Raw genomic sequence first — 104389 nt, forward strand, 5'->3', positions numbered from 1 at the left:
ACTCAGTCTCCTCCAGGAGGGATGGATTTTCTTCCTTAATCCTAAAGTATTTATTGTATGTATTTTCATATGCAACAAATAGCTACACAGCTCAATTAAATAGTCTAATTACATGTATGCACACTGGCAGTACAGGGGTGCATGAAATGGTCAACAATAGCATTATTGTTATTTGTTTTGTAAAAAAGTGTGCTCAGACAACAACACATGTTCATATTTTCATCTGCAGCAGGGAGTAGCATTAATTTTAAGCTGCATGCAAAGAATGAAATTAATGAGCACCTCTCTTTGCAAATAGCCACACACACAGACATACACACAAGCACACAATAGCTTTAGCTGCATTATTGTGCATTTGTGATCCACTATAGAGTATTATGGCTAAATATTGAATCATTGGAAAATTTAATTACTCTTATTTATGGCAGTATCAGACCAGCCACTGGTGTCATCATGTGTCACATGACTAAAATTAACAAGGTGTGGTTTTAATGGCTTTCCAGAAGCCAGTCAGCAAACTAGAAGTGTATATACTCCAACCCAACAGTCAGAATAGTTCCAAGTCAAAATTAACTTCATTTACATGAGATTACATATTGCACAATTTATAGTGGTCCAATCTTATAGGTTGGTTCACAATATCATGAAATCACCACAATTCCTTCTGTAACACATTCACACCTTTAAAAATAAGCATTGTTTTAGCTATTCTAGAGTTTTATAGCTTATGGAGCTGTTTGTTAAGACTTCAAACCTTCTACAGAAGTCTTTAATAGTAAACTTCAACTGTGGTGTGGGTCACCATGATTTTTACCTACAACTCTATAGGGGTAAAAGTTTTAGTTATGCACTCTTTTCAATTGTCTGGATCCACTACTGAACCATATTTTAGGTCTCATTTCTAAAGTAAGGACTCAGATATTATGCTTAAACTATACAAATCCCTAGGGCGCCCACTGCTTGAGTATAATAATGCAATTTGGGGGTCATATTACATCATGGATAAACATAAGATAGAAGCTATACAGTGAAGAACCACTAGAATGATTACCACCTGTTCTGACTTGTCTTATTATGATCGATTGCACTATCTAAATTTACCATCTTTGCAGTACCGAAGGCTTAGAGGAGATCTACTACTTTTGTACCAACTTATCAACAATTTCTATAACATAAATACAGAGAACTTATTGTCAATCTCCACAATCACAACAACAAGAGGACACAACATGAAATTATTCAAGCCACATACAAATTGTTTATCAAGATCACCCTTCTTTTCAGTTAGAGTGATTAATGATTGGAATTCTTTACCCCAATCAGTGATTGACTCCAACCCCCCTAATCAATTTAAGAATCTGCTGGACAGACACCATAGTAATATATTGTATGATTTTTAATGGCTATAGCTACTTTATTGTGTGTATGATTTGGATGTACAGGCTACAGCCTCTATCCAAAATTTACGATTACAATTACTGTGCAAGCTGATGGCATGGTAGTAATATTACAGTTGTAAAACAGTATCATTTTAGTTACAGTTATTGTATTGTAAGGTTCTAAAAATGAAATTAGTAATTGTTAGCAATAAGTCAAACTATAAAGTTGATGCTATTGTTGTGTTACCATTTTAACTTGTTACTGTTATTGTTTTGTATTTAAACAGCAATTTAAACATGGCAAGGAGCTACTATATCTTTTTCAATCATTAAGTTCTACTAAGTAGCACTATTGTTATTATCATTATTACACTGCTCTGGCTTAGCAGCAGGTGCATATACTTTCAGAGATCTGTAGCTGTAAGTGACACCTTAGGCAACACAAGTAAAATTTGCTTGTAACAGTAAGACACTCCTCACTTTCCTGTACAACTTAATGCAAGAACATAGAATTTGGCACATTTAAAGGTATATTTGGTCTTGTTTGATTTCTTCCATATGGTTTTAGTCATGTGAGAACTATTTTTTGCTATGAATTGCAATGCACAAGATGAAACCATACGTGAAATAACTACCAAATGTGAGTGTCTCACACAGAATGCATAAGAGCTGGGATGTCTTCTACTTTTTAAGTTATCAAGTTAGAAATGTAGTACACAAGGATCTAAGGTGCATAGAGCTTAGTATAATTTTACCAGGCCAGTGTTCAATTGTGCTGGAATATGTCCAACAAATACACAAGTATAGGGCATTTTCTCAACTTACAAAAATGTTTTAGCTAAATTCTGTATGATAAAATCAATATTTATTATCTAACATTGGAATAAATATGAATGTCTAACTAGATATGTATGTGTAGTTGTTATAGATATTGTGCAGACTGCCAGTGTTGGGCAAGTTACTTTTTACAAGTAACTAGTTACACATTACATATTACTTGCAACTGAACTATTTAGTTACAGTTACATATTACCCATAAAATAAAATAACTATAATAATATTACATATTATATTACTTTGTGTCTACAGCCTTAAGTTGTCACTTGTGAAACTACTACCTTATCACATGACATGATTGCGTTGTTGGACAATGTGCAAATGTTGGTTATAAGTTGAATAAGCTTCATTCAGTAGGTTTCATTACTTCATCATGGCTAGGTGTTACTCAGTGGATACTAACGAGATTAGTAACTTCGTTACTTGTAGTAATAATATTACATAATATTAGATTCGTTACAGTAACTATATTACTCAGGTATCGCGTTACTTATGTAACGCATTACTCCCAACACTGTGTGCAGATTATCAAAATCTTGGCGTATAAGACTTTATTTGTGCTTATAGGTATCTCATGTGAACTTTATTAACAACCTGATGTTTTAAATAAATCATGTACATTGTTATATTCATTGCCAGAGCAGTGATCTTCCTAATTTTACAAACAAGAAGTGTTGTCTGTGTAGCTAAGGATCATCAATAGCAAGTAAGGATCAACTCTTCAGAGCACCATGAGTAGGAAGATACTCATAATACCAGTGTAACAAGTTAGGATACTCATAATACCAGTGTAACAAGTTAGGATACCCATAATAATTTAATTTAATTTGGGGGTAATGTACAGACCTCAATTACTGTAATAATGTACATTATAAATTGTTCTGAAATCAGTTGAAGATTGTGAGTGTATAACATCAGGAGGTAGTGAATTCCATAGCCGGATGGTTGAGGGTAGGTATAGGAATGAAGGTATGCATCAATTCTGGTATATAGGGACTTTCCTGTATCTTAAGTTGTGACCACATGTACCGGATGTATTAGGATGTAAATAGTTTTGAAAGTCTAGACTAACATGACCAGTTAGCATCTTGTAAAGCATAATCAACTTATCAATATTTCTTCGACATTGAAGTGTTGTCCACTTTAGCTTGTTTATCATATTAGTTACACTAGCATATCTTGAAAATTAATTAAAAACAAAATGAGTATATAGCTACATACCTCTATGCTGTATCATTTCAAGTTTCTGAGTATCTGTCATGGTGTGTGGAGACCTGGCGTAACTGAAGTATGCTTGTGATCTCAAAACATTAGAACATTGTTTCAAGTTTCTTTGCAGGAATACAAGCGTAGATCTAGCTTTATTGCAAATACATGCAATGTGGTCTGACCAGGAGAGGTTACAATTAAAGGTAATGCCGAGGTATTTAGTATAGGTATCACTTTATTTATGGTGTTGTTATAAAATTGTATATCGAGTTGATGGGGGACCGTTTGTTGGTAATTGTAAGGTGTTCACATTCAGACCACTCACTTAGTGTGTCTAGCTCAGAACATATTCACTATTGCTATCTCTCATTATGATAAAGTATTTTTTGCTGTGTAGTAAAATGTGCATATTTTCATGAGTTGATAAACTGATCTTGGCCTGACATAAAGTTTAGTAGCTATTTTAATTAGAAGCATGGCTGGCTCCTCGGCATTTGCCTCAAATGTCCCATCCTGGATCCGTCATTGGTATAGAGCATTCAATTCCGCTAATCCAGTATGGCTGTCCAGTTTGGTTACCTCATTATAATAAGGACCTCAAACATTCGAATCTATTCAGAATCGAGCTGCTTGCTGGATTGGTGGCAGTCATTTTAACCCTTCTACGTTTACATGGTCACCATCATCAGGATCCTGCCTTCCTGAACTTATTTGGCCTTCCATTTACACATGGCTCATCATCATATCATTGTTATTTCTATATGACTTGATGCATCACTAAACTTCGATTACTTTTGATGATCACTTCAAATTTAACTCTAACAACACAATATTCCATTCCACGACACTTATGACTAAATCATCAGTGATTAATGCATATCATTACTCTTTCTTTGTACACATAATTTTCTTGTGGAACAAATAACCAGCTTCTGTATGTAATGTACATTCACGTAAGGTTTTTCGTTCTGCTGTACTTAATCATTTTGCACGTATAAAACTTCTTGTAATTTGTTTTTGTTACTTGTGTTATGTAAATATTTTTGTAGTTTGTGTTGTGTGTCATGTAAATGTTGTATTATTTGTTTGGGGGTGTTCTTATAGGTCCTTTAGCCTTTTACTCTCCCCTGTGAATTTTCACAAATTAAAAAAAATCAAATAAGATCAAAGAATTAGCTAGAATTAATAATCAGGAAAAAGGCACAGCCTGTGAATCCTGTTCACATACATCATATAATAATAATACAAATTAAAAATAATGATAATCAATCCAATATTCATCTAAAAGTTTCTTAAATGATGGTAATGAATCGGCACTGAATATAATCTCGTAAACTATTCCAGTCGTTGATTACTCTGGTTGAAAACGTGTAGCTAGCTATAAGACCTTACATTTTTGTGAAAATGTAATGTCTCCTCTATGTTTTTTTCTCAGTACTATCGACCGTTTAATTCTGTGATCTTGCATTCGCGCATCAGTACACGTGACATTACGCAACTTAATACTTTCACCTGGCAGCAACGATCTAACCATACGTGAGTTACCGTTGCGATAATTGATTACTTTGACTTCTCACTTCGTTTTCAGCTGTTAAAAGGCAGCGAGCAGTTATTCAGTGGCATCAAATTAAGAAAACAATTCTGATTGATTGGAATAGTTACGCTAGCTACCTCTTCAAAAAAATTGTGCCTGGGGAATGTTTGAAGGAGAAGGTACGTTCCATGGAAACACTGAGGAGTTGTATGGTATTATAGCTATTTCACTCGGTATTTCATCTCATCTGATGGTTCCAAAACAGGCGTCAATATAAATTGACTGCTAGTCGGGCCATGCATGCACTCTATATATAAATTTATACTATAGCTAGCTAGCTATGTGTTTCCCGTCCTGACCTCATGCAGGTATATTTACATGTGAGTGAACGGTCAATTTGTACTAGCTATGAAGTTAACAGCTGAGAAAATTATCGATGAAAACAACGAGGGGATCTTATTGAGACTCATAAAACTATTGAGCGGCTGCTAGCTACCGAAAAGTCGTCGGGCGTCAAAAATTTTTTTTGCCGCTGCATGGCTGTATATCGACGAAAATTAAAACGACGAATTATTTTTAACTACATACGAATAATTTTCGCATACAAATATTAACATATAGTTATTCCTTCAAATTTTTCCGTTAATTATGCCAGTGACGAAAATATGTTGCATCGAAATTTTAATACTGAGACGCGTAGCTTCGTACACCACACCTGCAAGAGGTCATCATATGAAACTAAAAAAACCAACTAGATTGCAACTTTTTTAGCTCAGAGAGTTGTTAGCTAATGAGTGAAACTCCTTGTCGTCTGACATAGCCTCTGCACCCACAATACTGATCCTTTTTCAAACAAAAACTTGATATCACTATTGGAAAGTTACAGGACATGATATGGACAAAGGCCTGGAACCTAAACTTTTATTTTTGAATGACCATGTATATATGCATCCATAAGTATAAATGCTTTGCCTAGTCACAGCCATTGTTAACTGCATAAAAGTTTGCTCAAGCTTGTGCCTTCACTTTATTTCATTAGCTAGCTACTGGGCAAACAACACAGCTGGTGTTCACAGCTGGTGTTCCCAGCAAAAAGACAGAATACAATGAGATTCTTTATTCTTTATATTTTAATTACTAGACAGGCAGCACAGCTGATTTGCCTAGGATGTACAATCACACAATATTACAGTACACTACTGCGTTACAATTACAAATTATACAATATTACATTACACATGCAGATTACAGATACTAAGTTACTATATTACAATTATGCCAATTAGATTAATATGTGTACAATATAAGGTGTTTATATATTACTGAGTTTATTATTGCCAAACAATGCATCAAGAGTATTACAGAATTGTTGTGTACAAAAATAGGAGCGGTGTTGAGGGTCAGATCCATCTGTCCAAACTAATTACCTACAATTACAATAATTATGTACTTAATTACTACATGTAACAACATACAAAAACACTTACTTAGCTACAATGACATTAAATTAACAGGACAGGAGAGTTTAGAGGACTTGCATTGTAACAGAGACACAAGTAATGGAGAGAACAAATGTTGTTTACATCAAAGCTGCTACCAAAATACTGTTTCTTGATTATTAATAAAGCAAGAGTTCATAATATGAATGCTTGATAAAAGTAATTGCGTATTTGTCGAAAATACATCATGGTCAACAGGAGAAATGTTAATTAGTATTCGATTTATTGATCACTTTCAAAAAATGAGTTACAGGAATAACACCAAAGACTCAAAAATTGCATCAGTTTATTGAGCCTGCTATAGTACAAGTCAGGAAAATTTTATATTTGAGGCCATAACAATAAAAAGTGAGGAAACGGGTCATCTATATACACCTGCAGCTAGTTATACTAGCACACATTTAATTCCTACTTCAGTCATAGTAGACTATGACATGTATATGCTTTGAAGTTTAGTTGTTAGTATTTAAAATTCAATAGATACCAATGGGTATAGGTATCTAAACTGGTTAGATACTTGTGGCAAAACTTTTTGTTACGTGTGTCACAAGCTTTACTGGATTCCAGTCACAACAGCCATCAGAAGAAAACATTGCTGGATCATAAAGGTGATTGTATCCATCTAGGAAGCTTACAGTGAGCACTATTTTGATCAGGAAGTTGCCCGGCATTACTGGAAGTGACCAGAGCCACACGAGTCACAGTTTAAATCAGTTATTGCCCAAATCCAGGTATCTGCACTATTTAGAGACCTTCAGAATGGCACAATAATCACCGAGGGCAAAGCCCTCAGTGATGATTGTTGTGCTATTGTGCTATTGCCATTCCTTGGGTCTCTAAAATAGTGCAGACATAGTACCTGGATTTGTGCAATAGCCTGTAGAGTATAGCTATGACTGAAGTAGGAATTAAATGTCCACTTGCTTAGGTACAGGTGTAGATGTTTCTTTGCTGAATACTCCCTACTCAAATACATATATATAAATTTTGTAATTTTCCTCATACTTGGTTCTTTATTTTTGTAATAATCATTAGCATTAAAGTAAAGAATGGCACCAGTCAGACATAATTTACCTTGACTGTCAATTACTGGAAAGCGCTGTTGCCATATCACTTCATTTTTAGCTTTGTTCCACCTGTTATAAAAAAAAATTAAGAACAGTACAAGAAATGCCGCTGCAATCAATCTAGTCACTATGGAAATTGTGATTAAATGCGTGCCCTGACTATTAATTACTGGAAAGCAAGTGTACATTCTACCTTTGATAGCTACAGCATCACAAACAAAGAACAGTATGAGAAGGGCCTCTGAAATCCATCCACTTGTGATGAAAATTATGGAATGATTCCTGTAAGCCATCATGCGTTACTACAAATCAATGTCTTCAAGACAGTGGAGAAAGAAATGGGCTACAAAAGAAGACAAATGTAAGTTCATGATGTGCATATGCACTGTAGCTGCATGTTACAGTTGGCAAAAAGGCACAAAGCAATATTGAACAGTGAAGAAATTAAGCCCATAATGGAGCTATCTATGGTTAGGGGTTAGTCATTTAGTAGAAAATTAAGTTGAATAGAAAAATTTTAAAAATTCAATAGAAACTTGTTGGAAAGGTTTGGGGCCACTCTGAAGGCATTTTTGAGCTTGCTTATGCTTAACAACTGTTTTGAAGGAAAAGTGAGGCTGTTTTTGGGTTTATAAAAAAGTCCTAACAGTAAACAGATGTGGGCAGTTGTTGGGAAACAGAGAATTTACTTGGAGTGGCCTTTTGCTAAGTAATGGCAGTTGAGATTATGTCATAAATAATGATAATAAAATATAAAACAAACATTACAATACACTGTTTGAAAATCAGTTAGCTACCAACAAAACATAAACGAGTCATTATTGTGGTTACTAGAAAATTGGTGCATAACCATACTAGAATTGAGAAATTTGTTAGCTACATGCATGTTTTACAAATCTGGGGAAAACTGCTATTATTTCCCATGACACCAGGTTTGATTTTTCACCACAAACACAGCTACATGAATACTCTATCAAATTTTACTGTCAAAATCAGCCAGGCTTGAGTAATCAGCTTTTCCCAAGCCCAGCTAGTGGTAAGCCATGTGAGAGATCTGGGTGCTTGATGGAGCTCTGGCCAACCTGAGGATAGCTGTGTGAGGCTGTACTGCTCCATGGTGTTAAACAAAGACCTGTATTGTAAATTGCTTTTTGTTTTAGCCCGCAATTTTGAGTGCCTAATATAACTGAGCCTAATTCATTCCTACACTTTCCTCTTTCATTTTGTAATTTTGTAAACAACCTTTCACCCTCCCTTCTGCTCCCTGGTCACCGGAACTCACTTGATACCCAGTCAACCTCAAGCAAAAATCTAATCCAAAATGGCAGGAAACTTTAGCTGTTGGCTATGTGGATGCTCTGAAAGGTAAGGAATATGTGGTGCATGTAGCTTCAACCATCGGTGAACTACAGCAATCTAAATACTAAAAGAGGCACTAGGCATTTCTCAATACTTGTAAGCTGGCGATAAAACTGGTTTTCTCAGAGACAGTCGCACACAATGATTTTGTTCTTACAAACAGATGTCTGTACAATTAGTGTACAGTAGCTACAATACAAATTTTAGACTGTGTAGTAAATTTTTCGTTACAATTGGATAAAAGTTTGGTACACAAATTCCTCATGATGTACTTGTCAACATTAGATGAACTTATCATGTGTGGACTAAAAACAAATTGGTTTTCATATCATACACCAATAAGGATTCATTGTGTCACATGCTAGTGAATGTGAATTCCAGCAATGAGTATTCCTTTTTGTTTTTAGTACTTAACAATTTAAATCAAGACACACGGTAGTGTGTCATGTGGCCCAAAAAGCCAGCGCGCCACACCGTACATATTAACAGGAAGAAAGAAAACGAACTTTTCACACCTATGTAGCTCTGTGATACCTAATCCGATTGGAACCAAATTTGCTGGAGAAGTGCAGGTCAATTAGGGGAGTCTACATACCAAATTTGAAGTAAAGCGCTCCAGCCATTTCCGAGATACGAGCGAACAAAATTTCGTTTTAATTTCTTCATTTTGTTTCTTCTACTTCTTCATTTCACACACTAAACACGAATGCGTGCTCCAATCGGGCTGAAATTTGGCACACTTGAAGGGCTCATTAAGGCGGATCTCAGTACCAACTTTGGTAGGAATTCAATGAACATTCACGGAGTTATTACTTCTTTTTTTTTCCCAATAGAAACAACAAATTAAGCATACAAAGAAAAGAGGGAAAAAAAATACAATAAGAGTTACTGCTTAATTAATGGGAGTCTTGACTCTACTTGAATGAGGTCAATTGGTGCTGATCCTAAAGAGTGGCCAAAGGAGCCCTTTGAGGATCTAGAACCCCTCAGACATCTAATTGCTGACCTCAGAAGTGAAAAGGACAAGCAGCACCGGATCCACCCCATCACAGCAGCATAATTTGAATCCCATTTATCTGAAAGCAAGGAAGCAAGGTGTTTGTAAAACATGGTTGCTTCGTTAGCCATTCCTCCTGTGGCTGAAAAGATTGAAGGAGTGAAGGAACTCTGTTCAACTTCACGTATGCGAGCTTCATATGAACGCTTCTTACACAATTCATGTTTTCTGTAAATGGCACTGGCACTGGTGGTACCATTACTAGGAGCGTGTAGGTTAAAGACTTTAACATCAATGTAAGTTTTCTCACAACGGCCACCCCAAAAACCATTGGCTGAAATATTTAGTCGAGCACCATCTTCGGTGTTTGCATGAAGAGGCTAAGGTGAACTGCTCACCAGTAATAGGTTGTAAATGTGGTTCAACATTCACCTCATGGCAGACCTCAGTAAGTAAGCTTGCTGTTAAGTCACGGATCTCGTTGTGACGGATAGAAGGGAAGCCACTCTTGGGACAAGTAAAGGAATGTTCAACAGTGAACTTAGTTCCACAGGCGCAATGATGAGGAAGCCTGGCAGGATCCCATCCATATCTAAGCGCAACAGCGTCGTGGAAGGTAGTTTTGTGAAGAGAAAAATTGTACTCCTACAAAGGCAGAACAGATAACCAATTTGAAGCTCCCGTTTCAGAAGCTAGTTCAATTGATCTCTTTAGACTAGTTGTAGCCCCTTCTAGTAAAGATGCTTTGTTAGAAGATGTCATGGAAAATTTCATGCGATATATTTCATTTTTTATTAAAAGTTGTTCACCACGAATATCACTTGAGAAAGTGCGGCTGGTTTGAGATAACAGAAGGGACCGATTATTCGCGTAAAATAAGGTCGAAGGTCTGTCACGCCCACAGGGTAAACCCCTTGAAGGAATGAGCTGAAAATTGCTATGCAGATGGAGTAACCATCGTAGGAGTGCTTTTTTGTGGTTTGAAAAGAATCGAGATAAAGATCATGGAGATATGACATAAAACCCAACTTGTGTCACAATTACGCAATCGATTTTTATGAATATTAAAAAAACTATTAGTTGTCACGCCTACCAAGCAAACCGCTTAGAGCAATGAGCTGAAAATCGGTGCGTAGCGGGAATAATCATCATAGAAAGTCCTTGCAGTAGTACAGAAGAATCAGATTACAAACCACTGAGTTATGATTCGAAAGCCAACTACGTGTTGCAAATGCGAGATCGAGATACTCTAATAGAACAGTCACCCTAATAGAGCATTCGGCTATTGTTTATAACTTACTCCATTAAAGAATTATATTACATTGCAAGTTATTCTGTAAGAAGTTCAGCTACAAACAGTTAATCTTATAGACAATTCAGCTAGAAACAAGTCACCCTGTAGAGAAATCAGCTAGAATAAGTCACCTTGTAGAGAGTTCAGCTACAAAGAGCTACCCTGTACAGAGTTCAGCTTCAAACAAATCAATCTGTAGAGAGATCAGCTAGAAAAAAAGAATTTACCTTGTAGAGAGTTCAGCCGGAAGAAGTCACCTTGTAGAGAGTTCAGCTACAAAGAAACCATTATGTTGAGAGTTCAGCTGCAAACAAATCATCCTGTAGAGAATTCAGCTACAAACAAATCACCCTGTAGAGAGATCAGCTAGAAACAAGTCACCTTGTAGAGAAATCAGCTAGAAGAAGTTACCTTGTAGAGAGTTCAGCTACAAAGAACCTCCCTGTAGAGAGTTCAGCTGCAAACAAATCACTCTGTAGATAGTTCAGCAACGAACAGATCACCCTGTAGAGAGTTCAGCTACAAACAAATCGCCCTGTAGAGAGACCAGCTAGAAACAAGTCACCCTAGAAACAAGTCACCCTGTAGACAGATCAGCTAGAAGAAGTTACCTTGTAGAGAGTACAGCTGCAAACAAATCACCCTGTAGAGAGTTCAACTGCAAACAGATAACCCTGCAGAGAGTTCAGCTAGAGTCAAGTCACCCTGTAGAGAGAATCCTGTAAAGAGTTCATCTACGTACAAGCAAATCACCCCGTAGAGAGTTCGGCTACATTTCAAGTCACCCAGTAGAGAGATCAGCTGCAAATTATCCTGTAGGGATTAATTGACATGTAATAAATATATGCATTATATATATATATTATATAACATTAAAAATCAGAATGAGTTAAATTATTTATAAAATCTGCTTCATCTTTTCCTGTGGTAAAGAAAAAAAATATAGGTTAAAAAGCCCCAAAGCTGGCCATAGGCTGGATTTTGGATATACAAATACAAAAAGAAGTGAAATCTAATCAAAAAACAGCCAAGCTGTAAAAAAAGGAGTGCGGCCCTTGAAAAGGCTATGGTGAAAAAATTTTAATAACGACAATTCAGGTGAATTTTGTGCCAAGACCAAGCGGCACCAAATTCACCTGAATTGTCGTTATTAAAATTTTTACCATTAACCTACCATCACATCCATTTCTTGGCCGCTACCTTGGATTTCACATCTTTTTTCACCATAGCCTTTTCAAGGGCCACACTCCTTTTTTTACAGCTTGGCTGTTTTTGATTAGGTATATACTTTGGCTAGAAAGTGGTAAGGCGCTTTCCATTAGAGGGGGTAGGGTGGGATTACATGGAGTCCTGGATCTTCCATTCTTCAGGTATGTCCTATTTGCATATAATACTCTAATTTCCATGCAGCTTTTAAAATAACTATTTATGTATCACTTTCACACCTCAGATCAAAGGAATTCTAGAGGATACATTTGCCATGTATATATACTACTTTATTCACAGAGATACAAATATTTACAAGTGTTTCAGTACACATGTTCGAACTTGGACTTTTTAAAAATTTATCATTATTAATTTTATTATCAACTTCACCAGTTAGGCACTGGAGGGTTAGCTAACACAGAAGGCAGAGCATTTATCACTAGCCTAGGAGCCTATACATCCACATTAAGTTTACCCTTTTAGGCATTTAGTTTGCATTGAGATTAGTCTTTAAACAATACGATAGCATTAAAGCACTTACAAATTCCCAGAGATTTTGATATGCTTAAGACTTGTCTGTTCATTAAACAAACCTATCTACAACATTACATGCTGCCAAGCCATAATCGAATCTTTCAGGCATGTATATAAAATGAATCCAGTGTTTACACTTGTATTGGCATGGGCGATTACTCACCTCGCACAGGCTATTAGCTTGCAACAGAAGTGTTACATATTCTGTAACATGGTTGTCTGATATGTACACCCACAGTCCTCGGGCATGCATATCAGGCAATTCCCTTATGCTTATGTTACAACTATTACATAAACAAGTCAGTTAGAAAGTTAATGTTTGGTATAAGAGTTTACTTTAGTGAATGGAGTCTCTTTCTGGTTAAGAACTTTGGAGATAGCTGAGTCTGCACTAAGAGACTTGTACAAATCAAATCACTCTTGCCATTGTTGAATACAGACAATAAAGGCTTTGGCATCTTACAGTAAAAGGAGATCATTTAATCTAATTCAACGTTGACTCTAAGATTGATGCCAAAGATCAACTGCATATCCATGCAACATGTGTCCCAGTGCATTTACAAACTTTCTCAGCACAAAGCAGCTCCTCTCCCAACTAATAAACCAGCCTTAATACTTGACACTATGCTTGGTTGTACTATTTCACTTCATAGGGACATATCTGATTCGCTTTGAAGCAAAACCACTGTTGATGATGTGGTGCAAATAAAGGGCAAATAAAGGTGCATTCTTGCATTACTATCTTTAGAGTGCAAATACAATAAATAATGGATGATTGTTCGTGTAATAAAAACTGATTTGCTGCCATGCCTCTATATTGGGTAAACAGCATATGGGAATAAATGGGCTTGTGCATACATAGGTTAACAATGCTTTTAAAAGTTTTTGGTGACTGCTCTATTGTTCAGTTTTTTCCTTGTAACTTAATGTAATGGGAATCATAAATAGTATTCATGCGTAGTTCTCACAACACCGAAATACCCAAACCCTTAACTTTTGAGCAACACCATCCTTAATTTCTGCGATATAATAAAACTTCCACTGTATGCCATGCCAACCTTGTGAGTAAATGTTTATAACTGAATAGATCTAGCAATGGAAGTGCTAAAATTTTTTGCAACATGTTGTATAAAAATATAAGTGTTTTATTAAGGAGTGTTAGCTATGGATAAAACATTCCACACACTTATTTCACACTGACAGCTTAGCATGCTTTGGTATTCATATCACTTCTTTTGTAATTGTAAACCCCATAAGCTAGTTTTGGAGCTTCCTTTTTACTTTTTAAAACCAGGTGCGCACCCACGGCTGTCAGCAGGGTATTACCTATCTTGATGTTGCGCCTCTACATAATGACATTTCTTATAAGTGCTTAGTCCATAGAGTGACAAATATGGTGCTGGTCTCCAAGGCAAGATGGCTATTTAACCATCCACTATCAGACACACTAGTTTTATGAAAGATATAATTATGCATAACAGGCAAACCTTAATTTAGTGTTAGGGTTGGGTTAATGTCAGGTTCGGCTTTTTACCAAGGTTACCGGGATAACAGGTACATCTTTAAGTGCCGTGAAAAAGTTCTATAGGTGCAACATCAACTTGGGTGAATATATATCTTCCCTTTCCTGAAATGGTTTTCTGAAAAATGTGTGTGTGTTTGTATGTTGGTATATTTGCTTGTCTTTGTGAGCAAAATGTGGTTTATGCTAAAAGCAGCCTGTATGCGAGAAGTAAAGGCTGCACAGAGCCAGCATTATCCGTCCAGGTGGGTAAGCTTTTGTTTTGAGTGGTTTATTCATGCCAGCTTGAAATATGGATGAAGCAAGTTTTGGAGAGGTCATAAATGCCTTTCACAATAGGTCATATGGGCGTAAAACAACCAGAAAATGGCATATCTAGCCCCATACGATACTAGGAATATTCGAGGTGAAAGGGGATGTGACCTGTACTTATGCAAACAGAAATGAAAGGTAGCCTTGAGGCTTTTCTAAAGAATTGGGTAATAAAGCACAATAGACACACTTGAGAAGATACTTCTGTGCATACTGTACTAGTTACACTAGTTAGTAGTGCATAAAAATTCATTTACCAAAATTACAAAATCTAATTAGAACTAGACAATCAGAATCAAAATCTAATAACACAGCTACATTAATTATACATAGCATGGCCAATTAAATTATATACATGCCTATTTGACTGTAATGGGATGTCAGGCCAGAATCAATTTATCACTCATATTACAGTACCACAATTTATTGCAAACTCACCTGAAACCAAAGTCCAAACTGTCACCCAGCACCTTCACTGCATACTAAGTGCCTCTAAAAATTATTTTGTTGCTGTAATAGTTTTTAAGACTTCACAACCATCTGCAAAGGCCAAAAATGGTAGATCAACAGTGAGACACTACTAAGAGGTGATTTTTTCTGCTTCAAAAACACAGCAACTAACAAGAGAATCTCTTCTCCTCCAACCACCTACAACTTAGCCTGGTTGTACCCCCTCCCCTTGCCAGTTCCTGGATCTGCCCTTGGAAATCTGTACAGGTGATTTGTTTGTAGTTGAACTCTCTACAGGGTGTAGCTGAACTCTGTACAGGGTGACTTGTAATTCTCTACAGACTGACTAGCTGAACTCTGCACAGGTAACTTGTAACATAGCTGAACTCTGTACAGAGTGACTTCTAACATGGCTGAACTCTCAGCAGGGTGACTTGTTTGTAGATAAACTCTCTGCAAGGTGATTTGTTATGTTGGTGAATGTTCCACAGGGTGTAATAGCTAAACTTACTTCAGGGTAAAATTCGTAGCTGAACATTCTACCGGATGACTTGTTGTGGAGCTGAACTCTCTACAGGGTGACATGTTTGCAAGTTCGTCTGTAGGTTCTCTGTCTACTAGAATCTAAAATCTAACAGACTGGCATAGAGGAGTTACCCTGTGTTATTAGTCTTGGTCATTTCATCTCCAATTGCATCTAGACTCCTCAGATCCCTCATTAATATAACATTGACGTAAACGGCCAACTTAATTAGTGGCCACAGGTAAGTGTGACAGATTATGATAGTGGGCATCAATAACTATACTTGCTTATTCCCGAACCTTTTGTTAACACATCAACAACTGAGTGGTTTTTTCTCATTTGACAATTGGTAACCTGCTATTGCTTTTAAGGCATCACCAGAGAGCTTTGGCTTAAAGTTATATTGCTCTTAATGGGCAGAAGCTTCAAAACATGTTCCATAACTCATTTCACTTTATAACATTTCCTGAGAGGGCAGTACATCATTTTGGGTTGGTTTGACTGTTTCTGTTAGCAAGGTCTGAAGATGAAATTCTCTCAGATGTACTGTAATAAGGACCTCTTGTGTGAGATGTTGTACATGATCAAGGTTCTGAGTTTTGAGTTCTCTCCTCTTTCTTTCAACTTCCTCCTTAGATAGACTGAAGCTTAGCTGAAGCTTCTAAATTATTTTCTTCATCAGAAGCATCCATCAATCTTTTATTAGCCACTTCTAATCATGCCAAATTTGCCTAGACTTTCCAATTGATAAACAACATTCACTGCTACTGCCCCCATTCTTGCTAAAGCAGTTCATTTGCTTCGTGCTCTTCTCTAGGTAAAGCATTTCTCCACTTACTCTTCAACATGCTCAGTACTGGCAAAAGGATGGGTACCTTCAGAATCCTGTAAAACATATACAGAGCAACAAATCTGACCAGACAGGTAACTTACCTTATGTGGTACCATTGTCGATGAGTTCTACGGAATCACAGATTCTAAGTTTTGGGTTAAAAGAAAAAACTTCAAATGAATCTTTCTGAAAAAAATTCCAGGGTTCCAGCACCAACTATCATGATCAAGACTAAGAGTTTGCCCTGGTTCAGTTTTGTTACTTACACTTTATCAGCATTTTACCAACACTAGAATTACAATAAAAAGAGTATCCTATAATAATATACTATGCATACTGTACATCAAGAATGTTAGCAATGATAAATCTAATCCAAAACAGCCAAGCTGTAAAAAAAGTGTGCGGCCCTCAGAAAGGCTATGGTGAAAAAAGATGTGAAATCCAAGGTGGCGGCCAAGAAATGGCTGTGATGGTAGGTTAATGGTAAAAATTTTAATAACGACAATTCAGGTGAATTTTTGTGCCGCTTCACAAAATTTACCTAAATTGTCATTATTAAAATTTTTACCATTAACCTACCATCACAGCCATTTCTTGGCTGCCACCTTGGATTTCACATCTTTTTTCACCATAGCCTTTCTGAGGGCCGCACACTTTTTTTACAGCTTGGCTGTTTTGGATTAGATTTCATTTCTTTTTGTATTATATACCCCAAAGCCGGCCTATGGCCAGCTTTGGGACTTTTTTAACCTATGTTTTTTTCTTTACTACAGGAAGAAGAAAAGATGAAGTAGATATATTTTAAATATTTTATTAGTAAATGTACAAATTATATTATACTGTATAATACATATGTGACCGGATTTGCGAAAAGGGGTCTTCCACACACATCCAATTTGCCAACTTTGACAATTGATAACTTCAGATTGGAAAGGGCTATTGCCTTGAATTTTGGACAGTGGTGAGCACCACTATAGCTGAGTACGTGGTGAAATGTTCAGGTTAATATGTTACTTGAACACTGAGTTATGGTCTCCAACGTTTACGGAATTGGATGTGTGTGGAAGACCCCTTTTCGCAAATCCGGTCACATAATATTATATTGATTACAGAAATCTCCATGGTGGTTTCTTTGTAACTGAACACTCTACAAGGTGACTTCTTCTAATTGCTCTCTCTACAGGGTGAATTGTTTGTAGCTGAACGATCTACAAGGTAACTTCTTCTAGCTGATCTCTCTACAGGGTGATGTGTTTGTAGCTGAATTCTGTATAGGTGATTTGTTTGCAGCTGAGCTCTTTACAGAATGGTTTCTTTGTAGCTGAACTCTCTAAAAGGTAACTTCTTCTAACTGATCTTTCTACAGGGAAATTTGTTTCTGGCAGAATTTTCTACAGGGTGATTTCTTTGCAGCTGAACTCTCTACATGGTGGTTTCTTTGTAGCTGAACTCTCTACAAGGTAATTTCTTCTAGCTGATCTCTCTACAGGGAGATTTGTTTGTAGCTGAACTATCTACAAGGTAACTTCTTATAGCTGATCTCTCTACAGGGTGATTTGTCCGTATTTGAATTCTGTACAGGTGATTTGTTTGCAGTTGAGCTCTTTACAAAATGGTTTCTTTGTAGCTGAACTTTCTCCAAGGTAACTTCTTCTAACTGATCTTTCTACAGGGTGATTTGTTTGTAGCTGAATTATCTACAAGGTAATTTCTTCTAGCTGATCTCTCCACAGGATGATTTGTTTGTAGCTGAATTCTGTACAAGTGATTTGTTTGCAGCTGAGCTCTTTACAGAATGGTTTCTTTGTAGCTGAACTCTCTACAGGGTGATTTGTTTGTAGCTGAAATCCCTACAAGGTAACTTCTTCTAGCTGATCTTTCTACAAGGCGATTTGTTTGTAGCTGAGTTCTCTACAGGGTGTTTGTTTGCAGCTGAATTCTCTACATGGTGGTTTCTTTATAGCTGAACTCTCTACAAGGTGACTTCTTCTAGCTGATCTCTCTACATGGTGATTTGTTTGTAGCTGAACTCTCTACAAGGCGATACTTCTAGGTGATCTCTCTACAGGATTCCTTGTTTCTAACTGAACTCTCAACAGGGTGATCTGCTCATAGCTGAACTTTCTACTGGGTGATTTGTTTGCAGCTGAACTCTCTAAATGGTGGTTTCTTTGTAGCTGAACTCTCTACATGGTGGTTTCTTTGTAGCTGAACTCTCTACAACGTGACTTCTTCTAGCTGAACTCTCTACAAGGTGACTTGTTTCTAGCTGATTTCTCTACAGGGTGACTTGTTTCTAGCTGAACTCTCTACAGGTGATTTGTTTGTAGCTGAACTCTCTACATGGTGGTTTCGTTGTAGCTGAACTCTCTACAAGGTAACTTCTTCTAGCTGATCTTTTTACACTGCATATTTGTTTGTAGCTGAGTTCTCTACAGGGTGATTTGTTTCCAGCTGAACTCTCTACATGGGAGTTTCATTGTAGCTGAACTCTCTACAATGTGACTTCTTCTAGCTGAACTCTCTACAGGGTGACTTGTTTCTAGCTGAACTCTCTATAGGTGATTTGTTTGCAGCTGAACTCTCTACATGGTGGTTTCTTTGTAGCTGAACTCTCTACAAGGTAACTTCTTCTAGCCGATCTTTCTACAAGGTGATTGAGTTTTTTGCAGCTGAACTCTTTACATGGTGGTTGCTTTGTAGCTGAATTCTCTAAAAGGTGACTTCTTCTAGCTGAACTCTCTACAGGATGATTTGTTTGCAGCTGAACTCTCTGCGTGGTAGTTTCTTTGTAGCTGAACTCTCTACTATGTGACTTCTTCTAGCTGAACTCTCTACAGGGTGTCTTGTTTTTAGCTGATCTCTCTACAGGGTGACTTGTTTCTAGCTGAGCTCTCTATAGGTGATTTGTTTGCAGCTGAACTCTCTACATGGTGGTTTCTTTGTAGCTGAACTCTCTACAAGGTAACTTCTTCTAGCTGATCTTTCTAAAGGGTGATTTGTTTGTAGCTGAATTCTCTACAGGGTGATTTATTTGCAGCTTAACTCTCTACAAGGTGACTTCTTCTAGCTGAACTCTCAACAGAGTGATTGATTTTTTTGCAGCTGAACTCTCTACATGGTGGTTTCTTTGTAACTGAACTCTCTACAGGGTGATTTGTTTGTAGCTGAACTCTCTACAGGGTGATCTGTTCATAGCTGAACTCCCTATAAGGTAACTTCTTCTAGCTAATCTTTCTACAGGGTGATTTGTTTGTAGCTGAGTTCTCTACAGGGTGATTTGTTTGCAGCTGAACTCTACATGGTAGTTTCTTTGTAGCTCTACAATGTGACTTCTTCTAGCTGAACTCTCTACAAGGTGACTTGTTTCTAGCTGATCTCTCTACAGGGTGACTTGTTTCTAGCTAAACTCTCTACAGGTGATTTGTTTGCAGCTGAACTCTCTACATGGTTTATTTCTTTGTAACTGAACTCCCTGCAAGGTGACTTCTTCTAGCTGATCTCTCTACAGGGAGATTTGTTTGTAGCTTAACTCTCTACAGGTGATTTGTTTGCAGCTGAACTCTCTATATGATGGTTTTTTTGTAGCTGAACTCTCTACAAGGTAATTTCTTCTAGCTGATCTCTCTACAGGCTGATTTGTTTGTAGCTGAACTCTCTACATGATGGTTTCTTTGTAGCTGAACTCTCTACAAGGTGATTTCTTCTATAGCTGATCTTTCTACAGGGTGATTTGTTTGTAGTTGAACTCTCTACATGATAGTTTCTTTGTAGCTGAACTCTCTACAAGGTGATTTCTTCTATAGCTGATCTTTCTACAGGGTGATTTGTTTGTAGCAGAACTCTCTACAAGGAAACTTCTTCTAGCTGATCTCTCTACAGGGAGATTTGTTTGTAGCTGAACTCTCTACACATGATTTGTTTGCGGCTGAATTCTCTACATGATGGTTTCTTTGTAGCTGAACTCTCTACAAGGTAACTTCTTCTAGCTGATCTCTTTACAGGGTGAATTGTTTGTAGCTGAACGATCTACAAGGTAACTTCTTCTAACTGATCTCTCTACAGGGTGATTTGTCTGTAGCTGAACTATCTACAAGGAAACCTCTTTTAACTGAGCTCTGTACAGGGTGAATTGTTTGTAGCTGAACTATCTACAAGGTAACTTCTTCTAGCTGATCTCTCTACAGGATGATTTGTTTGTAGCTGAACTATCTACAAGGTAACTTCTTCTAGCTGATCTCTCTACAGGGTGATTTGTTTGTAGCTGAATTCTGTATAGGTGATTTGTTTGCAGCTGAGCTCTTTACAGAATAGTTTCTTTGTAGCTGAACTCTCTACAAGGCAACTTCTTCTAGCTGATGTATCTACAGGGTCACTAGTTTGTAGCTGAATTCTCTACATGGTGGTTTCTTTGTAACTGAACTATCTATAAGGTGACATCTTCTAGCTGATCTTTCAACAGGGTGATTTGTTTGTAACTGAACTCTCTACAAGAAAACTTCTTCTAACTGATGTCTGAACAGGGTGAATTGTTTGTAGCTGAACTCTCTACAGGGTGATTTGTTTGTAGCTGATCTCTATACAGGTTACTTATTTCTAACTGATCTCTTGAATTCTGTTCAGGGTGACTGCTCTATTAGGATGACTGCTCTATTAGAGTATCTCGATCTCGCACTTGCTACACCAAGTTGGATTTCGTGTTATAACTCCGTGGCTTTAGGTCTGATTTTTCTACACCATTGAAGAGCCTTTCTAAGATGATAACTCCATCTGTACAGCGATTTTCAAAGCATTACCCCAAGTGGTTTATCTGGTAGGCGTGGCAAGCATAATAATAATAATAATAATAATAATAAAAATTTGCTAATCTCGATTGCGTAATTGTTACACATTGTTGATTTTTTCGCTGTATCTTCCTGGTTTTTAGCTCGATTTCTTTCAAACCACAAAAGGTTTGAGGTTCAATAGTTAACCTATTCACCCACCGATTTTCAGCTTCTTCCCATACGCGGTTTACCCTGTAAGCGTGACAACATATTGGTGTTATTTTTCGTGCATAATAATCGCTCATAACTCTTTGCCTGTTTATGGTATTCCAGCCAAAGTTGGTACAGAAATGCACCTTTATACCCCCCTTCTGTGTGCCAAATTTCAAGGCAATCGGATAACGCGTTCGCGTTTTATAGCAGTTTTTGTAAGTGTGCGAAAAGAGGAAGAAAAATAAGAAGAAAAAAAACGAAGAAACTAAGCCAATTTTTGAAGTCGCATATCTCAGGAATGCCTGAAGCGATTTCGCTCAAATTTGGAATGTGGAGTACTGAAGTTAGAGGGAATGTACACAGCAAAATTTGTCTTGTTTCATCAAGGCAGCACAGAGCTACGGAGGTGCGAAAATTGCGTTTTCTTTCTTCCTGTCAATATACTCACGGGGTTGCGCGCCGGCTTCTTGGGCCGCACGACACACTACCGTGTGTCTTGATCAAGACACACGGTAGTGTGTCGTGCGGCCCAAGAAGCCGGCGTGTAACACCCGTGAGTATATTGACAGGAAGAAAGAAAACGCAATTTTCACACCTCCGTAGCTCTGTGCTTCCTTGATGAAACAAGACGATTTTTGCTGTGTACATTTCCCCCAACTGCAGCACTCTACATTCCAAATTTGAGCGAAATCGCTTCGCGCGTTCCCGAGATATGCGACTTCAAAAATTGGCTCAGTTTCTTCGTTTTTTTCTTCTTATTTTTCTTTTTCTTGTCGCACACTTACAAAAACTGCTATAAAACTCGAACGCCATATCTGATTGCCTTGAACTTTGGCACACAGAAGGGGGATATAAAGGCGCATCTCGGTACCAACTTTGGCTGGAATACGATAAACAGACAAAGAGTTATGAGCGATTATTCACGAAAAATAACACCAATATGTTGTCACGCCTACAGGGTAAACCGCGTATGGGAAGAAGCTGAAAATCGGTGGGTGAATAGGTTAACTATTGAACCTCAAACCTTTTGTGGTTTGAAAGAAATCGAGTTAATAAACAGGAAGATACAACGAAAAAACCAACAGTGTGTAACAATTACGCAATCGAGATCAGCTAATAAAAAAACGACTGCTTGCCACGCCTACCAGATAAACCACTTGGGGTAATGCTTTGAAAATCGTTATACAGATGGAGTAATCATCTTAGAAAGGCTCATCAATGGTGTAGAAGAATCAGACTTAAAGCAACGGAGTTATAACACGAAATCCAACTTGGTGCAGCAAGTGCGAGATCGAGATACTCTAATAGAGCAGTCATCCTAATAGAGCAGTCACCCTGAAAAGAATTCAAGAGATCAGCTAGAAATAAGAAACCTGTATAGAGATCAGCTACACACAAGTCACCCTGTAGAGAGATCAGCTAGAAGAAGTTACCTTGTAGGGAGTTCATGCAACTATGGAAAGAAATAGTTCAGCTAGAAAAAAAATCACCTTGTAGAGTTCAGCTACAAAGAAACCACCATGTAGAGAGTTCAGCTACAAACAAATCGCCCTGTGGAGAGATCAATAGAAGAAGTTACCTTGCAGAGAGTTCAGCTACAAAGAAACCATCATGTAGAGAGTTCAGCTACAAACAAATCTCCCTGTAGAGAGATCAGCTAGAAGAAGTTACCTTGTAGAGAGTTCAGCTTCAAACAAATCACCCTGTAGAAAGATCAGCTAGAAGAGGTCACCTTGTAGAGAGTTCAGTTACAAAGAAACCACTATGTAGAGAGCTCAGCTACAATTATGGAACCAACTAGATTATCATATTATCCAAGCTCCATCTCCTGATTTATTTAACAATTATATAAATTTGTAAATAAGTAGCTAACTACATATGTACGAATATACTCATGATTGAGTTTGTACATTAACAAATATATATATATATATATATAAACTAGTGACCTTGTAGAGACATCAGCTAGAAGAAGTTACCTTGTAGAGAGTTCAGCTACAAAGAAACCATTCTGTTTAGAGCTCAGCTGCAAACAAATCACCTGTACAGAATTCAGTTACAAACAAATCACCCTGTAGAGAGGTCAGCTAGAAGAAATTACCTTGTACATAGTTCAGCTACAAAGAAACCACCAAGTAGAGAGTTCAGCTGCAAAGAAATCACCCTGTAGAAAATTCAGCCACAAACAAATTGCCCTGTAGAAAGATCAGTTAGAAGAAGTTACCTTTTAGAGAGTTCAGCTACAAAGAAACCATTCTTTAAAGAGCTCAACTGCAAACAAATCATCTGTACAGAATTCAGCTACAAACAAATCACCCTGTAGAGAGATCAGCTAGAAGAAGTTAACTTGTAGAGAGTTCAGCTACAAAGAAACCATCATTTAGAAAGTTCAGCTTCAAACAAATCACCTGTAGAGAGTTCAGCTACAAACAAATCTCCCTGTAGGGAGATCAGTTAGAAGAAGTCACCTTGTAGAAAGTTCAGTTACAAAGAAACCACCATGTAGAGAGTTCAGCTACAAACTAGTCACCTTGTAGAGACATCAGCTAGAAAAGTTATCTTGTAGAGAGTTCAGCTACAAAGAAACCATTCTGTAAAGAGCTCAGCTGCAAACAAATCACCTGTACAGAATTCAGCTACAAACAAATCACCCTGTAGAGAGATCAGCTAGAAGAAATTACCTTGTAGATAGTTCAGCTACAAACAAATCACCCTGTAGAAAGATCAGTTAGAAGAAGTTACTTTGCAGAGAGTTCAGCTACAAAGAAACCATTTTGTAAAGAGCTCAGCTGCAAACAAATCACCTGTACAGAATTTAGCTACGAACAAATCACCCTGTAGAGAGATCAGCTAGAAGAAGTTACCTTGTAGATAGTTCAGCTACAAACAAATCTCCCTGTAGAGAGATCAGCTAGAAGAAATTACCTTGTAGAGAGTTCAGCTACAAAGAAACCATCATGTAGAGAGTTCAGCTGCAAAGAAATCACCACTGCCCAAATTTCAAGGCAATAGCTCTTTCCAATCTGAAGTTATCAATTGTCAAAGTTGGCAAATTGGATATGTGGAAGGCCCCTTTTCGCAAATCCGGTCACATATGTATTATATGTGACCGGATTTACGAAAAAGGGTCTTCCACACACATCCAATTCTATGAACTTGAATGACCATACCTTTGTGCTCAAAGAAGATACTAACCTGAAATTTTGTTCATGTATTAACCTATGTTGTTACTCATCACTGTCCACATTTCAAGGCAATACTATTTTCCTATCTGACATTATGAACTGCCAAAGTTCGCAAATTGGATGTGTGTGGAAGACCCCTTTTCGCAAATCCGGTCACATATATATAATTTGTACATTTCCTGATAAAATATTTAAAGTACATCTACTTCATCTTTTCTTCTTCCTGTAGTAAAGAAAAAAAACATAGGTTAAAAAAGTCCCAAAGCTGGCCATAGGCCGGCTTTGGGGTATACAAATACAAAAAGAAATGAAATCTAATCCAAAACAGCCAAGCTGTAAAAAAAGTGTGCGGCCCTCAGAAAGGCTATGGTGAAAAAAGATGTGAAATCCAAGGTGGCGGCCAAGAAATGGCTGTGATGGTAGGTTAATGGTAAAAAATTTAATAATGACAATTTAGGTAAATTTTGTGAAGCGGCACAAAAATTCACCTGGATTGTTGTTATTAAAATTTTTACCATTAACCTACCATCACAGCCATTTCTTGGCCGCCACCTTGGATTTCACATCTTTTTTCACCATAGCCTTTCTGAGGGCCGCACACTTTTTTTACAGCTTGGCTGTTTTGGATTAGATATTCTATACATTAAAGTTCTAAATCTATACACAAATAAAATTAATTTTATTAATATTATAAACTTTTTGCATTGTCTGCGGCAACTCCATGTACAGACCAATTTTGAAAGTCATTTCTTCAAGTGGTTTGTAATTGCACTGTGATATCCTCTTACTCCAAATTAAATATACATTAACCAAAGCTTATGATTTTCTAAAGTGTAAACAAAAAGATTAAAAAGAAAAACACAAAGAGCAAAAGACAAACTTTGAAAGTGTATATCTCAGTGATAACCGAGCAGAAAATTTGGAATAGGAGGTGCCCTACCTTAAGGGAGCTTCCACAACAAAAATAGTTGATTTCCATTAAGGCACTGTTCAGGCACTATCGAGCTATGGATGTGTGAAAATGGCATTTTCTTAATTCTGTAAAATACACACAAGTCTGTTACGTGACTGCACTGGCTGTGCTTGGCCACACAACACACTATTGTATGTCAATATACTTTTCATGAGCATGGTGGGTACCATATAGCACAAAAATTATTTAATAGGGCGGAAAATTGACAATTTGCATTGTAGTAAAAACCTAATTCCTAAAATTTCTAAATTCCTACAATTCCTATTTCAAAATTTTGCGCTATATGGTTTGCTGTTGTTTGCAATAGTGTCTGTATCTGATAATAACACATTGCAATGCAAATATGAACTGAGTTAGATTTGTCATTCAAAATAATCCATCCATCTTAGTGATGCTGTTCATCCTGTTACTGGCACTCATTGAGGTGTCATCAAGTCAAGTAGTTCAGGTCATACAAGTTGATCCAGTGACTGGTGTTAACAATAAAACCTGTTGGACAGGATCTGTGCCTTGTGGTAGTCTCAACTATGCACTAGGAGGTGTGGCTAATAACAATACCAGACTACAACTAGTTAGTGGGTCATTTAACCTGTCAACCCACAACACTAAACTGATTGGTCTGTCATCTATCACTATTGAAGGAGCTGGAGTTTTACAAACAGTTGTGACATGTAACTACAGTGATGCTGGATTATATTTTGTTGAAGTAGATCACCTGACAATAGCTAATTTAACAATATCTAATTGTGGTATGTTACAGAACAGCACTACTTGGAATATTTCATCAGCAGCTAAATACCGCTCTGCCGTTACTGTGTATAACTCTAGCAATGTTGTAGTACATTCTGTTACATTTCGTCACAATAATGGAATTGGTCTCTCCATTGTTAACACTGGTGGGGTAGTCACCATCAGTAACAGCATATTTGATAGTAATTATGTGAATGGTGATGGGAAATACCCTGGAGGAGGTGGGTTTTATATAGAATTTCCATTTTGCTACCCTGGTAATTTTAATAATTCTGCATCATTAAGTGATAGCAGAAATAGTCACTCACAATATACTGTAGATTCTTGCTACTTTACAAGCAACATTGCGGCAAGGAAGATGGTGCAGAATTCTTTAAATGTAAGTTTGTCTTCTTATTGTTTAACAGAAACATTTGGTCGTGGTGGAGGAATGTCCATCTTCATCAGAGGTTATGCCACTAACAATACCATCACTATTACTAACACTGTCTTCACCTCTAACATAGCTGAATGGGGTGCTGGTCTGTTAGTTAACTTCGACCACTACTCTAATAGCAATAAAGTGCTTGTAAAAGGGAACTCCCAGTTCTCCAATAACCACTGCAATATTAATACTAGTCATAGTGGTTCAGGGGGGGGAGGTGGAGTACAGATAGTATACAGCTCATTTGAGAACACATACTCACCTGTCAACAATGAGGTGCTTTTTTCTCAGTGTAACTTTACAAATAATACGGCTTATTGGGGTGGTGGAGTATCTTATGCCATGTTTAAGGAGCAAAAACAACTTGGAACAAACACGCTTCATTTTGCTGACTGTAGTTGGCAAAACAATGTGGCTAGATTTGGTGCAGCAATAGATTTATCCCTTTACCAGTCATTGTTAGTCAGTGGAGTAGTTCAGCCGGTTATAGTTGAGGACTGCTTTTTTGTGGAGAATAGTCTATCTAGTCCAGGCGGACAATTTGAGTTACAGGGTATTGGTACTTTGTATGCTAGTTCTATTGTAGTCACACTGAAAGGATCTGTATCATTTATTGAGAACAATGGGTCTGCTTTAGTCATTTCTGCTGCTGGTATTAACATAGATGATGATTGCAATGTGACATTTATTCATAACAAAGGTCGGAGAGGAGCTGCTCTTTCTTTACTGGCATCATCTTGGATTAACGTCAAAGACAACACTACTGTATCTTTTACTGGCAACAAAGCTGATGAAATGGGTGGAGCAATATATGCTGAATTGATCAATGAACATAATTTGATTGCCACTTGGAATTGTTTTTTCCAATATTTTAATGCTACAATTGAACCAGATATGTGGAACACCAAGATTCGATTTCAACAAAACATTGCTCAGCATGGAGGTCATTCTATCTTTGCTACAACGCTGAGATCTTGCTTATGGGGTAAGAGTTATACTCGTATAACTCAACATGACATGAAATATGTTTTTCACTGGAAACCATTTGAGTTTGATGGTGTATCTGGAATAAGGCCTTTTGTCAGAGAAATGGAAGTTGCAACTGATGCTAATTTTCTTACTACAAACAAATCTGAATTAAAAATTTCTCCTGGACAGGCATACCATTTACCATTTATTCAATCAGATGACAAAGGACAACCTGCCAGTACTGTTCTCTTCATTCAGTCCAATAATGAAGAGGTAGGTAAGATTAATAATCAATCTGTGTACACGTACAGTGATATAATGCAAGTGTATGGAGATCCAAAGTCAACATTTAACATTACTGTAACCAGTTTAGGGCACATAGCATCCACTGTGACACTTAACATAACTATTGATTATTGCCCACCTGGCTATGTCCCTTATCCTGATGAAACACAGAATGCAACATCATGCAAGTGTGCAAGTGAACGGTCTAATGGTTATCCAGGAATACCAGGGTGTGATGATGAGAACTATCAAGCATATATTTCACGGTATCATTGGGGAGGAATTCACCAGTCCTCCAATGAATTTGTAACTGCTAATTGTCCACAAGGCTTTTGTAACTTTGTCAAGTCACACTATGAGATGTTACTACCTAGCAACAGATCTCAGTTAGATGAATCACAATGTCAACCACAACATCGTACTGGAACAATCTGTGGTGAATGTATGGATGGGTACAGTATGTCAAGTGGATCAAATTGTATCAAGTGTGATCATGGAACAATGAAAGGAATTTTGTTCTTTTTATTGTATGAATGTTTACCAACTCTCGTGTTTGTCTCTATCATCTTATTCTTCAATGTCAACATCACTTCAGGACATTGGAATTCTCTGATATTTTATTTCCAAATATTGGAGACTTTGAACTTGTACGCATTACGAACAAATGATGAGTTTTCAAAGTCAGTTGGTATTCTGATAAAAATTCACATGACCTTATTTGGGATATGGAATCTTGATTTCTTCCGCTATTTTAAGCCAGACATTTGTTACATCAAGGGAATGAAGAATGTATTTGAAGTGTTTGCACTAAAGTATTTTACAGTTTTGTTCGCTTTTGGCTTGATAATACTAGTAACTACATTTAAAAATTTCAGGTGTTTTAATTATATCTGTTGGTATCGTGAAGCTATATCACAGCCTAGCAAATGTGATTACTTTAAAAAGAAATGTATTTTGATTACAGTCAAGGTGAACAAATTGTTTGGCAGAACTTCACTAATTCATGGATTAGCTGCTTTCATTGTCCTATCATACACTAAGGTTGCTCTAATTTCTATCTATTTTTTCATTCCTGGACCAATTTATAAACACGGCTCTGAAGTAATTGAAACAAGACTACATCATGTTGGAACAATAACATATTTTAGTCAAGAACATCTGGTTTATGCAGTTCCGGCATTTGTGCTTATAACCATTTCTGCGATGCTTCCAGGCTATTTGATATTGAAACCTCTTGTGCGTAACAAGTGTGATAATATGAGATTGTGTAAAAATTGTTGCAGCATCATTTGCTATTGTATCAGTCAGGACAAACTCGATCAGTTGCTGGAAGAATTTTACGGATCTTTTAAGAAAGATTGTCGTTTTTATGCTGGGTTCTTTTTCTTGTACCGCTTGGCGCTGTATGTAACACTGACCTTCACTCCAACCTTACAGTTACAGTATGCAGTACAACAGTGTCTTCTGGGAGGTTTCTTATTTCTGCACTCTTTATTTCAGCCATACAGTAAGCAGTTTCAATTTGCCAACAAACTGGATGCTCTCATCTTTATGAACCTGATTGTTATTAATGCTCTCAGTGTGTACAACTTGTACAGTGTCTTCAACGTTCAAGGTGAATCACAGGCAGTCATTGCAATCCAGATGGTGCTAGTGTACCTTCCATTGGTATATGTATTGTTCCGCTTTGTGTGGTGGTTGAAGAGGAGTTGTAATAAAATGTGTGATGAAGATAATGGAGAACGAGCTTATTTGTTGGCTCAAAACTTTGTAGTAGATCCAGAAGGTGACAGGGAAATAATTGCTTTGGAATTGCAAGATTCAACCTACGCATAGAGTTGAATGCAGCAGAGAGGTACACAGTACAACTGTGAGGGTTTTAAGTAACTAATAATTTGCTATATAAGTTATTTACATTTAAGCATATAGTCCATCTCTAGTATTTACAGTATTCTGTATTTCATAGTTATTTCTTTAATGTTTATAATTGAAATCCTTGCATTTTGTATATATTCTACATAGTCAGCACTGAACAAGTGTATAGTACTGTATGTATACATTTTACAGGTCAAAGGTGTAGGACTGGACTGGACCAGTAGTGTAGTAAGTGTGTGGCCAAGTATACTAATTTGCAAACCCTTTTATCACAATCTTGATAAGTATATGTATGGATTATGGATAACTATAGTTTGCGCTGTGATTTAAAAACTGTATTTTACAACTATCTCTAACCAGAGACCTTTTGTGTGTGTGTGTGTGTGGGGGGGGACAAATTTAGTTTTTTTTGTGCTGAAGAATGTATTTTGTGCTCTATATGTTGTCAACCATTGAAGGAGATGACTGAAGGAATTTCTTTACTGAATGAGGGGGGGTCGGGGGCATACTTACCCAAAAATATTTGATAAATTGCTGTAACAGACATGATTGAGATCTGTAAGTAGGAAATAGCAAGCTGAAGGAACTTGAAATATTATATAGTAGTTACGTACAAGCCAATTCTTTAGAATAAACTATGTAGTTTCATAGTGGGATCATAACTATTGGTTGAATTGTAAGGAACCGCCAATGAAAACTTTTGAAAATGGCTATCTCAAGATTGGATCTTAAGGTACTTTTAGTCAAATCCCTGCAGTAGATTTTAAAAGAGAGTTAAGATGCCCATGCAGCACAAGTAATTTTGACTTCACACTTCTTCGTGGTGCAGCTTGCTTGACGTTTACAACCTGATCCAACATAGCTCAACATAGCTATAACTCAACATAACTCAACATAGCTAGCTTATATTATAGTTTGGAAGCTATCCTATTTAGTTGTAGTCCTCCTTTGTCAAGTGATCAGTTCCACTTGAGGATCAACTTCTTACTTGTAAACTTCATTGCACCAGTCTTTCACAGTCTGTTGGCTACAATGCACAGGGTAGCTACTGTATACTGCAGGAATCTTGAAAACTAAACTGCACATCCTCAATATTTGATTAACCAGATGAAATAATGGTTAAATCTCAGATACCAGCTGTTGTGGCTCCTCTGGCGCATGCCTAGACTGCATGTTGTGGGGGATCAAGTCACCACTGGGTCTGGGATTTTTTTCTGTATTCTTCAACATTTTAGTTACATGTTTATGACTCCCTGTATTCACAGGCTTTAGCCTTCTCATAGGTCCCTAGTGGGATAGCATTTAATGAAAAAAGAATCTGTAATAATGGGGAAATACGTGTGGCAGTAAAAGTACATGCGGACACTGATGAAAAACAGAAAATCATTAAATAGTGGCCTTAGCAAAAAGGTCCACAATTTTAGTATACAAGTCCAAATCTTCAGTAGCAAATGTCCATTTACTAAATACAACTAATAAGAAGCTAAATCAAGTTCTCCAAGTAGCTCATCCAGTGCTTGTATTAAATGCAATGCAAGATTGAGATACTCTAATAAGCAGTCAACCACTCTAATAGAACAATCACAGTTACATTTTCTTTTCAAAGCTCCTTAATTTATTTACAAAAACATAGCTATTGAGATTGTTTAAACTTGAGCTTTTATAAAAAAATTGGTGGGCAAGCCCCTCCATGCAGAACCCATCAATAGCATCCATGTTTCAACTCCATGCAATGTGTAAATTTCATTGTTTAAGACACTCTGCTGCTCAACTGTCCCTGTTGACCATGACAGAGCACTCAATCTTTCCCATTCTTATTCACTGTGACATTCCAACATATTATATTTACATGCATGTACAGACAGTATAATTACTGTAGCAGTAGAGAGATGTCATCCATATAGCTGGTCTTGAGCTTACCTAAAAAAATTGAACATTTTAGTATCTATTTTTTTTTTAATTTCCTGGGGGGCATGCCAGCAGACACCCTAGTTTCAGTATGTTGGACACGCACACCATAATATAATCTGCATCATGCCATATAAAAAAGGTCCACTTTTCTTCTAAAAGAACCTACCCAGATAAAAGTCTGGCTACGACCCTGCACACATCATATACATGTAGCAATACATGAATAATTTTTACTGTACAGTTTATAGCTACTATTCTAGCTATGACACAGCTTGCATAACAGTTTACAACTAGATAAACTCTGAAGTTGCTTACATCTAGTCTTTTGGTCACAACTAGCTATAGCCTGTGATTATAAAATATAATAACTGAACAACAAGACTCAGAACAACATATATATATATAATATATTATATGCCCACTCAGCTCACTTTTCGCCTCAGGTTTGTTGAAACTGTCCTTCTAAATGTGACTACATTATCAGGGGCAAGGAAGAGAGTAGTGCAGGTTAATTTGATCCGTGCTCGGCAAGTTATGGCTGATAGCTAGCTAAGTGGCAAAAAGTGCATGGGCACAAGATTTTGACACTTTGATAGAAGTGTCCCAGCCACAAATTTTATATTGATAAATCAACATACAACATCATTATATTGTTCATTCTTTCTTACTGAAGTGTTATTTGGTGACCATCTCTTAAGTGACAAAACAGCCAAGTTGAGTCTACAAGAATGTATTGCTTGTATATTAAGAACTTATTGGGTGATGGTGACACATTTAAGTGTTTACCTTCAGGAAGATGTCCCAGTAACAAATATGAGAATATGGTTACTTCAACATGTGATCAATGTCATCCTTATTGTGCAGAATGTGTTGGTCCAGAGTCCACCAATTGTATATCATGTAATGATCCTCCAGGATATACCATCATTCCACCAGAGGGTGATGATCTAGGACTGTTTGGTTGTTGTAATTCTAACTCTATAGCAGTGGAAGAAAATCAAACATGTACACTGAGAGTGTCAGTTACTCCAACGTGATTAAGTGTATAGCTTCATCTCAGTTATAGTTTACTAAATATTATAGGAGTAAAACTAGGAGGTGCATTAGGTGGGCTAGTGCTGATGATTATTAGACCAGTCTGGTAGATTTTCTTGCACCTGTCACACGCAAATGGATACAGATAACTTGATGACCAGCTGTGTTGCCATTTGGAATTTACTGTATGGTTATGTAGGTAGCCGAACATCTACTATATGAAAGGTCTCCATTTTCTGGCATGACAGGTGAATCATATCAAATCATGCATAAGCTCAAGCTCAAACTCCATAGATATTACAACCTCCAAAGGCAGCTCCTAATGAAGCATTACTTATTGTAGTCTCAGAGACTGCACTGGATACAGAAAAGGAACTTGGAAGTGGAGCATTTGGAACTGTTGACAAAGTTTATAACTTTTATGCATTCGTGTTGTATATAAATGCAATGCATTATACAGGAATTTTGGCAAACTGAGGGAGATATACCCACAAGTACACTATAGAGTAATGAAGGAATGTACATCTGCTCAGTCCCAAACCAAACTTCAAGGTTTGTAAAAAGCATTGTGTTTGTGATGTTGTATTCCAAAGGGAAGGAGTCACATACATGTTCTCCATTGATAATGAAACCATTGTTTTGTGTGTGTGTGTGTGTGTGTGTGTGTGTGTGTGTGTGTGTGTGTGTGTGTGTGTGTGTGTGTGTGTGTGTGTGTGTGTGTGTGTGTGTGTGTGTGTGTGTGTGTGTGTGTGTGTGTGTGTGTGTGTGTGTGTGTGTGTGTGTGTGTGTGTGTGTGTGTGTGTGTTAGAACAAGAATGATGCCAGTATCTGAGTTTGTGCACTTCAGATCACTGCATGATCATGTATGAGGAAGTATGATAGTGCAAGAACACTACTGATTTTTGTAGCTTTGGTACATAAATACACCATAACTGATAAATCTTAGAGCTGACGTAATGTTCTAATATAGCAGTCAGCATACATCCCCTAACAGAACAACATTGTATGAGCTATTTTACATAAGAAATATGCTCATCTGTATATGTAGGCCAGTAAAGGGTTATACGGTGTGCCACTTGTCATAAAATAGTAGTGGTTAACTGTAGCTGATACTATCAAATATAGCAAAGAATTTCCTCCAACCAAAGATAAATTCTCTGTAAGAGCATGCATGCAAATTTAGTGCATAATAGTTAATATTGCTGAGAATTGTATATATTGTATATACAAAGTGTGACATTTTTTTAAAGAAATAATTGAAGGATGCCTGAAAGTTTGTGTATAGAGGCCACATCAAAACAACCAGGCATGGTCAATATTAGCATGTACTTAGCTGATCCTTCATGCAACGCAGGCCATATTAGTAAAAATTTAACTTGCTCATTTTCTACTTGATAGGCTTCAAACCAAAGTATGCTTGATGGCTATATACAGATTCCTTTGGTAAAGGCCAAAATTACAACATGCTATATACATAGTATAGCTATATTCAGAAAGGTAAACAGCTCCAGCTTCTACACAAACACTCAATAGTTTTAGTCTGAATGTAGTTGCTAATCATAAGTTGCATGGTATCCTTATACGCAGTTAAGAGTTAGAGGTTCATAATATTGACACCAACACACAGGCCTTCTACCATGTTATAAGACAAGAACTGGTAAGAGGGTAAATGTCTGCTATGAATGCAGTACTACTAACTGGTGACCTCCTGTAGCTGAAGCTAACATATGTAAACCTGGAACAGTGACCGGTAATGTGAAGAACAAGCCACATTCCTTGTGTATATGTATGCATGAATGACCTACTAGTAATATAGTTAGTTAAAACATGCAATTATGTACACCAAGGACTGTATGTTATAGTGAAAAGAATATCTTAGTCATTGATAGATGTTGAGGCGAAGGAGACATGTGTCAATATTACTGTGATATGACTGGCTTAAAGACTTGTGCATGTGGTACTTTGATATATTATATGGCTTTGTATACATTTTGCATAGTACTGAAACTGCATTCTTATTGCCATCATTGCACATTTAGTGTTAACTGATTTTGCTACATTTGCTGTTTTGCAATAAGCATTTCTTTTTGCATCACAATTTATCAATTACAAAAACTAAGTAATGAAAAGCATAAAATTAAAATACGTTGTAGAAATTTTACAGATGATGAAATAAAAAGTGATGAAACAAGGATATCACCTTTAACCTGCAGCTATACTAGTGGACATTTAAATCCCTACAATCATGGCTAGGCTGTACTATGACTGAAACAGCTATAAAATGTTCACTAGTATAGCTGTAGCTGTAATGATATCCCTTGTTTCCTGGATTTTTTTTTTCTATCATTCCTATATATACTTAAATTTGTACACTTGTAATAATGATCACCACCAAAATTGTGAGTCAAGATCAGGCAAGTCATCATATAGGTCTTTATATGGATGATAATTATCAAGTTCAGTAGCTGAAAGATTGTCACTATCAGAAGAAAGACAATCAACTCTAACTTTTGTCAAGAATGGTGTATTCCATAAAGAGAGCAGTTTTGTGTGTTCAAGTCCTTCGGGGCCTCCTAGTTTGAAAGATCCCCTGGTAAATAATTTTCTTGATGAAATTTTTCTTTAAGAGCAATTTGAAGTTGACAGTAAGACATTTTTACAGCACTAACACAAAAAGTCAGTAGATCAGGAGAGTTCTCTACAAGTTCAATAACACCTTCAATGGACATTGATCTCACATTCAACACTACATGAACCAGTCTACCATGAGTAGATATTGTACTCATAAAGTCATCAGGAAGGTCAGTCTGAGGTGAACTGATGCATAACTGTTGTAAACTGGAGCATAAAACTGGCAACAGCATTTCTCTTTCAAAAGCGTTATTCATGTAATGAAAATACTTGAGTTCTTTACACCTACCAATAACATCCTCAACAGCGGAAGAGTCAATATTATTTATCAAACAGAATTCAACAAATGGAAAGCAGGGGATTAGCAGTGACTTCTTCTGCAACTTGATGTAGTAGCACTTTTCACAATATCTTGCAGTATCAAATTCCAATGCTTTTAGGCTCACACATTTCTGGTACAACATAATCAGGTTATTCCTATCATTGTCCTCTACTGGCTCCATAACACACAAGTCTACTGCTAAGTGTGTTAATCTAATACCACTAAGTATCTGCCATAATTGTACCTGATTTTCCACCTGCGCAATTCCTAAAATATTTAGTCCATGCAGGTGGTCACAGTATGCAGCAATTGCTTGTATACCATGTAAACTCTTGAGACAGTTCTCACTGTATTTTAAATTGAGTTGCTTGATGTTCGGGCAATTAATAGCAAGTTGTTCCAAGTGACCAGAAAGTAAAGAATCACAAGAAGATAAATCAAAGTGAACTACAGATTTCAAAATAGGAGCATCTACATAGGTTAATACACCGTAACGCAGCCAAGCTGGGCTTACACATGCAGCTTTGTGTACTGTCGCATTGCCAGAAACACATTCAGTCACTAGTGCCCAATCAGTGTCCAACCCTAGTACTCCAAAGTGACTGATCTTCACCATCGGTAAAACAGCTGCCAGACCAAATTCCAGTTCAAATTCTGGAATATCAGGGTAGAGGCTAAACCACGTTTGATTATAGTACTTAAGAAAACCAGTATGTCCAGTTGGTGAGTTATGAGTCAGTTTTAACCATACGCGCAACAGTTCCATAACTAGTAAACGATACTGATAGCCTAATCCTGCATTGATAAAATTAATATTTTGTGGAACAAATCTTTTAACCATCCACTGTTTTACCCATAAATGAGTTGAAGCTATAAAAACTGTAGCATTATCCCAGTCTCCCATGTGCACCCTCACTGTTAACTCTTTCAGGTTAGGATGATCACCAGTCAAGTTCAACAAATGCCAAACCTGAAAGCTCCACTTGATGTCCAGCTTCTGTAAACATTTCATGAGGTCCAAAACAGATTTTAGTTGCTCATGGTCTAATTTGGTTGTAGGTATTTTGAGCATCATAACATTACTGCAGTAGTTCAACAACTTCACCAGACTGGAAGGTGTCACATGATCGGGAAAGGATAGTAGCTTCACGTGTTCACCACACCACTTCAGCACATTACTGACACACTCCTCGTCTCGAAGACAACTATAAGTCGGCCACTCAAAATTAGCCCAAATTGATGGAGTTTCACAGATGACTCGTAACCACTTTGAGACGCATCTCAGTGTTATCCTGTCACTTGCTGGTAGATATGATAGTATTAGAAAAATTAATTCAACTGGTAGAGAACTAATCATTCTACACTTTCACAGCAAACCGCACACGAATGACACGAGGCTCACATGAGTAAACACGTGCTGTTACCTGCAAAATCAAAATCAATTAGCGCGGTGCCCGCCCAAAAGTAAATTGATTTAAGACGCGCTTTAATTTGTGCCCCACCCATTTAGTCTTGACATATCTCTACTGAAAGATGCTTGACCTGAACATCGCTGCCTTCGAGGCCATCTTACTACTATTTGCTGTTGGCGTCTGTGCTACTCCAAGTTGTCTCGAAAGAGGTAGCAGCTAAGTATATTACGTAAACGTACGTGTATTAATGTCTGACAGTCTTGTAGAGCTCGAATAATGCTGCAGTTTGATATATACTGTGATACTCTATTGTTACTGGTATGCAGAACACCCTCGACCTACCTATTACAACAAAGGAGAAAACTAGCTAAACCAGTGTTTATTTTAGGATTTCTCCTTTGGGGGGGGATCAGGAATTTGGGGGTGACTATGGAGGTTAAAGTCTACATATAGTTGTCCAAGTTCACTACTACAAACTATGTAAGTTGAATAGTTGTCAAACTGGTTAGTCATTAAAGGCTGTGTCATGGGTGTTGATTTTGATTTAAGTGAAGCCAGATCCTATGGTTGGTAGAGCTTGATCATAGATGGGGGTGTATATTATCTATGGCTTGATGCATGAGTGTAGTAGTGATGACATAATGTTGTAGTATCTAGGACAACCATGTACACCTCACCTACACGATTATTCTATAAGTAGTGCACTGCGGTTTTTGATTCTGTTGAATAAACAGTTTGTGTGAGATCATGTATTGACCATTATTGTATGATACCACAAAGCAATAACAAATTAAAAGACCTACATGGATGGATACAAGAAATTTGAAACTTAATGCTGGTATTTTCATGCTTACGGAAATTTTTTTAAATCAGGCTTTCTGAGATTAAATCTGAGAGTATATTTGCTGGCTGCATGCCATTTTGAAAGTAAGAATTTTTTTTACAAAATTACACATTCTGAGCGGACATTTTTGACAGTTAAGTATGCAATTTAGAAAAAACTAAGAAACTAGGTATAGGTAAACTTGGGTTTACAGACTGATATTGAATAGCCATCACTATAATTATAGCAGTAGGAATTTTAGTCACGTAGTTGTATTATGTGCACTAAGAGATTTTTAAACATTTAATAATGTAATACTGAACTTGATAGCATTATAAGGTTGAATTTGCAATTTTTAACCTGGGAAATTTTTACATATTAAACCCTCTGAGATTAATCTGAGAGCATTTTTGATAAGTTTTGTGTGTCATTATTAATAAGCTTAACCTAAGTATAGTGTAGTAGTAGTCACTCACAATTTTAGGGGGTGAGTCTGAGATTTTTGGGGGGGAAAGTTCCCCCCTAACAGCCCTAGAATAAACACTGCTAAACTATTAACTTGTTAATGATCTTAGGCCACTCCAAGAAAATTCCTTGTTTCCCATTTCCCGCCCGCATGCAGATTCTCTTCCTGCATGGTCATTCATTATTGCTGTCAACTGAACATTTTATTCATTATTTATCTTGTGATTGCATAGCAGTAACTAGTTTAGCATTCAAAAAGCCCATTTAGCTAGCTTTTCACTGTTCAGGTTCTTAGTTTAAATATCTCTACTGTTTCTTACCTGTAAGTTTAATAGTTATGAATTTTGAAAATTAGTGGAAATATCTATAATGAATAACGGATAATGAACCACCCACCCGCATGTATTGTTGAGGTCAATGAAATGGGAAACAGGGAATTTTGTTGGAGTGGCCTAAAATATTGTTATGCCCAAAGATTACTTAACCCCTAGTGATTCACGGTTAAAGAAAGGATCCTGCAAGCAATTAACTACTGACGTTGACTCATATAAATTTTCTTTTCCCCCCTCCATGATTATGCTTTGGAACCCCTCCCCCTATAGCTAACTCCCCATCCCTGGATAATTTTTTCTCTGTGTTATAATCATTTCTGATTTCTGCACAGTCAGGTATAGCTAGCTAGGTGTTGCAATTGCTTTTATGATGATTTTTCTAGTACGTGCCTAGCTAACCGTAAATAACTAATATGATAGGTGGTACCATTGCTTTACAGAATTGAGGTACAACTATAACATATACAGAAAACTTGATGTTTGCAATTCTGAGGGTCTATCAGGGACCTGGTAGCCTGCATATAGTTAATTAACTTCTTATCAATTAGAACACTTAGTCTAGTTACAAACTACAGTATGTATAATTGCTTTGTGCAGGAGTCTTGGAGCAATGAGAACAAGGACACAGGTAGTGAAATGTACACGACGTATTGTCAAACTTGGCTATAAAATGATTGCATAAAAATTTCTTCAATTCGGTTACTTCTAATGATTGAAATTAGTCATTACTGGTAGAGAGATCTGTTCCATAATCTGGGTAAGCAATAAAAATGTGAGTTGAAGGACTATCTTGGGGTTGAGCTTTGTGCCAGCAGATCTTGTAGAGCAAGTAGTAAAATTGACATAGTTTGGGATGTCAAATTTAATGGATGGATGTTTGTTGGATTTTATAAAGTTTTGGTGATCTCGTAAATATACATTTTAATGGCAGTATACCAGTCTGAGTTAGCCTTGTTCTGTAATTTGAATGATAGTTAGATGGTACAAATTTTGTGGCTTTTCATTAAACTTTTTAAAGTAATTTAATACCTTTAACAGATATGGCCTCCACATCATTAAACAGTACAAATTTAGAGTGGAGTACAAGACTTTCGTGGTCTAGGCACATTGAGAGTTCTTGAATACCCTACACAAGAAACCAAGAGATTTGTATGCATTATGCCCTCCCTTCATGTGGTTAGAGATGCACTGTCACTGGTAGTGGGGATAGAGCTAGTGGCATCCTTCCAAAAGATGGCTAAGGTTTGTTGTGATGAGTTGTTGGTGTATCTGCTGCAGTTTTAGTAGTGTCTGGGAGAATAAAGTTGTTCCACAGGACTAGCATAAGGCATTATTTGTTCCGAGTCTACCAAAGAAGTGTGACTTGTCCTTGTGTGACAATTGGAGGGGAATCAGTGGTTTTTGCTAACATGATTCAACAACATTTACAGGCAGTTGTGGAGGAGGTCAAAGTAGACTCTCAGTGCGGTTTCAGTGCAATCGTGTTGCACAGACATGATTTTTGTACATGCCAACTAGTAGAAAAGGCATTACACAAAGACTTTTGAACTCAAGAAGGCATATGGCTTGCTGTAATGTGGCTGATCCTAGCCAAGTAAGGATGTTAATATTCTGATTAGTCTGATAAGGCCCTACATGAAAACATGCAAACTGGAATTTCACTTGTGGACGATTTGGTAATATTGAGGTGTACAATGGTTTGAGGCAGGGGTGCATCACTGCATTTTTGGACCAACTTTGTTCATCCTCTTCTTTAATGTGGTGATGTAGTGTTGGTGACAATGGTGTACATAACTTGGAGTCTCAAGTTTCTTTATAAATGTGGAGGTAAGCTAATGGGTGAGAGCACCTTCCATATCTTTGACGACTGCAGTTTTGCTGATGATGCTGCTATAGTAACATCTACTAGAGAAGACCTTCAGCACTGTGACAGCTTGCAGCCTAAATTATTACTATCCCAAAGATCAAGTTTTTTAGTTGCTGGGAGTGGTGTGATTTGGGCCCCATTATGGTTTGATCACATCTGTAACATCCCATTGTTGTCTTGGCTCTCTCATGTAGTGGAATTGAATACTAGAATATCTTGTAATGTTTTTAGAAGGTCTGTTTTCAGTGACCATATGCCATCTTTGACCATGGATTTTTCTTTACCACACTGTGGTGTTGGGTGTTCTGTTATTTGCTGTGAAAACTTGGCCTGTGATATAGTGCGTATATACAGGCAAAACACGAGTGCCCGTGGTATAACTAATACGTTCTACTTTAGCATGCAGACTCACCTAATTGGTAAAATCTTCAGTTGCTATACCCTTCTCTTATGTAGGGAACCAAGTAAGCTTTGATTGTGGGATTGCATTTTGCCAAACAAACTGTGATTGTGGGATTCAATTTTAATGCATCAACTTGAACAGTAGTTTGATTTTACTTTTGCTAATATAGCAATATCAGTTAAGAGACTTATGTTAATTATGTTACTTTTATTACTACATTTACAAAAGTAAAAAACGAACTACTCAGGGGCAGATCTAGGATTTTTTGAAAGGGGGGCTAAGCTGGACAGGGACATAGGTAACTAGCCAGACATTACATGTGTAATTATCGTCACAGAAAATACCACTCTCAACAAGTGACCAACTGTCGATAACCAATCAAGTGGACAGGCACTTGCTTATATGCATGGACGAAAGCCTCTTTTTATTCATTGAGATGTAAAGCCAATGAACATATTGGTAAGTAAAATGTAGATTGATGTAATATAGGCAAGCATTGTCTGTGTACTTGTCAAGTTCTTCAGTGCCTTAATAGTACTACTAGAGAAAGATTGGGTATAAATGTTATGAGATGTCACTGATATGGTACCTTAAAAGCTTTGTACATTGTGCAAATGAACTTCATAAGTACTTTTGTATTACTTTGGACTTTCTGCTGCACATAAAACAATATACCATATTTACTTGGTTAAACGCCGCACCTTTAATAGTTGCCGCACTGAAGGGGGGCCCCACAATCGATTGTGAAAATAAGGGCTTAAACATCGTTCACATGTATTGAACGGTGGTTAAGCTTGAATAGTCGCCACATTGATTTTTGAGACTATAAGGTAATAGTAGCCGCAGCATTTAACCAAGTAAATATTGTACTTTTAAACTTATTTATGAATAAAATAATTTTATGGTTTGTTAGAAATTATAATTATTGTTCACAGGTTGAAAAGGGAACTTTCCATGTATACTTAACAGACATGGGATTAGCCAGACTCAAGACAACAGCTTGTACAATGACAAATGTTGGAAAAGCTGAAGGCACACCTTATTATTCTTCACCAGAATGCTTTTTTGGAAACACATGCCTTGCGTCTGATGTTTGGAGCTTTGGTTTAGTCTTATCTGAAGTGTTCGGGAGAAAGCATGCGTGGGGAAAACTAATGACCCATGCTGAGATGGCACAACTTATTGTGGCTAAAACTCTACCTTCCGTACAACACCTCAACCTAACCATCAGAAGGGTGTGTGAAGGTTGTTTGCAGTATGATGCGAAAAAGAGAATCGATATGATGACTGTGATACAACAACTAAGGGAAATAAATATTTAACAACTCAAGACACTTTTTAGATGTTTGTACAATACTATAGCTTCATCGGCATTTGTAGGCTTTGAAATATTATCTTCACTCATTACATGTTCAGCTAAATCAGTGAACTCCTTTGGTACAGAGCAGGGCTTAGTGACACTCCATTCACATGCAGATTCTACATCATCACTACTCACGGTGTGTCTATATGATCGTGTCCCTAATAATTGCATAACATTTTATTCAAATTTAAGTTTATCATACCTTCATCTTCAGGAAGAAAATACAGCTTATCTGGTATACCACCAGGATTACAATTACTTGGTCGTATTCTATGAATGTTCCATTCATGTGCCACGTAATCCAATTCAGCTTGTATCAAGTCCATAAAACAGTATCGAAGGCAGTCACTACACACAAAATCCATTGTTTAATTGGTGAGAAGTATGTGTATTTTGACAAATTCTATAGCTGTGTTCAGAGTTGGGGTAGTTACTTCAGAAAAGTAGCTAGTTACTAGTTACACGTTACTTTTATCCCATGTAACTTAGTTACAGTTACAGTTACTTTTCAAAAGGTAACTAAGTACTCTAGTTACTAGTTACTTTCGTAGTATAAATTATGACTTGTTTTTTGCTTTGTAACATGAAGTTTGCTCAGATATGCATCAGTAAGGGATGCAATACATATGTGCACTTGAAATAACAATTCTGTGGCTATTTCAAGTCAGTTTTAATTATTGCTACGTCTTTACTCATAGAGAACAGTACACAGAATCTGTCTACTTATTGTGGCTGTAGCATATATGGCACAAAAATTGAAGTGCTCTTGCTTTTAAAGCATAATTAGTTATAGTTGCAATGTAACTATTGTAATTAGTTACTATTGTAACTTAGTTACTTTTCAGACAATTACTCCTAGTTACAAGTTACTAGTTACAAAGTAAGTAACTAGTTATATTACTAGTCACTTTAAAAGTAATCCGTTACATAACTTAGTTACAAAAGTAACTAGTTACCCCCAACTCTGGCTGTGTTAGCCAAACTATAATCCAGCCAATATACATTGTCTCAGAAAACATGACTATTTTAATGTTTTTAATTTGATATTGGCCTACACAAAATTTTCAATCATAGTAATGTACTTGATATTGATAGAATGTTCACATAACCTAATGCATAAATTGTGTAACCAAATGCCTAATCATACATAGTTTGTTCAGCACTGGTGATTCTAGACCTGATATACAGGTGGGGGGACAGCATAAAATGTTGTATGACTGTACCATAAAGCAGAATTTTAAGGGAGTCGGGGGGGGAGGGGGGTGGGGGGACCCCAGAAGCTGCAGGATTTTTGCAATTATAAGGATTTAAAAATTAGTGCTAAAACATTAAAAATGCTAAAACTAACAATACATATCTATACCACAACTTTCCCCCTAAATTTTAGAAAACTTATTTTTCAACAGGGCGGGCCTGTCCCCCCCCAGTAGAATCGCCTATGTTGTTCAGACACTGTGACCAAGCATTTTTTTTTCTTATTTCAAGCGTTGCCAATATTTCCTTAAACTGGATGATGCATGCAAACAAAATCGAAATACTTCAATATAATTGGTTTGCTTCAAACTCCAATGCATTTTAATTGTTTACAGTACGTTTATTAGCATATATGCAACAGCACCATACATATATAATCAACACTCTTTTACTTACATATGATATTCACTGCTGTCATCCAGTTCACCAGATTCTCTCAAAGCCTGTAATCATAGCAATTTTGCACTTATCACATGTGAAACACTAATTTCACACACCTTAAAATAATCCATCCACCATTGCGCAGCTGTCCCCACCAAGCCTCAATACGCTAGTTTTTGCACGATTAAAACAAACAAATAATAAAATACAAGGTAAACAAACTTGATTGGAAGTAGATCGGCCATACATGAAGCTTTTCTCCTTTGCAAAGGGATCGTCATGTTGATCTCGCAAAAATAGCTGCAAAAATGCTATATTATTTGTATTCTCAGTTCCTCTGTCCGTTCTTAAAATTGTAGGACACCCTACAGTAATAAACACATCAGTTTTAATTTATATGTTTAGCTATCATATGCCTTAAAACATACCACATTCAATTGATTAATTAAACACTGCAGCTGTAATTAGTCTATAATATAGTATAAAAACTAATGAGGATATTCAAGGGTAGCCGGTGCTATCAGTACAAAGCAACTCTTAGACCTCAGTGCATCAAAAAAAGAGTACATACTTATTACAATAGCTGCAATGTGTTCCACCACAATGTACACTAAAAATGGAAACAATAGACAAAAGGTATGGCATACAGAAACACATTATAGAATATTGTTTGTTCCCTTCTCTATTACTGTAGGATTACCTTTCTAACACTACAGATACATAATTATTGTCACCATGAGGCATGTTCACTGACACAGTATAGCTACAGCCACTATTCAAATGTAAGCCTTTTTGTATCAAATCTAAAAATGTACGTTATTATAGTACATTTGGATATTATGTCTTGGCCTTATATGTTTACATATACTGTATATCCGAGGATCAAAATGCCATCCTGCAGGAGCTGAGAATTAGGAAGGATGAGGGTGGGCAACTGTATCCTCTGTCATTTTTGAGGGCAGCACCTATTCACTTATTCCAATGCCCAAAAGGCAACTATCTTATGGTACTACTCAAACGCAATGTCGCTATATGGATTGCAAGTTGATGTTTTCACAAAATTTTCATCCTTGGAACACATCAGTAGACAATTAAAGTAAAGCAATCCTAAAATATTAAACTGTAAAAATGCTTAAGTCATTCAGCAAAAAAGTTGAACAAGTAATATCAAGGGTTAAAGGATTAATGCTTGGTTGTATGTATACTATACCACCCCAAAAACACCTTCGCTGTAAAAAAGGCGCGCCCAAGAAACTACAAGTACCTGGAACCCAATGTAAAAAAGAAAAAGAAAAATCAGCTTAGCTGAAGTGAAAAGTAACTGGTAACTTAAAGAGCTGATATCTGAAGCGGCCAAGAATACAATTACTAAAGTTTAATCCATGCAAGAACACCTTGGCTATAAAACAGGTGTATACATGAAAGTAACTGGGAACTGAAATGGCTGATATCTGAAGCGGCCAAGAATGAATGGTCATATACAACTAATTCAAAAATTTAACACTGAACCTTTATAATTCAGCTGTGTTCTATACTCACTCTTGCTGCATTGTAAAGTAATTTCTTTTTACTCTAATTGGCTGGTAATTTGTAAGCCTTTTTTAATAGTCAGTATAATAGAGCAAAAAAAGGCGGCCAAATTACCAGCCAATTAGAGTTAAAAGAAATTATTTTACGATGCAGCAAGAGTGAATATAGAACACAGCTGAATTATAAAGGTTCAGTGTTAAATTTTTGGATTAGTTGTATATGACCATTCATTCTTGGCCGCTTCAGATATCAGCCATTTCAGTTCCCAGTTACTTTCATGTATACACCTGTTTTATAGCCAAGGTGTTCTTGCATGGATTAAACTTTAGTAATTGTATTCTTGGCCGCTTCAGATGTCAGCTCTTTAAGTTACCAGTTACTTTTCACTTCAGCTAAGCTGATTTTTCTTTTTCTTTTTTACATTGGGTTCCAGGTACTTGTAGTTTCTTGGGCGCGCCTTTTTTACAGCGAAGGTGTTTTTGGGGTGGATATCACTCATTTTTGTCAGTGATAGACTCTACATTTGGTTTAAAAGCTAATTTTTTGGAAATGAGCAATTAACATTAATGTAGAATATTATCTAGGAGAGTCAGTAAAATCCATACATAATAATGATTGTTTCATAACACTGTAAATTCGGAAGTATGAATTTACGGTGTAGTATGACTGTTCTATTAGCTTTACTGCCTGCACGTCATGAATATATCTCATATCTGTGCATGTTAAATGCTTCAGACACCTAATTAAACTTGCAAGTGCCTAATTAGTTCACAGTTGCTACACAGCTATAAATACATTAGTAATTGTTATCATCATAATCATTTATCATGTTATAACCATTTTTTAATATTTTGGTCACAACTTCAGGATTACAGCAGCAGAGAAAGGAATAGAGGACTCAACCATCAAGACTTGTATATGGGAGATGGAACAGTATTGCGATGGACAATGCCGGTACTAACCCCTCAAGGGTGTTGCAGTACAGTATAGATGCAAGACCAGAGCCTCGATCGTCACCTTTTGACTGTGGTCACAACTTCAGGATTGGAGCAGCAGAGAAAGGAATGGAGGACTCAATCATCAAGACTCGGGGAGATGGAATAGCATTGCCATGGACAATGCCAGCACTAACCCCTCAAGGATGTCACAGTGCAGTATCGATACAACCACTCCAACCAGTGCATAAGACCAGAGCTCGATTATCACCTTTTGACTGAAATTTTTATACTTGATGAAGCAATTAAAACAAAAAAGTTGTAGTACTTGTACTTTCCTGAGGGAACATGTCCCCAGAGTCCCAGACTCCCTTGCCCGTTCAGCAGAATAATAGGATTGAGCCTTACTACCACTTTCACCTTTATTCTTGGCCTGAATGTACATATCAGCAACATAATACAGTAGCTGTAGATAATGCTAGTTAATGCCCCTAGGCAGAGCTATAGGGGTGGGAATTTTTCCCTACTATCATACTATCATAGTAGTTCTTCTCGCAGTTCTTTGCCTGGCCATCATCAACTGCTGTCAAAACATTAGTTTCGTCCCCCAGACCCTTCCTCAAGCATGCTTATCACACAAAAATAACTGTGCACAAACAATTACATTTAAGCTATTTAAATATTTTTCAAGAACAGATGCCAGGAAATATTTTTTTACAAGAAGAGTTGTTGAACCATGGAATAATTTACCCCAAGAAGTAGCATGCGCAGCATCAGTTGATGATTTTAAGAAATTGATTGACCAATATTCATCTAACACTATGTATAAATGTATGTAATTAGTCTACTTGTACTTTTTTTACCTGTTGATCAGGTGTAACAGGCTGTTTAGCCTTATAAATTACCTGTAATAAATAAATTATTCATTGACAGCTTATACTACACTTACCGCATTGTTGAACCATGTATACCACCAGAATCCACCAGATTGACAACTAACACGTGATCTATTTAGGGGAAATCTCGTGGAAAGTCCCTAATTACCTTAAGCGGACACTCATGATACGTGGCTTTAAATTGAATGGTTTAAGAATGTAACTGGATGGTGAGGCGTACTTTAATCGGCTCGACTTTACTGAGAAACTCGAGCCCCTCGTGAGAAACTACATCGCTTGAGCAACGCTTGAAAAAGTAAGAGTCCGGCAAGAATACTGAGGGACTCTATGATATATGCCGGTCTTGAATGCTAACGAAACGAGGAGTGAAGTTTGTGTAACGTGTCACATCGCCACACACTGATTCACCGTGTTTGTGCGATAGGGTTTTTGGACCTGTCCACCAGATGTTGAAAGGAAATTCATTCCAACTTGTGAAGTTATTGGTATACTCATTGTTGGGGTCCATGGGGACATCGATGATCATTTACCAGTCAGCTGTAAGTAATGTCACAACAGAAGGAAAGGAACCATTTCCATACCCCTATGGCATACTGATTTTCCAGGTCAGTTTATGTACACCCAACCACAGAAATGTAGAACTTTGGTTGCAGGTGGAAAATAAACACCTTTTTACTCAGTTACAAGAGATTCACCCAGCTGGGATAAAATGTTGAAGTGAATGTCATTAGTACCTACTTGCGGTTCATCAGGTATTGGACAATTCCAAGTGTCCAGATTATGCAGTTGTCCTCATGTTCAAGTTTACACGTTTAGGCAAGTTCCACAACATCCTATAATCTATTACCAAGAGTTAATAATAGAGAGGAGAGTGTCCAACACAATACAGAGCCTCTACAAATGATTCAGCGTGATTCAAAGGGATTCCTCTGTAAAATTCTGTGATTTGTAGTATATTCTATATGTGAAGATTGTTTTAATCATCACATTTCTTTGTTCTTCCCATGTGCAATCATCACATTTCTTTTTTCTGGCAGTGTGCACTTGTTAACACGTCTGAGAGAATCCCTTTGAATCATGCTGAATCATTTGTAGAGGCTCTGTATTGTGTTAGACACTCTCCTCTCTATTATTAACTCTTGCTATTACTATATCAGTGTGGAATAATGCTTATATAATATTTTTCATATTCCAGACTTTAGGTATGTGTATTGTATTTAACACCTACTTGTTGGTTTTTGCAGGCCATCTGGTCATACTGGTTTATCCACTAGCTGTTGAATGTGATCATGGTACATATGTAAGTTGAGACCATGCAGGAACAAAGATACAGGTGTCATGAATTTCAGGTCAGTTGACATTCAGAGGAATTGTATTATTGCAATTGTTCTTTTTGTAGTTATCAATTATCAGTGACCAGTTTGTGATAGCGTACTTTTGTTTGACTAATGACCAAATGTTCTGGTTTACATGCTTACCCAACAGTTATGTTACTCACTTAACCTGCATATGGGACATATATTTTTAGTTCATTTTGATTATTCATCCTTTATTGGTACAGCCTGGCATATTGATTTTTTGCACATTCTCTTTTTAATTCAGTGCCTGCTGGATTGTTTCGTCAGATATCGAAACAGATGTCTTTGGTGTTGCGACCGATGTTCCAGGTCAGTTTGCATGTGTGTTTAATTTTGGACTTCAGTGCCTGCTTATTCTTTTACAGGTCTCGGTATTGAGTGTCATGAATTTCAGGGTCAGTTGACGTACAGAAGAATTGTATTATTGCAATTGTTGTTTTTGCAGTTATCAATTATCACTGTATACTAGTGATGTGAATTTGCAGGTCAGTCTACTCAGATGTATCAGGCATAGTGTTGATGGGTTTGAACAAGTATCCAGTGTAGACTATAGCGGCATCAAGGGTGTTAATTTCCAGGTCAGTTTACATGTTGTGATGTTAGTGATTTTTTCCTAGTACCCAGATATTAAGTGTATTGTATTTAATGCCCACCTGTTATGTTTTTAAATTATGGTATATCAGTGTAGACAGTGCAACAGTAAGCCTTCTGTGTTGTAGTAACTATTTGTTTCATAATATTATGCTGTTGTCCCGGAATGGCACAATTTTTGGGCAACCAGTGTGAAGTCCAGTGGTACAAACATTGTATTATGACCAAGTTGTGATAGCGTACTTTTGTTTGACTAATGTCCTAATGTTCTGGTTTAACATGCTTACCCAACAGTTATGTTATTCATTCACTTAGCCTGGGATATAATTTTTGTTCATTTTGATTATCCATGCTATTATTGACACAGCCCGGCATATTGATTTTTTGTACATTCTCTTTTAATTCAGTGCCGCTGGATTGTGTCATCAGATATCGAAACAAGTGTTTTTGGTGTTGTGACCGATGTTCCAGGTCAGTTGCATGAGTGTTTAATTTAAGGTTAACTTCAGTGCCTGCTTATTCTTTTACAGGTCTCAGTATCGTCATGCTGACATACAAGAAATCATCACTATTGTTGGAACTATTTTTAGTCAAGTCTTGATGTGATGTTAATTAACGTTGTTACACATTGTTGTATGTTTACCATATGGCAAGAAATTATCATGGCCATCATGAAATTTGAATATTGTGTAAGTTGTGTGGACCAACCCCAACTCATACATGGTCACTGGCAAACCACGAACCACATTCAAGCCACAACACCACCAACCACATTCGAGCAATCCATTACAAAATTTTGTTGCACCATTTGTGTGTGCATAATACTTAATGAAAGCCACAACACAAGCTACATGGTACACACTACATAGAGGTGGTAACCCCTAAAGGCTTGTTACCTTTTGTATTCACCTTATCGGCCTTTGTGGTTAATCTATTAAAAATTACATGTAAATAGAGAATTGAAGAGTATGCTTAAAGCACCTTCGCTAGTGATTTTGTTCAAAGACAACTGGCGATTTATAAACGCTCGCATGGGGTGTGGTACTACATGGAATTTAAAAGATTTCTGCTTAAAACACCATCCCTAGGGAACTTACGGTTCAGCACGCTGTCACAACTTGTTTATCAGGCATTAGAGTTTGTGTCCACGTCGTGTCTTTAAAAGTTATTGTAGGGATTAGAGGTTGATTGAAGAAAATACGCGTATAGGCAAACCAGGATTGGATAATGTCAGTGCTAGATGGACTATACAAACACGGCTATGTTGACTGGTTGACTGGTATAACGTGACAGTAGTTGTAACATAAGGTAGAGAAATAAAGTGAAATACGCCTATTTTTTATTTTGCGATGGTTACTTTTTTTATTTTAGCGAGGTCGCAAGAAAACTATGAAAATGATGACGACTCCTAAAGATTTTTTATCACGTAACGCAATACAAATCTATTGAGAGATGTTGCGTAATTTAGGACTAATATTGCGAAACCGGCCCTACACGTAAATAACTCACAGTAGTGGCCGCGCGTCTTTTAATTGGGCGTGCGCTTTGTAGTTTCTTGGCCGCGCGACTCACTACCGTGAGTCTTGATTTATCTCATGTTTTCAACTAACCTGCTAATTTTTCTACACAATTTAAATAGTACCCTGCAATAATGTATGGATCATTATTTGAGGGGGATACATGAAGCCAAAGGATTCTACGTGAGTAGCTGTTAAAAGGTAAGATAAGGATTATACGCTTGTTTTTAATATTGCTTACCTGTCAATGCAGCCATGTATGGCAAAACCATACGGCTTTAATTTATCATATTCATCGCAATGCCATATATTGTCTGGCCCCTACAGTTCACCAGAAAAGTGGACACAAAGTACAATAAAGCATTATCTGGTGAAATGAATACACCTTGCTGTGATATATCCTTCTCTTCAGTTTTTTTTCCTTTCCTAGCTGCAGCGCCTTCTGGGTTATCCAAAGCTGACAACATCATCACAACATTTCTGTAGCAAAATGTTGCTTACCGACTAAATAAAGGACCAACTGACTCACCTTCCAACACGCAAACTATGTTTCTCTTTCAGCCTCTTGTGCAATATGCGGTAACCAATGCAGTTCCCTGACACCTCCCTTTCTTTCTATGAATACAGTATTGCAGTAATGATAGTCACATTTATTTTGAAAGACCGTAGAATGAATGTAAACAATTGTCCCAATGTTGGATCCATGTAGCATGGTAGTTGGAACAATTGCTTCTCACCCTTCTTTAAGCTACACAAAGCCTGCAACATACAATGAAAGCATCCTCTCACAACTCATAATGGGATAGGCAGAAATTCATAAACAACAGAAATTCTTTAATAGAATAGCCCTCATAGCTATGCAGCAGGTTGTATTGTAGTACTATGATGCCGACTCTTCAACACTGACAATTTTATAATTCTTGACCTGTGAATAAGATACTTTTCCAGTACAAGATGTGTGGAGAACATTTTACCAGTGTCCTCGCAAGATATTGACATTTCAGTGTAATTTCTGACTACCACAGATACAGGCTGGGGTAGGGGGGAATGATTGCTATTAACTGAGGCAAAGATGTGAGTCCCTTGAACGTTTGGATACTAAGATACAGCATGTATTCATGTAAGGGGCCACTCACGCATATCGACTCGCAACTTGGAATTCATAGATCAACACCACAAGATTGCACATCCCTTCCTGTGACTGTCCCACTAGCTATTTTCCTGTGCTTTACTTGAATGCCTATACTTCTCCTACAAGTAAGGAGCTGAAAATTACAGATTCCCTGCACCATCCGCAATCTCAGCCCACATCTGTGGACCATGGTAGTTGGGGATTTAATAGGTGCAAAAAAGTATATCTCCCACTAGGGACCTAGTCTCACGTGGCCAGACCGCTTTTTTCCGTATATTGGGTGGGGAAAAAAGGTCTGGTGCAACTCCAATAGCTGTTTACTTCTGAGCCGTCCCCTCATTCCGGGGACGCTAATTGAATAACATTGTTATTGTTATTGTTGTTATTGTTATTATCAAGAGTACATAATAAAAATAGGAAGGGAGAGTGTCTAACTGCCAATACAGCCTGTACAAAATCACTGCGTATTATTGAAAAGACCATGATCTTTGAACAAATCAACACTTTTACTGACTATAGAGATCTGTTGATAGGTGTTGAGTGCTGTTGATAGGTGTTGAATAAAGTAAAGCCTTTGCTCTACCAATGTGTGGATGCTCTATAATACGCAGTGATTTTGGCTGAAGGTGTCCTAGTTAGACACTCTCCCTCCCTATTTTTATTATGTACTCTTGTTATTATCTACTTTACCAGTTAGGCACTGGAGGGTGTACACAGAAGGCAGAGCCTGTTCGAGGTGCTTACCCATAGCCTAGGAGCCTAAGCGAAGATCTTTGAGCTAAATATCCTAAAGTGAAACGGGACAAATACCTAGAAGGGCATTGGTCACAAAGGAGGTGCCATGACGTCAGTAAAACTATGAAGTATTCCTACACTCCTGCTCCGGTTGTGAGTCTTGTTACACGATGAGGATTAACTTTCAAGACGCTATAAAAGAGACATCGGAGCAAATTAAGATTTGTTTAAAGGATAAACAGATCTCTAGTTAACTTACTGACGTCATGGCACCTCCTTTGTGACCAATGTTATTCAATTAGCGTCCCCGGAATGTGGGGACGGCTCAGAAGTAAACAGCTATTGGAGTTGCACCAGACCCTTTTTTCCCCACCCAATATACGGAAAAAATCGGTCTGGTCACGCGAGACTACTAAGGACCTACAGATAGGCTATAGACTAAACAGCTGTGGAGAAGGGAGTATGCGAATGAACTACTTTCATGGATACACAACTTACTTTAATAGCCGCTTCGACTTCTTCAAAGGAAGTTTGACCGTTTTTGTCTCTTCTTCGCAAGCTCATCCTCTTCAGTCGCTTCCTCAGTTGATCCATTGTTAAGTTTATACCGTGCCGTAAGTGTAAAAACTTGTAAATGTCCTCATATGTATAATCGTCCTTGAAATAGCGTAATATCAAATCTTCCTCACCCACTGTGCAGTGGCGGATCCAGGATGGGGCATTTGGGGCAAATGCCCCCCCCCCCCTTCAAGAAATTGCATACAAGATCGATATACTCTAATAGAGCAGTCAATTACTCTAATAAAGCAGTCACAATGTTCATGAGGCAGTGTAGCTTACCTATGAAGCTACAAATAGGATTTTATTTTACATAACAGACGTGATATAGTAGGTAAGGATAACTAGCTATTATTGTTGTGACCTTTTTTTTTTTTTTTTTTTTGGTCTTCAACTGGTTTTCAGCAAGTTTTTTTGGTCTTCAACTGTTTTTCAGAAAGGTGCCCCCCCTCTTTCGAAACTCTGGATCCGCCCCTGCTGTGTGCAAAGCAGGAATGGCCATGATAGTGCCGAGCTTGACATCATCCCATAATAACAAATATCACGTGCACATGACGTCTAATGACGTCTTATTTCTCAAAGAAATTCTATGGAAATTTTTGAGAAACGAGAAAAGATCGAGAAGTACTAAAGACATTTTGGGGAAAGTTTCAAGAATAGAGAAAAATTTGAGAAAAAGGTGAGAAACTTTAGAGAAACTGTTGAGAAATGAGAAAAAGTGAAGAAATTTCTCGGAAATTTCCCAGAAATGAAAGAAATTTCCGGGAAATAGACCAGAAAGGGCCACCGTAGTGTCAGAACAACTTTAGACCTACTATTCGAACTATACCAGACCCTCTCGCAGCTAGGCGCTTATAATTATCAATCGATAAGCGCCGCGCGAAGAGTGGGTCTGGCTACGCGAGACTAAGTAGCTTCACGTGTTCACCATACCATTTCAGCACATTACCGATACACACCTCGTCTCGAAGACAATAACTTGGCCACTCAAAATTACGCCAAACTGATGAAGTTTCACAGATGCTTTGTAGCCACTTTGAGACGCATCTCAGTGCTATCCTGTCACTTGCTGGTAGATATGATAGTATTAGAAGGATTGATTCAACTGGTAGGGAACAGTTTAGTGATTAAACTATGGAATAATCTACCCCAGAACATTGTTAAGTCTCCCACATACACTGAGTTTTGTAATGATTTGGACACTTTTATAATTGCACCTGTGCATTATAATCATACATGATTCCTGCACAGTACACAATAGAGTAAGCCACCAATGTTCGGCCACCAGGAATTTTCGGACACTCGCACGCAGAAACTATGCAACGTATTCCCTTGCATTTTGCATTGCTATTACCTTAGACCCTCACCATTTAGCCCACCAAGTTTCGTAGGATTTCTTCAAGGACTGTGTGTTTGGCGAGCCAATAAGCATGTGTCCGAATCGCATGACGTTTTGGCCAAAAGTATGGATTTTCGGACTGTAGCTCGCAAAGCACAATAAATGCATGGATTTGAATGAAATTTGGCATGCAGCTAGGGTAATCACTCAAGGTTCAGCCCACCAAGTTTCAGCTTATAAATCGATTCTATGCCTCAGTAATTATTAAATCTATAAGCGTATGTAGGCGAATCAAATATCGGACATTTATTGCCGCGAAAAACTACAACTGCTGATCAAATTTTTGAGCAAATTCAGATGATTTCAGCTTTTACACACTATAAAGAGCAAACAAATCACAACTGATTGTTATTTGAGAGCTCACATGTCTTGTGACAGTCTGCAACTGCTCAGCTGACAAACTAGCTATGCACAGAGAGCCACAAACACCTGCTGCATAGCCATAACAAACTGTAAAATCTTTATTGGGAATATTCTCATGAGAAATGATACAGCATGCAAGAATTGTGAAGAGATTTTTACTGTATCTAAATAACTGTTCTATTAGAGTAGTTCATTTTGCCTGACTGCCTTATTAGAGTATCTTGTGTTTTATTTAAATTATGGGAAGCCACTAAATAAAACTGATACTATATCATGTGAGAAACCATTACTTACAACTAAATAAAATTTGTAGTGTGTTCTGTTTATGTTAGATCCTTGATTTTGGAACCAGAAGTCTTGATATTGTCTTGCTCCTTGCAAGTAGCTATAATAACTTAAAATAAACTTAAAAGGGGTACTGAAGCCACTTAAAACTGCATGGGTATGGCATGCCCTGACTGATGAATTTATGCATGCCACTCTTCCTTATAAAATCAGGCAACTACAATAGATGTACATCTAAGTAATTTGGTATATGCCTTTCTTCAGTCCAACACCTATAAAATCTGTGGAATTTTCCAGATTTTATAGACACTTTGCAATTGCAAGATTAGATTTCATAAAATTAATATAGCTTGACAATAACACAGTGAAGAGATACATTGCCATAACATACGTATAGCTCTATTGCTACCCACATGTATTCAACTATTCTGATTTTGGTTTTCCTTATCCATTTATTTTAAATAGGATAAGTTTGCATATGTATACAAGTGCAGAAATGCAATGAATACATTCACACCAACTAATTAGCTACAAAATTTGATTGAGATGTAATGTGAAGCGTATATAGCTTGAAGAGCATGCAATGTAGCCCAGATTGTTGCTAGTGTTGAACTACATCCCACAGTAAGTAGTTCCACGATAGCTCTGGGGATGATGTATGTGTTTGATATGCATGGTCATGAACTCGAGGTCATTGATTAAGTTATCATTGGAAGGAGTTCAGTTAGACCATGGATGGCTTTACCATTGTAAGGATTGAAGAGTGATCAACATACTGAAACTCTGTATGATGACAGCAAGTAAACCTTGAGTAATTGCATAGCATAATAATAGTGTTTCATATTATAACAGTATACTTTTTAATAAGGGAAAATACATGTACAGGCATGTAAAATTGCATGGATGATGCATACGATTTTAGGAAAACAATTACATAGAGTCTAAATTGATCCATTTACTATAATGTATTATCATGAGTTTCCAGCTCTTGGATCATAGCAGAGATTACTGATAGCTATGTATACAAATCTTCATCAAAAGTAAGCACCTGATTGCAGTCACTGTCCTACACAATTAATCTTTGCAGGATATACGCAATCAGGGGCGTAGCCAGGATTTTTTGAAGGGGGGTTCCAAGAGCAGTATAGAATTACCAGAAGAAGGGGTCTGGGGCACAGCCCCCAGCCGCTGAGAAACTTTCAATAATTTACTGAATCAAAACTCAGCAAATTGCTGTATTTTATGCAAAAAATACATTAATTATAATGCACATAAGTGCCTTTGGGATAAAGCTATAGTATGTTCACATTGAGCTGAATCCTCAAAAACATTTAATAACTCATGGATGCAATTACACACGATCTTGAAATTTGGCTCATTTGTAGTACTGCTTGACCCGCTAAAAATATTTCAAAATCTTTTTGTTCAAATGTTTGACATAATATTTACGGCCAATCAAAATTTTCACAATACATTTCCTATGGGGAAGCCATATAAGTACAGTGGTCACTACAGCCCTTTCCCGAACTTGTAATGGAGCCAAACTGTACGTGTCTGTTGTTGACACCTTTGCTGTTACCAATAATCATCTGATTGGCTGAAATGTTAACTCTGTTGAGAAAAAATCCACTTTTAATTTTTAGCTGTTTTTCAGGATTCAGCTCAACGTGAACATACTATAGTACTAGATAAAGTCACCTAGTGGAAACAGACAGCATAACACATAGAGACACATATTAGTAATCTGTAAGTGATAGTTATTTCACTGGTATAGGAACCATGAATCCACTGATATACAAATAGAATGATTTACAATCAAAACATTATTTTAGTTACATGTTTATGACTCCCTGTATTCACAGGTTTTAGCCTTCTCACAAGTCCCTAGTGGGATAGCATTCACAGATTATAATTAACTACAAAATATGCATAGCATAGATTCATTTTGCATAACAAATTATTGGAGTTCTATATCTTTATACACTGTATAAGGTCATGCTCAGTTTTGCATTTAATGTTAGAATGTCTGATAAACTTCACTAATTCCTTAACATATGGATATGTATATTCACATGCAAATTTTATTAGAGTATACATGACTGCTCTATTAGAGTATATACCTGACTGCTCTATTAGAATATATCGATCTTTGAAGAGGGCTTATGTAACTTGTTACCTCTGTAAATCCTTCCCTGAGAGATGAATGCAAGCTTTATCAAATGTTGTGCTCTGCCATACACTATATTACCCACTCATTTTATCCTGCCACACTAAATGGTATGTTAGGATCCTACATGCTGTTAAACTCAGAAGTCTAAATTTTAGAGGGGGGTTCCTGAACCCCTCGGAACCCCCCCTCCCTACACCCCTGGCAATGGAAGATTGAAAATGGCAACATGCTAGGGATGGTTCAGTTTCCAAGCTTTCATGAGAGAATCAATTTATACATTATTTATCTTTTTCCTCCACTATGTGTCCATTAAACAAATTGTGCAGTCATTTATGCTTGTCACACTTATTACACAAGTAAAGCCTTACAGTGCAGCTTTGTTATAATTACATCATGCATATATTATGGCATGATGAAAGCAGCTTTATTGGTTACTTGAATGACAAATGATTCTCACTTTCCAATAATGATTTTTCCTTCAGGGAAGCACAAATATACAGGTGCACTTACAAAAGATTTACACAATAGCAATTCAATGCAAAAATTTGCACAATATTGGCTATATGTATAGCAATATATAATTAGATCTTTAACAGGGTAAAAATGCTTAAAATCATTCAATCACTTTAAAATAAAGGTTGCACATGGCTTCATGAAAGTTATAGTATAAATGGCATGAAATGGTTCCTTCATATCAGTAGGATTCAGGATTGGGAGATGGTATCAAATTATTTTGCCTTGATATCTAACAAAACTTATAAGATTACAAGCAATTCCATTTTACTTAGAAAAGAGAAGAGCTAATTCAGAGTGTGAACTTCTTATACTTAGTTTCAAGGGTTACATTTTCAGGAAACTTCTTCGCACTATAGGTACAGCCAAGAGTTCATATATATATAGGGAGGGATTATTATGAACTCTTGGTATAGCTATGTATTGGCGGTTAAACAATGTATGGCTTCTTACATGACATTTATTAGCAATATCTGATCATATTGTAAGTATAAAGACAAGATATACCCTAAAGCAGTCAGACAAAATGAACTACCCTAATAGAACAGTCACTTAGATACAGTAAAAATCTCTTCACAATTCTTGCATGCTGTATCATTTCTCATGTGAGAATATTCCCAATAAAGATTTTACAGTTTGTTATGGCTATGCAGCAGGTGTTTGTGGCTCTCTGTGCATAGCTAGTTTGTCAGCTGAGCAGTTGCAGACTGTCACAAGACATGTGAGCTATCAAATAACAATCAGTTGTGATTTGTTTGCTCTTTATAGTGTGTAAAAGCTGAAATCATCTGAATTTGCTCAAAAATTTAATCAGCAGTTGTAGTTTTCGCGGCAATAAATGTCCGATATTTGATACGCCTACATGCGCTTATAGATTTAATAATTACTGAGGCATAGAATAGATTTATAAGCTGAAACTTGGTGGGCTGAACCTTGAGTGATTACCCTAGCTGCATGCCAAATTTCATTCAAATCCGTGCATTTATTGTGCTTTGCGAGCTACAGTCCGAAAATCCATACTTTTGGCCAAAATGTCATGCGATTCGGACACATGCTTATTGGCTCGCCAAACACACAGTCCTTGAAGAAATCCTACGAAACTTGGTGGGCTAAATGGTGAGGATCTAAGGTAATAGCAATACAACATGCAAGGGAATACGTTGCATAGTTTCTGCGTACGAGTGTCCGAAAATTCCTGGTGGCCGAACATCGGTGGCTTACTCTATAATAATAATAGTTGTGTCCAGCATACATACCTTTTGTGCTGGGGGTGATAGGCGGGAAAAATATATATAATAACTGGTATAGGGAACTAATTCTACACACGGCACACGAAATGACGAGGAAACACGTGCTGACACGTGAAAATCATCTAAAATGATGTCATGAACAAGATGGCCGCGTTAGGACAAGTTGCAAATAAATTAATTTTAGACGCGCTTTGTGCCCCACCCAATTTAATTTTGGTTGAAAAATGCTTGGCCTGAACACCGCTTCCTTTGAGGTCATCTTACTGCTGATTGCTGTTGGCACCTATGCCACTTTAAGTTGTCCAGCAAGAGGTAGTTAGCTAGTTATGTAATGTAGCGTAAGTACTCGCCAAGTATAATCAAGCTGTACAAAAGGGTGCGGCCTCAAAAAATGTCAGGGTGAAAAAAGATGTGAAATACAAGGTAGCGGCCAAGAAATGGCTGTTAATGGCAAAAAAATTAATAACGACAATTCAGGTGAATTTGCCAAGTTTCACCGAGGATTCGGCATGAAATCAGTCACCTGAATCGTCGTTATTAAACATTTTGCCATTACCATCACAGCCATTTCTTGGCCGCCACCTTGGATTCATATGTAATGTACAGAACTCGACAAGCGGGTGTAAATGTACACCGGCATGTAAAAGTGTGTTATGTGGGCAAATATTATTAACTGTTTAAATGTAGTGATAGAGACTAGCTAATCAATTGTTGGAGGTACCCATCAGCTCTACCAACGAAGACTGAATTAATAACTGAATTAAAAGTTTATTGCTTCGCTGAGTCGTAGGGTGGGGTCTATTCTACGGAACGGAATCATGGACTAAACTACGGAACGGAACGCTTTCTCAAAATGAAGCCTGCAGCTTACCATTGCTGAAACTTCCCTTACAAGTTATCGATGGACCTCCAGCCGGTGAGTAAACAAAGCCCCAAGAAAGATAGAAACAATTGAAGGACTGATTGTATTAGTAACGAAGTACTTATTGAGGGATTAGCTGTCTCAGTGATGTTTATCTAAGAAGGGCAGTTAATGGATCGCTTATTTTCTCTAAAGCTTACAGTGTGTACCTTGTTTATGCTTAGTGTGACTATAGACTACAGTCTGGGGCCAGCATTTCAATCATAAGTCAGTACACTGAATGTTGTGTGCTACAAAGGAAACAAACAGAAGGCAATGGTGATAAGAAAGAGCCAGCTGAAGGAACTCAGTCAAAATGTAAGGAATTTTGTGCAGTGTGTGAAGCGCAAACATTCTGGCGGACTGGGCTGTGTGCCGCAAGGAGGCTATATTCTGTGAACATCACTATAAGTGCATGGATCCATTAACTAAACAGGTGGGATCTATGGTACAGAACAGAATGGAATGATTTTTTGGGCTTAATCAGCTTTGCTGTCTGCCCTTTTCCCCCCAGATAATAATAACATCGATGGACTGAACTATGGAATGGAGTGCTTTCTCAAATTGCGGCAACTCATTGCTGAAACTATCCTCATTACAAGTTATCAGCAGACCTCCAGCGGCAGCGTGTGATCAAACATACCCCTATTAAAGGATTGATTGTTAGTTTTCATTAACAACAAGATTAGCCTTCTCAATGATTGTTTCCCTAGTAGTGCTCTTTAATTCATTTATTACATGATCGTGAGGCTGTTACTGGATATATACAGTATAGCTGATCGGATGATGTCATGCAGTTAATTGTTTCTGCTGATATTGATGAGATAGTACAATATTTAGAAGGTTAATCAATTTCATTGGTTTCAGAGCATAATCACAATAGAATTTCCTGAAATTGTCTTCAGAAACCAGAAAGACACTGGTGTGACAGGAAAAGGCTAGTTGATCATAACTCGATTTTATTTAAATACAGTGCGTGGTATCACTTTCAGAAAGTTTAGACCACCAATGTGAAGGTTGATGAGATGCATGGATTCATCAAATTTTTGGACATTGATAAGAATTTTTTCTCATTAAAAAGAAAATCATACCATGTTTTAACTGTAAAAATTCTTGCCTTATATAATTATGTACTAATAGTCTATAATTATTGTGTGCTACTTAATAAAGTATATGTAGTATTTTACAAGTACATGTGAGTTGGATGATACTCTTGTTGATGTTTCTTTATTTATTTTATTATTACTTTATGGCAAGTATGCCAAGGGTCTGCAAGCAACTGGTGCTTGCAGCCTAAAAACACAAGTTATACATACATTATAATTACTTTAACTAATTATAACTTAGCTATAGTGTTTGAAAGTTTGATGGTGGCGAGAGATCGTGACATTTGCTGCACGGACATAGATAATGGTAGGTACAGTGATTGTCATCATCAAAATGAGTTACAAAATGATCCCACATAAATTTCTTTAGTTTAGCCTTGATGGTTGCAATTGATAAATTGGTATTGATTACAGGAAGAGCATTCCACAAACGAGGAAGACGATGGAAATAAGAGTTTCTATTTAAGTTGGTAATATGAAGACGATGTTTGAGTTTATTATGTGTAGAGGATCTGGTGTGACCCTGAGTTCTTACTGACTGAAAACTCCTTTACTATAACCTGTTAGATGGCAAAGACGAGTAAACCTAGATTTGGGTTGCAAGTCATTAAATATCCAAATTAAAGCAAATTGACTGTCATAATTGTTGTCTTCTAAATTTTAAGTTTGTTTAAATTTTCTCAGTCAATAGAATCCTGCCTTACAATTTACATACCTAACTATTTTGTACTTTACAAATAAAGATATACACAGTGGCAATTATACAATATGGTGATTATAAAGAAATGATGTGAATTAGAGTGGCAAAGTCTTTGGCTAGGTTAGATATATAATTTCACAAAATCACTGATAGAATAAAGGTGGACTGGTATGAGCTGGGTCTTGGATGAAGGTGAAGGTTGGAGACTAAAAGGTGGTAATTTCTTGTCTTGAATATGTTGCTAAGTGGATGTATGCGCATCAAATAACTTCACATGTTGGGATAATCTTAACATTTTTTCACCACTATTTTCGAGTGAGGATTCTTAGTCCATGTAGCTGGTCCAGTGGGATCACAGGTTCTTGCTACGAAGTGCACTCTGCACTAGATCTGCTGTAGTTGATATTTCAAGGTAGACTTCCAGGGAGCCCACACAAGCCACACTGTTGCAGCGAATTACAGTACATGCTAGTTTCATTGTATGGAAAGAAGCATGTGGAATGTTACACTCTAGAAATCCTTAGGATCTTGATAAGATCCAAATCAAGGTCTGGTAGCTATGAGCATGGATGCATGAAAAGTTTAGGAGATCTGGTTGATTTTGTCGGTGGTCTCAAGTATTGATTCAAGGCTAACAGTCGAAGACTTGGTAAGCTTTTTATCAAACAGCAGAAAAACTTCAACTCATTACTGTACTGATTTATGATTGAAATGCTGGCCCCAGACTGTAGTCTATAGTCACACTAAGCATAAACAAGGTACACACTGTAAGCTTTAGAGAAAAATAAGCGATCCATTAACTGCCCTTCTTAGATAAACATCACTGAGACAGCTAATCCCACAATAAGTACTTCGTTACTAATGACAACCGACTAAAACCCACAATCAGTCCTTCAATTGTTTCTATCTTTCTTGGGGCTTTGTTTACTCACCGGCTGGAGGTCCATCGATAACTTGTAAGGGAAGTTTCAGCAATGGTATGCTGCAGGCTTCATTTTGAGAAAGCGTCCCGTTCCGTAGTTTAGTCCATGATTCCGTTCCGTTCCGTTCCGTAGAATAGACCCCACCAGTCGTAGCTAGCCATTTTGATTACTTTACGTTGAATTCCCTTTTGAATTAAATTCCATCTTTCTTTAAGAGAAGTGACTCACGATCAATATGGCGTTCTTCTTGAGACATGTCTGGTTTAACTCTGATGTATTTTGGCAACTTACTAGCTTTAGATAACAACAGTGACGTGTCAATAGCTCTGTTGAATCTGACAAGTACTGGTCGAGGTTTCTGAGAATGATCATGATATTTACCCGGTCTTAAAATGTCTCTTATTGATAGAGGATGTATTCTGCTTTCAGATTCGGTGACTATGGTGGTAACTTTATCTGAATCATGATTAAATCGTTCACGCCTGGGTGTTCCCTTGCTACATTCATCTATGCCATAAATTACCACATTGAACTTACCACAGGCGGCGGAAAGGGGGGGTAGGGGGCTGAAGCCCCCCCCCCCTCAGAATGATATCACGCGAAATTATCCTTCTTGGAGTGGGGCTGAAAACCGTGATCAAGATCGAGATACTCTAATAGAGCAGTCACTCTAATAAAGCAATTACAGTATTAGAGCAGTGTGTAGTGAGCTATGTAAGAATTTTTATGTAGTTTATCAGTATAAATTTGTAGCTGGTGAGGTGGGCAGCTATTGTCAGCTGGTTGTGACCTTTTTTTTTTTTTTTCTTTTTTTTTTTTTGGTCTCACCTTATCAAACCAGAGACAATGTAGTGCTTCAGTTAATTTTTTTTACCCTAAGTCTGGATCCACCCCTGGTCAGCCCCCCCCCCTCATATCAACTACTTCCTCCACCCCTGGAACTTACAGTCTCCTTCATTGGCTCTGTTCATCACCTTGGTGGTAGTAGATGGCTGGATTTGTGTGCTTAAAGTAGGTTTAAAATTGTTGGTAATTGTCTGTGTTTCTTGCTGGAATTGATGCTGAGAAGTAGAAGATTGAATTGTTTGATTTTCAGATACTGCGGCGTTAAGTAAGACCACCTCCTTTAATAGGTTCTCTACCATAGTCTTCAACTCCTGCAGCTGTTTGTCCTGTGTGATCAGGCGGCAATGGGGACAGTAAAAGGGATCTTCACTTTCCTGTAGTATTTTGAATAGAGTTTGAGATAGTCTAGCACATTGCAGGTGGATCCAAGTACCTTCACAGAAAATCGCTTTCTGACCATCTGTATCATCAGTGGCATCTATTATGCTATCTAAACAGACCGGACAGATCATTGAATTTTTGCCTGGTGAGTTCTGCAGTGCCCTTTTTCTTTTGGAGTGTGGAGTATTGGTTGTCATAGTAACTCATACATATATGAACTCGTACTTCTGGTAGAAACAAAGCAAGAACAGACAAAACAAACAGAACGATTGTCTGGCCTTTACTGGTACCGGTAAATGAGTTAAGCCAGCGTAAACTTGTGCTTCAATTTTGTATTGTTGGCGTTATGTGGCCAACTAGCCCCAAAGTAGACTCCAGGTAGCGTCCTAGGTGTTTCCAGGGTGTTTCCAGGGAATGTTAAACAACCAAAACAGTGTAAGACAAGTCCAATACACCCATTGACATGAAGTATCACAGAGGACATAATATGGCAACCTCCTCCAATCCCACAATTGTTTTTTTCACATCTTTTTTCACCGTGATGTTTTTGGAGGCTGCACCCTTTTTTACAGCTTGGTTGTTTTTGGTTAGACATCACTTCTTTTTGTGATTTCATACCTAAAACCAACCTATGGCCAGCTTTGGGTATCACTTTCAGGGGCGTAGGGAGGGGGGTTCCGGGGGGTTCAGGAACCCCCCCTGTAAAATTTAGACTTCTGCAAGCAGTATCCTAACACACCATTTAGTGTGGCAGGACTAAATAAGTTAGCAATATAGTGTAATGGCACAGCACAACAATTGATAAAACTTACATTCATCTCTCAGGGAAGGATTTACAGAGGTAACATGAGCCCTCTTCAAAACTTGTTTAAAAGATCGATATACTCTAATAGAGCAGTCAGGTATATACTCTAATAGAGCAGTCAGGTCTACTCTAATAGAACATGCATGTAAATATCCATGTCCATATGAAGTTTTTCAGACATTCCAACATTAAATGCAAAACTTAGCATGACCTTATACTGCTATAGCTTTGGTGTGCAGTGTTTAAAGATATAGAGCTCCAGTAATTTATCACTTGTGTTATACGAAATGAATTCATGCTATGCATATTTGTATAGTTATATTGTTTTGATTGTCATTTGTATCAGTGGATTCATGGCCCCTATACCACAGTGAGATATAACCATCACTTACAGATTACTATATGTGTCTCTATGTGTTATGCTGTCTGTTTCCACTAGGTGACTTTATCTAGTACTACCTTCATCCCAGGGGCACTTAATGCATCATAATTAATGTACTTTTTGCATAAAATATAGCAATTTGCTGAGTTTTAATTTATTAAAATATTGAAAGTCTCTCAGCGGCTGGGGACTGCGCCCCCAGCTTCTAGTAACTCAATGCTGGTGCTGGAACCCCCCTTCAAAAAATCCTGGCTACGCCCCTGACTTTTAACTCGTCTTTTTCTTTTCTATAGGAATAGGATTAGCTCTGGATAGCTATGATAGAGAAAAATTTTAATTGTTTATTAACTATTCGTGTATACATTTAACAATGTTATTCAGTAATTATTACAATTGTGTTGATTAGTCATTAATTAATTAACTCAATACAGGCTGAATTGTTTGCAGCTGAATACTCTACAGGGAAATGTGTATGTGACTGAAATTTCCACAGGAAACTTGTAATGTAACTGTACTCTTAGACTATATGGTGAACAGTTTGTGTCAACGGGTTCAACTTAGCCATGACTGTTTCTTGTTAACGCACAAACTCTCATTACACGCATGCACAAAATTAGCAAAAATGTCATACATTACAACACTCCCGGGGGTTGATTACCCCAGGTAATCAAAACCTACTAATCCTACTATAACAGTTTTAAAGGAACGAAATATAATCTACAGTTTCAGTTCACTTCTAATGGTACAAGATGTTGTACTGGTCGATGAATGGTTGTGACCTTATCCTTACTAAGCAACTGCACCTTAGCCGCTTGAGTTCTGCCATCTCTTCCGGTTATCAATTCAACAATCTTGGCTAGCTTCCATAAACAACGAGCTGTGCAGTCTTCTTTCAGTACAACTATATCACCTTCTTTGATCATCGAATTCTTCTGGCTCCCATGGTTGATAGCTCTTTCCCTCAAGCTCAACAAGTAGTCCCTCTGCCATTGTCAGACGAAGCTCTTCAAGAGTTGATATTGGTATCGAGCCCTTCGTGTTAAACTCTGGGAGGTATTATCTATTTCAAACTGTCTGCTGCTAGGAGTAATTGCTAGTCTGTGTCCATAAATCAAATCTGCTGACGTCAATGCACGTGACATGCCCTGTTCATCATCATACAAAAATGTTAAGGGCCTGTTGTTCAAGGTGGACTCAATCTCTACGATCACAGTGGTCAACTCTTCTACAGTAAGGGTACTTCTCCCTAATGTCTTTCTTAAACAACGCTTGACCATGCCTACCAACCTCTCCCAAAAGCCTCCCCACCAGGGGGCCTTCTCTATGATAAACTTCCAAATAACCCTTTTGTTTGTCAAATACTCATGTATCTCTTGTGAATGTACTACCTTTTGTACTTCAACTGCACTGGCCTTAAAAGTCTTCGCATTATCTGACATCATGGTAGACGGTAAGCCTCTACGGCCACAAAATCGACGAAATGCTTGGAGAAAAGTTGGAGCTGACAAATCTTGAACAACTTCGAGATGTAATGCTCAGGTAGAGGCACAAGTGAACAGACACACATAAAGTTTTACAACTTCTTCGGATTCCTTGGTTGGCTTTGCATACAATGGCCCAGCGAAATCAACTCCAGTATGTGTGAATGGTGGTTCCGAACTTACACGTTCTGCTGGCAGATCAGCAATCATAGGTGTAGGATATGGCTTCCCTTCATATCGTTTACAAACAACACATTTCCTCAACACCTTCTTCACTGCTTCTCTCCCCTTCACAATCCAAAAGTTCTCCCTTATCAAAGCCAGTGTCTCTTGTATTCCATTGTGCTTCACAGAATGATGCCTGTCCTTGATTATGAGTTCAGTAAAAGGATGTCGTGTTGGCAACAGAACAGGATTCTTCATATGAGATGGCAAATTAGCCTCATTCAGTCGTCCTTTACAACAGATAAGCCCTTCCTCTGACAAAAACAGCATGAGCTGGCTTCTGTAAACAACAACTTCCCCTGAAACAAGTTTGCTGCGTTCATCTGGAAAAGAGTTTAACTGTATGGATGTAACCCATACATCTTCTGCTTGCCTCAAATCTTCTGCATCTAAAATGTTTGGTCCCTTAGCTCGACGGTTCTTCAGCACTGAAATGAATTTCAACACCAATCCAGTCACCTTCATCAGTTTAAGCAATGATCGATATCTAGATACATCCATAATAGCTTCAATGTTCAAGCAGCATTCATGACTATTCTGTGAACTTACAAGGGAATGAGTAATGCTGATCACTGGTGGTTTCTGTATTCTTTCTGTCTCGGCTAGTTCAGTGTTCAGCTTAGTGGGCATGTCTGGCCAAATCTCTGATGGTTTAGTCAAGAATTCTGGTCCATTCCACCACACTTTCTTGTTTACCAATTCTTGTCCCTTGCAGGAGCGTGAAGGTAAATCTGCCGGGTTTTGACTACCTGGACAAAATCTCCAACTATTTTTGTCTGTCAATTTATGTAATTCCTTGATTCGATGTTGAACGTACTGTTTCCAAGGCCCAGGGTTCTTGATCCAACAAAGTACTGTATACAAATCTGTCCAACAATACCCCGTCACTTGGGGAAGAGACTTTAAAATCTTCTGTACGGCGTTAAATAAACGAGCTAATATGTTGGCACCCAATAGTTCTAACCTTGGTATAGTCTGTTTCTTCATAGGAGCTACACTGGTTTTGGATGCTAGGAGATGGACGCTGATGCTCCCATCATTGTAAACAGTTTGGAGGTAAATGACTGCTGCAAATGCATGTTCAGATGCATCGCTAAATCCATGTAGCTGATGACTGATAGGTGTGGCGGTTCCCATGTAGCAGCACCGAGGAACCTTAATCTTGACTAGGGCTGTTAGTACTTTGATCAAAAAATTCCATCTAATAAGAAGCTCTCCATCCAATGTCTGTTCCCAATCTGTTTTCTCCATACATATCTTTTGAAATAACATCTTCATACCAACGGTAAATGGGCTCAGCATACCAAGCGGGTCAAAAATCTTTGCTGACAATTTGAGAACCGATCGCTTACTTGGTGACAATGATTGTATGTAGCCAATGATACCTTGAAAATCAAACTGAAATTCATCTGCATTTATATCCCATATTATTCCCAGTATCTTCACCTCATCTTGATTACTAGGTGACATGTTGCCTTCTTCATGGTTAATCATGTCCTGTAATACTAAACATTGTGAAAAGCCATTAGATTGAGGCCAGCATCCATGTCTCCATGGAAGGTCAACCATGTATCGTCCAAGTGTCCAGTCAAATTTGGTATCTTGTGGAAACGCCAGACTGTCAATCGTGTTTGATTCTTCAGTAATACCAAGGGATTCCAACTCCCAGAATCGTCTAAGCTCCCTAGTGATATCAGAGTCTATTACCGGAGCAGTTTCAATAACGTCTGAACCTTCAACCATTAAGCTGGTTGAGACACAAGTTAATGATCTTCCGATACCCTTTGTAGGGCCTGAGACTAGCCATCCAAACTTGCTGCTAACTGACACTAAACCACTATCTCCTCGAATAATGTTCCCAGTTACTACATCCCAATAATGATCTGATCCTATTAAAAGGTCAACGGTTGTAGTATGAGTACCTGAATCAAATTCTCCACTATCAGCTAGCTCTAGCCCCTGAAAACTAGGGAACTGACCCAAGTCTACAGCTTGGGTAGCGGTGAACAAATCGATGGGAAACTTAGGGCTTTTATAGTAATGATATCATCTGTGGACCCTAGAAGTCTCACTTGCACCACGTCACACTCTTTCTTGTTAAACTGATCATTTCCAAATGTGTTAAGATTTAAACGCTCTCTTCGTATAGGTTGCAGTTGTAACTGCTGCATCAAATTGTTGGTAATATAGGAGCGCTGACTCCCACTATCTAACAGCATCCGAACAGGAAACAGTTCCCCATCAGAGGCAAAAGCCTTGGTTCTGGCTGTTTGCAACAGCACCTTGGACTTGGTTTGTGATACTGACAAGGTGGTATCTTCAGCACTCTGTGTGGTGTCACTGGCGCTTCGAGGATCAGCTGAACTCGGAGGTTCACATATCGACTGGTGATGTCGCCGCCCACATTTGTGGCATCTTCTTTGGGTCGAGCACTGACTAGCTCGGTGACCAACTGATAGACACAGGAAACACCGTCCTTCAACAATTCTCTACGAGCCTGGCAACTAATCACCTTGTCACAAGCAGCTGAGTAATGAGCACCTCTACAATAGACACAATGTATTTTGTGCCCTGAATCCCTTGACACCAAGGCTGATGCTGTGACAGGTATGTTTGTCCTCTTAGGAGTTTCATTGGCACGCCCCCACTCACCCTTACTGTACTGCTGATCTCTCGAGCCTCAACCTCCGTCTTCATTACCTTCATTAATTCGTTCACATCCCACACATCTCTCGTGGTCACTCTTGCTATCTGCAATCTGACATCATCAGGCAGCTTTGACATGATGATAAGTATCAAAAAACATCCATACTGTTCAGCCTTAATGCCCAACACTTCTAGACATCTTATATTCATGTTTATCTTATCATAGACCACACGGAGTTGTGACAATTTATCACCAGCACAAGTCGGCAATTTCAACAAATCATCCATATGCACAGCGATTATTTGGTCAGGCTTGCCATAACGATCCTTAACTAATTCCACCGCTGCCAGGTAATTATCTTCAGTCAGACTCAGCCCTTGTATGACATTGGCAGCTGGGCCATCCAATAATGCCTTTAGGTAATTGAATTTTTCAATTGGTGACAGATCTGTACTCATATGAATAGCACTATTAAAGCTATCCCAAAAGGTCTTGAACCTTGTAATGTCTCCTGTGAACTTCGGTAAGGCCACTTCAACTAAATCTTTTGTTTCTCGGGCCCAACCGACCCTATATTTTTCAGTATAAAATAATTATGTTAATCACGTGATCACCTTGCAAAGAGTGGCAATGCCACGAAGGAGTTGCAAATTTATCTTTAAGCTCTCAAAAAGTATAGGTAACACTAAATATCTCAACATATAGCTGCCTACTCGCAAGTGATACAGCAACCGTAATGTAGCTTAGCCACCGTTTGACTCACAATATCACTCTTCAGCTAGCAAATAGCCTATTTTTATTTTTATTTTACCAACCTACCGACCTTTATTTGGCTGAATTTTGCCCGAGAAACAAAAGATTTAGTTGAAGTGGCCTAAATGCAGTTTGGGTAGTTTTGGCTAAACTCCAGCAACTCTTATACTTGAATCCTTACTAAGGACTGAAGAGGTAAGGATTTCACTATTCTTCACGGGTGTGCTATGACCTACTGCTTTCGTATCGACGATGGGCGTGGTTGGAAGACTCACGTGCTCAGTAGGCACGTGTTCAGGAGGATGCACGGCAGGCGGTGTAGCAATTCTCGATGTTTTATCCACTACTTTATTCAAAAAGATTTCTATCTCACTCCGTACCTGCTCGATCTTATCAGTTATCAAATCTGATTCCATTATGTCTTTTTCTATTTCTTTCACGTCGATTAGTGACATCAAACTTTCATCAAACGTTTGTAATAACTGTAATTTTTCTTCCAGCTTTGAACTGATAGTTCTCAGACGATTCGCAACTTTCTCATTGCTCTCTCCTTCTAGAATCGGCGTGGCTTCGTTGATCAGTCTAGAAACGACTCCCCGATGTCCCTTTCTCTTGTTCTTTAATCTCTCAAGTTTGGTAGACATGACTCTATTCGTACACGAAAAAGGCGACAGCAACAATTCACAAAATTAGGGCGACTTACTTCTTTGGGTGCCTATTTAAAACACCCGGCACCAAGGAATACTTGTTTCAGAGACTTCGGGCCCCACGTTGGGCGCCATGTGTCAACGGGTTCAACTTAGCCATGACTGTTTCTTGTTACAGTCTGTAACGCACAAACTCTCATTACACGCATGCGCAAAATTAGCAAAAATGTCATACATTACAACACAGTTTGTTTTATTAGGGTGGCTGCTCTATTAGAGTACCTCAATCTCACACTTGCTATACCAAGCTGGATTTCGTGTTATAACTCTGTTGCTTTAAGTCTGATTCTTCTACACCGTTGAAGGGCCTTTCTGAGATGATTATTCCACCTGTACACCAATTTTCAAATAGTTCCCCTGAACGGTTTTCTAGTAGGTGTGGCAAGTGATTGTTTTTAATCTTGACTGTTTAATGGTATGTAAAGTTTGGTGGGTGTATCCACAGCAAAATTTGTCTTGTTTCGTAAAGACAGCACAAAGCTATGGAGGTGCGAAAATCGCGTTTTCAATATACTCACGGTGTTGCGTGCTGGCTTCTTGGCCGCACGACACACTATGCCATGTGTCTTGATACGTGTGCATATAGTAGAGTAGAGTATATACATTATCATGATGCAGTAGGGAAGTTAAACGGGCTTTTAAAAATGCAGGTTTATTAGCTGCACGTGCACACCTGAAAGCGGCGGTTGCGAACTAATAGCACTCTGCCCCCTTTAGTCTTAATGTAGTAGCAACGTTGTGGGTTGATCTCAGTGACGATACCATAGATGTCCCAAGCTTTACTTTGGGGATTTTGGACAGCAACATGTGATCCAATGACAATGACAGGCAGTGTGTGGGCATGTTGATTGTAGAATTTAGCAGATGATGCCAGATTATCTTGACACTGTTGTTCTGCCATTGCAAGAGGACATTGCCACTCTGGTGAGAAAGCATGATGGTGGGCTGGTAGAATGTCTTGCACCGGATGCCCAAATAGTTTTTGTGCAGGAAATAGCCCATCTTTTTTGCTGCAAGTGTTTCTGTACTGCAGCAGAGCTCTGCAAAATTTTTCATAATCCAGTGATCTCCCTGTCCAGCAATTGCATAGTAGCTTCTTCATAGATTTGACTGTAGCTTCAACTTTCCCATTGCTCTGGGGGTAGCAGGATGAAGAGACAACGTGATGAAAGCCCCATCAACTGTGTCAGTGTTGATTGAAGAATGCTATCAAAATCATTTAGGGAAAAAATATCATTGATTGGTAGTTGATTTCATAGAGTAATTGATCTTAGATAAAAACTAAATTTGTATACATCAACAGTAGCAGATGGTTTGATGAACTTATCATCCTGGTTTCCTCGTAAACATCTTGTAGAATGTACATTAATACTGGGGATAGGAAGCTCTACTAGGTGACTGACAATCTTGTAGAGCATCAAGAGACAAAGTCTTGTTTGGTGATACACTATGGATTTCAACTTTAATGAATTTAGGATACGTGATATACTACTTAATCAATGATAATCTGACACAATAAAACGAGTGGCACGTTTCTGAGCAGCTTCTGATTTATTGATGCAGTATTGTGTGTGGGAGACCAGACTGTCGCAGCATAGTTGAAAATTGGTAGAACAAATGTCTTGTAAGCATCTAGCTTAACTCTTTGGTGACAGTGTTTCAGATTTCTTCGTAAGAATACTTAAGTGTTATTAGCTTTTTTGGCAAACAGTGTCCACATGATGGTTGAATGGAAGCTTGCTGTCAAAATTGATACCCAAGTATTTAGCATTTGCAACAGGATTTAGTTTTTTTGCCATGGAAGGTGTATTCCGCAATGTAAGGATTATGTTTTAATGTGATTGTTAATATCCTACATTTCTCTATATTGAATTTCATTCCCCAGGTCTCTTCCCATATTTCCAGTTTTCTCAAATCTTCTTGAAGTATTTTAGCATCATCTGGTGTATCAATCTTTCTGTACAAAATACAGTCATCAGAAAATAATCAACAAGAAGATGATAAGTCGGTAGGCTCACACAACAGCCAATGCCAATGGGGCAAACTTCTCCAGGAGTTAATGCTGTGAGCAACTATGCTCACTGTTATGTGCGGAGCTGGTTCTGTTACCTGCTGTGTCGGAAGGAATAACTGGACTGTGTGTATGAACGTGGATCGCACTGGAACGTCTACCCAATTCAGGAGCAGACATATCATCAGCTGGAACAGACATCCTTGAAACCCTAGGCTACCACCCACTTAACCTACTCCCATCAAGGGTCATACCCAAAGCAGTAAATGGACAGGGCATGCAACCAATTGGGTGCATACCAGTAATATTTCGATTAAAACAAAAGCAATAGCTACAATGATGAGCTTCACTTTCTCCCCAGGTGTGACAGGAACCATTATTTCATGGAGAGCAACAAGGAGACTGGGCATTCTACTTAACCATTACCCAGCACCAATTCAGGCAAACCAGAGTAGCAGAGTTACCATACAGAAGACTGAAGTAGAAATGGTTGCCTACCAACTTCTAAAGAAATTATGGCAGAATATCCTACCGTATTTGATGGCCAGGTGAGGGTAATGGAGGGAGAGCAGTTCACTATCACACTACAAGATGATCCCATTCCATTTTGCGTCAAAACACCATGGACAATACCTTTTGCATATCAGGAAAAGCTAAAGAACGAACTAGACTTGGTCCAGCAACAAGGCATCATTGCTCTAGTGACAGAAGCAACCCAATGGTGTGCACCGATCATCGCCACCCCAAAGAAAGGAACTGACTGAATTTGAATGTATGTAGATCTATCAAAGTTCAATAAATTTGTAGTACATGAACGCTACCAATCACCGACTCCAGCGGAAGCTGTTGCAGACATAGCTTCCCATGCAGGAAGCAAAATACTTCACAGCTATGAAAGGCTATCACCAGTGCTCTTTGGCAAAAGAAAGCCAAGAGCTAACAACATTCATCACACCATTTGACAGGTTTAAATACTTACGTGCTCCTTACGGTCTTTGACATCTATTGTGGAGCACTCTACAACTGCTGAATGGCTGAAGCCTTGGAAGGTTTATCGGGATATCAGAGGATAGTTGATAACATCTACTCCCTACAAATTCCTGACATTGACACAGTTGATCTCGAAACATTTAAGAACGCTATGTAATTGTAATGCTCATTAGCATGTTGCCCCTAGTGGGCTTTGCTAATTAACAATAATAATAATAATCTTCATATATGATAAGGATCCCACAGAACATATATTACATGTGAAACAATTCTGTAACATTGCAAAGACAAACGAATATCCATTAGCAGTCAAAAATGGAAATTTTGTTGGCAGGATGTCACTTTTGCAGGATTTAGATTGTCATCACAGGGCTATCAGCTAGATCCCTTCATCACAGCTGCCATATCACACTTTCCCACGCCTACCACACAAACAGAATTGCGATCCTTTGTAGGATTAGTTAACCAGTTATCCCTCAGGCACCAACACAATTACAGAGCTTTTAGTACCACTTTGGCCACTCCTCAGTACCAAGAATGAGTTTTGTGGACAACTGAGTATGACGCAGCTATAGCCAACACAAAATAATTCCTGGCAACAGCTCCAGTGTTAGCATTTTTTGATGTCAATAAGCCAACACAGTTATGTACGAATGCTAGCAGACAGGGTTTAGGTTTTATACTGCAACAGCAAGATAATGATGACACATGGAATTTAGTGCAAGCGGGATCATGCTACCTCCCAGACACTGAAGCCATGTATGCAGTCATTGAACTCTAACTGTTAACGGTATCATGGGCCATGTGGAACTGCAACATGTTTTTGACAAGCTAACCTTATTTTGAGGTTTTGACAGATCACAACCCACTAATCCCAATTTTGAATGGTCATAGGCTGGACAAAATTGAAAATCCACGCCTGCAACACATGCGCATGAAAATCATGTCCTACAAGTATAAGGCAATCTGGCATAAGGGTGCCACAAATCAGGCCCCAGATGCTTTATCTCAAAGTCTGGTCAGTTTTCCTACACCACAGGAATTACTAGCTGAAAGCAATGATTAATTTACTACAGCAGAGATTAAAAGCCTTCATCAGGGCAGATTGGAGAACAATCACATGCAAGAGTTGTGCAAATATGCAAATAGAGCTTATACAAACAGTTGAAGCATTATATCACATCAGGGTTCCCAGACCACCATCATATGTTACCAGAAGAATGCAAAGCATATTGGCAAATCCAGCAACATCTCTCAATTGAGGAAGATTTAGTCGTGTATGGTTGCCATCTTGTCATACCCTACTCAATGCATGCAAAGGTGTTATCTCACCTGCACGATGCTCATCAGGGCTCAACATGCACCAAACAAAGAGCACACCTTACAGTGTACTGGCCAGTTATGCATCATGACGTTGATCAAGTAATATTGGCTTGTAAGCAGTATCAAGACCATTTACTGTCACAACCAAAGGAACCAATTATCATGAAGCCTAAACCTTTAAGGGCGCCATTTCAAGAGATCGCAGCAGATTTTATCATGCAGGAAGATATTATCTAGTTGTAGTAGACTGCTTTTCAGACTGGCCAACAATAATTCCAATGGGTAGAGACATTACTTCAACCCACATGGTTGCAGGGCTCACAGAACTGTTCAGCAAAACTGCTGTGCCTGACTTTTTTTTGGTCAGTTAAGGGACCACAATTCACATCGAAACAGTTCCAGTCATTCTCTCAGCAGTGGAGATTCTACCACCAAACCTCCACTCCACATTATCCTCAGAGCAATGGGAAAGTGAAGGCAGCAGTGAAATTAATGAAAAGGATTATAAGGGCATCATGGAATGGTAGGACGATAAATTGTGCAGAGCTCTTTTACAATACAGGAACACTCCATCCAGAAAAGATGCCTTGTCACCTGCACAGAAACTTTATGGCCATCCAATCCAGGATGTACTGCCCGCCCACCAAAGGTCTACATAGCAAGGCAGAGGCTGCAACCAAATTCGCAACAAGTGTGGAGTCAAGTAGAAGATACTATAGTACATCAGATCATTCCCTCCCTGATATAACAGTAGGCACTAATGTAGTAGTGTAAAATCACCAAACCAAGTTATGGGATATTTATGAGGTCATAACAGCCATAGGCCAGCACACAGAGACAATACCATATCAAAACAACAAGAGGCATCATACTCATCAGAAATTGTAGATTTATTAGAAGAAGGGTACCTGCTTCAGTTCCGTACTTCAAAGACCTAGAAGAAACCAGTACTGAGAATGCCCAATTACCACAACCTCGCTAATCACATAGAGATAGAAAACGTACACAACATCTCATAGAAGATCCAAGTTGGCCATGAACTCTGACTTTTTTTTATAAATAATTGTAACTTATTAGTTGCCATGCTGTTATTAGGTTTGTTAGTCTTTAGATAAAACTTTTTGTAACCCTACTTCCAAAAAGCTTGGGAGGGAGAGATGTAAGAATCGTGTATATATGTGGATTGTAAGCACAAATGCTATTGTGTAAATGAGCTTTAATAGCAAATTGACCACGTTGTGTCTTGTTCAGTAATATACTACTACTACAGGTATGTCACTTGGTTTTGTGAGAATAGCTGGCTACATAATTACAGTCAACTATAGCGTTACTAAAATAACCGAATGGGTGGTTAGAGGATGATCTCCTCAGAGGATGATTTAGATTTTGGTTGAGTAACGTAATGCTTGTTTGTAAGTACAGTAGGCTAGTCTGGGTAGTGTAGTTGTAACTTTACTTTATTTTCTTTGTAGTAGGTATAGCTGTATAAGTAATTACACATCTTTTCTCACTATGTTATCATCGCATTCTTTCCTTCTTCCTTAATGGGTGGTTTAGCTCGAGACATGATAGAAAACCATCATTATTAAATCCGAGATAAGTAGCTACATAACTACTATCTAATCCAAAACAGCCAAGCTGTAAGAAAAGTGTGCGGCCCACAAAAGGCTATGGTGAAAAAAGATGTAAAATCCAAGGTGGCGGCCAAGAAATGGCTGTGATGGTAGGTTAATGGTAAAAATTTTAATAACAACAATTCAGGTGAATTTTGGTGCCGCTTGGTCAATTGGCACAAAATTCACCTGAATTGTCGTTATTAAAATTTTTACCATTAACCTACCATCACAGCCATTTCTTGGCCGCCACCTTGGATTTTACATCTTTTTTCACCATATCCTTTTTGTGGGCCGCACACTTTTCTTACAGCTTGGCTGTTTTGGATTAGATTTCACTTCTTTTTGTATTTGTATACCCCAAAGCCGGCCTATGGCCTGCTTTGGGACTTTTTAAACCTATCTTTTTTTTTCTTTACCACAGGAAGAAGAAAAGATGAAGCAGATGTACCTTAAATATTTCTGATTTTATCAGTAAATGTACAAATTATATATATAATACATATATTTATTACAGAACTGTCCATGGTGGTTTCTTTGTAACTGAACACTCTTCAAGGTAACTTCTTCTAGCTGTTCTCTCTACAGGGTGATTTATTTGTAGCTGGATTCTGTACAGGTGATTTTTTTGCTGCTGAGCTCTTTACAGAATGGTTTCTTTGTAGCTGAACTCTCTACAAGGCAATTTCTTCTAGCTGAACTCTCTATATGGTTTGTAGCTGAACTCTCTACAAGATAACTTCTTCTAACTGATCTTTCTACAGGGCAATTTGTTTGTGGCAGAATTTTCTACAGGGTGATTTCTTTGCAGTTGAACTCTCTACATGGTGGTTTCTTTTTACTGTAGCTGAACTCTCTACAAGGTAATTTCTTCTAGCTGATCTCTCTACAGGGTGATTTGTTTGTAGCTGAATTCTATACAGGTGATTTGTTTGCAGCTGAGCTCTTTACAGAATGGTTTCTTTGTAGCTGAACTCTCTACAAGGTAACTTCTTCTAACTGAACTCTCTACAGGGAGATTTGTTTGCAGCTGAACTCTCTTCATGATGGTTTCTTTGTAGCTGAACTCTCTACAAGGTAACTTCTTCTAGCTGAACTCCCTACATGGTGGTTTCTTTGTAGCTGAACTCTCTACAAGGTGACTTCTTCTAGCTGATCTTTCTACAGGGTGGTTTGTTTGTAGCTGAATTCTGTACAGGTGATTTGTTTGCAGCTGAGCTCTTTACAGAATGTTTTCTTTGTAGCTGAACTCTCTACAAGGTAACTTCTTCTAACTAAACTCTCTACAGGGAGATTTGTTTGCAGCTGAACTCTCTTCATGATGGTTTCTTTGTAGCTGAACTCTCTACAAGGTAACTTCTTCTAGCTGAACTCCCTACATGGTGGTTTCTTTGTAGCTGAACTCTCTACAAGGTGACTTCTTCTAGCTGATCTTTCTACAGGGTGATTTGTTTGTAGCTGAATTCTGTACAGGTGATTTGTTTGCAGCTGAGCTCTTTACAGAATGGTTTCTTTGTAGCTGAACTCTCTACAAGGTAACTTCTTCTAACTGAACTCTCTACAGGGAGATTTGTTTGCAGCTGAACTCTCTTCATGATGGTTTCTTTGTAGCTGAACTCTCTACAAGGTAACTTCTTCTAGCTGAACTCCCTACATGGTGGTTTCTTTGTAGCTGAACTCTCTACAAGGTGACTTCTTCTAGCTAATCTTTCTACAGGGTGATTTGTTTGTAGCTGAATTCTGTACAGGTGATTTGTTTGCAGCTGAGCTCTTTACAGAATGGTTTCTTTGTAGCTGAACTCTCTACAAGGTAACTTCTTCTAACTAAACTCTCTACAGGGAGATTTGTTTGCAGCTGAACTCTCTTCATGATGGTTTCTTTGTAGCTGAACTCTCTACAAGGTAACTTCTTCTAGCTGAACTCCCTACATGGTGGTTTCTTTGTAGCTGAACTCTCTACAAGGTGACTTCTTCTAGCTGATCTTTCTACAGGGTGATTTGTTTGTAGCTGAATTCTGTACAGGTGATTTGTTTGCAGCTGAGCTCTTTACAGAATGGTTTCTATGTAGCTGAACTCTTTACAAGGTAACTTCTTCTAGCTGATGTCTCTACAGGGTCACTAGTTTGTAAATGAATTCTCTACATGGTGGTTTCTTTGTAACTGAACTATCTACGAGGTAACTTCTTCTAGCTGATCTTTCTATAGGGTGACTTGTTTGTAGTGGAATTCTGTACAGGTGATTTTTTTTTGCAGCTGAGCTCTTTACAGAATGGTTTCTTTGTAGCTGAACTCTTTACAAGGTAACTTCTTCTAGCTGATGTCTCTACAGGGTCACTAGTTTGTAAATGAATTCTCTACATGGTGGTTTCTTTGTAACTGAACTCTCTACAAGGAAACTTCTCCTAGCTGATCTCTCTACAGGGAGATTTCTTTGTAGCTGAACTCTCTACAGGTGATTCGTTTGCAGCTGAACTCTCTACATGATGGTTTCTTTGTAGCTGAACTCTCTACAAGTTAACTTCTTCTAGCTGATCTCTCTACAGGGTGATTTGTTTGTAGCTGAACTCTCTACATTGTGGTTTCTTTGTAGCTGAACTCTACAAGGTGATTTCTTCTAGCTGAATTATCTCTTTCTATAGTTGCATGAATTCCCTACAAGGTAACTTCTTCTAGCTGATCTCTCTACAGGGTGAATTGTTTATGGCTGATCTCTCTACAGGGTGACTTGTTTGTAGCTGATCTCTATACAGGTTACTTTTTTCTAGCTGATCTCTTGAATTCTCTTCGGGTGACTGCTCTATTAGGATGACTGCTCTATTAGGATGACTGCTCTATTAGAGTATCTCGATCTCGCACTTGCTGCACCAAGTTGGATTTCGTGTTATAACTCCGTGGCTTTAAGTCTGATTCTTCTACACCATTGAAGAGCCTTTCTAAGATGATAACTCCATCTGTACAGCGATGTTCAAAGCATTACCCCAAGCGTTTACCTGGTAGGCGTGGCAAGCAGTCGTTTTTTATTAGCTAATCTCGATTGCGTAATTGTTACACACTGTTGGTTTTTTCGTTGTATCTTCCTGGTTTTTAGCTCTATTTCTTTCAAACCACAAAAGGTTTGAGGCTCAATAGTTAACCTATTCACCCTCCGATTTTCAGCTTCTTCCCATACGCGGTTTACCCTGTAGGCGTGACAACATATTGGTGTTATTTTTCGTGAATAATCCCTCATAACTCTTTGCCTGTTTATCGTATTCCAGCCAATGTTGGTACCGAGATGCGCCTTTATACCCCCCTTCTGTGTGCCAAATTTCAAGGCGATCGGATATGGCGTTCGCGTTTTATAGCAGCTTTTGTAAGTGTGCGAAAAGAGGAAGAAAAATAAGAAGAAAAAAAAACCAAGAAACTAAGCCAATTTTTGAAGTCGCATATCTCGGGAACGCGCGAAGCGATTTCGCTCAAATTTGGAATGTGGAGTGCTGAAGGTGGAGGGAGTGTCCACAGCAAAAATCGTCTTGTTTCATCAAGGCAGCACAGAGCTACGGAAGTGCGAAAATTGCGTTTTCTTTCTTCCTGTCAATATACTCACGGGTGTTACGCGCCGGCTTCTTGGGCCGCACGACACACTACCGTGTGTCTTGATATAGTCCTCAGTGTCGTGCGACAGTCAGATCACACAAAGAACATCTAGCTAGGTATTTCATGAGCTTTGCTGATTTTCCAGCATACCAATAATGAAGAAATGAGTAGTAGGGTTGTTTTGCCTGTATCTTTGGCAGATATGATTTCAGGTAGATGATTGCATTGGTTAAGTCACATTGCTAGAATGAATGACAATCATCTTCTCAAGCAGTTACTGTTCTGGTGTTTGCCCCAGCCAGCACTGTCCCACAACACGGGGCAAAGCTTTGCTGGAGTGAGAAGCCCATTGAAAATTTTTTTTTTCGTATTAACTTGTTTAATCAGTATACAAAACCCAGTCACATTCTTCTTACTTGAAAATACAGTGTAGTCAACTTTGTTTCTTGTCCAACTCTATCCACACTTATCCAAGCTGCTCCAAATCAGGCAAGCACTATACTTAATAGCCACACAGTGATGTATCTAGAATGGTGGGTTTAGTGCATATGGCAGTGTCAATTCTAGACCTGATGTACCCGCAGTAGGGCACAGCATGACTGTTGTTGTATGTATGGCTGTACCGGCTATAAAGTAGAATTTCAGGAGTACAACCCCAAGATTTTTTGACTTGAAAACAGCCTAAAATTTATGCAAAAACAGGAAAAAATAATACTAAAAATAACAATGCCAATCTATACTGGAGCTTTTCCCCAAAACTTCTTTTTTTCCTTCTTACAATTGCTTATGGTACATCAGGTACAGAGTTACTGTCAAGGCAGCTCAATACAGAGGGACTGGAGGCTCCTTAGGTTTTGTAACTCTAAGAAGACAATTTCAACCAACCCAACTGTCACTGATACTGTTCTATAATTTCTACATAATCACATATAGATTGACGCACAGCTATTGATTGCAACTGTTTTAATATAAATTGTATGCAGCTTGTAATACTATGTACTGATATACAGGCTATACCTTTTAACTGTATTGGGTATACACATGCTATAATTGTCAATTTAGATTTTTGTGATGGTCTCAGACTACAAGAAACTGTTGCTGGATTGTCATCAAAGGAAATATTCTTAGAAGTTATGAGTACTATGTATTGTGGGTGTAGGGTGGTTGATGGAAGTGTTAACATTATCAGACGACTGGATGAGACTTATAGCTCAACAGATTTTGAATTCCTGTCTAGTGTGGAGGAAATTGGTGACACATTAAATATTCAGAACATCAATGTAACTGATAATATAACACTACCAAATTTACGACTCATCAGAGGACATAATCTCTTAACTGTTCTATTTCCGCTTATCACAAATCCAGCATTGTTTATTTTCAATGTAACAGCACCAGTGTACCTACCAAAACTGACAGAGATCACATTAGGAGATGTGTATATTATGACTGTTAGCTCTTGTAATCACAGAGGTGTCCTGTGGGAGGATATTCTTACTGACCCTAACAGTCAATATCAAGACATAGGAAATGATCATTGTCCTAGTAAGTCAAGCTTGTACATAACAGTGTATGGTGTAATGATATTTTCATTTAGGCAGTACAGACATTATTGCTAGTGACTGTTCACATTGTGAGTACCAATATTGTTGGAGCTCAGGATTGTGTCAAACTTGTAAGAAGCTCATATCTTTGATATTGTAATTATCCTGTTTTACAGTGACAAAGAATTTTGGCACTTGCTTTGAAGACTGTTCAACTAAGAGGTGTTACCTGAACATTGCAGGGAATCCTCAGTGTTGTAGTAGAGAATGTGCAGCTGGTTGTGTGGGACCTAATGATAACCAGTGTACTGTGAGTAGTGTTCTGTTAGTTGCTAATAGGTAGCATATCAATATACAGGCCTGTTTGAACTTCAACAACAATGGTACTTGTATTACAAACTGTCCACCAAGAGAAATATACAATCCTGAAACTGAGCAATTTGAGAATAATGATAATTTCAAATTTCATTCTGGTTCACTCTGTGTAGAGTCATGTCCTAGTAAGTGCTATATTCTATGCAACACAATACATTATAGCACTATGTTATAGGTGCTCGATTTGAACAAGGAACGTTTTGTGTAAGTGAGTGTCAACCAGGTTTCCAAGTAGTGGAACATGTTTGTGAACCATGTCCAAATGGAGTGTGTGTGGGAGGAAGAAGTAAGCAATACCCATTACAACTATGTAGCTATGTGCTAATAGTATTATGAATTTTTACATCACTACAGCTATGATTTCACAACTTTTATACAATGTATGTGATAACTCGGTTGATAATTAACATCACGCGACTAGTACATTTAAAAATAATAAAATAGGAATCCAAGTGATAAAAAGCAGTGAAACAAAATATATGAATGATGGTATTATAACATAGTTCTGTAAAAAAATCCCTACATCAGCATGTCATAACGATTATTTTATTCAGTGATTTTCCCACAGAACTATGTTATAATGCCATTTTCCCACAGAACTATGTTATAATGCCATTGTTCATACATCTTGTTTCACTACTTTTATTGCTTGGATCCCTACTTCATTTTTTTAATGTACTAGTCTATTCAGTATTTTTTAACATGGGCAAAAGTGATTTGCCTGAAATATACACACAAGCACGAGGGCTGTTAGGCCCGAGTGTGAGTGTGTGTATTTTAGGCAAATCACAAGTTCATATGTTACAACTGATATGTTCCACTTGGGGGACTCACCTGCAAGTGTGGGAAACTGCTGGAATGCTTCACGAGTGTATCTATATGGGACCATGTAAATTTCAATTGTGGATAACATATGTAAGAATGACAAATGTAAGTGTATTGACACAAGCATGCAGATAGCTTTAATTGTGGGTATGTAATTAACACAGAAAGGCAAAATGTGATGTTCTAAGTAGTTATTTTACTAACTAAAGTAGTGAATATGTTTACAGCACTAATAACCAAATCAATTAAGTGCCACGCCCAATGCTATACATATGTGAGTGACATTGCACCAGGTGTCTACAACTGAAACAATAATACAGATGATAAAGACGAAATTGTAAGCTCATTTGAGTGCACTAAAGTATTTACTAGCCATGAATAAAGTAGTAAATCATGCAAGCAGACCAAAATATGAGTTTTGACTTTTTTTTAAATTCGACACCTGTACTAGTTTTAATGCTGTATTTTATATCTATACCAAAACAGCCAGGTTGTGAAAAAAGGGTGCAGCCCCAAAAAGCCAGGGTGAAAAAAAGATGTGGAATCCAAGGTGGCAACCAAGATACGACTGTGATGGTAGGTAAATGACAAAAAAATTTAATAACAACAATTTTGGTGGATTTGTGTTGCCTTCTCCAAGTTTCACTACAATTCGGCTCCAAAGTTACCTGAATTGTCATTACTAAATTTTTGCCATTAACCTACCATCACAGCCATTTCTTGGCCACCACTTGGATTTCACATCTCTGGCTTTTTGGGGGTCGCACCCTTTTTTCATAAATTGGCAGTTTTAGTGTAAATATTACTTCTCTTTGTATTTGTATACTCCAAAGCCAGCCTGTGGCCAGCTTTGGAGCTTCTTTTACTTGTCTTTTTCTTTACAGCAGAAAGAAGGAGGAGATCAAGAGCAGAATTCTTACGTATTTTGCTTATATATGATGATGCATTTAAAAAACGTGAATAATCGGTCATAACTCTGTGATTGTTCATTGGATTTCCACCAAACTTAGTACTGAGATTCACTTTAATGAGTGCTTTAAATTTCAGCTTGGTCAAAGTCCACGTTTGTATTTTATGGCAAATTTTGCAAAGTGTGCAAAAAGAGAAATAGAAGAAAAATAAAGAAAAAAACCTGAAACTTTGGCCTTTCTTATCTTGGGAATGGCTGGACAATTTTCTTCAAATTTTGTATGGACAGCATTAAAGACTGTAACTCATCTGCAGCAAAGAAATAGGTGGAGTAATTATCTGAGATCATTGTGGCAGGGAGTAGAGTTGTACCGATAATGGATCGGTGATCGGTAACAGCCGATAAATTGGCTATTTTCATAGTATCAGTAATCGGTGTTTCTGCACACATAACAACCGATAGTAATTAATGTGCACATGTGCAATACAAATTAATGAAATTATCCATGTTTGACACGTTGTTCAATATGGCTGACAAATCGTGGAGAAAGTGGTCTCCTATTTGGGATTATTTTACCGTACCAGAGGACACAAAGTTTGCGGTTTGTAACAAATGTGATAAATCTGTGTCTCGTGGTAGAAATTCTATGAAAGTGTACACTACATCAAATCTCATGAATCACCTCAAGTCTCTACATAAAGAATTATACAAGGAATACGAAGATAAGCACGAGAAATATCTTGAAGAAGAAGCCTACTACTAGTAAGCAACAAACGTTATTTGAGATAGAGGATAAACTGCGTCCTTGGGATATCAATGATGTTTGTGCTCAGCGAATTCATCGACTTATTGTTGAGATGATAGCTCTTGACATGCAGCCCTTTTCTGTGGTTGAAGATACGGGATTTATTCGGCTAGTTAAAGCACTGGAGCCTAGATATACTGTCCCTAGTAGGAAATATCTCATCAAGAAAGTCCTCCCTGTGGTTCATTATGATGTGATGTCTAAAGTGAGGGAAAAGTGGACTACTTTAGTTTCACAACAGATGCATGGAGTGCATGTGCTGGTACTGCATCATTGCTAAGTCTTACTGCCCACTGGCTAACAGATGATTTTACTAGAATATCTGCTGTTTTACATGTACAGCCATTAGAAGATTCCCACACACATTTGGGTGGGATATATAAGAAAATGTTAGAAGGGTGGGGCATTAGTGATGAAAAAGTTCATTTAGTGCTGCAGCTAATATGGCTAAAGCAATGTGAGAAGCTTCACTTTGTTCTTTTGGGTGCTTTGCACACTCACTGCAATTAGTTGTGGAGAATGGTGTTTTATCATAGCAGGCTGTAACTGATTTTCTTGCAATATGTAGAAAAATAATTGAACATTTTAAGCACTCAGTAGTCGCTTATGATCAATTGAAGTCCATACAAGAACGTCTAGGTGTTCCTCAGTACCGTTTGCAACAGGGTGCATGGACTAGATGGAACTCATCATTACACATGGTGAAATCTTTTCTGAACAAAAATGGCTTTGGCAGCATACTCAACTGAATCGGACTTGCCTGCTTTGAATGCCAGACAGCTTGAGCTTGCAGAGAAGATAATTGCTGCTTTGTCACCTATTGATGAAATAACTAACTCAGTTTCCTCCTCTAGTGCTTCTGTATCTGTTATCATACCATTTGTAAGAATGTTGGACAAAATGCTGAAAAAGCACCATGATAATTTAGGTATTAGAACAATGAAGAATGCAATGCTGGCATCATTGACACGTAGATTTAAAAGATGTAGAGCAGAACATTCCTTTGGTGATCGCATGTTTACTTGACCCTCACTTTAAAGATAGATTTTTCAGCAGCGCAAGTCAACAGGCTGAAGCTAGAAAGATGCTAATAGAAAAGATGGAAGAAGAGAAGGCTAAGTCAGATACTGAAACAATACATGAGCCGCCATCAAAGCATGCAAATAGAGAGACCACTGAACTTTGGCAAAGCTTTAATGAAATATTTGAAGAGAGTGGAACATCAGCTGAAGGTCTGAGCAATGATCACAGTGTCGTAGAGCAATACTTGTCAGAGCCCTTGCTTGGGTTTCATTCAAACAACTGCCTTACCTGGTGGAGTAGTAATAAATCTAGATTCTCACTGCTGGCCAAGATGGCTCAATGCTTCCTAGCACCACCACCTACCTCAATACCAACAGAACGAGTTTTTTCTGAGGCTAGTGACATTTACAATGAAAAACGTAGTCGTCTAAACCCTGAAAAGGCTGAAATACTATTGTTCATCAAAAACAGCTTTAACTTGTAAGCAGTAGGTATTTGTGTACCTTTTGTAATTGCTGTTGATTATTACTTACAAGTCACAGAGTAACTCTTATCACTTAATCATGACCATGTTGACACATATTTATAACTTTGTACAATGTTAATTACAAACAATTCACTGTCATCATTGTGTGTCTTCAGAGCATCTGTATCTGTAGAGATTTTATAACTTGACAATCGGTATCAGCTTGCTATATCGGCTTGTAAGGTGATTAAATACATCGGGTATTTGTAGAAACCAAAAAGTGTGTATTGGTACAACTCTAGTAGGAAGTAATCATCTTGCTACAAACTTGCAAAATGCTAGGAGAAATGTCTCTTTACTAAGTAAGGTCTTGGACAATCTCTAAGTGGAGTGCATGAGTTGTGGCACACATAAACAAACATAAACAGACCTTAATTTCCTCTCCACCATGTTGTACATACAGTGCTCCACCGAAGTCCACTTTAGTGTAAGTGAGTGTACGAACATCCTGTGTCTGTATGGATGGCATTGGTGCTGGATTTGGTGTAAGATATGGGTTTCCTGAAACCTTTATGCAGATGATGCAACTACACAGTAGTGACTTGTTGCAGCTGGTATCCAATAGGATTGTCAGTGTTACTGCTGTGCCTAAATGGCATAGTGCTGTGTGTATATCTAGAACAATCAGTGAGGACAGTGGGTGTTTGGATGGTAGGAGGTAGGGGAACCTACAATTGAGAAAGATAATACAATGTAGACCAGCTATAGGTGTGTTGGGCTCAGATGGAACAAACTCAGTTACCAATTCTGCTGCAAAAAGAAGGTGGTAGAATTGGCTGATCAAAAGATGGCCATCTGTTAGGTGTGGTAAGCCATGTTGGATGATGACATCAGTGTCTTCGTAGTGATTCCCCTGGTGAGCACGTCTGCTAGATTATCACAGTATTTCCACTCAGCTGTTGGCAATTGTAACTGCATCTCTGTTATGCAGTGGCAGACAAATGTCGAAAAATAACAGAGTCCAGTAACTGCCTTCAGATCAGAAACAATGCCTATTCACTCCTTCTGTATCTCTTCATCTAAAGGCTCATCCCAAGCAAACTTACATCCACAACTGTTGAATGAGCATCTTAGCTCTAATAACTGCAGGACATTATCTTGAGTAGCAATAATGTTTCAGCTTGGTACTATCGGATGACCAACTGCATAGGCATGTTAGCATTGGACCTTATACATCACTCTTCTCTATAGTAGCTCACAATTGCTTCTTCTATTACACCACCAGTTATGATATTGTCTACAACAGGTTGGATCTCATGTCATGGGAAATGGTTGTGTTGTATTGCTGAAAGTGGTACTGTAAGACAGCATTAAGCATGAAGGGTGAGCTTGTTGCGCCAAAGGGAACAACCTTAAATCAATAAATAGAGACCTGGCTGGATATATCTCTCGGCCAAAAGAAGCAAATGTAGTCCCTATCATCTGGGTGTAGGCGGACATATAGAAACACCTTTTCAATGTCAGTAGAAATTCCATAAGGATGATACCTGAAATGGACAAAGGATAGCACATAGGTCACTGACACATGGTGAGCCAATCAACAAACAATAACGACACGGATACTAGGAAGACTGTCGACAGCTACAGTCAAACAAAATACATATAGGGGTCATTGGTAAGTCCTTCTCAACTGCGTGGTGTGGAATATATAGCATGTAGAGTTGATCATCAATTGGTTTCACACACTCAATAAATCCTCTACATTAATAATGTTGTTATATACCAGCAGTATATTTGATGTCTAGGCCAACTGCATTTGATGTGTTCTGCATTCAGCTACAATGAAGTTGCTTAGAGGTAAGCTAAGAGGGTTTGGTCACTATGGAACCTAGCAACATAGGCTACATCTGGATCTCTAGTGACACATGAAGAAAGCCGGGTAGTGTTGCAGTATATCTTCCTCATCACTGACATCACTGATTGATACCCCTATAGACTCTAGATTCCCTTACAGACTCTAGATTCCAAAAATGTTCAATGTCAAATTGACTCGCAAGGTGGGGTGATAGTTAACATCATAGTGCGGGCCATAATCAACCTGTTGACCAGTGATGGATAAGCTATACCACTGCCGGTGTTAGCCGTACCACATAATGCTACACCATTACAGAACACTGCAAGTATCAGCATGACGCACTTACCACACCTACAGAACCTGTGGTTGGCCCACCCACTTTTGGCAGAACAAGAATTTGAGATTTCCCTTATTAGTTGATGCAAACCACTACTGAGACGTTGTAGGAGATCACACTGTGAGAGGGACAGGAGGAGGACCCACTGTAGTGGCATCTAAATTAGGTTACCTTCTCTAGGGACCAGTACAGCTGATGAATACTCAACATGATGTCTATCTGACAGTTCAGGTGACAGTTTGTTCCAAATGAAGATATATAACTTCTACTTCCATGTGTAATTGTTAGTATTGCACCGATAATGGGTTGAATAATCGGTAACAGCCGATATAAGATGATTTTGCAAGTATCGGTATCGGCTACAAAGAGGAAATTATTTGCCGATAACCTAAACCCACAATCAATCAATAACGACAAAGAGGAAATTATTTGCCGATAACCTAAACCCACAATCAATCAATAACGACAGTAATAAACACGTGACAGTATTAGAAGAAAGCAGTGAATGCAGAGGTAAGCGGTAAACATTTATTTGCTGTACCTGTTTATAACTGTTTAGGCTTGTTTATCTGTGAATAGTGTGGCTGCAAGGCTGTGTATATTTATCGGCCGCCCACGCAATTAACTAATCACTATTTGCAAAGGGTCTGGAATCCCTCGTTTGAGAAGCTGACTTAGGCGTTTTATACCTACTTGGCTTTCATTTCCATAAAAGGGGTTAGTGGCACACTGGTAGTAAACATTGTAGAATCGGCCGCCCACGCAAGTAATTAAATTATTGCAATTAATGTTATACACACACATAAACTTCTGAGGATTTTTGCTCTTTCTCCCCTGACCTATAGAATTGAAGAATATCGGTAAATATCAGCATATTGGCTACAGGAATGAGTGAAAAATCGGTATCGGTAAATGTGAAAATATGCATATCGGTGCAACACTAGTAATTGTTGCTATGGCTGTCTTCAGTAAACGAACAATGTCATGTGTGGTATGCAATGGTTGTAGGGACATGGACAATGAAGTAGTGTCAGTTGTTAGAGCTCACAGGTTGTGTCAGTGGAGGGCTGCTACTCAATTGCTGTTTAGTTTTAGTTGGTGAAATAGGATAACTTGTATAGCTGCACCAGTATTCTGTTGTCCAATGTGTACCAGTTGAGAGGATTGCCCAGTGGGTACATTAGAATATTGACCAGCAGGCTGTTGTTTGTAACTGCGTAGGCTTGTGTGATGGTTTCGCCTGCAATTGTAACATCTGTGCTTGGAATTTCAAGAAGATAACCTATGATAACCCAAGCAGTTGAAGTTTCTCTTGACAGACTATTTCTTTGGGTCCTTGATAACATTGCATAAGTATATAGAGGGAGAGTGAGACCTGTGCAGAAAGAACACTGTAATTTACCTCTGAGAGGTCTATTGGTAGCTCCAATATGAATCAATACAGTTAGTGGCATGGAGAAGTGTACTGAAAGCTTTTGGGGTCGAGACAAGAGGTTAGCTCTCCTTGAAATTAAAGTATTTAACCCATTTGTTCCCTCCCATCTCACCTCTTCAGTCACTGCCATGTGGAACGTGAGAAAAAGAAGGTATAATGAGAGGGTTTGAGAATTGAGAAGGCACTTTCACTCCACTAGTTTTCTCATCCTCTGGAAGTATGGGCCCTACTATCACCATTGTCTACAAATGTATTGCAACCTTGATTTCTGAAAAGAGAAGCGAACCTTAGAGTGGGGTACTGTATTAGTTGAGATGCAAGTTATGCTTTTTTTTCTGCTCAGATTGGCCATAATGTGTCTGCATGGATCACATTCCACCTAGTAGATTTGACATTCTATATATATACTTTACAATGGTAAAGCAATTGACTTTAAAACTTTATGAAATGTTTTGTCATTTTCTTAAAGTGGAGTTATACATTTAGAATATTCAAATATTCGTTCCTTTTAAAACTATTCATTTTGTTGGCATTTAAAATATTCATTTTAGCTCTAGTAAAAAGGGATCGCCCCTAAAGTGACATGCTCCACCTAAAATGCCACCTTTAAAATCTTATCCCTGTCTGCCTGCCTGCCTGCCTGCCTGCCTGCCTGCCTGCCTGCCTGCCTGCCTGCCTGCCTGCCTGCCTGCCTGCCTGCCTGCCTGCCTGCCTGCCTGCCTGCCTGCCTGCCTGCCTGCCTGCCTGCCTGCCTGCCTGCCTGCCTGCCTGCCTGCCTGCCTGCCTGCCTGCCTGCCTGCCTGCCTGCCTGCCTGCCTGCCTGCCTGCCATCCTTCCTTCCTGCCTGACCACACTGGAGGCCAAACAAATTTTACGTGACAATAACAAACTTACCAGTGGCATGTGGCTACTGTAAGAGGTACTGGACACCTGGTATATCTGTTACTTCACAATAGATTTGAGACCACACCCATTAGTGATCTTAGTTTTATTATGAAGCTGATATTTAGCTGGCCACTGGTTACAGTACACATATTTATTTAGCCACTCATTTGTTTTAGTAAGATTAAAACAGCTAATTACTTTGTATATCTAGCAAAGATAATACTTTATAGCATGTAGAGGAGTGGATGACACTGGAGATGGTAGAAATGTACTTCCTGGATCAGTGTCCAGCTTTAGAGATTGCGTCATTGTCAATGGTGACCTGTTATTTAATTTTAATACCTACAGAGCATTTAGGTATGGTGACACTTTTTAAAATCATTATAAAATGCATAATCTTACAGTGATCCTGATCCTGCAGTTAACCTATCACAAGCAAGAATGTTTTTGTCAGATATTGAGGTCATTTTAGGACAACTTGAGATCAGTAACTGGGGAGAAGCTATATTTGACTATCTTCCTAACCTCATGTATGTTGGAGGGTTTGAAGGGAGTAGTTCTTTAACAAGTGGAAACCCTGATTCTTTTGGAATACTTGATAATGCTGTATTGGAGCAGGTGCATTTCCCTAGGCTAGTACAGGTGTCAGGACTGAATGCTTCTATAGCAAACAATCCCAACTTATGCTTTATTGGAGATCTGGAATATTATTTAGCACCAGAACTGTATGTGGTTGACATAACTCCCACATTGAATCCAACAAAACCATATAGTGAATGTGGTAAGTTCAGTACCTACATATTGTGTAGTAAGTTTCTGGTACATGTGAATTCTTTGGCCAATAATATTATGTAAGTTTTGTCAGATGAACTATCAATCACATGCATAGGCAAAATATTTCAATGGACAATATTTTCCAATGTTGCTAAAAAATTTAATTTTTGCCAATTTGCAAACAATCCCAAAATGTATGGAGGATCTAAACACTTCAAGAATAAAATTTTTGCTGTTAACCCCCAAAACCTCTAAATCAGTAAAAATTTATACAGTATATCCCTGTGTATTATGTGATACATATACTTATTGTATAAACTAGGTATGTGTAGTGAATATTGCTCACATTAAAGTGAATGAAAAGTGCATATATTTGGAGCTTATCAGCAAGTAGAATACAATTATACCCTTGTTCCTTGGGTCACAGTCTCCACAAAATATGCTTTGCGCTCAAGTTGTGACTATTAACCCATTAACGATTATTATAAAAGAAACAGGGTGAGTACACTGTAGTTCTTTCACCTATCAGGTGAGTGTACCTAGATATAGATATACACATATCACTTCAGGGACAGTTTTAGGGGGGTTTCTGAGGTTTCTGGAACCCCTTTGGGGTTGGTTTGAGCTATTAGCTAGTATTACAGTGACTCTTCCTTCAGTATTAAACTACAACTAAACCACCCCATAGCACGAATTATTACTCACCTATGCTCATCAGCTACAGTAACTGATACTATCACTTTTATTGCAGCAAAACTTAACTGAGGATCACACCATCAAGTTTTTTAAATTTTTAATTAATTCCCATCATTTAGCAGGTTAATAGTTTTATAGTTTAGTACTTTGCACATTAGCTATTAATAAAGCCTTCCAAGACTACATAAATGACAAGTGCCAAGTACTGGTAGAATCATCAGTGGTGAGCTATAGGCTAAATAAGTAACCATATAAGGATTCAGTAGATAGGTAGCTAGATCTATCTATCCTAAACAGTGATCATGATATCCAACTAGTTACATACCTATTGGTACAACTAGCACACTAGCTATAGTAGCAGCAGCCCGGGTGCAATTTATTTTTTGTAGGTTTAGTGAGCAGCTACAAGGACAGTGAATGACTTCCAAAATTTTATTGGAAGATGGTCAGATGAAGAGAAGTTTAAGCATTAAAGTCCCATTGTATTTTACATAGTGCTTTTAAAAGAATATGGAAAGCATTGATCTTTTAACCGAACACAGTTTAATGAGTGTAAATGAATTGCATACTTACCACACATTGATAGAATGCATAATATTGTAAGTATTGTGCCCTTTCTTAGATTCTGGTAAAATTGATAAGCTAGCTAGTCAAGACACTATTTTTATTTCTGCATTGCAAAGTTCAAGAAGTGCTCAGGAAATGATTGCATTAGATGATAATGAATAGATCAAAAACAAATGTGCAGTAGTTTTTAACATCAATAATTTTTTTTTTAATTTCAAGCATTATAAATTTAAAACCTTGCCAGCATATCTGAGTCCTGCTGCCACTGGAAACCCCCTTTTAGAAATCCTAGATACCACGAATGTATCAGGTTTTGCAGATATATTATACATCCTTAGCCCTCGGTCCTGCATCCCTCATGCTTTGGGTGTATACAGTATATCAGCAAAATCCCTCACAGCTGTGGTATAACTATTACATCATGAACTTGATATAATTACACTGATGTGTAAAAATCAGTTATGTCTCGTACTTTTATTTTGATAGCAATTAGTGTTGTTTTAGTTCTAAGGAACTAGAACTAAATCTAGTTTTAGTACAGCAATTTAATTCTAGTTCTAGTACACTAGAACTAAACTAAAATTGTGGTCTATTTTAGTTCTAAAACTAAAACTAAACTAAAATTCTTTCAAGTTTTGGTTCAAAAACTAGAACTAAACCAAAACCTTTAAAACTTTTAGTTCAAGAACTAGAACTAACTCAAAGGTTTCTCAAGTAATCCTACATAAAAGAGTGTCGTACACTATAACCACTTAACACTTTTCTTTGAAGATGGTGATGCCTGTATGCAAATGCCTGAAATGCACATTGCATTAATTTTAGGTTATTTAAGCACAGTTCTATTAGAACTTTTGTTCATTTGTGCACAATGGCAAGTGGAAGTTGTGCTGAACTACGTAGGTGGAAGGCCTAAGCACCTGAAATTGAAAAGACAAAGGAAAAAGAAAGGAGAGGTTCTTCTAGCCAGTTGAAACAGTCCTCTTTGCCAATACGTAGTTTAGGATCTAAATCTAATCGCAATTAATAAACAAAGGGCTATTATACATTGTATCTTGCAACCTTTATAGGGTGCACTACTCCAGCTTGTTTCAGTACTTTTTATCGATGTGCTATGGTCCTTACTCCAGTTGAAAATTCCAAATTTTTCTGTGTACTTGTTTGTTAACATTTTTTGTAAATAACTATTATGACTGGTGAACCCACGCATACTGCATCTGAAATGGTGCCACGTACCCCAATTATCGTCTGAAAAGTGAAGTACGCTTCATTGTCAACTATGTTCAACACGTTACACAGCATTTCAAATCAAGAACTGTTTGAAAAGCACCTCTGCAATCCACGCATGCCGAAAGAAAGAAATGGTGCCGCATGCCCCAGTTATATCACTTATTGTCTAACTGTCTTGTGTATTATGATTTTGTTGTATTTTTTTTTGTTTATGTTTTATTACAAAAAAAACTATCGTCTGAAAAATGAAATATCCATTACGCTTCTTTGTCGGCTATGTTCAACCCATTACACAGCAGTATGAATCAAGAACTGTTTGAAAAGCACCTCTGCTATCAAAATAGTCACTATGAAAAATATGGACTTTTCCGTTACAAGGGAAGCCATCACATGCTATCACCAAATTGACACTTTTCGATGTCAGCAAAGATGAATGGGACACAAAGGAGGACACTGGTAAGTCCATGAAGAATGCACTGTATGTACTGCGGTATGCCAAAAGGCACCTGTCAGGCCGAAGTGACATCAAAGTGTGAAAAAGTCAAGCCCGTAGCCTTAGCCGTTATCGAGTTATGCTTGTCTGAAGGCATCGGTCAGTTACTCAGTCAGTAAAAAATTCCATTAAATAATTTTTTTTTTAAATTCCATAGCAACTTGTTGAAAGCATTTTGGGTAGATCTGAAAACTTGTTTGGGTTTAGTTTTACCTAGCCAATACTGCCTCATCGTCGTCAGGTAAAATTGAGGCTGGTTTTTGTATGATATTATTCCGTGGGCCACACCTACTCCTTTGTGGTCCCTACTATACAGTTACTATTGTACTGTATGATAATTGAATTTTCAATACAATTAAGAAGGGCTACAAAGGTCACCAATGGTCAAATCTGTCATGGCTTTATATCAAAAAATAAACATGGTATAACTGATAGGGAAAGTTTCATAGGCTATGGCAGTCAAATTCATTTTTGGCTCTTGGATGAATTCCACCTGTTGTTGGTTGCTTTGGCACTGAATTTGTCTGTGCAATAAGATTGGTAGCTGGAGAAACCACAAAAACAAGATCTAGCTGCTGCTACAAGTATACAGGAACCAAGAAAATGTTCTTTTAAGACATCCGCACTTTGATATTGCCCAAACAGAAATTAACCATTTTTGCTGTGCAGACTTCCTCAAGGTAATTCCAAATTTGAGTTCCAGCCATCATGGCCTTCAAAGGTCATAAGGTAATTATATTGTCATCGTATTTTCTTTCTTTTCACTATGCTTACAAAAACTGCTATAACTCATACATGATATAGCACATTGAGTTAATTATCCTACAGTTCAGACTAAATATCAAGGGAGTTTTGTACAACTTTTGAAATATTAAGTACAGCTCCCTTTAAAATGTGAGAATTCTTCATCTACAGCTATTCAACAGCATTCCCAACTGCAGTTTGCTATAGCAATGAACATCGTCACTTGTGTTCCAAGTTGATTAATTTGTCAAACATACTGTGTTATCTAGTGCCTCTCAAACTCTCTCCACAGCAAATATGGATTGCCTTGTAATAGATTCTTGCAGACCATTTAATTTTCTGCAATAAATCCAATCTCCAGTTTGCACATGTGTATATCACTTACATCATTCGAATGGTACACTCTTTAAACCTTGTAGTACATTCTAATTACAAGAGAATGTGAATTTTCTTTCATAGTAGACAGTAATATCAAGAGTAGATAATCTACTCTTGGTAATATTCATTCATAGTTAATATTCATAGTTCAAGCATCCATGTAATAACCACTCAATTCACTACCGTGAGTCTTGATAAAGTAGTATTATCATACATTATGGTAGCACTATATATTAGGGATCATGGAGTTTGCAAAAAATATTGATCAGAAACCAGCCTTACAATACCTTTATTGTGATACTAGGAGTGTCTTCAGTATGACCCTAAACACGTCCAGTAAGTTGCTATAAGATTATATTTACATGTACTGACTGACTGACTGACTGATGCCTTCACAAAAGTGCACTCAATAATGGCTAAGGCTACAAGCTTAATTTTTTCATGTATAATGCACACATCATAACTTACTTTTGTTCTCCGTTGTGTCCCATGTCTTTTCACTGATAGTGTAAGTCGGTGGTATATAATAGCTTCACTGTGCTTTTTAACAGAAAATATCTACATCTTTCATAGTGAATGGATTGATTGTAGAGGCACTTTCCATACTGTTTGTTGTAACATTGTGTAACAAGCTGAACGAAGGGCTACTTCACTTTCCAGTATTATTGATAGTTTTGGCAAACATTCAGATGCAAAATCAATTTGGTGATATGTCTGGTATCATTCTTTCTCTTGGTGTTTGATGCATGGTTCACCAGTACTAGTCATCCAAAAAGTAAACAAGCCAAATGAGGAAAGCCAAGACTGCAAGTATATCTGTAGGTGTCAATGAACTCCCTTATTTCGTTATTTTTAATTTCTGTTATCCCTAATCAAACTTAAACTACCTTGCACTTTTGTATAAGCTAAAGTTCTGTGCAGTTTAATAAAATCAGTTTCTCCACAGTTGCTGCAGGAATGTCATGTCACAGCCAGTGTAATGAGACATTTCGGTGTTGGGGTCCAACTGATACTGATTGTGTAGTGTGTAAAATTTACCTGTACAGGAATGGAGCTGAACGTATCTGTGTTGACTCCTGTAACTCTACTAGACTACAATTCCTAGCCCTGTAAGTGAGCATCTTGTAAAAATGTATATATTAAATCATATTTTGCTTTGTGTAAGATTCTTATATGCTAACAACTCTACAATGACATGTGAAGAGTGTCATGAAGAGTGTAATGATGCTTGTTCTGGTCCAGTAAGTTCATTACACAATAATGTTTCATTAGCTTGTGTCATATATTACAGGCACCTAGTGACTGTTTTGGTCAATGTAAGAATTTTGCTCTTCCCACTGCCAACAACACTATCACTTGTGTTTCACAGTGTCCATTAGGTACTTATCCTAATGACACTAACTTCTGTCTCCCTTGTAATAGTGTGTGTGTACCACAAACTGGATGTACTGGTCCCAGTGATCGTTTAGAAGATGGTGGATGTAATCGTTGTTATCATGTGTTGAGGAATGATAGTTTAGGTCAAGTTAGATGTCTTCCAGATGATGGGTGCATTAACAGAACATATTTAAACCTTCCATTTGATCCTGTTGAACCATTTCCATTCCCAACAAGGTTTTGTGATCCTTGTCATGAACAATGCCAATCTTGTAGTGGACCTGAGGCCCATCAGTGCTCACAATGTTTAGTTGCATCAAGAGAAGACAGTCAAGGTCGCTCCATTTGTGTTGGTAGTTGTGAAGATGGAGAATATTTCAGTGCCAAACGTTGTCTATTATGTCATGAAGAGTGTGATGGATGTATTGGTGGGAATCAACAAGAATGTATTGCTTGTCAGAACATCAAGAATTATTTGGGTGATGGTGACAGATTTGAGTGTTTACCTTCAGGAAGATGTCCCAGTAACAAATATGAGAATATGGTTAATTCAACATGTGATCAATGTCATCCTTATTGTGCAGAATGTGTTGGTCCAGAATCCACCAATTGTACATCATGTAATGATCCTCCAGGATATACCATCATTCCATCAGAGGGTGATGATCTAGGATTGTTTGGTTGTTGTGATCCTAACTCTATGGCAGTGGAAGAAAATCAGACATGTATAGGAAGAACAATAGTAATGTAAGCGTACATGAATTTTGAACTTTCACTATTTTTTTTTTTGTATTTACATACTAGGGATGAAGGGGAATCATCTGCTGCAGTCATAGGAGGCATGATTGGAGGAGCAGTATTGATAATCATACTTATCATTATCATCACAATTGTTTCCATATGCATCTGGAACAAGAATCATCAAGTACGCAATTCTACTCTTTAACTGTACATAAAATCTTTTATGCATCTTACAGGTACCCAGGATTGGCTACCATGAAATGCACAACGTAAGTTATACCATAATAAAACATTTTTACTACAACTTCTTTTTCTCTTGCGATATGTAGAAAATTTACTACAGCTCTTGTGTGCTTTATCTCATTTGTTACTTAAACCATGGAGACCAGATCTGATTTCCACACACAAAGTTAAACTCACATTCACTCTGTAACTGGAATGCTGCACATAGACTACTAATTTCATCTCATCCTTTAACTAGTAGGTCTGGTTTCTGCAGCAGCTTTTCTCAAACCATGGACCTGTGAAAACTTCAAGTAGAAATTGGTGGATTTAATGACCATGGCTTTGATGTTAAGTGAGCTAATGAGCTGGTTTGCCTTGTTCTTCGGTTTGGAGTGATTTGTGGAAATTTGACTTCTGACCTCATTTGGCTTCTTACTCCATATTCTATACTTATATAAGAAGTCCTTCCACCAATCACAATACTGGTAGGCGTAAGTGTGCAAGTTCAAAGACAGAGAGCAAATCGTCTAAAAGTTTAAAGGCAATTTGCTGCCTTCGACAGACTAGACTATGCACCACTGTATTTTGTATTTACAGTGTACCAGTTAATTATACATGAAGAGCTAGTTTACTCTCAGTACCTCAATCACTGTGAAACCCTACAAATTTAGTTTCTTCCCAACAAATGGAACAAATTACCCCCTTGTGATTGCTCCATAGATTGTTTCAAGACCATGCTAAAATCAATGACTGAAATGTATTTATACTTATTTATGAGGTTTACAATTACAGTGCAACCTCAGTTATCCAAACCCCTTGGGACCAGGGGTGGTCCATAAATCTGAAAAGTCTGTATCTCTGAAACTGTGTATAAATAATCTTAAAATAACAAAAAAACATTTTTAAAATTTTAGTAACTACCCTAATAGAACAGTCACTACTCTAATAGAGCAGTCATTTCCATAGTTTGCTTAACTGAGAATCCAGATAGGTGGGGTCTGGATAACTGATACTCCACTTTAATAATATAATAATAATACAAGCTGTCTTAAAATGCGATTGAATATCAATAGTAAAATAGCAATAGGACACACACACACACACACACACACACACACACACACACACACACACACACACACACACACACACACACACATACATGTATATATAAAGGGTTGAAAGTTGTGAAATAAAAGTGGCAGCCAAGAGATGGCCACAACAATGTTATATGTCAATGGATTGTTATGATGTCATTACTAAAGAAGTGATTGGCTTAATCATCATTACTGCTGTCTCTTGGCTGCCATCTTTGGTTTCACATTTGTTATACAATCATAGCCTTCTTTAAGGGATAAAACTTTTACAGTTTAACTTGTTTTGGTATAGATATGGTACAGTACTATTACTATATGTTTTTTGCACATAATATCTATACATACATTTATGGTTTATGCAATGCAAGGTAGGAGACAAAATAAATGCAAGCAACTAGTCTCACAGAGATATGTGCATAAGTATGATAGTTTATATGTGACTGGAGTTGCAAAAAGGGGCACATCCAATTTTACGAACTTGGAAGACCACAACTCTGTGATCAAAAAGCATAAAGCCCTGATACTTTCTCTATCTACTACATACGCTATGTTTGTGCTCACTATTCTGACCAAATTTCATATCCTCACTAATCCAAACAGCTCTGTTCTCAAGTTGACAAAAGTCCATTTGGATTAGTGAAGCCATCTTTCCCACCTGAAGTTATAAATCATCAAAATTAGTAAGTGATTGGAAGACCTCTTTTTGCAAATCTGGTCACATTAATATGTCTACTGGGAGCAGCAAATTCCCTGGAGTAAAGGGGTATGCATACACTATAGTTTACCATTACCTTACAGATATTAAAGCCTCCAAAAGCTGCACCAAACACAGCTCAATTAACTATCATATCAGAAAATGCATTGGAGTTAGGAAAGGAACTTGGAAGTGGAGCATTTGGAATTGTATATAAGGTAAAAAAAATTGTGCATGCAAATCACTTGAGTATAGTTTGTGTGCCTACAATGTCACATGACGAGAATTTTGTTTAAAGGCCTGCAATTATTATTATTGTTTTGGGACCTGTGAGAAGCCTCAGTAAACATAGGTAATGATAAACTTGACCTTGAAAATTCTGTGAAATACAGTTTAAAGACATATTTCAAGTTTGCAACTGATAGTAAAGTTTTCACTGTTCTTAAATTTATATAATGTACACACAGTACATATACAATAATTATGGTTAGAAACTTTAAACTTGAGACAAATTTTCATAGTTGTTATTCAATCCTAGCAAGTTCAATATTTTTCAGGGGCAGTGGAGCAGGCGAAAGTGTGCATGTGTGTGGGGGGGACTTTAGCAAATGAAATTTTCACAGTGGAGTTTGAAGCAATAAACAGATGCTATTCATGGGGGCCTGAGGGCTGCCCCAGGAAACTTTTCATATTTTGGGAGGTATGACAGAGCAATATAGATGATTTTACTATGTTTTGCAAAAAATAATAAATAGCTTGTTACAGCTTTTCAAAGAAATGTAAAAGTGACAATTATTGACTGATCTATAAAAAGGCTGACTCTGCTCTATTAGTCTAAGAGTATCTTGCAAACATCATGACACCAGCCATACCCCCCACCCCATTTACACTGCCTATGATCTTTTGTGCATTTTGTGGGATAATATTTTACACAAATCTCACAGTGATCATGACTAGTCATTGTTGCTTTCAGGAAAATTCTGGATTCAAGCTGTGTGACTCCTTTGACATTTTTCTGGTGCCTGGAATTCATATTAATGATGGTGTTTGGTTTACTGTCCACATTCAATAGATTTGATGTAACGATTCTGAATCAGTATCCCTGCATGCATTGTCAGCTTTACCCTTCTCACAGATCTCTTGTGAGACATTAATTGAGATGAATAATGTTTATACTAATCCTTCATGTATCAAAGGATCTTTTGTGAAATGTTGAAATCAAATTATCCTTGTCCACGTAAATGTCTAAACCATAACATTAAACCTCACATGTAGGGGTACTGGCAGCCAGAAGATGATGAAAACAAGTACGCAGTAGCCATCAAAGTGTTGAATACTACAACATCTGCCAGTCAAACAGAACTACTCCAGGTATGTAAATTTTATTGACATTGCACATGTATGTGTGTGTCCAACATCACAGGAAGGTGTTACTATGGCTTCCATTGACAATGAGTATGTGGTACAACTCTATGGATTATGTTTAGGAACAAAAATGATGCTTGTGTCAGAGTTTGTACCTCTGGGATCATTGTACAACCATTTGAAATCAGTCAAGGAAAAGTGTATTGCAAAAGCTCTATTGACTTATGCAGCACAAATTGCAGCGGTTGGTTCCTTGTAGTATATGTTAGGGTATAATTTATTGTGCATTATTCAGGGAATGAAATATCTTGAGAGCATAAGAATGGTGCACCGTGACTTAGCCACTAGGAATGTGCTAGGTACATCATTATAGTGCATAACCATGTGTAATTGTGTTGTTTACAGTTCAAGGACCTGAGCATGTTAAGATCACTGACTTTGGTCTAACCAAGATCCTTGATGTTGGAGAAACAACTTATAAATCAAAGAAAGGAAAAGTTCCAGTCAGATGGTTAGCCCCCGAATCTCTCATAAACAGACTCTACACACATAAATCTGATGTGTGGTCATACGGTGAGTACGTAATAGCTGGGTGTGTTAATGTTGTATTCAAAATATGCATATAAAAGAGTTCACAAAGACGTTTCAGTAAAGCGTTGTTACATGCTTGAAAAGGTGTTAAAAGTCTAAACACATAATATGTGTTAAAAACTTCAGTAACATCAGAACTCCTGTAAGTGTTTGAGTGTTAATCAGATGGCTGCAGGTTCAAGGCTGCCCAGGTCCAGTCATGGATTTTTTTTCCTCCTTTCTCCACCTTTTCAAACACACTTTATGTAACAACTTTAAACAGGCTGTAGGACCAGGTGTCCTACAGACCTTTAGCACTTGTGCTGTAAAGTCTTAATAAATAAATAAAAATAAAAAAAGAAGCCAGTAGCAGAATCTGAAACCTTAGTGGGATAGGGACAACTAAGATAGCCAGAGGTACAGCAAGAAAGGCTTTCTCAAAATTACTGACCTTTTTCCAACTCTGAAGTATAAGAGTACCCATGCAAGGTCATAGCCATGGTCAGCCCCAGAGGTGGATCCAAACATGTAAAGGGGAAAGGGGCACCACTCTGAGGTTTAGGTACGGTTTGTAGTCATCTAGCTAGCTAGCTAAAATCACCCCACAATATTGTTTCACAATTGAATCTTTAAGCCTTCTCACAGGTCCCTAGTGGGATAGCATTCACAGAATCTTATCATTCCAAGCCTGTGCAACAAGTCTGAATAGAACAGTTTTGAAATCGATCAAATGTCAATTATTTTAGAAGTGCCTAACATGCTTAGAGAAGCAATTCATGACAAAGCAAAGTATTTGATGATGTTTGGCCACTAAGGCATGTATCCTCTTCAGTTACTTGACTTCAGATTACTCTGACCATTCTATTATAGTATATCAATTTTTTGAAAGGCTGACTGATTTCCAGAAACCAGTAAAACATTTGATACCACGCTTGATATAGGATATCTTAGTTATTGGTTCCCATCCTCAGCTTCATCTCAGACTCATAATATTATTCTCCTACTGATATTGTACATATTTAGATTTGGTCCTTTTATGCAAGCAAGTGTCATATAAAGTTTTAAAATTTTACAACTTTGTAGGAGTGACAGTATGGGAGATACTTACATTTGGTGCTAGACCTTATCCTGGTATAAAAGCCAAAGAACTACTGGGATCTATTTACAAAGGAGTAAGACTACAGCAACCAGAAACATGTTCGCATGACTTGTACAATGAACTACTAAAATGTGAGTTGAAACAACTCCTTATTGTAACATATATAATATAATGTAATAACAGGTTGGACACTTGACTCTAATGCTCGTCCATCATTTACTGAACTAGAAAGTACAATGAAAACCTTTCTAAATGATGAACCAACAAAATATGTTTTCACTGTGGTGAGTGTCAACAATACAAAGTATCTCTCAATACCATTATCAATAGGGTGATGACAGCTTGCAACGGTATGTCACCTTACCAGTCAGAAGCAAGGAATGTCCTTATGAACAATATGAATATCCATATGGTTACTCTGACACTTATGTTGATGGTTACATCAAATCATCATCATTAAATGTTCCACGAATGCGAGAGGCTGACACTACACCAACAGCCAAAAGCAATGAATATTACATCACTGAAGCTATAGAGTATGATAGCACATTACCTAACAGTGATAAAGTAGTTGTTGAATATGATGACACACTACCCACCAGTGACAATGACCCTGTTACTGTGATAGATGAGTACGATGATGTGACCAACGATGATGATCATGATTATGTTCAGCTCAAAACTGACTAGATAATTACATAACTACTATACCCTTTATGTTTGATTATGTTGTAATAATATTTATTTAGCAAGTCACTGTTACATCATTGTTTTCTTACATATTAACTTGTGGAGAGACAAGCAATAATGGCTACTTCCTTGAAGTAAATTTTATTCACTGTTAATGCATAATGTAACACTTTGCATGGGTAAATGAAAGGAATGAAAATATTACAGTATTGCTTCTTGGAAGTATTACAGGTTGTACTGAAGGCACTTTTAACCTTGGTTATACCTTCAGCCACTTCAAAAGCTCTGGACAAATACCAGATATGTTTACTTACAACATGTGAATACTTTGTTGTCCTCACCTGGCCAGGCTGGTGAGGCAAGTGTCATGGGCACTTACGAGGCTCACTTTGTCTA

At 37.8% G+C, this 104389-nt stretch overlaps 3 protein-coding genes and 1 long non-coding RNA gene across 14 annotated transcripts; 3 read left to right on the forward strand and 1 right to left on the reverse strand.

Annotated features, from left to right (window-relative positions):
• Positions 1-37373: 37373 nt before the first annotated feature.
• On the forward strand, positions 37374-42752 carry LOC136240257 (uncharacterized). Its single transcript, XR_010693759.1, has 3 exons — positions 37374-37514; positions 41533-41654; positions 42131-42752. It is a non-coding gene; the product is annotated as an uncharacterized lncRNA (long non-coding RNA).
• Positions 42461-53578, reverse strand: LOC136240256 (uncharacterized). 3 transcript variants are annotated; one of them, XM_066031193.1, is made up of 10 exons: positions 52157-52389; positions 51550-51635; positions 51406-51500; positions 51262-51341; positions 51114-51211; positions 44416-44558; positions 44310-44362; positions 44209-44255; positions 42761-42906; positions 42461-42716 (listed from the first exon to the last, which is right to left on the reverse strand). In XM_066031193.1, the coding sequence occupies exons 7-10, from the start codon at positions 44322-44324 to the stop codon at positions 42514-42516; spliced, it is 411 nt and encodes a 136-aa protein (XP_065887265.1). In that variant the 5' UTR covers positions 44325-44362; positions 44416-44558; positions 51114-51211; positions 51262-51341; positions 51406-51500; positions 51550-51635; positions 52157-52389; the 3' UTR covers positions 42461-42513. The 3 variants fall into 3 exon arrangements, 1 of the variants encoding a protein (XP_065887265.1); XR_010693758.1 differs by lacking the exons at positions 42461-42716; positions 42761-42906; positions 44209-44255; positions 44310-44362; positions 52157-52389 and adding an exon at positions 53386-53578 and having other exon boundaries at positions 44427-44558; XR_010693757.1 differs by lacking the exons at positions 42461-42716; positions 42761-42906; positions 44209-44255; positions 44310-44362; positions 52157-52389 and adding an exon at positions 53386-53578 and having other exon boundaries at positions 44427-44558; positions 51262-51500.
• Positions 46591-50196, forward strand: LOC136240255 (uncharacterized). Of its 9 annotated transcripts, XM_066031187.1 has the most exons (10): positions 47338-47924; positions 47979-48159; positions 48208-48370; positions 48799-48903; positions 48954-49109; positions 49157-49221; positions 49278-49303; positions 49355-49490; positions 49911-49974; positions 50034-50196. In XM_066031187.1, the coding sequence occupies exons 5-10, from the start codon at positions 49025-49027 to the stop codon at positions 50102-50104; spliced, it is 447 nt and encodes a 148-aa protein (XP_065887259.1). In that variant the 5' UTR covers positions 47338-47924; positions 47979-48159; positions 48208-48370; positions 48799-48903; positions 48954-49024; the 3' UTR covers positions 50105-50196. The 9 variants fall into 9 exon arrangements, 6 of the variants coding, with proteins under 6 accessions (XP_065887258.1, XP_065887260.1, XP_065887261.1 ...); XM_066031189.1 differs by having other exon boundaries at positions 47337-47924; positions 48799-49109; positions 49278-49307; positions 49398-49490; XM_066031192.1 differs by lacking the exon at positions 48954-49109 and having other exon boundaries at positions 47345-47924; positions 49278-49307; positions 49398-49490.
• Positions 53579-59621: 6043 nt separating the features above from the next.
• On the forward strand, positions 59622-104065 carry LOC136240254 (epidermal growth factor receptor-like). Its single transcript, XM_066031185.1, has 21 exons — positions 59622-59737; positions 81859-82341; positions 82394-82471; positions 82517-82650; positions 82699-82840; positions 82891-83001; positions 91487-91613; positions 91661-92037; positions 97082-97244; positions 97301-97376; positions 97427-98259; positions 98317-98437; positions 98490-98522; positions 100374-100487; positions 101545-101640; positions 101693-101878; positions 101930-101993; positions 102040-102207; positions 103288-103434; positions 103487-103587; positions 103634-104065. The coding sequence occupies exons 1-21, from the start codon at positions 59650-59652 to the stop codon at positions 103991-103993; spliced, it is 4002 nt and encodes a 1333-aa protein (XP_065887257.1). The 5' UTR covers positions 59622-59649; the 3' UTR covers positions 103994-104065.
• The last annotated feature ends 324 nt before the right edge of the window (positions 104066-104389 follow it).

The sequence above is a fragment of the Dysidea avara genome, chromosome 12 (assembly GCF_963678975.1).
Source record: "Dysidea avara chromosome 12, odDysAvar1.4, whole genome shotgun sequence".
Taxonomy (NCBI): domain Eukaryota; kingdom Metazoa; phylum Porifera; class Demospongiae; order Dictyoceratida; family Dysideidae; genus Dysidea; species Dysidea avara.

What these genes read in the sequence shown, in the direction of transcription:
- LOC136240256 (XM_066031193.1), bottom strand. An exon ending in GACAGCAGTGAATATCATAT is followed by an intron (nt 42,907 to 44,208) that starts GTAAGTAAAAGA and finishes TTTTGTGTGTAG; the next exon opens with TGACTGCCTTCGATACTGTT. An exon ending in TTTTCTTCCTGAAGATGAAG is followed by an intron (nt 42,717 to 42,760) that starts GTATGATAAACT and finishes TGCAATTATTAG; the next exon opens with GGACACGATCATATAGACAC.
- LOC136240254 (XM_066031185.1), top strand. Translation starts at nt 59,650, where the DNA reads ATGCTTGGCCTGAACACCGCTTCCTTTGAGGTCATCTTACTGCTGATT. An exon ending in CTAATGATAACCAGTGTACT is followed by an intron (nt 82,651 to 82,698) that starts GTGAGTAGTGTT and finishes ATCAATATACAG; the next exon opens with GCCTGTTTGAACTTCAACAA. An exon ending in GTCAAACAGAACTACTCCAG is followed by an intron (nt 101,641 to 101,692) that starts GTATGTAAATTT and finishes CCAACATCACAG; the next exon opens with GAAGGTGTTACTATGGCTTC.
- LOC136240255 (XM_066031186.1), top strand. Translation starts at nt 49,025, where the DNA reads ATGCTTACCCAACAGTTATGTTACTCACTTAACCTGCATATGGGACAT. An exon ending in TGATTATTCATCCTTTATTG is followed by an intron (nt 49,110 to 49,156) that starts GTACAGCCTGGC and finishes TTTTTAATTCAG; the next exon opens with TGCCTGCTGGATTGTTTCGT. An exon ending in TCAAGGGTGTTAATTTCCAG is followed by an intron (nt 49,491 to 49,910) that starts GTCAGTTTACAT and finishes CTTTTAATTCAG; the next exon opens with TGCCGCTGGATTGTGTCATC.